Raw genomic sequence first — 126,314 nt, forward strand, 5'->3', positions numbered from 1 at the left:
CCAGTTAGGGGGGAAAGAGATGTGTGAGAGCATGTTGCCTGGGTCCATTACTCCCTCTGCAGGCAAGAGCATGCTACTCCTTGCCGAGATACAGCATCATCTCTCTGCAGTGCAAGCACCTTGGGTCTTGAATAGCACTGCTGGAATCAGCAGGTGTTTCTCACTGTAGAGCAGCAGCACTATCTTCCAAAATCTAAATGAGAGCAAGTGTAGCAATAAATTAAATTGTATACCTCATGAATTGTATATGTATCTTCCATGAAATAGGAACCTCTAGGGCAAGCAGCCAATGTATATGAGAGCATAAATGAGTAAACTGTATGCCTACTGGTAAAAGAAGTGAATTGCACAAAGGAAGAATGGGTGCAGGTTAGCAAGAAAAGCAATACATTAAAAAAATAGAAGAAAGAACAAGAAAAAAAGTGTTTTCTTGTGTTCAGATGGAATTTTCTGGGTTTCTTGATTCATGCCCGTTGCCTCTTATCTATCCTGTTGGTGGGCACTACTGAAAGGTGTCTGGCTCCCTCATCTTCATTCCCACCCCTCACACTTTTGTATACATAAGTCGTCTTTTCTCCAGCCTAAACAGCTGCAGCTCTTTCAGCCTCTCTTTATAGGACAGATGCTCCAGTCCCATCGTCATCTTTGTGGCCCTGTGCTTAACTCCCTCCAGCATGTCCATATCTTTCTGATACCAGGGAGCCCAGAATGGGACACAGCATTCCACATGCAGCCTCACCAGTGCGTAGTAAAGGTGTGAGATCGCTTCCCTCGACCTGCTGGCAATATTCTTCCTAGTGCAACAGAGGACACTGTTGGTCTTCTTGGCTGTGAAGGTGCATCGCTGGCTTGTGGTCAACCTTGTTGTCCACCAGGACCCCAAGGGCCTCCTTGATAAAATTGCTTTCCAGTTGGTAGGCCTCCAGGATGTACCGGTGCCTGGGATCATTCCTCCCTAGATGCATTTCCCCTTGTGAACTTCACAGAATTCCTCCCTGCCCAGTTCTCCAGCCTGTCAAGCTGATTGAATGGCAGCACAACCATCTGGTACATCAGCTGCTCCTGTTGGTTTTCTATCATTTGTGAACTTGCTGAGGGTGCGCTCTGTCCCTTGTCTGGGTCATTAATGAAGGTGTTAAACAGTATTGGATCCAATATTGACCCCAAAAGCACCCTGTTAGTGACTTGCCTCCAATGGCCTTTGTACCCTTGATTACAGCTCTCTGGTCCCAGTCGTTCAGGCAGTTTCCAATCCACCTCACTGTTACTCATCTAACCCATACTTGGTCACTTTACATATGAAGACGTTATGAGAGACAGTCACAAAGGCTTTACTAAAGTTGAGGTAAACAACACCTACTGCTTTCTCTTTGTCCACCAAGCATGTTACCTTATTGTAGAAAGCTATCAGGTTGGTTAAAAATGATGTTCCCCTTCATAAGCCCATTCTGACTACTCCCAATCACCTTCTTGTCCTTCAGGTGTGTGGAAGGCCTTTCCAGAAGGATTCTGTCTGTCAGCTTTGATTCCACACAGTCTAGGGTGAGGCTGAGTGGCTTGTAGTTCCCTGGACTATCTTACCTGCTCTTGTTCCAGACAGGAGTGACATTTGCTGTCTTCCAGTTTTCAGGAACCTAGGCTTAAAAATAATTCAGGAGATGGGATCTGCTTGCTGGGCACCAGAGCTTTGTGCAACCAGTCCTTTAAGAAAACTCTCAAAATCTCACCCACTGGTGCTGTTTTCATTGGCCTCTAAGAAAGATATATTTCTGCCGAATGCTTACGTAACTACCCTTATCCTTTGGCAGGAGAAATAAATAGTTGTAATTTTTAATAAATACTTAATGCTTCTCTGACCAAATAGTAAACTGAGATGGAGTGAGTAGCTCCTCTTTCACAGGACAAGAATGGAAACATTTTAGTCACATTTCCTTGAATATACTCTCATAGGTAGAAATGATGATTTAGAGCTAGCATTTCATAAATTATGATACAGGTGTAAAAATAAGAGACTTCAAGGTAAAGAAAATGACAGGTTTCTTGGCCTTTCCATTTGTTTCTGTCTTAAAAGAAAACAGTAGCTCCCAATGTATGTATGACCATTCTGAGTCAAGAAGTTGAACACACAGGTGTTTGCCTTTTCCTGAGGCATACAAAGCACCCTAGCTAGTGAATACTCAATTGATATTTTCCTCTCAAGGTTCTCCTGTGGAACCTTGCACTTCCCACCTGTTCCCTTGTGCTGCTTTCCCTTTCTCTAAAAGCCACGCTTCAATCCCTGTGGCACTGTTTGCTGTCTCTCTTCTTAATATGTAGCTGCATCCCTCAGCTTTCTTGTGTGCAAATGTAAGCTGCTTCCCTCCAGTCATCACTTCTTCCCCTTTCTTCCTACTCGTGAAGTTGTGTGCTACTCCATGTGTGATTTTTCACTATTATTAGCCTGCTTCTTATGGACAAATAATTTGCATCTTACCGTAAACTACAAACTTGAAGACATTGTGTGGCCCTGGTGCTGAAAAGTAGGGGCTAGAAACAGTATGTCTGTCAAATTGTGTGAGCAGGAGTTGAGGAGACCAGACTATTCCTAGTACCTCAAAAGACAAATAACCTTTTCCTCTGTGCTGTTTGGTATGACGGGGAAGTGCCAAAGCAAGAAGATACTCCCTACAGGAGGGGACCGGCCACATGACTTCATTCTCAGCAGGCAGCGGTGACAGCAGGCTGACTTGCAACCCAAACCCTCCTGCCTGCCAGTGGGTGAGGGCTGATTACTGAGGACATGTGGCATGGTGAAATGTAGCTGAATGCCATGTGAAATTCATCACACCAGGCAGGTGAAGTCTGCTAGGAGTTTGATCTCCCCATACTCCTCCTATCCCTTACCTGCATGTGTTTCCTTTCCCTGGGAACGTAAGATCTCAGCACTGCCATGTTTTCTTGTCTCCCAATCGCCCTTCTATTCTCTTTCACCCTTCTTTAAATTATTGAGGTGTTGGGAAGAGGGCATAGTTGGCCTAGTACTGCTAAAGTCTACTATGCCTTCCTTCTTTCCTGCTGCTGCTGGTAACATGCTATGTCAGAGGGAGAGAGCAATGAGTTTGGTAAATGCACAGTCCTAGACGGTAGATAAGCCCCTTGGGAGCTTGCCAGTTCTTGAGGTCCAGAGCAGTCTCAGTATTTCTCCAGTGTTTTAACACAAAGGTAGCTAGTGAATTGAGAAACCAGAATTGATTTCCCTGTGGAATTTGCCACCTTGCTGGTGCAGTGGAAACTCTGCCTCTCAAAGTATATGTAACAAGGTGTTTAAGAACTTAGACACACTTTCATTTAGCAAACAGCTGTGGCTTAAAATGCTGTTGCCTCTCTACTAAACTAAGCTGCAAGACTTCACCCTGAAGTAGAGGAGGAGGCCAAATGCATTCTGTTCTTCCAGTGTGGGGGTGGAAGCAGTTAGCTCCTCCAAGAGGGTGGTAATGTCTTAAACCATGGCAGGTGTTTGCTAATGTGCATGTGCCTAAATCTTCAATTAACCAGTGACTAACAGGAGGCTAAGCGGAGACAAAACGATGGAAGGAATGGTTTTGGTCTCACTCTGATTTAACTTAAACCATTCTTAAGATGGGATAAAGCTACTGATTTGAATGTTTTTAAGCGGAGAATGGAAAATGGTGCAAAAAGATCAAGATTGGGGCAGATATATTTATATATATCATTCACATTTGTAACTGTAATAGCCCTAAGCTAAGTGTTCTGATTCCCTTTTGACATAAATTCTTTTCATCAGGTCAGAAGTTGCTTAGTATTTTAGGTTGCAAAACATGAAATTAAGTCTGTATGTTTAGTTTGTAGTTTGTAAGATGTTGCTGGTTTGGATTCTGGGGAGAAATTCTGTATCTTATGGATCTGTAAACTAAAGGCTGATAGTTAAAGGCTCAAGTGAGGTTTGTTTGTTTGTTTTTTCAAAAACATGCTTACAGAAAAAGGGCATGAAGAGGTAGTATAGTGAATTATGTAAGTAAGCAGCCAACTGCGCTTATGGTTATTAAAATCAGAAGATCTCCTTGGTAAATCTGAAGGAACATCACAGTAGTTGAGTAGCAACTGTGTCTCTAGGCCTCTAGTCTGTGTATTTCTGACCTGCAGACCCCAGGATTATTCAAGAGGATGGGTTTAAGGCTAACAGCCTTTAGTATTGTTTTTTGTTATGGTGGTTTGTTTGTTTGTTTTCTGTTTTAATTGGAATTAGGAGGTATATCACCTTTCCTAAGTAGTGTCCTATACTAGCAGCTGGAACATGTAAACACTGTAATTCTTCTGAAGGGATTAACATTCTGAATTTGCATTGCAACTAGAAGCAGCTTAGGCTGAAATTATTATAAAATAATTATGGCTAGTTTTTTTTTTTTACCAGGATCTGGACAATATTCTGACACAGCTGGCTGTGGTTTAGCTAAGAGATACAGAATGCATTGCACTCTTCCTTCCTGATGCCTCCCCACTCTGTGGCTGCAAGACCATAGGGGAATTCATGAGACTCGGGGTCTTGAAGAATGTTTCTGCTGCAGTGTGTTCTCTGTTCACGATCATGGATGGCATAAGCAATTGAAGAGTCAGAAGAGTACTGCCAGTGATTTCAGTGGTTCCAAAAAGAGTTTTTGTCTAGTTTGCTCTCCTTGACTGTGGCCCTTGCATTATGTTTTCCATTTAAAAGACAGAGGTTAAAAACTTTGGGGAAGGAGAACTCAGTTGCCTCTTTCAAAAGCTAAAGCCTGTTTGTGGTTTAGGATCCACTGGTTATGCAACTCTGCCTCCTGCTTTGTAACTGTTTATTATCTGTCCCAAGGTGGTAATCATCTGATAATGACTTCTGATCATTGTTTATTGGCCTTTGTGAAACCAGTCAGTGGCCTTGCCAGTTATTAACTTGTCATTATTTATTATTATTACAAATTGGTACTTAATGTTGTTAGCTTACAGAGCACTTGCAAACAAGGATGGTGGTATCCATGATCCTATGAATCCTGTGGATTTGTTCGTCCCCTTGTGTTTGCCTCTTAAACACTTCAGAGCAAGAAGTTTATAATCCAATCTTGTTTGCAGGATTGATTCATAGTTACTGTTCAGTGTAGGAATATTGAACTCTTTTAAAAGAGAAAAGAGGAGGAGTTTAGGCTACTGATAATCTTCCTCTAAGAGGTGTGGGAAGGAGTGTGATTTTGATGGAAAACAGGGTACCTGGTTAGATATTGAAGATACAGGGGCTATAGGCAAATACCTTTGTTCAGCAGGAAATTAATCTGAAGATACAAGTAGCATTGAAGAGAGTCTGTATATCTTTGCATACACAGGGGGACACAGCAATACTTTTGGTAGGCTGTGCCTTAAGCAGAGGTGGCCTAGTGCCGTAGTTACCATAGTCTCGTGGTTTGGGGCCCAAGAACTGGATATAATGGCCTTTTTTCTTTTTTTTTTCAGTACAATATTATTTTTTCTTTTAAGCTGACCTTGACAACAGAATTCTTTAAAGCTTCAAAAAATAAAGCTAGGCCATCAGTTAGTTTTTAGGTTTCAGTTTAGCAACATTTTCAAGTGTTTGTTACATTATATGAAGATAGTTTGGATGCTAGATAACCTGCAAAGGTTTTAAGAACATTACATCATTTGTTACTGTGTAAAACCTTATTTACTCAATTTGTTTCATTTTTCTCATGTGTAAGTGAAGAAAATATTTACTTTGTTCAAAAGTGGTTTCTGGGGCTGAACTTAATTCATGTGTGTAACTAGGGTTGGTGTTTGGAAGGTGCCATACGATCATTACTTATTAATAGCAGGACCTGCAGAGGCAATGCATTATTTATATTATGTTATCTGTGGAAGGCTCGCAACTATTTTTTTGTTTGGACTAGAAATGTTCAAAAGTATGGTCAGCCAACTTCTGAGTCTCTTTTCCTGCTATACCACCAAACATGTAATGGAAGATTATTTTTTAAATGGCATTATGCCCTAAGTCATCTTCCTTAAACCACTGTATAAAAGCATGTAAATTTAGACCTGGTGTCTTTGATTTCAATGTGATTGCTGGATGCGATATTTTAAGTAGGACAATGCACAGAGTAGTGCAATTAACCAGGAGAGGTACGAAGAACGAAGCCCTTCCCATATAGACTACTTCCAGGCATGAGATTAGAAACTCGTTAAAGCTGAAGTATAAAGTTTCTCCCTGATAGTTCATTCAGCCATTGGGATTTCTTTCACTGCAGAGCAGGCTCAAGGCTTGGCCCTCTAAACCCTTTGTCAAACTGTTGGAAGATCTGTTGAAGCCAAGGTCATCTTCAGAGACTTGGTGCTGCTCAGTCTCTTGCGAGCTCCCATGGTGCTCTCAAAGAGCTGTGTTCCCCCAGTGTCCTTACTGCAGCTGCCTTAACTCCCCTGAAGGGGGGTTCAAATGACGGAGGGGAAAAAATTAGCATATTGTAAATTAATGCTGACACTGTCAGCATTAATTTGTGCCAGAAATGCGTGAGGAGTAGAGGGTGGAAAAGAGTGATGATGCAGAAAGCAGTATTTTCCGACATCCCATTCTCCACAGAGCACCTGGAGAAGGGCTGCCACAGCGGTGGATGGCAGCACGAGGCAGGACTCGTCCTTTTCTGAGGCAGCTGCCTTGTGGCCTCCTGTGCGGGTAGGGGCATCCAGACAGACAGCGAGCTGTCGCGTGCAAAGCTGGCTTAGTTAACACAATTGCCATTGGAGTGGTTCTAAAAGATAATAAGGAAGGGTTTATTCTTCTTAAGCTGCAGCTCCTGTTAAGTTAACAAAGTTATGTTGCTTAAGTCCCAGGCACGTCAAAATTGAGGTTTGTGAGCAAAAATAATAATAATAAAAAAAAAAAAATACCCCTGATATTTTTGGTTAATATTACTCATGCTATACGAATCTCCAAAACCAGTGTAATCTGGAGAACTGAAGGCAAAGACAGGACTTGAGTACTCTGGGACTTGGTACTCCGGTACACTTGGTCATGAGTAGGTAGGTGTAAGGTATCTGTTTGGATTCATCTCCAGCCCTGTATCACTCTGTTATGTACTTCTTTTTTTGGCTTCTGGATTAAAAGTAAATACACTTCTCCATGAAAATGAAGTATTTTAGCCATATCGGGAAATGAGAAACCAACTTTAGTCAGGAGGCATGTGTTCTGTTTCAGAGGTCTCACCTTCTCTGTATGTTTGGTTTTAACGTCAGGGAACCTCAGATTCTCTCTTATAAACCTAATCTTTTAAATCTTTGTTTTTCCCTGCGTGGAAGAGGCAACTGTGCTGTGAAATGGGTGTAATATTATATGAAACCTTTCTAAGGTGAGACGATTAAGAGTGCTGAGGTGACTGCTTAAAAGATATAGGCTGCAAATCTACCGTTTTGAGTTTTCCTAGACAGCTGTTTATAGAAAATAAAGTATTTTGAAGTTACGATAAAATACGGTGTGATAAAATGATGAGTCAGATTGTCAAAAGCAACCAACCTAATGGGTATACATGGGAGAATAATGCATTTTTTGTTTTAGTTGCAACATCTGACTCATGATTTCGATTATGTATTCTGCGAAGTTCAAAGTTTCCTTACGCAAAGCGAGAGCTATATGAAACAACCGTGCTTCAAACCATTTTACTTCAATTGTAGTAACAGGTTTTAGAGTTTAAATCATTAACAACCTCTGTGTGAACCTTTATCCAAATGACTGCAAGTCACAAAGAGAACACTTCTCTTTCACGAAGTACCTTTTGTGCTTCAACGAGACCCATTCCCTCTTCTATTTTTTCCCCACCTTCATGTCCGTCTTTGAAGAAAGATGTGTGATTTGTGAAGTAATGAAAGTATGTATCAGTTAATGAAAACTGCTATACTGCCTTCATAATGCACACCGAAATTGCTTCGGGATAAAGCTTCGTCTACCCGCATTACAGCAGGAAAAAAGTAAATTTCACAAGTCCAGCTTGCTGTGTGCGCTGCAGGAGTTTCATGTGGCAGTTAAATCAACTATTAGGGGTGACCTAAGCGTGCTTTCCTCCCCCGGCACGTGCACTGCTCCAGGAGCTGGGATTTTCAGGGGGCTTGCATTTCATCCCCTGCTTAAAAGCTGCCCTGGCACAGCTCAGAGCCTGGTGCCGGGGCAGTGCATCCCCAGCTCCCTTCTCGCTCACTTTGTGCACCGCCTGGGGCAGGGGGAGTTGTGCTCAGCCAGCCTCCCTCCCTCCGACCCTGAAGTTGGTTAGGATCAGCCTCTCCACCCCTGTGCCTTTTCATCACGCTTTTTCTTTTCTATCGCAGGAAGGCAAAACGCCTTGATTTATTATTATTGATTTATTTTTTAAATGGGGGGGGGGATGTTATTTTCTCTCCCCCCAGAACGGCGAGGGGCTTCCCGAGCGAGCAGCCGAGCCTCAACCCCCCCCCCCCCCTTCCCAGCCCCTTCCCTCCCTGCCCGTCCTTGCGGGGCGGACCGGCGGCGGGTGCGGGACCGGGGCAGCGCACCCCGGGGCGCGGGGGCACCTTCCCTTCCCTTCCCTTCGCCCTGCCCGGCCGGGCGTGTGCGTGTGTGTGTGTGCGCGCGTGTGTGCGCGCGTGTCCCCGGCTGCCTCCCGCGGGCGAGCCGTGAGCGCCGCCGCTGCCCTTTGATCCCGGCGTTAGTGTTAGTTAGGGGCCGGCAGGAGCGGGGCGCAGCCCTCGGCACCGCCGCGCCAGCCCCGGCCCCGGCACGGCGCCCGCCCGCCGGGACCGCAGCCCCCGGCCGCTGGGAGGGAGCGAGGAGGGAGCCAGAGGAGAGAGCACGGCGAGCGGGGACAAGCCAGGTGCACGGCCGGCTCGGGGGGAGAGAGCAGAGAGAAAGAGCGCGGGGGGAGAGCCCTCGGCGGTGGCTCCCGGGGAGCCGGCTCCAGCCCCCGCTCCCCCGGCGGCGAGGGGAAGCCCGCCCCGGCTGGCGGCTCCCCCGGGGGGCCCGGCTTTGTGCCTGCCCGCGCCCCCCCTCCCGGTCTTATTTGATCTCCCGTTAACCGAGGAGGAGAATGTGAAAAAAGGGGGAAAATGCCCAGGAGGAAGCAGGAGCAGCCCAAGCGCCTCTCTTCACGTAAGTGCCCCCTCTTTTTGCCATTTTCTCCTTCCTCCTCTCCCCGTCTCCTTCCCCTCTGCAGCCGCCTCCGTCGTTTTGTGCATTAGTTTAGGGTTACAGAGGTGAAACTGACAAAGACACAGCCTGGGTTATTCCTCTTTTAGGTCTGAGCTAAGGCAGCCATGTTGGTGATGAACAGCCTTGTGCCCTTTTAATTTTTCCTCTCTCTCTCCTTTCCCCCCTTCTTTCTTCGCGGCTCTCGCCCTTTCCTCCCGCTCCCTCCCCTCGCCCGTGATTGTGCATTTGTGCTGGGGGGGGGCGGCGTGGGCTTCTCTTTGGGGCCGGGGGGGGGGGGGGGGGCGATTTATTGGGGTGGGGAGGGGGGCTAGCACCGGAGGGGAGGGCGGCGAGAGGGGAAGCGGCTGCTGGCGTCTTGCGCGGAACCAGCCGCGAGGTCCGGCCCCGGCTAAAGGTTGCGGCGGGGCTGGGCGGCCCGGGAGCGGGGGGAGGCGGCGGCGGCGTTGGGGGCACCCCGCAGCCGCCCCGAGGGGGGCCGGGGCCGGCGGGGGGAGGCACAGCGTGCCCGGCGAGGTCCCCGCAGAGCCGAGCGGAGCGGGGAGAGGCGGCGGCGGGCTCGGGGCTGCCGCCGGGGAGGGAAGGGTCAGGCGAGCCCCGGGCGCCGGCGGCGCTGCCCCGGGCGCAGGGCTAAGGGCATCCCGCGCATCCCCGGCACGGCTCAGCACGGCTCGTCTCGCCCTGCCCTGCTCCTCCGCGCTCCCTCCCTCCCTGCCTGCCTGCCTGCCTCCCTCCTCCCCCCGCCGTCCCCCCTCTTCGCAGAGCAGTTAACTTTTCTCCCGCTCCCCGCACGAAGCGCTCGGCAGCCAGTGCGGGAGACGCGGAGGGGAGGGGAAGGCACCTAAAAATACCTTGCCCCTGCGTGGCCCCGGGGCCGGTTCAAGGCGACCGGGGGTGGCCGGGGGCACTGCCTGCCTGCGGCTGCTCCGCTCGGGGCTCGCCCGCAGCCCCTCCGCGCCGGGCCGGGGGCTGAGCCGGCGGTGCCGGAGCCGGGCTCGGCGGCGGGGAGTTGAGCGGGGCGGCCCCGGCCGGGGGGCGCAGCGGGGCCGGGCCCTGCACTGCGCGGGCGGCGCCGGGCCGGGGCCGGGGCCGGGGCCGCGCTGCCCCCGGCACCCCCTGACCCCCCCGGCCGGGGGGCGGCACTCGCAGCCCCGCCAACAGCAGCGCCTCCTTCCCTCCCCGCTTTCTTCCCGCCGGGGTCGGGTTAAGGGCTCCACTTGGGCTTTTTTTTTTTTTCCTTTCCTCCCCCTCCTCCTCCTCCTCCTTCCCCTCACCCCTCCGCTCTCCGCTCGCCCCTTGCTGGCGGCCCCGGCGGCTGCTCCCCCCGCACCGCGGGGGCGGCCTCCGCAGCGCCCGGCTCGGCCCGGCGGGGGCAGGGGCCAAGCCCGGGAGCACCGGGCCTGGGGCGTCCGGGGGGGGGGGGCGAGCGCCGCCGCCCCGCTTCGGCCCGAGCCCCCCGGGGGCTGCCCGGCGGGGGGAGGCGGCGCCGCGGCCGGCCCGGCGGCTGACCTTGCCCTCGCCCCTGCCCCTGCCCTCCGCCCGCCTCCCGGGCTGACACGGCGCCCGGGCTCCATTTTAGCTCGCTCGGCCGCGCCGCTCCCGGGCGCTGCCTGCCGGGGCTCGGCTCCGGCGCTGGGCTTTGGCTGCCCCCGCCTCCGGGTTGCGCCTCAGGCTCGCCTCGGCCCCGACCTCCTGACCGCCTGCGCCGGGAGGGGCCGCGGCCTCTTCCGCGCCGCCCGGCTGCTGCCTGCATTGTGCCAGCCGAGCTCCGTCTGGGGGTGCTTTCTGCGTTTTATTTTAAATGCACGGCCTAATTTGCAGATTAATTTTTTAGTTAAATTCGTGGAAGCTTTTTTTTTTTTCTCCTAACGTGTGAAGCATGCACACACTGTACGTCCCACAGTAATGCTACTTGTGAAATGGGTTTTATTTAAGTTCTTTTACAACGAGATTGCACTGGATTAAAAACTATCATTTGACAACACCCCTCCTCCCCCCCCCCCAAAAAAAAAAAAAAAACACCTAATAATACATTGGATAATTCAGGAGAATTGTAGGAATACTGTTACAGTCTGCAGCCCTGCAGGTTCAGAAGATGCCTTGGAATTAATTCATTGCACTCAGTTCAGGGTGCAAATGCTATAAATAGTGATTTTACTTTTTTTAGGAACATATTGCTTTAATGGCTACTCAGGGTAAAATACATTTTTATTTTGCAATTCCTGTTGTTTTTAGCAATGCATTTAATAAGAGTGCATACATTTTTCATTTTTAAGTGTTAACAATTGCAAAAGAACGTGAAGCCCACCATGCGGATCTGGAAGGGAGATGGCTGATACACTATTCAACCTTAACTCTGCCCCAGTGTGGATGTTACGCTGTGATTCAGCCCTAAGCTATGTTACAGGTTGTTGCTAGCACATGAACACTCCCCTGTGCACCTAAATGACTGTGGGGCTCGCTTTGACACATGGCAACTTACTGAACCCCTCTGTGATAATTTGGGTTCTATCAGTTGGGGAAATAAACACTAAGACATGGTTCCACTGAATGATTTGGCAATGCTAGAATGCAAATGAGCAAATGTGGCTCAGTACAGTAAGTCCCGTGGGCTTTACTATGGCTAAGGTAGGAAGCTGTGTTTTCAGGGCATCTAGGCCTTACTTAGGCCTTACTTTCCTATAAGTTATGTACCCCAAAATGCACCTGAAGAACACAGTCATGCTGCTTGAAGCGATGGTGTACAGCTGCTGCTGACTGGGACGCTTATTTTATACTTCTGTACATTGACTTCACTGGACAACTGTTCCGTAGATTTAGAAGTAATTTCACAAAAGAAGATGGCACTGCCAAAACACATCGTCTGGTGGAGAAATTTTATGTAAAAGAAGAAAGAGTTGTTTTAGGCTGTTGCAATAATTTAACTTGGTTTCAAGTGAGTTGCCAGATACTGATGCTTAAAAGGTTGAAGGAAAAAAGGGTTGATTTTATTAGATGCAATAATACTATGCTTTGGTGGTATTTGCTTAAAAGGGCAGAGTTAAGGCTGAGCCCTCAGTTGCTGGAGTTGTTTACAGCATAATTTGGTTTGGAAGGGTCCTTTGCAGGTCACCTGGTCTACCCCCCTGCTGAAAGCAGGGTGAATCTCAGAGTTCAGTCAGGCACAGGGGCCATTTGAAATGCCGCCATTAAAATGTTGAAGTGGAGTTTCCACCTGTAAAGGTGTGAAGTTTTTGGAAAATGTTTAGTCACAGATGCTAGTGGAGTGTCTTTACTCACTGCAAAATCCAAGTGAATCCTTTTTAAGATACAAGTGAATAAGGACAGGACTTCAGGAATTCCCGGATAGACAATGGCTTATTCATACAAAAATGAAATAGTAGGGCAGCTAGCCTCAGTTTACAATGAAAGAGTTTGGTTCATAAGTTAAAAATTTACCTAGTGCACGTGTGTTATGATTACTTCTGCATGCACCTGACTCAGACAAATCAATGCGTCTTCACTGGAATGTTTAAAGGAAGTCTATTCTTTAGTGTGACTTAGTTTTTTTTTGTTTGCTTGTTTTTGTTGTTGTTTTGTTCTGTTTTTGTTTTCCCTTTAACTACTTCAGTGCTTAGACCTAAATAAAGATTTTTTTTTCTCCTCTATTCTATGTCTATCAGAATCTTTAAAAATGTATGTATAAGTACAGCTTTACTTTGTTTTGTTCTCCTCATGGCCTTACTTACCACCCTACCTCACACAATTTTATTTTCTGAGAGTTCCTGAAAGTGCATTTCTCCTGAACTTCACAAATGTGACTTGGAAGAGATCAGCTGGAAAAGCAAAAGTTCTGGAAAGCTGTGAGACACTCAAGTATTATTTAGGATCTAGACCACTATGTTGCCTTAAGTATAGCAATCAATAGTCTTTGGGGTTTGATTCAGTCTCAAAGGCTTGTTTGCAGTGTAGTTTGTGAATGAATGCCACAATACCAGGTATACAAAGCTTGCATTTGTTATATCAGACACGATTAGAAGCTACATTCAAAATTTTGTACTACTACTACTATCTGAAGAATGTGGTTCACTTAGGACAAACTGTTACTTCTGTTCACAATCTTTTGTTGAAGATGGAGACGCTGCATTGATACAATGTTAGTTTTGATATCAAAAGCTAGATTTGTGCTAATGAGGGGGCATAACTCTTCTCGCTTTCATGGTCAGGTACTTTGCTGAAGTTTTAAGCTGTTTCTATACAGTAAAAACAAAACAAAAAGCACAAACTCTGAAGCTTTTTATTATATTGTTTTTTGTTGCTGGGCTATATCATCAGAGTGTAAAGAAAATACTGACAGCAAAATAAATTAAGAGTAATTGAAAGTTTCCTTCTTAGTTTATTTCAGCACCTTGCTGTATTTGATACTTTCTAATGGCATGAGATGGTGTTTTGGATGGTTTTTTCAAAACAATTCCCAATGTCAGAAAAGGTTTCACCAGCATTTGAGAGTTTGTTCTGAGACAAAAGGCTTTTACCAGGAACTGGAATCTCTCTTTTAATAGTGTTTATTACCTTACTATCAGGCATTGCATGTACAAGGGGAAGCTTTTAACATATTTTCTATTTACTATTTTTAACCTCTCACCACTGCAGGGATCATGATATAGCTCATTGTCGACAAGAGGATCCATGTAGGGAAAATTATTATTCTTAGTATGATTAGGTTAATAGTTTCATTGCCATCATCATAGTTGTCCTGGTGGTACTGTAATGTACCTCTCAAATGAACAGCAGCATTTTGTTGGATGGAGTAGCATCTGCATTACTCCATCTGAAAACACTGTTCTTATTTTGTCCCACTCATTATAGCAAAGTCATCACTGACTTTTCAGAAATACAGTCCCCATAAAGGGAGAAGGTTTTTGATGTCTGAAGTTCCTGTCTCTTCAGATTTGCTTTTTTTTTTTTTTGGGGGGGGGGGGGGGGAACAACATTATATCAACTACATCACTTGTATAAAGTCATTCAGTGGTCAGTGTCTAAAGTCATTCAATAGTAGACTATGTCTTAGTGTTGTCTGATAGTACAGAATATAAATCACACTGGAGTGTAAATTGGACTACCACAGAGTCAGTGTTGTGCTCATTAAAGTTACTTAAGTTTTTAGGATCTTACGAATTGCATTTCAGAGAGGGCAGGAGTACAAAAGACTGTAAAACACAAACAGGGAAACCTGCAGGTAGAGCAGTAAAATGGGATATGTAAGAACATGCAGACAATGCATTTTTATTTTTAAGTCTTAAAACGGACAAAGAAAGAGTGCAACTTCATCTTTGTAACAGAGTGATTGTTGTCTTTTTTATATATAAGAAGGCAGGAGTAGGAAGAATTTAGTTTAAAAAAAAGAAAAAGAAGAACAGCCAGGAGGAGCTGGCTGTTCAAAGTGAAGTATTAGTAATTTCCTATAATTTAATCAGACCAGATCCCAGAGCAAGATAATGAGAGCATGACCTACAAAAGAGGACTTTTTGGAAGTTAAAAGGGTTTCTAACATGAAGCTTCACTAGGCATGTGATTTGTCATGAAGCACCATATAGAGGACTTTTTTTTCTTTCACATTGCAAAGAAATCATAATATAGACATTAGTTCGGATGGTTAGGGAGAGCTAATTTGGCTTATGCCTGGAATCCTTTTACTGTTACAGCTGTTAAACTACTCCAGAGTCATATTTGAAGAATTTATCTTCTCAATAATGTTTTGTTCTGGTTCCTGGTACACCATTTTTTTGGTGCCTAGTTTGCTCTTCATGGTACTGTGATTTGTATCGGTTCAGTTTACATATACAGAACCCGCCATGGTGTATGTGTGAAGTGTCACGTGTTTTATGAAAATAATGTGCAGAAATCCTGAGTTCAAAGTAACTGGCAGTATGTAATAGATGTCAATTTTCAAGGGGGAGGGGGACTTCTCTGCTTCTCTTTTTGCCCCCCAAAGACTTTCTATTTTACTTTTAAAAATTGTTCATATGAAGAACAACAAATGACGTGGGCTGATATGATCATGAAGAATAACAGATGATATTAGGCTGAAGGAAGAAAAAAACACCACCAACTCAAAAAGGTAGATATTATCCCTTTCCCCAAAGGATTATTGTTTTTTTAAAATTTAAATAAAAAAACTCAGGCTTGACCGGACTTCAGTTCAAAGGAAGCATGCTGCAGGGTATAGTCAGCATGTCTCTGCACATATACACTGCGTTATGGCTAATTCAACGTACGATTCAGTAACATATACCCATAAGTTCACTTAAGAGCTTGTCTTTCAGTTTTTCTTTTTTACAGATAACTCGGGGTCATAAATTACAGAACCGTTATGCTCCCAAAGACGATTTCTCTTTTTCTTCCGTACCTTCAGTAGCATTTACAAGCTGGTGTTCTACTGGGCCTAGACACCAAACATGCTCAGTCTCAACCTGTTGACTTAGCAGTTGGCTCTATCGCGTAAAGTCTCTCCCGCTTTTCAAGGGATTTCATGTTTGTGGTGTAATTACACCAAATGGTAGAAGCTCAGGTTAAGCCTAATGCTCAGGCTAACCTGTTCTGTTTTGCAGGTTAAAAAGTTATGATTTTTTTGAGAAGCATGCAGTTAGGAGAGAAAACCTGGACTGCGTAAGCAGTCCTTTCCCTTGTTCTTTTCAGTACTTAGGTGGTAGTGGTGGAAGCTGGGGGGGAAAGAATGGCTGATGTTGGTAGCACAGTAGACCATGAAAGAAAATTTGTTTTGCAAGTCTGCTGATTTAGCTGCTGCTTAGAATAAGTTGCATTAAAAATGAAAGGGTTACCAGGTGGTAGAGGTCTTGTAACGCATGGCTTAATCAGAAGTTTCAGAAAGTCAAGTTAGGTTCCAAACATCTGCTCTGTTTCATTTCTTTTGTTTGGGACACTCTCTCACTAGGATAGAAATAAAAATTTCAAAACAACTCAAAGCAAGCTCCTGTCATCGTTCCTTTGAATTCTGCGTGGTCCAACCTCTAGGGATTCCCATCCTCAAGAAGGGGTTATAACTCTGCTGGCCCTCATCTGAAGTTTGCTGCTTGAATGTCTTTTTCCTTTACCACAGGGTTTTCTAAGGAGGTACAAAGAATTTTTCCCTGCATGGTCTTAAACTAGTAGGACAGAAGTTTTACGTGAAAGTTTCTGTATAGGAGAAGGTTTAGTAAAGGCTTACTTTAAAATTAGGGCTTCCTATTTTAAGTGGATGTTTTGGATGTGTCCTGGGTCTTGGTGCCTGTTAGGGTTTGTAAGGTGGTGCATCAGGGCAAAAGTGGGAATTCAGGTGAATGCTTAAAAACAAATGGCAAGTAACTCTTAGAAAAATGCATTAAAAGAGTCGATGGTTTTAACAAGTGTGACTCTGCTTTATGAGTGATCCTTATGTGTGAATTTATTAACGAACAGGAATTCTTTGCAAGTTGGAGTCTTTGACTGGTGTAGTAGTACAAATGAGCAACAATAAATCATCTCAAATAATTTGTTTTCTCAAAAAAATTAAAATAGCGTCAGATCTTCCACAGCAAGATGATCAGGGAGTCAAAAGTATGTAAGGAAAGGGGGGGGGTGGTGGGCAACTGGATTTATCCAGCAGCCGGTGTTGTGGCTGTTTGTGTTTGCATGCTTTCCTGAAGCAGAGGCAGAATTACTCCCCTTATAGGCCACTGTGTCAAATCTAGACCTCGCTACTAGTGACCAAGAACTCACTTCATCTGTGATTGGAGCAGAATTTCCCCTTGTCTGCTTTTGTATTTCTAGCACTTTGAGGCCATGAAGAGCCCTTCTCAGGCACCGGTGTAAGCGTAACAACCCAGAGCTGCTCTAATTTCTGCTGCCCACTGGCTCTCATCCTGCTCCTCGTTCTGGAGAGGAAGGGCTGACATAATCCTTTTGTCAATTCTGTGTGGCCAGAGGGAGTTGTATGCACAGAGAATAACTCTGAAGGGGGCTCTTCTGCCCACCTTGAGGTACTTTTACATTGCCCATAAGGTCTAAATGGACTTCATGATAATTGCTTATATGTCTTCCTGCGGAGCGCTATGCCACATTGAGATAACAAAGCAAGCTCTAAATAAGCTACCTTGTGTATGGGAGGCAGTTATCACAGCAGTCTACCCAGGTTAATTCAGCTATAATACTTCTGGGTATACTCAAGCTGGCTCAGGTATCACTACATAGCACTGTGTTATTTAGTATAGACATATTCTCATGAGAATCGGAGTTGTTGTCTTTGAAGGCGTTTACTGGCCTGCATAAAAAGTGTTGGTAAAGCCCACAGAGTTTTCAGCCAAGAAGTGCTCTTTGAAAAAATCAACTCAAATCCCATTGCCATTGGCACGCTTGTTTGTTTGTGCAGCAGAAAAGCCAGTGATGGAACGAATGTAGACACGAAACTTCCCCTTCACTTCCAGCATTCCTCTCAATCTGAATTTTAGGTGGATTTGTAAGGCAGAATACAGAAATGGACTGTGCCCTAAGTAACCACAGCATTAGTTTCTCGTAGCATGAGCTCAACACAGAATCCTAAATCTCTTTAAATTAAATCATGTTTCCACTTTTTATTCGGTGCTTGCACATTATTTACGTGACCTCTAACTTTTCTTAAGGTTGAAAGCTGAGGCGGTGCCTTAGTGTGTCTAGGAGCGAGGAGTGTCTGTTCTACATGGAAAGAACTGCTCCTGTGTGTTAGCCTACCCCTACGAGTAGCTTCCTAATCCTCTCTTATTTGGCTTTGCTTGTTAACCCCAAGCAATCCTCTCAGGGTCAAAGAAAGCAGCTGTCTTTGGTAGCAAACAGCATGACAAAATAAATACTTCTTCAAGCTCCCCTTAGATACGTTACCATAATATCATCCTTGTGGGAGGAATTAGAGAAAGAGAGAATATAATTTGCCATGCTTTAATCTGACTTTGGGAGAGAGGAAAAAATAAATTATAGGGGACTCGATTCTTGTGACATTTATGGGAAGGAATAATTTCAGTATCTAAAACCTAAACCTTTTGTTTCTGAACCAGTCAGCAAGCTAATGTGCATAAAGCACTCAGGTGAGTAATGGGGCAGAGTAAGATGGTAAATCAGGAGCACGTTATTTACCAAAAATAGATCTAGAGAAGCTGCATATAAGCAAAAATAAACAGTGGTTAATAACAAAGATCTTTGTTAGATCAGGTATGCTGCCTGATCTCACCTGCTGTGCTTGAGTATTGACACACGTACAGTTTGTGAGCTCCCCTCTTTGCTTTGTGACCCCTTGACATAGGTTGTAAACACAAGAGGCATAGTTAAAGGCATTGCAGTGGTTTGGTCTGAGGCTTCCCTGGTTTTCTTTATTGCAGCTTACATATTATAGTAGTGTTGGAATTTCTAATTGGTTTTGTTGTTTCTTTTATTTTACTGATCACTTGAACAATCTTCATAAATGTCTTCTAAAGCAACAACTCCATGTTTTTTAACAGTATTTTTCTAAGAATCAATGTTTTGGAGTGGTTACTGTGGGGTTTTCTCTTTCTGTATTTTAATAAAAAGGAAAGAAAGTTCGCAGCATTTGCTGTCGCTACCTTCCCAAGTTCAATATTTAAAATAATCTAAAATGACTAGAATGAGTTCCATTTAACCAAATTTTTAAAACCAGACCATAGTGGTTTTTGTCAACAATGGGCCAGCTTTGCAGTCTTCCTCTGATTGCCCTTGCGCTGCTAAGGTGATGCAGATGTGGTGGAAGTTGCCTTCGTCTTCCCTGACGGGGATTCTCATTGCATGGGGATGTTCCTAGGGGGAAAACAACACTGTTGTTTCTTACGTCTCAGTATCACTGAAGCTTGAATAGGCTGTGAATCAGAGACGGAGCTGTGGTCACAGATGGAGCCGTGGCTGCAGCTTACTGGGATCTAGTTATTCCTAGTTAACAACCATTTCCAACTGCCCCTGAGGAGCCAATCCCCAGGTTTTGTGTTAGAAAATGCAGGGGAGAATCAGAGATCTGTAAAGGCTCATGCTGCATTCCTCCTTTGCCAATACTCACATGTCACACAGCAGAGAACCTGGCCCTTTACATAGACTGAACAGAAGTGTCTGGATTATTGAGTATGTAGAGATAGTGATTCTTTCGAGCTGAGTGGAAGGAATTGCATTTGCCAGAATGCCATTGGGGCTGTTGGGAAGTTAAGATGTCTTATTTGTACTCAGAGAAGGAAATACTGAGCTGACCCCAAAGTCAAAGTAAGTGCAAGTCAGAATGTTCAACAGTGCATCATATCATCGAGGCAGGCAAATGCACATGCTTCTTTGACAGTTTTTTGAACTCCAATATGTCCTTTATAGGAAGAGCAGCCAGCCAGCCTCCTGCAGCAACAAAGATCGAGAGACAGAAAGAGAGGCTGTGTTCTTCTCCCTTCCTTAGAAGCTGGCTGAGTTACCTTTGTGCACAGGACATGAAAACCTGACTTTAGCAAGCAAGAATTTTCCTTTTGCTGTTTTTCTAGCATGTAAGTTACCAGTGTTGCTTGGAATGGTCTTTGCATCTAAGAGATCTAGATTCCAATGACAGAGCTTTCTGGGTTATCTGGTGTTCATGAGGATGTTTGGAGGCTCGGTGAGACAGTTCACTGACAAGAAGTGGACAGTTTTTTGGAGTTCTTGTTTCTTTTTTTTTTTTCTGTAGTTCAACAAGAAGTTATTTTCAGAGATTCTTCACACCTTTTGGGAGAGAGCTTCACAGACATCTCTATTTTTCCAGCTTTAATCCTTGTGTAGCACTACTACACTGATGAGAATTAGTTTTCTTCCTTTTTCTCCAAAACCACGTGTGATGTAATCACTGCTTTTATCACTGATAATTCATCCTTTTTTTTCATCCTTTGCCAGTCAATATTTATGGTAAGTTTTCTAGACCAGCTGGAGAGATTGGTCAGCCTTTTCCTATATGTGGGAAAGCAGAAATTTTTCATGTGGTACTTGCTATTTTTCATTTTGGTAATGCCACTACTTTGTCAGTGTCACTGCCTGAAGATTTGGCAGTTGTATAAGTTGATAGAATGAAAAGTTACTTGGAACTGGTTCAAGAGAAGACACAACATGCTTTTAACCCCCTGGGGAGAAGAGGAAAAGTTAATGCTGCCATTTGTGTTATTCCAGACATTTGTTGGCCTTGCTTGAGATACTAGAGCCAGCAGTCATGAAGAAACCAGACGAGAAGTAGCATATTCTTCTGTAGGGGTCTGATTAGTCTTTCACGTGAGTGTCTCCTAGACTTCTGGTTTTTACAGTAGTTATTAGACATCTGAAAGTGCTCTCAAGAACTACCTTGTGCACGAGAGACAAGGAAGTATTGTTTCCTTCTCTTTTCTTGTGTTTGTATAGCACTTAGGGGTGCAAGTCAGAGAGTTGTCCTCAGCATACATGGCCTAACAAAAAATAGTTTGTCTGAAAGAGAGTCTGTATTCTAATTAGATGTACTGTAGGAAAGATGCATTTAGCAGTTTCTCAGTGAAACCAAGGCAGCAGTGAATGAAGTCATGCATGTGGATAGCAGTTAGTTGTCCCTCTGAGAAACAGAGGTAAGCAGGAAAAAAAAAAAAAAAAAGGAAAGCACATTCCTTGAAATGACTGGGTATGTTCTGGATGTTGCTGTATGTTTTTTCCAACAATTTTGAAACCTAAAGAGCTTTCCTCAGGTATTGAAAGGATGCAGGGCTTATATTATTCTGTCCCAGTACAAACCCTGGTGGGATTTCTTCCCTTCTCCATTTCAAAACTTGACCATGTCTTTGAAAAGACTCAGGAAACCAGATCTGTTGCATAGTCCTCTGTACTTAGTGACTTCTATGTGTAGAGAAAGAGTATGATGCATCATTTTCATTTTGGTTTCAGCTTCTGTGTCTTTAGTCAGATATTTTCTGTTCTTTTCTGGAAAACTCTTTCTATTACCAGTGAGAGAAGAGGTATGGAAAGGGAAATTTTACCTGCGATCATGTGCATCTACCTTGCCACAGATTTGATATTCCCTTCTGAGCCTAAACCAGCTCACTGCTTCCAAGCAAGGACAACAGCCCTCTGTGGTTTTCCCATGCTCTCTTGCATCTTTGAGAGTTGCCTTGTTCTTTAGATTCCCACCAGGGGCACTAAGGCTGCCTACCTGATGATGAAGTCAGTACCTGCAGTGCCTCAGTAGTATTTCTGCCCCACCATCTTCCTCTGAACATTCATGACTTATTCCTATTTTATGGCCGGTGGTTTGGGAGGGAAGGCACTTTGGACTTGGTACGAGGAGCTGAGGGGGGACTGGGGACTTCATGCCCTGTGTATATCCTCAGCCAGGCAGGAAGGTATGGATGGGGAGGCAGCGGGTGCCCTTGCTGGTGTGTTCAGGTGTGCTGAGGGATCATTGAGGGCTGTGCACTGAGCAAAAGTAAGTGTGGAGACATTGGCCTCCAGTAATGATAGCTGGGGAGCTTTACTTTCTGAAGCCACGGCTTCTGCTGTTTAGAACCCTTTTTTTTTTTTTAAAAAAAAAAAAAAAAGCCTGTTGTAATCCTGTCTATAGCAATTAAGGATTTCCTACTAATTTAAACAGTTGGTTTTGGCAATGTACAGATCATCTTGTCATAGGTACTGTTACTAGTAATGCAAGGTTGAAAAATTTACACCAGAATAAGAGTCAAGGAAGCAGATAATTGACTGATTTATCAACCTTAGCAGACCATTTTTTTTCTGCTAACATTGTGGTAGCTATGGTAAATTTACTCTGGATTGCTTAAGGGTACAGATCGTATATGGTTAGTACAACACATGAGGGCACCTCCTTGAAATGAATGGGTGAAGGAGCAGGTAATCAGCCATCCTGGTTTTGGTGCCTCTGTTAGCCTTTTGGGCAGTGGTGTGTCCCCTAGGAGGGTTTGGAATTGCCCTGTCCAGGACAGCTGATAGCATAGGAGCTTTATGGCGTTTCCCTGGTGTTTCTAGGTCCATCTCAGTCTTTCAGGTCATTTGAGAACTTTCTGTAAACTTATCACCATGCGTAAGCCATAATGCTGAATTGCTGTTGTGGTAAGGGGAATTATTTATTTTCATTGCAAATTGTTTGTATGTGACCAAGTAGCATGTTTGAACACTTTTCTCACTTTGGTCAGCCCATTTTGCCAGATGAATTGACACTTGCAACTTCTCATGCACTTCTTTTCCGACTGTATGGGTGACTAAAATCTTGTTGCTGTGGTGACCCTGTCAGTTTTAAATGACTAGCCACACTAAAATGAGCTGCACATATTGAGGGTAAACCAATGTTACAATAATCTCCGCTGTAAACCGATCGCTTTTCTCTTGGCTGCTCTAAATTGCAAGGAACATATAAGGATTTTTGTCCTTGCTTTCTGCTGCCGGGGTTGTGACTGTTCTGAGGCTTGCAGTACATTTCGGGCAATGAAGATGCGCTTTGTCGCAGTAAAGAGTTGAGACAGAAATCACTGCAGCCAGTTCTGGGAGGTGGCAGGTCAGGTGCAGGCCTTAATTAAGATGAATTGTTAGCTGATGAAGGCACTAAGTGAGTAAGAGCAGGCGGTTCATAGATATATTTCAAAAAAATAGAGAACACAGATGTGCAAAAGAGAGTGAACCACCGGTTTTATCTGTTACCAAGTTAAATGAAGATTAGAAAGCAAAGCTTTCCAGCCGTTTTTGGCACCTAGATCATACATAATATGATAAGAGAAACTGTGCTAGTCATGCTTAATGCCCTACTTCAGTTTTGCTATGGGTACTTCTTCTCTTGTGAAGTGCTCACTACTTAAAAGTGACACCTGCAAGGGTGCTTCTCTGAATTTTCTTCTGGTGTTTGCCAAAGCCTTTTGGATACCTCTGACAGCCAAGAAGAGTCCAATTGCTTTAAGATGCCTTGAGCCATCCAGTCAGCAGATAGATCCTCTAAACCCTCCGTTATGCCTAGTCTTTTTCTTGGAGATTGATCACCTCAGCACCAAAAAAGTGTCGCTGGGCATGCAGAAAGAAAATCTGCTGGTCTTATTTCAGCTATTCAAGGCAGATGTTTACCTCTGGAAATGTATGCAATTCCTCTATTTCCAAGCTTTTCATTCAGGGTCAGAGGTCAAGTTTTTGGCTAGTACTGCGATCACTCCTATGTGCTAGCCCCTTTTTTTGAAATCCATTGCCTTTAAGGGACAAAAAGTATAAAGAACTGAGGTGGTTGTTACTTTTATTTTTCTCCTTTTAGTTATCTTAATAATGTATGATTCTTCCATTTTCTCAAGTAGAAGTGTCCAAGTGAATGGATCTTGTCTTCTGTAACACCCAAACAAAATGTTATGCTGATGGATTGAGAATGCTGAGGTACTTCACTGCTTGAACTCATGGTGATTCTTTAGTCAGACCATAGTTTTCCCTCCTTCTCTCTCTTTTTCTTTTTTAAGTCAGAGATAACTGCAGCCTGACATCTTGTCAGGAAAAAAAATTAAATCTTGGTTTTGGTGTCTTCTACTTCAAAAATGCAACAGAAGACTATGCCCTAGAATCAGACTACTACAAAACATGTCAGTGTTCGGAAATAAGTAACCAAGCCTCTGGTAGGTTCTAGTTTTGTGTGCAGTAAAAAGTTCTTCAAAGAAGACTTCATTAATGGCCTGTCAAAGCAATAAAATCTCTTCTCGCTCATGGAGTTCATTTTCATCCAAGGATGTCTTTAAAATACAGATTCCTATACTGACCATTTGGCATTCATGTGATTATCCCCCCCAATAATTTGATTTAGAGTGGAAGCTAAATTCCTGCGTTTAGAGATCTTAAGACCGTAGAAAGCTTTTTCAAATTCTTTGCTAGAATTGTTTGGGGTTTCATTTCTAATAAAGGCCCACGTTGGGAAATCTTAAAATATTTCTGGTCCTTTCTGAGGTAGGCTGACATGGTAGGCCTCAACGCTTTATATGCTAAGGATAATAAAAGTGTTGAGAATAATGTTTAACTCTTACTTTGGAGATGCCAGCATCCCTGTTACCTTCTGGTATTTGATACGTTCTCAGTGCGACAGCCTATTGCCATAGACATCTAACTAGAGCAAAACAAATGAACAAGCAAAGTGAATTTTGGCTAACTGGGAAGAATTATAAGGAATTTTTCAACTTGCTTATAACTAAGAAAACGTAGAATTTGTAATCACTGTGCTGAACTTACTATGTAAGTGAGCCCACTGTGGTAAATGTGTGCTGATGTTAGAAGATCACTACAGCTCCAGGTACAGGGAACGTCTCTGGGTATAGACTAGCACATGAACCACTTGAACCATCAAAGATCATTAAAACTGATTCCTATTTCAAATAGAGCTGTGGGAATAACAGTTGATCTCCTGCGTATTTAGTTTGTCCTCACATTTATAATACTCTGTCAGAGTCTTAATCGGATATCATAGCTGGTTTTAAAAGACCTGGGGAAGCCTGAAATTCCTGATAAGGGGCTTTTGAATCTGGCTCAGAAGCTGGTGCCTGAAGAAGTGTTTAGTTTTGTAGCAAATAGTTTATCATATTGTCTTTTTTCATCAGGAAAAAAAGGTGTATTTCTTTGATATTTTAATGTACAGACTCCAGGTTTTTGGTTGTCCATATTCCTGTGGTGTATAAATCAGCATGATTGCAATCTCACGCTTTATGAAAGGTGTGCTCACACTCAACTGTAGCTTATTATAGGATGTTGACGAGGGCCTGTGGAAGAACATTTCAATAAGGTTGGCTGTGGTATTTTGCTCAGTCTCCATAAAAGTGCTACAAGAAGAACATAGGTACCATAAAATACGGTTTGTAAGGAACATGATTTTCTGTTGTTAGACTGACACTTTATGTACTTTAGGAATCTGTCGTGGGGCTACTAACCAAGCCTTTGCAGAGTAAGCTGACTTCAGGAATATTTGTTTCATCTAAAAACCTCATTCATAAAAATCAATTGTCTTTGTCTCCTTCTCTTCAGGAGTTCTAGGTATTGTCAAGTCAATGAAAGCTCTTTAAGTAGGATGCTCTTCTTTGGGGTAATGCTTGAGAAATGGTCTTCAGAAACATTCCTCTGAGTCCACGTGTGTCCCATTCTGTTTTGTGCATGCACCTTGAGTGCTTCGGCTCTGAGCTTCAAATAGGGGCAAAATCCTAGAACAAAGTCATTTTAAATTGTAAGGAGCCATATACAGTATATGTATAATACATGTAGATTAGTATACACGTATATATAGTATGTATATATGTATCATTGATATATGTGTATAACACTGTGAGATGTACTTCCATGCCCACATATTGGTTGCTGATTACTAGGCCTTGCTATCAAGATACTGTTTCTGTGTCTTTAAGGTTTTTCTTCTCTCAGGAACATGCTGCCACCCAGTTCTAGAGAGGAGTGTTTTTAATTAGTCTCAGAACAATCTTTGGTGGGCAACGCACCCACAGATGTCCTGGATAGGGCTTCTAAAGCAGCCTCTGTGATGTTGCCTACTGTGGCCATCCTGACCACAACGGCCTGGTCCTCCCTGAGAGGTGTAGTATATTGTGGAGGTTTGGGATGGGAGGGAGAATCCTCTGGTATTCTTCATTGGCAAGGCATGATGTGCTTTGCACCATAAAGGACCTCAGGGGATAAGTGGCTCAAATTACTGGCTAATATAAATACTCTCAGGCCACCAAATCCATTCCTGTTTCCCAATTCTTGTCTCATTCACACCAGTTTTGTTCCAACTTCTTGGCAGAGTTGAAATTGGCTCACTAAGCAAAGAACTGAGCAAATGTAAGAGGGGTCACAGGACCACCACTCTTTCAGTTATAAGCTTGTGTCAATGGTTGTTAGGTTGCTGTTCACTTGTTTAAATCTCTGAATCCCAGTGGAAGCAGCACTCCTCTAATACTGATCCTAGAGCTAGCAACTATAACCTCTTGCCTAGAACAGAAGAACAGTGAATCTTGGAGGCAAGGTGTCAAACATCCGTTGAACTAGCAGTAATTTTCTGAACAGCTTGATGTTTTAGGGGAGATGAGACTTGCTGTCCCTATAATGTCCTATCTTGTGGTTCATCAAGAGCCAGCAGAACCTCTGTGAAGTAGTGATAGCTTACCTCAGGAGAAACCATGTATTTCTGTCCTCTTTCATGAATGTCCAGCTAGTAACAGAAGGATCCTTTTGGCAGATAATGAAACTCATTTGACATACTTATTCTGGGGCACTAGCCTGAAAATAAAAGGTCACTGTCTGTTTCCCATCTTTGACAAAATTTTCTCCTTTGAGGGACAGGAAGTAAGTCAGTTTTACATTGTCTGTGATAAGCATTTTCCATAATCCATCCTGCCTCCCGTCTTCCTTGGAGTCCGTAACACCTGGATCCTGTTTCAGAGAGGAAAGCGTTGTATGTGCATTTTGACTTTCAGCTGTTGGCTAGCAGTTGGGAAACCTGGATGCATGGTATTTCTGCACACTCAGAGTTGTTTGTGCATACGGGCAAAGCATCTTGAAGAGTCCCAGTTACTGCGAGGTAATTAACTTGTCTTTCTCTAATCTTGTTCATCCTGGAGCCCTTTTTAAAAAAGGAGTGCTAGAGAAATTGCTAGGTGAATGTTCTGGGATTTTCTCGCAAGTAGATTTTTTTAAACTCATTTTAAGTTAGGGATAAAAGCAGAGGATATATGTCCTGTCTTTAAAGGCTGTGCCTTTCTTTTCCCCTCTTCTCCTTCCCTCCAGTTAGGAAAATCATTATTTTAGAAGATGTGGAGATGAAATACAGAGTCCTACCTAGGGCTTCTTTTCCTGTCTAATTGCGTGAGTATTTTCACACATCTAAAACACAGGGGAGAAAGACAGCACAGGAGAGTTACCGCTTTTTGGCAGTTTCTTCTTGCAGCTGTGCTGCTCTCTGGGTCAGCCTGCAGTAGAGAAATTTGGTTCAAGCACCAGCAACACTGCTAAACCATTTTGTGATGAGGTCAAGAGTTGAATAATCATCCCGTTGATAAGCGAGCGAGCCAGAAATTCTGTTGAAAGAGGACAGTGACTTATTGTGCTGCTTACCTATTATAGGTCACAGAAACCATGAAGGGAAAATGGGGGACCGAGGGCACTCTAGCACATGACTGTTTATGTAACTGTGACTTCTAAGTTTTATTTGCTGCTGTTGATGTAATAAAAGGAGTTAAGGCAGGCCTTTGTGTCTTTATTAAAATCATGATTTTCTTGCAAGCATCCCTATGGGAAAAATCAACAGCGCTACTGCTCTGGATGTATAGTCTAATCAAATGTAGCTGTAAATGCTTTTTAGAGGCAGGGATGTCAGTGCACAGTGTGCCCAGCGTCTCTGAGGTAGTCCTACAGGCTACACATCGACATAGTCTGGTGGGTGTGGGAACACACAAAGTTTGTTGAGCCCAAAGAAATAAAAAAAATATACAAATTGAAGTGCTTAAAAAGGCAGTCTGAATACAAAAACAGTAGTTTGTGGGGAACTGGACCTAGTGATTTATATAGAATACCACAAAATAGACTCCCCAGATATGACTGCCATTTTTAGGCCTGTGAGTGTTGCTTTCAGTAGAACCTGGCTGTGAAATTAGCAAGGGTTTATGTGAAGCTGACAGCCAGAGACAATGTGTATTAGAAAGTGATGTGATATTAGGGAGTGATCTCTTCTAATTATTATTTTTTTCTGTTGCTAAAATGATATGCTTACACAGTGTATATGGTTTACCTAAAGTATTTACTGTATTCAGCCTTTAGCTCCTTCATTCTTTTATCTGGTCTGCACTAAATTCTGCCATGACATTTTTGTGACTGCTCGTTCTCATTGAATATTCTGTTTACAGTGAGGACTTCAAGTTCCTCTCCTCTTAATTTCATCCTGGAGCTTCTCCAGTATATCTTTGACTTTCCATATTCCACTAAAACTGTTCTGCCCAGGGTGACTAGCAGCCACTTTCTGGCAAATTTCAAGGCTCCTGTGCCAGAAGTACTTACCCAGCTTGGCCGGAGGAAGCGAGCATCCTTCTGTACTCCACTTCTAAAGGGCTTACGTTGGATGACTATTGCAGAGCTAAAACAGAGACTTGGTGGACCTGCGTTCTCTTCCTGAAGGTGCTGCCATCGTGTGATGGGAAACTCATCAAAACTTATTTGGATATGATGCTGGTGGTAACAGTCATGATGGCATCTGGGTTGCAGCACCTGTGAAGAGAGCATATTCTGAAATGGGCTGCCAGAACGGCGTATTTTGGCCTGGGGCCCAATCCCTAATCCTTGTTAGAGGGATCTAAGAAAGGAGACAGGAGGGAGTATAGGACATGGTAATTTGACGTGTTCTGGTGGTAATTGAAGCCATCCTGGAGGCCGGATAGGAGCACAACAGTTTACAGTCCGTCTCACCTCTTCCTTGTCTGTGACTACTTTTACACTTCTCCATGCCTTCTCGGTTCTCAGCTGCTGCTTCTCCTCACTCGCCCCCCTTTTCTTGCTGTTCTTGAGAGAATTCACATGAGGCCAAACTCTGGATCACTCAGGTGTTGTTTCTGCTTTATTTTTTATTTGTCTGCCTATTTACTTGGCTTTAAACTGATTGCTCACCTGAGTCAGTCTGTGGTTCCCCAGAACTCCTTACGGATGGCTTACTGCTTCATTTAAGTTTAATGTGACCTTTTAAATTCTTCAGGCATCTTTGCAGAGCTCCTCAGCTCCCCAGTGTGGACCTATCACTCAATCCTAGCTCTTTGAGTAGGCTATGGAATAGTGTTTAGTATAAAATAATATAGAAAATGGTTTATGATAGTCATTGAAGAGGGAGTAAGATATGCTGTTAAACTGCTGCTTATACTTGTAGGTCAATATAGCTTTAGTTGGGCTAAACAAAAGCTGCAGGGGCAAGAAAATATCAGAGAGAGGAAACAAGTGAGTTGGAGCAACAAACTAGGAAGATGACTTGGGTGACAAATAGCCAACAAATGCAATTGTAACTTTATTTAGATTGAGGCAAACTTGAATGGTCATATCTGAAATCTTTATATAGAACATGATGCTTGATGTCAAATTGTAGTTTAACCCTGGCAGGGTGCTGAGCACCACCCAGCCGCTTGCTCACTCTCCCCAGGTGGGATGGGGGAGAGAACCTGAAAGATAAAAGTGCGAGAACTCAGGGGTTGAGATAAAGACAGCTTACTAGGTAGAGCAAAAGCTGCACATGCAAGCAAAGCAAGGAATCTGCTCACCGCATCCCATCGGCAGGAGGTGTTCAGCTCCAGGCCAGCAGGGCTCAACATCACACCTAACGGTTCCTTGGGAAGACAAACACCGTCACTCCCAACGTCCCCCTTCCTCCTCCCCTACCCCAGCTGCTGTTGCTGAGCACGATGGCACACGGCGTGGGACATCCCTCTGGGCAGCCTGGCCCAGCTGTCCCGGCTGCGTCCCCTCCCGGCTCCCGGTGCCTCCTCGCTGGCCGGGCAGCACGAGAGGCAGCGAAGTCCTTGGCTCTGCGTGAGCGCTGCTCTGCAACAGCTGAAACAGCCGTGGGTTATCACCCCTATTCTCATCAAAAATCCAAAACACAGCATTGTGAGAGCCTGTACAAAGAAAGCTAACACAATCCCAGCCGAAACCATGACACAAGGTAATAAAAACAAGGTCTTCTAATACTGTGAATCCTGGTCCTGTAGATTCCCAGACTTTTCTTGAAACGTAACTGCAGAAGTTAGGGCAATCTTACCTAATTTATCCCATCAACAGTTTTCATGTGAGCATTTCTTTGAAGTGATTTGACTTCTACCTTCTTTTATATTTGTTTTAATTTTTGTTCTGTAATCCGATAATTACGATTTCCGTATGTGTGATATCACTATAGCATATGGATTTGCAGAGTTAATTCTGTTTTGGAGTTCTGTAATTTACTCATTGCTCTGAGTGATTAAAGTGAAATTATGTCCCTCTTAACATGCCAATTCAGTCTCTTTGGGGTAGATTCCCTAATTGTGGCCATTTCTCAGGTAATTTCTGGTGGTCCACATGGTGTTCTTGCAATCATGCTTTTGCTTTCACTGCCCATGTCTGTCGCTCAGTGCCATAACTTGAAGACCCTTACTTTTTCCTTGTGCTGCATAGCCTGCATCTGCTCTGCTGCATTCGTATTTCTCCACTCCAGGTCCATACAAACTGGAATTGTTTATCATCTCATACTTGCCAGTTTCACAAATGGCACGTGTACATTTCATTAGGTAGAGTTAGAGCTTTCAGCATTTGTGTTGGGTGGCTCAGTATTTAAATCAACAAACATGTTTGTCTTTTTCAGTTTGCAGAGATAAGTAGTGTGTGCAGTTAATATTTACATTTTTATTGATATCATGGTCAAATTCTAATCACCACTCTACGTCAAAAAGCAGATGGTCACAAAAGCGAAATAGCATAGTTTAGGATCAATAAGATTTGTCTGTCAAACCGATCTCTTGAAGGGGAAACAGAACTTCTCCGTATTTGAAAACAAGCAGACGAGTGGGTGAGCGCGAGAAACTGGCACTTCTTCAAGGAGTGCTTTTGCACACATCTGTGGCTTTGCCAGAGATTGTTTGATATTGGGCTACATCAGCAGCCCAGCAGTATTTTGGTGCTTTTTGTTGATGCTGGCAGGAGTGGGAAGTACGTGTTTGAGGCTCCTGCGTGAAGCGTGATGGGGTAGTCCCGAAGCAGGCAGGACACCCCTAACTTCACCAGTCTGCCAGTGACAAATGGTTTGGGAAGCAGTTCTCCCGCCAGAACTGCCATGGAAGTCAGGAGAGAGAAGTGCTGACAGGTTTTGACTCTTGAATCATGTTGAGAAGAGGCAATCTGATGAGCAGTTACTAGGTAAATGTTGGCGGGATTCCCAGCCAGGTCCTGTTCAAAAGGAAGTCAGTGAGAATTTGCCCCTAACTCCTAAGTTACCTTTTCCAGCTTTGCAATTTCCATGTGGTTTCTTACCCACATTTAGCATTTAAGTCTTAAATAGGAATGAAATGTTTGTAGCTGAACATTTGTAAGTAATTCTGTAATAACAAACTGGTATGTTTATGATGGAGAAAGAAGAAACCTAAATGTGGTGTTGCATGTCTGCTCCAACCTTTCAAGGACTTCTTACTGGAGCTCCTTAGTTGCATTGCAAAAGGAAAAAAACACGTCATGCAGATCTTCTGCCGCGAACCTGAAAGTCAGCTAAAGTTTCTTGACAGGCATGGAGGTTGGCTCCTATTTCAGACAAACGTGGTCTGGTGTCCCATGAACCCTCTGAGTTCTGGGGGGAGGTTTTATTTGTTTTGAACTCGTATGAAAGTTGATGGGTTGGGCTGGCTGCCCCAGGAGTTCTCAAGCTTGTTGAAACTCACAGGCTTGCAAGTGTATGTGAATTGAAGTCCTGCCCTGAAGGCCATGAATGGCAACTTTGCTTAGAAATGAAATTGCCAGGCTTCACAGTTACGCTTCTAAACCAATTCACTAGTGTTTAAAAGGAGGCTTGACTGAGTTCATGATAAGACACTGATGCTGACTTTTTCAGCATTAACCTTACAGCCTCAAAATACAGTGGACTTGATACTGCAGCAACTGAGGGAATTACTGAGAAGAGGAAAATTAGAACTGTGTCAGGAGTTAGAGGTCTGGTTTCTAGGTACTGAAAGAAACTGTATGGGGAGAAAAAAATCCATCTGGTTTTTGGGATAGAGACGCTACAGACGAAACTTTTCCCTTTTTTATACAGACCGCTTGAAGTTTTGAGAGCTGAGTAGGTACAGGTAGATGAGCAACAGGAGGGGGAGCTCTCACTGCGTTACCCAAGGCGGAGGGAAGTTCTGGGCTTCGTAGCAAGCCTTTAAGTGAAAAAGAAGAGAGCTTCGTGGCTGCTGCTCCCTGTCGATGATAGGTTGGTGGCTGCCCTTCACGTAGGCAAGACCAACGGGGAACATGCATGTCTGGAAAAAGAAAGGTGATCCAAGTCGTGTTCCTGTCCTGTCTGCCTTTGGTACCTTTTTCTTTGGTTCCAGCTGTTACATAGTCTAAGAAAGCTCTTATGTTGTCTAAGAAAGCTGCACTGCAGCCCCACCATAGCAGACGTAGTTCCTCTCCCTGCATCTTTACAATCAATTTGCCAGTGACCTGTTCGAGCACTGTGAGTATTTCCTGAGGTGTCAGCCATAGAGAGGAGGGATAGATAGCAAAAAAAAATAAAATATGTGCAACATTACTTTTATGGTTAATGCAAAAACAGGTACAGGTGAGAAGGAAGAGTTCATTTCCAGTGCAAGTAGAATGAATAAGATCTGTAAGAATGGTGGTTTTTAAACTGTTTTTAAAGGACTGGTTGCAACTAGGAAACATCAGTGTTAAGGAATAGAGATACATGTCCAGGAACAGAGAAATTTGGAGGTTTAGTAAGTTGGAAGTTTCTCTAAAACAGAAACCCACTTCTTCTGGTAGTTATATACAATTACATTTCTCTAAAGCTGTATTTTTTTGTTGACTGAGTGAAGGGAAATATGATTATCCCTCACAATTTATGGGCAGGGAGCAGAGAAACAGGGAGAGAGAAGGATTTGGTCCAGGGGTTTGGGGGGGTGTTTTAACCCAGACAAATGTAAACGTGCATGGATGTAAGTGGTAGGATGCAGGTAGGTTCTGGCTCAGAGCCTGTGTAGTGGTGTCAGCTCTGGGCTGTGTTGCAGGGGACGTGCCCTGCTCTTGGTGCATCAGTTCAGGAGAAGTGCCAGTAAGATGCTTTCTTGGCTTCCAGTCCAGAATTTGCTTGCATCTGGGATGAGTGGACAGGTCTCATCTGGCTGCACCCAGCTGTAAAGACATGCCTCAAGTTACTTTGCAGCATTCACAGGATGAAATGGGAATACCTGCAGTTCTCCTGCAACCTGCAGAAGTGCTGCCTCGACTGGTTAGCACGTCTGCTGTATTTCAGTGTACGTGGTGTTGGCCTGCTATTGTTAACACTGCTGCCATCTGTGATCCTACATTGGATAGTATCAAAATAATTTTAGATAAGTGCTTTGGGTTTTGCTTGGCTTTTATTTGTTTTGAATAGGAAAGATGCTAACCCGCTTCTGTGTAAAATACTAATCTAAGGAAACGGCTGCTTTTATTGTGGGGTCTTAAAATGTTGGTGAAAAAATTTCAAGGGGTTTTGAGTAAAAGGAACTTACTATGACGCCCTATTCCTCGTAATGTATGCAACATTCAGAGTGTCTGTTGGTATATCTACACTTATGCAAGTGGCTAGGTTTTTCCTTCTTAAATTCATTGGATCAAAGCAGTAACATAAATCTAAGATTTTACTCATCGACTTCTCTCCAAGCTTTGTAATTTGCCGGAATTAAATATGGAATCTGGGAATAATACATGATCATAAGTACAGTACATATCATGCAGGCTTATTGCCTGCCAGAATGTCAGTGGAGGGTTATATTAAATCCTTTTGTTTTGCTGTGCTATGATTACAAAGATTCTTTTGTAGCTAGGGACACGAGTCTAAAAGAAGAAATGTGAGAGGTATCTGGCAAGAGACGATAACATGAATTTAATCCTAGCATTGCTGTTGTTCTTGACCATGTTCTGATTGGCCAACAAGATCTGCAAAAAAAAAAAAAAAAAAGTCTTGGTCATGTCTGTATTACTTTGAATACTATCAGGAAGAAGAGCAATCCAGGGTCACAGCACCGTAAACACTGCCAGTGAGATCTGAGGAGAGACGAGATGTGTTGCAGTTACCCAAAAGAGAAAATGTAACTAACTGCATTGAGACCAACACATGCTTTTTTTTTTCTTTATAATTTCAGCTAAACTAACTTCAGTTTAGGATAGTCTTTAAAACTTTAATGAAGAGTGATAAGCGAATGGAAAGCAAGTAGTGTCTATGTAAGAAGAAAAAATAAAACCCAAAGGTTAGTTTTGTGTTTATGATATTCCTCTCCTAGGTAGGTGAGAGATGAGACCTTTAGTTTGCATTCATGCATTAGTCATTTCAGCTATTCAGAAATGAACTGTGTATTATTGGTGCAAATTGTCTTATATTTTAGATAGGGGTCACTGCAAGATTTGGCTGAGATTTAAAGTCACTGAAAGAAACTCCTTTGAGTAGCTATACACCTGATCTGCTTTTGAAGGCACGCATGCCTGTTTTCTGTACTGAGATTCAAGTATCCAATAATTTCTGGGCCTGTAAGTCCCTGCTTTATACCACAGAGTTCATAATACTTTGCAGGGTGTGCAGACTGTACTGATAATAAAATAATTATCAGTATATATGAGTGGTGCCCTGGTGGTATTTAGTACATGTGGTATACTTGTACTATTGCAGTTTTAACTGTTTTAGTAATGTTGACTGAAAGATGACAGGCTTCCTGAATTTGGTCTTCAAAGAAACCCCTGTTCCTAGTCACAAAACTTCTTCCTGGTCACTCAGTCCAGGCTGATGCCAAGTCCGTTCACTTCAGGGGGATGTGAGGTGGCTATCCAGAAGGGTCATGCAGAGGCCAGGCATACTCCATGCTAAGAAGTTATTTTTCACAGATTTGGGAATAATACTGTTTTTCTTGGTTCCACACAGATGGTACCAGACAGGAAGAGGTGGAAGGTGAGCTCAGTGAAGAGGAACGCTGGTTTGGAAATTCTTCAGAGACTCCTTCAGAAGCATCCTATGGAGAAGTCCAGGAGAACTTTAAGTTGTCTCTCGAGGACAGAATCCAGGAGCAGTCCACTTCCCCAGATACTTCTTTGGGAAGTGCAACTCCTAGCAGCAACACAGCGGAGTTAGGAACCGTTGAAAATGAGGCACTGAGAGACACATTACAGAGCAAAGAGCACCTTTCTCCTGATGTGTCATCTCTGTGTGAAGAAGAACCTCCAGGTCCAAATAAGCCACTGAGCAGTAACCTGAGGCGGCTGTTGGAGGCGGGCTCCCTCAAGCTGGATGCTGCTGTTAACGTCAATGGCAGAGTTGAGTCCCCTGTAAATCTTGGCTCAAATCTCTCCTTCTCTCCACCTGCTCATCACGCCCAGCAGCTAAGTGTTCTTGCCAGAAAGCTAGCTGAGAAACAGGAACAAAGTGACCAATACAATGCAGGTAGTCACTTTATATGGAATCAAGGGAAGTGGTTGCCAAACTCCACCACCACCTGTGGTTTGTCCCCCGATTCAGCTATCCTGAAGCTGAAAGCCGCAGCCAATGCCGTTCTGCAGGACAAATCTCTTTCAAGGACTGAAGATACTATAAGATTTGAATCCTTTTCCTCACCTTTTAGTTCTCAGTCAGCCAGCTCCACGTTAGCAGCTTTATCAAAGAAAGTGAGTGAAAGAAGCATGACTCCTGGGCAGGAGCACCCGCCTCCAGCTAGTTCTTTCCTTTCTCTGGCTTCGATGACCTCTTCAGCTGCCCTACTCAAGGAGGTTGCTGCGAGGGCTGCAGGCACCCTGTTGGCAGAGAAGAAGAAATCACTGGTTGCTGAGGATCCCCTGCAGCTTTCAGAGATGAAGCAAGAGAAAGCAACTCCACCACAGTCTTTGGAATTATTGTTACTGCCAGTCCCTAAGGGAAGAGCATCCAAACCCACTAGTACAGGTATGGATACAGTTGGAGCAACTGAGTAGAGTGCATTTGTTTTGCTATGCACTTATATAACATCTCTTCAGTGGGTCTGGATTTGTTTTGATTCCACATATTATGAGAATAAGAACTAGGTACTCTGGGGAAACAGTGAAAAAGCTTTTTAAAATACCAGTTGAGGACCAAACTGTCACAAGTGTTTCCATTTTTGAAAGATTTAAGTGTACAGTTCAGTAATTTTTATTTTTTTGTATTTCATACAATGGCATGTGCCCCCCCTCACCAAGTTCAAAATAAGTCCACAAAAATATTTAATGGAGAAGATCAAAAAATCCCTGTTAGGGAGCTCACGGTATCAGTGAGCATATACAAAACTAGTGCTTTTGAAATACTGGACAAGGGAGAATTCTCCCTCCTGCTGTCTCTATCACAAATGGACTTTTGTATAATCGCTTACTACCCTGTCCTAATTTACCAGAGTATATTATTATGTTGCCACTTTTCATTAAATTTTTTTGCAGCAGCATGAACAAATCTCACATGTTCGGTCTTTTACAATCCTTTGTCATTTAGAAAAAAAAAAAAGTGAACTGCATTTCTCCAATTTAGCTCAACAAGAACCATTTTACACGACAGCCTTCCCTCCACCAGTTTCAGCTGTTGGCATTCAAGGAATCAGGCTTATAGGGAATAAGAAGAAATAGTCTTGGTAACAAAAGCTTTGAAGAACCGGTGGGCCATGCATGAAAACTTACATGATCCATCTTCAAAATAAGGAAAAACAAGATTCTTTCATCTCTTTTTATAAAAGGTTCACGTCATTGATTCATATTTCTAGTAGAAAATCCAGGCTTCAAGTGTCTGATACCAGTGTTCCCCCTGCAGTGGCGTTCTGTGGGATACTGTGAGCTACACGTGTTCTGCAAGTGGTGTGCCAGTGTGTTTTGCCAAGGCAGCTGAAGTGGCAAGCTAGTCTTGGCACGGGTCTGACCTAAGGTTTCCATTGGTTTAGATTAAGTCCTTTCCAGAGTAATGGAAGCTAAACCAAAACCAGACCTTTTTGTGTTGGACTAGGAGGACCCACACTGGCTACACCAGAGCGACTGTGGGCATTAATTTAATTAACTTTGTGATGAAGATTGGCCTTCACACAGGAAGGACAGCAATGGATAGGAAAGGGGTAAGGTTGAAATTTATTTGCAGTTATTAGTTTGTTTCTTGCTGGAGGAAAAGCCCTTCACATCAGAAGTTATTTAAAAGGGAAAATAAATGGTTGGAGTAAAATCCAGGTTCTGTGTTTGACTAATAAACTGTGGGATTTGTCCGTGCAGCTTGTTCTGGGGGAATGCTGTGGGGTGTGCGTGTGTGCTGGTAGTACCAGCGCTTTGCAGACTAGCTCTGATGCAGCAAATTCTTAGCAACTCTTCTCTTTGCTGAGGGCCCAAGCGGTCTGTGCTGCTGAAGGATAACAATAGGGGCCGACTGCCTCAGGTCCTTGGTAACCAAGGCACAACTATTCATTTTTTGTAATATATGGGGCTAGTATCCCAAGGGGAAGGGTGTTTCCTTTCAGTTTATACACACTGGGCCAATGCCAGTTGGCATCCGAGCAAACTTTATAGTGTGATGTTCATAACAAAAGTTCTTCTAAGTCGGTTTTCTGATATGCAATTAAGTTTTTCCTTTTAAATAATTAACCAACTCAAAACAAAAAGCAGGCGGTTGGTTTGCATATATGGACGTTGGTTGTGAAAGGCCAAATTCCTTGGTTTGTTTGGCTGTGGAGGAACGCAGCCTGCAAAAAAAGTCACTAAGCAATGACCTTTGATTGGAGACTTAATTTCTGTAGCACTGAGCTGGGTAGCAGGGCATGTGTATTTCCCATGAAAATAAATGTCACACATTCCCAATTCCTTTTACACCTACAACCTTATGGCACTAGAAGCAAAGAAACGATATTTCTTTAACTAGTGAAGTTTAATAATGTTGTATCTGTTATTGTGTGTCTGATTGCTTCTGGGGACACAGGGTTTTTGACTTGTTCCCAGAGAGTTAAACATGTTTTCCCAGTAGGCACAGAGTGAGAGGTATTTTGTTCCCCTCTCATACTTGGAACATTTAAGGCATTGTTGAGTTTTCTTTGTTGTTATGAATCTGTTTTACTTACCCACCAGCAACATCTAGCTTTGGTTATAAGATCAATACTCTGCGAGATTAATTAGATGTTGACAAGCAAGGAACAGCAAAGGTGGAGGCTAGTATGCATGCTGCTCCTTTGCCCACCATGTTGAGCTATTTGGTCAGAGTTATTCAGGCAGCAAGCTGGAGCTGTGGCTTATCAGAACATTGTCACCTCTAATACCACAAGTCGGGCTGGGTGGACTTCATTCTTGCTTGTACAGGTTCTGCTGAAGTGGCACAGAGAAGACTAACTTTTAATGAAATTATTAGTATTGCCAACTTTATTAAATGCTCGTGGATTTTGGGTCAGACTTAAAGGAAGTCTGTAATCTCTGTTAAAATTCTGATGTAATTTCTGAAAGACTGTGGGTGGCAGCCCCCCCCCCCCCTTTTTTTTACTGACAAAATACTTGCTTGGTAATAACTTTTTGCCTGCAATGCTTGCAATTCTGTTCCTGAATTTTTCTGGGGAAACACTGGCTGATTCTGTCCTCAGTACATTCACTTCTTCCAATTAATTGACACCGTGTGGCATAAAATACACGTCAATATAAAGGAAGGAAAGCTGAACCCCCCTTTTTTTTCTTACGTTAAGATTTGTGTAGTGTAGTAAAGTACTAATGTGGTTGAGCTTTGGAGGGGGTTGATGCAAATCCCGCGTGCCATTAATTGGCATTGTTACTGGTGAAGTCTCAGGCATTTGGTCCAGTTCTTTGCGTATTTTGCAAAGTGCTAAATTGCTATTGATTGGTCTTGTTTGCAGATTTATTTTTAATGGTGTGGAAAATGGGTAATAGAAAGCTAGTTACACATTTCTTCTGTGGATCTTTTGTGATAACCAGAGGCTGGGGAAAAGATATAATAGAAGGAAAAGAAACGGTAGGTAAAAAGTGCTACCGATATACTTTTCTGTGGATTGTCTTTCTCCTGCCTTTTGTAAAGATACTAAAAAAGTGAAACACAAGTAATTATAGCATTGGCTTTGGCTTGCTCCATAGAAAGTCAGAGAGGAGAACAATTTGATAATACTTTGAGTGTGATAGAAAATTTCACAAGTAGACATTCTGGACTTGCAGAAGTGCATGCTTTGGCAGTGTGTCCTTTTTTGTGCTTACATAATGAGTAAGTAATCAGTGGAATTGCAGTGTCTGTGTTTCCTACCTAATAGCAAGAATTATTTTTTTTAGGATATGACAAATCTTTCTGGTGGTTTTTACCACTTAGTTCCTCATTGAGGGAATTTGGTTTTTGCTCTATCCTTATCAGTAGGAAATAACTGATAATAATGAGATGAAATAATCTGAGAGAAATTCCAAATAGCAGGATAGGCATTGCTGAGCTCTGGATATTTGAAAACAGTCTGACTTTTATATTGAGGAAAAAGGGCTTCCAATTCTGTAATACTGCTAGACCTTTATAATAAGCAGAGGAAATTGTGGTGAGAGAATGAATGGATGGATGGTTGTGTGTAGTCAACAGCAAGGAATTTCTCTTTCCATCAACCTTGAGATGGTTCCACACTCAGTAGTCTAACCATATTTGCTTGACAAATGCCACCAAATGCTTTTCTTTTCGTAGGTGAATTGGGCAGTAAAGCAGAGTGAAAGCATTTGGGAAGGCAGTAGATTTAATGCCCTGGTAAGTAGAGGAGTACAAGGAAACCCATGACTCTAGGACCCCTGATGGCTGAAGTTGCGGCAGCATCTGCTCGAGCCGTAGCTAAACAAGTTCAGCAGCAGGGGTTATGAAATCATTCACTTCTGGAGTTAAATATATCTGATATGCAATACCGACGTGCTTGTCAGTTAAGCTGTGAATTGTCCTGTTTTCTATCCTCCATATCCACCTGGCGATCAATCAGATATGGGAATGGATCATTTTTGAACACAGTTAAGCATATTTTCCATACGCTACTAAAACTGGCATTTGATAGGAAATGAGGCTGCAAAGTTACGATTATGGGAGACATCCATCTCAGTTCAGTTAAATTATAAGGAACATTAGGACCAGGTGAGACAGAGTAGCATCCCCTACTGATTAGCCAAAGGATGTTTGGGGCATTAACCTTTATAAATTATGGTGACCTTTCTTAGAGGGAGAATAACTAGATTAACGGGAAAAGAGACATGCACGGGGAGGAACTGAAATTTCTGGTACATGTTGTTGTTTAACTGATGTGTCTCTTTGCAGATGAAATACTAGTATTGAAAAATGGTATCTTGAGTATGTTTACAAGGGGAAAGTATTCGACAAGTGGCTGTAAAGGATCCTCTCTTTTTCTTCCCCCTTCTGCTAAGCCTCAGAAGAAGAAGGAGGAAAACCTTTCCAGTGTCCGATCTGTGGTTTGGTTATCAAGAGGAAGAGTTACTGGAAACGGCACATGGTGATTCATACAGGTTTGAAAAGTCATCAGTGTCCACTCTGTCCATTTCGCTGTGCCCGCAAGGACAATCTCAAATCACACATGAAGGTAAGGGAAGTGTTTACTAATTTTCAAAACACTTGAAGTGTCAATCAAAAAATGATAGCGCAACAAACCTATTTCAGTGGCATTTGCAAGAAGAAAATTTCACTGTTTGTACCACTAATTATGTGTTTATTTAAATAAAGGCATCATAAAGAGATAAAGAAATAAAATATTTTCCTTTGCTTGCCTTTCCATTTTATGTCATGTGGGAGCAGCCCTGGGTTACGTGCACTAGGTGCAGCACAAGCTGTCTGTGACGGATTTAGTTCTGGACCTGGAACCACCGGATGCAGGGATGGTAGCTGAGATGCGACACCATGCAAACATAGCGGTGCTGCTTCTGGCTGCAAGCTAGTATCTGCCTGGCATTGCATGGCACTAAGGGAGCATACCAACTTGGTCTGCTGCTCGGCAGTTTGAACTTTTTTCTTGCTGTGATTTTTAACTGCAGGTACTTCGGAAGTGAAGTATCCAAACAGAATGAATAACAAGTTATACTGTAATGTTTTGGTTTTGAATGTTTCTACTAAGTTTAAAATATGTTTTTAACTCAGCCTATGCTTTAGGTTCAAACTGAAGATGACCATTCGAAGGAAGCAACATTCATGTTGGTATGGAGAAATACAAAAATGTAAAGAAACTGAAGTTTCTTTAGCTGAATTTAGCTGAAGTACTGCATGGTTGCAAGATAGGAAGTGTCTGGTCTTGTATAATATAGGGCATGCTTGGTGAAGTAAAAAATGGTACCTGACCCATTAATCCATGGATGAAGAAGCTGAAGGGTAAAGAGTTGCCTTGGTTAATGTACTCAAGCTGTGATAGTAACACTGAACCATAATAATGGTTAATATTTTGTTTGTTTGGGGCAAATGTGTGTAAGAATACCAGACTGGTGTGGAGGGGCGCAGGAATGTTGGTTCAGCTTTTATATAAGCTATTGCAACATCTGAGATCACTAGACAGGAGTCTCACCTTGTTTACACTTGAGTAACTATTCACTTAAGTATAAATTGAGATGATTCCACTGATCACAACAGCAGATCTTGTTGAATTTCAGGTCCTTGCTAGGTCTGAAAACATTCCCCCAAAGCCAGAAGGCTCACCCCGTACCTCTCCTAGTGAGAATCAGTGCACTGTTCCCAGACATCCTTAGTGTATTGTGCTGGTCCTTGTCAGGTACAAGTAGGTTTGGTATTTGCAACTACTTCTTTCAGCACTTGGTGTTTGATGTTGACTGGAGGGCTCAGATGACCCTCCGAAGTAGAAGATGTGAAGGAAGAAGAACTAAGCATAACAGGAAAAGTTTTTTATTTTCAGTTGTTGACAACCTGCACAGAAGCATGAACCACCTAAAAGCTTGCTGTTCCTTGGTGGAGGCCTGTTGTTGTGCCCTGCTTTGTGAAAGACATCCCTATTATTCCCTGCAGAAATTCTTGATCTCTGCTTTTTGTGCCATTTTGGAATTATTTTTTACAGGTTGAAGGCCTATTTCTTCCTTTTTCACATGGTAATTTCCATAGGAGGTCATAGGTAGGATGTTGGAGAAAATCAGGGACTTTTTCACCATCTCTGAGTGCTGTCAGATTGATGGCTATCTGAAGCCCTTGTGCTCTTCTCAGCTCCTGACATAAACCCCTTCATTAACTGAGTCCACGTTGTCTTAAAACAGACCCCTGGTACAAGTATGTAACATGTAGCATTTATTATTTGGTAATTGTTTGGTAATTTGGTAATACGGTAATTATTAGCAAGTAATGCTTCCTTTTGATCTTGTTGAGACCAGAGTCAGCCCCAAAGCTGCTTGACAGTGTAAGAGATTATAGCTTCCTTTAGCCTCTGTATGTAGGTAAAGTCTCCTCAGTCAATGCAGTCTGGTTGTGCAGGTCATGATGGACTCAGTGGTTTTTGCTGGTAAAACTGCTCCCTATTTAAGTTGAAGGCAATTGTTTTATAAAACTAGTTGGCCAGTATTTGGTATTCTATTTTTGTTAGAGTCTTCCGGGTAGGTGCATAAAATCACAAGTACAAGAATTGGCAAGATAATGTTTTACCTTAATTTCAGTGGGTTTCATATACTTTTCTTAATTGAGCAGGCCAGTCATAAAAACACTGCCTATCAGGTCAAAACTGATAAAAGTGGAAATACTTGCATAGTAGCAGGTGAGTGAGATGTTAGTCTTGTGTTGAACAGTGTCAGACATACTTTGAGTTTTCCTTGGTGAAAGTATAAATCAATAACAAGATTTTTAAAAATCACATTTTTTTTTCTCATTACAAAACTGTGCTGATCTTAAATCTGTCTGTAAATAAGTATGAGCATATATATAAAAAAAATGACTGTTCAAAATGGGATGTATACCCACCAGAGGTAGTACAGCAGAGTTGGGAGTTGGGATATAGTGTTCTGGTTATGCCAGTTGGACATTCCAGTGCTCTTTGTTGTCCCAGGACCCTTCGGGAGCTACCTGGTCTTGTATCTTTCCTGGCAGGCACCCCATGAAGGCAGAGCAGAGCTGCCTGTAGCTCTCCACTTATCTCTTCCTCCTCATGAGTTGACTGTAGCTGCTGGTCAAGACTGAAAAATTATGGTACCAGGCTGGTGTTTGTTCTTATAAGTCAATTTTTACTCTAGGATGCTATCACAAGCTAAGCTTGCTTTCTTTATGCTGCTCTTTAATTTTCAGGTTTTATGGTCCATTGATCAGGATGGCAGGCAAAACCTGTTGAGGTGTTTTGTCCAGCTGCGGTCTTCAAAATCTAATAGCATTGTCTGTGTTTCCTCCAAGGCAGCATAGCTCTGAGCTGGAGTACCTCCTCTTTTTTCTAGGTTCTTGTAGGAATTTTCCATTGAAGCAGTTAGTTTAGAGATTTGATTTCCATTAGTGGTTTGTGTGAGTGTCAACTTGGGGCTTCCTTATTGTGTATATCTTTAGGGTAATGATCAACTATATAAATAATGTTTTTTTATGGTAAACTCAAACTCATTGGCCAAGAATACATTGCCAATATTTTTGGTGTCTTGTCCCCTGCTAGAGAATATCTTAATAGAGAGAGAGCTGGAGCGATTCCAGCCCTGACCATATTCAGATCTACATGTGCTACCCACCATGTCGATGAAAGCTTTCTTTCAGTAAGGGCACTTTGCCAGGACCAACTCACAACTGGAGGCGAGGAAGTGAAAGGCAAGAAGGGAAGCAGAAGAAAAGTTTCCACGCAGGCACAAAATGAACAAGGGAGACGGAGTAGCTTGCCTTTTAAGGCACATTGTGTTATCTATAATTGTTATATGGCATTCAGATTCCAGAGTGATAGGCACCTTAGAAAAGTCCTAAAATAGACACAGTACAGAATTTTATTAGTCTATTTTGGAGACAAATTATAGTACTTGCATAACCACAAGTTTTGGTCCTTCTTCACAAGAATCTGAGGGTAGCATCTGAGGACTTGATTCTGGTATCATAGTGCGGTTCCCAGGGGCCCAGAGAATGCTGAAAGTGAAGCTGAAGAAAATGAATGGGTAACTGAGAGAGGTGTCCTGTCCAGGCCGGCAGCAAGGGCTGTGTGAGACCTCCTCTCCGTATATTGAAACACATACTCAGTTTGAACATGTTATTTTCTTATTGAGCAAAAGAATATCTTATGTACTACTTCTGAAGCTGCAGAAAGCAACAGAAAGGGGTGGTGTAATTCAGCAAGATGTTTTCAGGCTTTTCTGTTTTTCCTGGTAGGGAAGTAGGGATTAAATTTACCTCAGAGCAATACCGCAAGCATCAGTCAGATTTTGGCCAATTGATATCTTTGGATCATGCACATATCTTCCTCAGCAATTGGTGGAAGGACAGGCTGTGAGATCATACGGATATGTTCCAAGAAAGCAACAGGATATTAGCCTGAGTACTTGGAAGGGGGAATGAGGAAGAGGAGCATATGGCCAAAAATAATATCTATAAATGTTCCTTGTTCTGCTATATAGCCATAATGCAGAAACGGTTGAGCCAGCTCTTCTAGCAGTGGAAAAGAAGTTTAGTGTTGTGAACTTGTGCTGAAGCATGATGGTAAGACAGAAAATGAAATGGAAGGTTAAGCTTAACAGAACAGGCAGATGCTATGGCAAGCAGGTCACATGGTGCTCAAATACAGCATCTTTGTGCTACTGTTGCTTGTGAAGAAGGACCACGTAGTGAGATCTTAGATTAATACTTCTGTGTCATATTCAGTGGGTTCTAATCAACCTGCGGATCAGAGGGAGGCTGTTGATTACACGATAGCAGGAATAAGAAAAGGCTCTGAAGAATGTACCTAGGTGCTTACTGCAGTGATTTGCATCTTCCTCTATCCCTCAGCAAAGGTCAGAAAACTGCATAAGCATTTACGGTCCATTTTGGTGAAGTACAGAACAGGTTACTTTAAAGCATCTTCAACGTCCAGGAGAGGAGGATTGCTGTGTTTTATGAGAGTTTTTTGTTTAGTTTTGTTTAAGCTAACCTTAAAGAGCCAGGGGAGGCTCCTATGATTCCATTACCTCACCTCAGCTGACGGGAGGTACTACGGACTTGCACTTCTTTTCAACAAGTGAAATCTGTGCCTTGAGTCTCAGATATGTACCACAAGTGACTTCAAATACCTACCTTTTAATCTTGTCACTCTTTGTATATGGTACAAGAATACAACAGGAAAAACATGTATACCTTAAATCTGACAAATAAAATGAAATAAAGTTTTTGAACAGGTAGTTCAGTCCTGCAGAGAGGCTTTTCTTCTCCTTTGCTTTTTAAGCAAAGCAAGGAAATGGTTTCAAAAAGAAAATCCTATATAAATAGTGTATGTGTCCTGAGGCGAAGGATCATACCAAAACTAGCACTGTAGCACTAAACTTCTGAAAGTACAAGATTTTAAAAATGAAGGAGTTCATCAGAAAGCATGAAAAGAAATGGCAGAGGACACGATAGATGCAAAATAGAGATCTCTCAAGTGTATCTGAGTGTAGTCTCAGTAGGTATTTTATGACAAGATTAAAAAAAAAAGGGGGGGGATAGGTGAGGAGGCAAGTATGTATAAATGTCAGGTTGTCGTAACTGTTGATTGTAGTAGTTTCTTAAACAGATGCTCCTCACGTTAATCCACATCAAACAAAAGTTGGTGAGAAAAATAAAACCTACAGTGGGCAAAGAAAAAATTGATAATTATGTCAATGAGAGTAAGTCAGAGTGAGTAGTCAGAAGCAAACAGAATTCACGCACATGCAATTACACCCTTTATGTGCTAATTTTGCTTAGGGATGAATGTCCTCTTTATTCTCCCCTTTATTTTGAGTGTGGAAAAAAAAAAGCAAAACCAAAACAAACAAACAAAAACCCACAGGCAACAACAAAACCAATAAAATCTGCAGAGTCCCGCAGAAGAAAGAGGAATGCCAAACTTTCCTTTCCTGTGCCTCGTAACTAGAAGGGAGAGTCTGTGCAAGCAGCATTACCCCAACTTTAAGGAAGTGGACAAGAGAAGATCTGCCTCATTGGTACTACAAAGTTGCAGGAGTAGTCTATGTCATTGTTTCTCTCATCCCTACTCCTCCTTGTTCAGTGTTAGGTGGGGTCACATCACTTAAATTGGTTGGTAAATCTGCCAGGATGTTGCTTTTAAGTATGAAAAGATGATTTAACAAACTGCTTATGATACCAGGAATGTTAGTACGTTGACAAAAAATGTAACAAAATATAGGATGATATGAATGATGTGATATGATAGGGACACGTGGCTCCTGTAAAAGGAAATCATGTGTTCTTCCACTAAGATGTTTTGAGTGTGTCGAGAAAATCATGGACTTGAGAATCATTTGAAATTTATTTGGCCTTTAAAAAAGCCTTTGGCAAAGCTGCTCACTGAGAAGCTGCCAAATAAATTAAGCAATGTGATGTGCTATAGCAAATTAGAGATTCACCAAGAGATGATAAAACAAAGGGTAGGAAGAAATTAGCAATGTTAAACATGACAAAAGGCTAACAGAGGGGTGTTCCGTTGCTAAGAGTGGCGTGTAGTTTAGAAAATATGATAGAAAATATGCACACAAAATAATGTCTGTGGTGTAAGAGAATTGTAGATGATACAACCTCATGTACACAAACCAAGATTAGAAAAGGCAAAACTTGAAAGAGAATAAAAAGAGGCTAGCTGACAGATAAATGCAAGGGCAAACGAAGTTACTGTTGACAAATACAAGGTAGTGCACCTTGGAAACAGCAGTCTAAACTAATCATGCACCTGACTGTCTTTAATATAACGAACTGTAACTACTCAGGGAAAATATCTGGGTATCATTGTAGACAGTTCAATGAAAACCTTTTCTTTGCATGTGCAGTAGTGGTTAAAAAGTATGTTAGATATTCAATTGTGTGCAGAATAGAACAAAAATAACACTGAAAATATTACAATGCTATTACAAACATATGCTATGCTGCCACTTCTGATATTCATTTCTGATGCACGTTGTGCATGAAAAAGATATATTAGTATTAGAAGGAGTTTTAAAAGCTGGCAATGAAAATGAGTAGTGGGATGGCAAGAACTCCTTTGAAGAAAGAAACTGAAAAGATTGGAACTGCTTGGTTTAGAAGGTGTGATCAAAATAATGCATGTGGTAGAGAAGATAAATTGAACTGACTCTTTTTTGTCTTTCTTGTAATGTGACAATGAGGAGGCAGCAAGAGAAAATGAAAGAAACAAACAAAAAGAACCAATAGATATATTGTACCCAAGTCCTCGAACTATGTCTAAAGTTTGTAGGAAGCGTGTAGATCTGTTGAAACTTACTGTGTACTTCATATGAAGCGCACACAGCAAAAATTGTAGAACCACAGAAGACCATTTGAGACTGGGAAGACTGTAGGATTAAAAAAAAAAGATAAGTATGCTTTGCACTGTCAAGGAGAATATCCACAGTTAAATGAAAGAAACTCGGAAGAAGTCCTTCAATGTTTTTGACATAAGTCAGAACATGGTTTTATGGGATTTTGGAAGAGCCTTTCTTTATGTGCTCTGGTTTGTTGCAGCATAATTCGGAGAGATCCAAATCTGTCAGCAGCCAGGCTCAGACTGGGACTCTGGAGAAAACTTTCCAGCTACCCTCTCATCTTCTCTTGCCTGTGGTTCTTGCTGTCACCAGGGAATAGGAGTCAGGTCAGGCTGCTGTGTTTGTCCTTGCCAGGGGTTATCCGTCCCCCATTGCAGTAGCTCTGCCACCACCAGCAGCAGCCTAGCTGAGTCTGAAGAAGACACCTGATGGTTTGGGTAGCACTAGCACAGTGTAAGAGCCATTCCCTGGATTTTAATTCTGTCATTCCTTGGCTGCAAGTTATAAAAAGGCTTTAATTTAGGAGAAATCCATTGGTGACACTGCTGTTGTCTTTGGACAGGAGGGAAATCCAAATCAGATGAATCGGTCCCCCATTCTCAAAAGGTACCGCAGGGGTGGCGTGCCGTGCTCCTGGGAGGAGAGAGGGTGGGCTCCCACACAGACTTTGCCACCTATCTGCAGCAGTGACAGCCTTCAGGAGGCATCGCATTGATGGTTGCGATACAGGGTCTCTGGAAGAAGTGGTTAAATATGTAGGCAGGGAAATGTTGATTGGTGGGGATCCTGGAGACAAACTCTGGCACACAGGATCTCAGTGGGTGTAAGAGAGAAAGTTGCCATGGTGAGGGTGCTTGCTACCATTAGTACCTCTCGGTGCTCTTCATGAAGGAAATAGCTTGCATACTGCTGCGCTCACAGACCAGCCAGTTTCCAGCAGTGGAGATAGACGATCTGGTTGGCATTTCCGTTGTAACCTATTAATACTTAGAATTTATTGTGCTTCTGTCTTTCTGCAAGGTTATTGCTTTAAAATTGTCTTAGGCTAGCATTAGCTTTAATTTTTTGTTGTTGTCAGTTGCAATTCTAAGATTCCAGAATTTGTCTGTAAATGTCATGCTTATACAATACCGAGAATGTCATTCTGTGAAGCGGCTGGCCAAGAGAAATTCTCTTTTGCTATCTGTTTATTTAGCACCTAATCTCCAGAGCCCTTGAAGAACCATTGAATAAAAAGTTACGCAGAGCTGGTGAAATGTGTTTTCACTGAATGCAAAAAGGGCTGCAAGAGGGAGGTCTACCAGCTTCACGTTTTAGCAGACCTGAGTTCAGGTGCAATGCACGTAGAGCTGGGAATGCTGGATAGGAGTTTGTGACTGAATTTCTTTTTGGCTTTTGGGCTCCCAGGCTTCAGCAGCAAGCTGTGATTTCCTGGCACAGGTGGCTGCTTCTGAGCCAAGCCCAGGGAGCTGGGGATAGGGTGCCTCTCGGTAGGGTGACGCCTGCCTTGCCAAGAGTTCATCGAACCCCTCCATGTTTCAGGTGAAATATTTTACATTCAACAAATTGCCATTTTCCAACAAAAATCTGTCTCAGTGCAATGTTTCCAGCCAACTCAAGTCACAAGTGAAAATGAATGTGTGGAGCTCAATCTGGTGCCAATTTTTCTTAATCACGTGTTCATCAATTAGTAAGGAACAAACGTATATATTTGCTAGTCTTTCTGGAGGGAGTAGCCCTGAGTGCTTTTGTCAAGATTTTAAATTTATTTGTGAAGCTATGGAGACAAAACTTTTTAATACACCTGTGATTATTATGCTGAGCTCAATTATTCCTTCCCTTTCATGAGTACTGTGTTAATCAAGAACTTGTATAATTGTGTGTACATAGTTTATATTAATGAGTGTGTCTGTTCAGGTAGATAATATGTAAACCATTGCAGATGGATGGATGGATAGAGTTCTTTTTAAAACATAATCAGGATTAGGCCTGGGGATGCTAGACGTTATATAGTCATATAGGAGCACGCAGTCTCTATGAGAAGGAGCGTACAGTCAAAATATGAGGGCAGTAAGATTAACTGTAATCATTGACTGATAGAATTAGCTGTCAAACACCATCTCTCCTGTTTGTAGTTTATGATAACAGAGCTGTTTATTTTCTGGGAGAATTAATTTGCAGTGAACTGCTTCACTAGCACATTGGTATTGCCAGGTGTTGTGTCTTTACCCTAATAGTTTGTAAATTGATGATGGACATTGCTGTGCAGGTTGATATTTTGCTGGGTTGCTCTGAACAATTGTTATTTATGAGGTTGCACAGAATGATCGTACTTAGCAGGACATATAATAAACAGGTTCTTGTGGAGTTTCTTTGTTTGGTTTTGTTTTTAATCAAGGAAGCTGCTAGTTATAGCTTGGAAATCTTTTTTTGCACACTGACAGGTCATCAGGATCAGGTCATAAGAACTGTTTTACCCAAAGCAGACTTCATCATTTCCATGCCACAGAAGCAGATGTTTCTGATTTTTTATTTTCAGTTGAGTCTGATGTTTATGTTGACTTATGTGTGAAAGAATCCTACTGTTCATAGTACCTGACCTCCTTCCAAGTGCTCTGAATGCAGAGTTCATTCATTAGTTAAATTTTCTTTTTTTTAAAAGCAGTCTCAGACATGTTGAGCTGAGATTTCTGTAATGCTAGTAAACTGCTCTGCTTAATACATGCTTTTATCTTTCACCTCTTGAACCAGGTTCATCAGCACCAAGACAGGGGTGAGACCTTTCAATGCCAGCTATGCCCGTTTACTTCCTCCCGCCACTTCAGCCTGAAACTCCATATGCGTTGCCATCAGCATTTCCTCAGGACAGAATCCAAAGTGAAGGAGGAAATACCAGAAACTGAGGTGAAGGGCTCACCACAGCTAAATAGTGACTCCTGCTCGGGACCACAGAGGGAAGGAGTTGGACCTGACCTTATGGGATCAGCATCTGTATCTAAAACGCCTGATGTGGCTGGGCAGGCTAGTGGAGGAGTTCCACCTTTACTAGTGAAAGAAGAGCCCAAAGATGACAATGGCATCTCAGCTGCACCTTTTGCTCTTAGCACTGTTGACAGAGCCCCCAACAACACAAAGCTGAAAGAATCCTCTGACTTTGTGGCCAATACAGCATCAGCACTATTCAGCCAAGACATCTCTGTCAAGATGGCATCAGATTTTCTTATGAAGCTGTCAGGTAATTGAGCAGCAAGCACCAGCAGCGGCAGCTGCTCCTTTGATGGGCTAAGAAACCTTTTGCCTTGGGTCTAAGTCATTGAATTGCAGTCAGAAAAACATTGCAACTTCTTAACTTGTAATTTCTTGTTTCTTTGGGTAAGAAAAGAGGTGCATGATAGAGGGAAGAGGGAAAGCAGTGAGAGAAGAGAAAAAAGAGAGGGGTTTTGCTGTTTAATTATTAAAATCTCGGTTTGGGAGTGAGAACTTGTTTTCCAGGCTTTGATATTCGCTGACAATTACCTTGGCAAATCTCATTTCGTGTGTTTTTTCAGGCCTGCTAAATATCTGTAGTTCTGGTTTAAATTCACTGAGGGTCACAAGCACCCAGCATGTTAGAAAATTCAGCTCTTAACTTCTCTGCCTTTAACCATCTGTTAAATAGTACCAATAAGTGATTGGTGACCTTCCTTTCAGAGTAGCATATGATGTCTAACTAGTCAATGCTTGTGAAGTATGAATGTTATTGCATTTCTTGATTATTAACATGAAATTTGTAGTCCTAGAGAGTTGTGAACATTTTTTTAAAAATATTTTAATTGAAATCCATATCTAATGCAAAACGTGTTTATTGTGGTTTCTTTTTTCATTGTCAGATTATTGCTGTGAGAATGATATTCAGATGTGTGAATCTGAAGTGGAGAATGTGTTTAGGGAAAATCTATTATTTTATGTGCTCTCTTATTGATTTGACTGAACATTTCAGAGCTGTGGACATGCTAGGAGTTTGTTCTATACTAAATGTTTTCAAAATTGGCCTTTAATTCTTAAAGAGAAAGAAGTCAGGAAAAACGTCACTGGAGGAACTTGTGTTTCACAAGGAGAAGACAGTCTGTGTTGCAAGTTTTAGGCTTCGGAGGTAGAAGATGCTCTTTTCAATAGAGAATAATTGGTCACCTTTTTCCTTTAGATAGAATGTAAGTTGCATTTCAGTAAATTTTATTGTCAGGTAAAGTAGGAAAGTAGCTCTGTCCTAATGCCCCTGCCTAGGTGAAACTGCAGCCTTTTATTGTGGAAAGGTTTGCTGTCCTCATCTGCCCAGGATGACCAACAAACAATGAGCAAAGATGAGTCTGTTTTGTCTGTACATTGTTTAACTGAGATTTGAATTTGAACTCTATACGAAATCCATTTTTGATGTCTGACAGCTGTCCTGTATATGTCGTCATTCTGATGTCTCTTTTACATTTGTATTGTACACCCCGTGGCTCAGTGCATCGGCTGTACCGACCTGTGGATGGTAGTGCTTGTGAAGGATGCATGTAGCAAGAACGAGAGCAGAAAGCAGGAGAGGGGGAAAGGGCTGAATGCTGAAAAAGCATGCAACATTTTGATGTGTTGTTTTTCATGTAGCTGTTGATGGGGAGCTGTTTACAGTTTGGCAGCCGGTCATGTTTTCAGTGTCTGATCTATTGGCATGAGAAAAAGGATACAAATGTACATTATTCATGCAAAAGGCCTATGCAGTTATTTTATGGTGACTTGCTAAAGGTCTTGAAACCTGACTTGTATGCACTGTTACCTAGCAACATGTTATAAAGTCACTGGGGGAGTGAGATGTATCTGTAATTTTGTATGTGTGCATATTTGGATGAAAATGTACTGCCAGTCTCCAAGTTTACTACACAAGGAGAGCAATGTTCAAAGGAACAGAATTTCTTTTCTCCTGAGATTTGTATTGTGTTATATACATTTAGCTTGTGCTTTCCTGCACACAACGTGCATAAATTTAGAGAATAAGTAAAAGAAATTCTCTTTAAACAAGTTGGCTAAGTAATAGCTGTATGTTTTGACTGCTTGCTGTGCTGAACCAAGTTCCTTTGAGTGATTTCTTTATTATGACACTCTCTTCTTAGGCCCATCAGAACTTCAATTATTGGCCTTACCTTTTCCATGATATAAATCTTTTGACATCTCAAACCGTATATGCCAATTTTAACAGCCAACACAGATTTGTCGAGACCAAATTATGTCAAAACAATCTAATTTTCTTCTCTGACAGGCCTTGTGGCTAAGAGAGAAGCAGTAGATAGATATCTAAGCTTTTAGAATTTGGCATTTATTCTTATTGAATATTGATGGCTTAAATGAACATTTATTTTTGCTTGCCAATATTTATTGCTCCTCCTCTTCTTTCTTAGTTTCAGTTTCTGCGCCTCTAATTTCATGGGAAACCTCAGGGCCTGTTGGTTTTCATTTCTGGGCAGTTTCAGCCTCTTCTTTTTCCAAGCGTCTGACCCGGAGGCATACTTCCCTCTCTTCACACCCAAGAGATGCATTCTCCAGTACCATCTCAGAGCAGAAGCTTAACTACTGCATCTGGGGTGGAAGATGGTACCAAATTGGTGGCTATTAACTATCATCACTTTTGAAATCAAATCTTCATAAGCATGTATATAATCTTGACTGGATATTATTTCTGATTGCGCAATGCGGTACTTCTCTAGTCTAGGTGAAGTGGGTATCAGGTGGCTGGAAAACAGTATGTTGAGAGTAGCTTGCAGGCCAAAGACAAGGGTTGCCTTGAAAAGGGATCAGGGAGAAATGTGCAGCTATTCAGCAGATAGTTGCACAAATAGAAAACCAGGAACAGCAGCTAGGTAACAGTTCTGTAGGAAAGGAACAGGAGTTAATAACATCATACTGTTGCTAGAATGGCAGTCACTGTACTGGGATGTATAAGGAGAGAAACGACCCCAAAGAAGGGGGAGGCGATCCTGCTCTTAGACTTGGTAAAGTCCAAGTTTTTTTGGCATTATGGTTCATGAAGAGCATGGACAGTTGGGAGGACTTCAGAGAAGAGCAGCAGAATTGACTGGAGGTTGAGGAAACATTTCCAGTGAGGATGCATGAAAGGGAGTGAGGTTGTGAAACCTATCGAGAAGACTAAGGAGAGTCACTAATACACCTTTAGTGCGTTAAAACGTTTAGGGGGGTGAATAATCTGATGTTGATTCATGATGATTAGGACAAACAATAACATGCTTATCTGTTGCTCTAGGTTTTATGCTAGCATTAGGAAAATCTTTCCCAAAGTTGAGGTTTTTAAACTTCTAATTGGCAGGAGAGACTGGGACATCTCCACCACTGGAGATTTTTAAAAAACAGATAGCTGCCTGTCAGATATTGTTGATCACGTATTAAGCAGTAGGATGGACTAGATACATGTGTCTTGGTCAGTGAACCATACAACAGCAGAAGCAGTTACAGGAAACTCCAGCTGAACAACAAGTAGCAAGCTGTAGAGTAACAAAGGCGGGGGGGAAATTACAGATGTTCAAAGTTGGACCTGATTTTGAGTTGTTCATAAATGAACTGAGGTGATAGGGCTCAAAATGGCTTCTGAATTTTAATTCAGAAAGACTTTGGGGGTCTTTAGATTCAAAGAGGTAGAGCAACGCTGGTGTAGGTGACCTTCAGAGATCCCTTCAATCCTAATTTTTGTATGATTCAATGACATTAGTGGCCACAAATATTTTTAGAGGCATGCAAATCATGAACCAGAAAATAGGAACAAATATTGAAATCTTTTCCAGATTTCATTCTCTAGGCCTTACCTTAAGGTAGGAGATGTTTTTAAATTCACAGTGATATAAAAGGATTCTCTGAATTTTTATTTAACTTTGGAAGGATTATTGTTTATAAATAAAATTAGTTGAAGACTCTTAACATATAACCTTACACTAGAAAAATATTTAAGCATGGGTCTGTTTTAACCTTCAGACCTTCCCCCTCTTATTTTCAGTGGGATTACCTGTATGCTTTAAGTTGCCCAAATACTTTGCTGGATCAGTGCTTTGCCAGGATGTTTTGTTCCCCCACTCCAGTAATTCTTTGTCACTGCATTCGTATTGTAATTTGCAGAGTATTTGCTTTTCCTGTTTTAAAGATTTCAGTGGTAGACATTATACAACACATCTCTTTAAATTCTGATGCCCTTCCACCCACTTCTAAGGCTTGTTTTCTTCTGTAATAAAACATGGCTTTCACAGTAATCCAAATTACCATGGCCACTATGCTCTAGTGAAGTTATTACTGTGCCTATGTTGTGCGCAGCAGTTACTTTTCATAACATTCGAAAATAAATGAAACCCATCAAAATGAATGGGATTCTTGCACTATTGATCTCAGAGGAATTCTGTGTGGAAATAGTAATTGTAGAGCATACTTCATTCCTGGCCTCCTTCCCCGGCTTCTCTGTGTTCACCAAGTGCATTACTCTAGAAAGCATCTCTCTTCATCTTCTGACATTGTGTGTGCCTTGCTTCTGAAGTTCTTTTTATGTTTCCCAGGTTACTTCCATGGAAAAACTTTAATATAGAAAGGGGGAAGGAGGGATAACAGGCATGCTGAGTGTTTGGGGCTGGCCATGTTAAACAAAGAGAAACAGTGGTTTCTCCCAGTTTAAGTCACATCTGATGTCACTGCCGTGTGAGGAGTCAAATCTTGATTTTGGAAAGTAATGCCACCGTGGGATTTTGGTGACTGTCCAAAGAACTTGGGCTTTGCATTCATGTTTCCTGAGCTGATTCCATTAATGGAGTAACAAAATTGTAAATCATCAGACAGCTACACACAAAATACTAGTAGATAAGCTAAGTAACCGCTTAGCTTACCCATTCTGTTTGCCTTTTGAAAAGTACTGCATTGCTTAAAGGTAACACAAGTAACTTGAAATGTTGCAGCATTTGCCATTGACAGTACTGAACTGGTTGGCTTGAAGATTCTTCGAGCAGCTATTTTTAATAAAATAAAAGCATGTCCAATTAAGTTGTCATAACTGATGCACTTGTGTAGTAGGTTCCAAAGAAAAGACCATGCTGTCTATATTTAGGATTCATAGTTTATGCCAGAATGTAAATTTTCAATTGGAATATGTAAGCGGACAGGGCTGGCAATTATTCAGCCATATCCTTAATTTAAAAATACTGTGAATTCCATAATGCTGCTGGCAGTGTAAATACCCCTGATGTCATCAAGATCTCTTTGAAGTGCCTCTCCAGAATCACATTTTCATAATATCTATATGAACCTTTAATTTAAAATAAAACTGAAAAAGTGCAATAGCACAGCTAATGAAAACTCGTGCAAATCTTTGCCACTGGTATGCCACCACCATTCTCATCCCTTTTCAGCAACTGCTAATCTTACATCCAGGAATTTCCTGGTATTTTTAAAATCATATGCATCATATTTTATACCTTGTAGAAATAGTTTAGCAAGATAAAGCAGTGTAGACTCTGCTCTAATTCAGTTGTTTAAAATGCAATATAACAAATTGCTTTTTTGTTTACTCAGCCCAATACAGCTTAAAAGAAGACATAAATATGATTCTGAACCATCTCTGTGCTTACAACTTTGTTTTATTATCTACAGAAACTCTTATATTTAGGAACAGTTAGACTGATGTCTCTTGCTTCCCTGATTATACCATTACTCTGGGCAGAAGTCCTAGCTCATGAGCCATTCTGTCAGATCTATCCAAAACAGGAATTGAGGACATTGTTAGTTCAATCATCTCTGATTATTTGTTTTGTTTTGTTTGTTTGTTTAATTTTCGTAAACAACTATAAGGGTCATTCTGGTGGCACATCTCTCTTTCTCTGTTCCTGTGTAGAGAGAAGAAATTTCCATACTCCAAATCATTCTTTCCTATAAGCAACAAATTTTGCTTTGCTCCTCCTACTCTGTTCCCCTTCTTTTCTTCTGCTCCCCAGAAGTTTACCTAGGCTGCTGTTATTTTGATTTTTACCTAGAAAGGAGAACATGGTCTTAGCAGATGTTACAATTTTGTTTAGCTGGTGGGATGTTGGCTGTATACCAGACATCTTGGGGTATGGGGGCATGTCTGGTCCTCCAGGTGCTGTAGCAATTTGCCAAATCCCTCCATTCCTGTTGCACTAGAATGTTGTAAAATTCTGAGAGGAGAGTAACAGGACTGGTCGCTCTCCAGTGTTGTGTCTCGTTTTGCTCCACTACAGGTCCTTAAATGCAAAACAGCTTTAGAGAAGATCAAGATAATTAGCGACCTTTTCTAGACCACTGCTTACACAGTTTCAACATACTTAAGCAAGATAATTTGGAAGACCATATATTTTAAGTGGTCTCTGGAAGCCCTGAGGTGGCAAGTCGTGGCACTATCATACTTCTCATGATCATCTATTCTGCCATTCCACTGCTTTGATAAAAAGCAGTGTTTTAAAGCCAAGTGTCCTTGAGCCATAAGTAGTTTCCCATCCTCTTCTTTGCAGCCCTGTATACTAGTTTATTTGGCTGAGGGCAGAGTAAAGGGCTTTGAAAATGAGATGTAATTGAGTTAGCACTCCCAGGAAGGGTAAGTAAAATGACGTGCCCTTGGACAGGTCAGTACTCTAGGGCAGGAAGCACTAAAGAGAAATGAGAGACCAGCAGGATTGTCCTGCTAGAAGAATAGTATTTCTCCTTTTGGGCCACTTACGGTGTAGGCAGCCTCTGTGTATAATAAGTTGAACATGATTTATCAGCCCAATTGGATTTTAGTCTGGAGATTCTCCAACAGATTCCAGTTGTATAAATGCTTCTTGCAAAAACGACCAGTGGCTTCTTCTGCAGCATTTGTACCCCTTACTCAGTTCTTGAGTGTCCTCAAACATAAGCCGTAGTTTCCATGCAGAATGCCAATACCTACCTGTGCATTTCAATTATTAGAGTGAAAATAGTAGAAGACTCACGTCAGAACCTTTATTGACCACAGATGCCTTCAGGAGGATGTTGTCCACCTTCAGGGAAATGTCTTTTGAAGCTCTTGAAGGTCCTTGGCTTCTTTAAACCACTGTGGCTCAGAGCTCCTCCCCGGAACAGAAGGCTTGCTGCATCGTTCAGATGCACTAGCTCCAGTGGGATCTGGCTAAAATACTGTTCTTTCTTCCTGAGGTAGAAGTCATGCTATGGTTCTCTTTCATGACGGGTCTGAAGAGAATCAAAAAGGTCTCAAGGAGATCAGCTCCATTTGCGATGCATTTGGGAATCTATCCTCACTTTTCCCTCAGGCATGAGTGCCCTGCTCTCTTTCATCTTTCTATCAGTAGTCGAGGATCTCTGTCATGGTGCAGCAGTGTATGGTGGCATTAGAAATTTTCAGCACTGCTTCTTCTGACCCGCACTGTAGATGGTTTTTGTCATGGCCTCCTCTTTTGTGGGGGCATTTTTGTTGTGGATTCCGCCCCCCCCCCCCCATGTTCTTTGCTCAGACAAACAAGGTGACCAACTCCTTGTTGTTTGTAACTTGTAACTGAACTTGGCTGAAGCAATCAGCCCATTTTTCCTTTCTCAACTAAAAACATTTTGAGCATTCAGAAATCCTCGGTGAGTGGACTGATGCTGTTAGCAGCTCTTATCAAAGCGTTTCAGATTAGTGGCAGATGCCCAAGGCTCTTCTTGTGGCATTTGGCAGTTTGAGAAAAGTGTTAAAACTTTGATCTTCTACTTTTGCCAAATGGATCAAATGATCCCAGTTTCCAGGAAGATAAAAATTGGCAATTTGCAATCTTCTTTGATTTATTTTTTCAGGATATGGAATGGAATGGAATGAATGTAGAAGTATCAACCCTGCTTCAGAGACTGCTGCCTGTTGGTTGGGTTTTCAGTGTTGTTCCCCCCCTCCCTCACTGTGTATTTCTAAATTAAATTGCTGTCTTTTTTTGGATTCAGTCCGCGGGCAACACATCCTTCAGTCTGTTCTCATTGCAATTCAGGATGAATGTAAGTTAACTACAAATTAAGTATATGTACGTGTATCTATTTTCGTATGTAGATAGAAGATGCTATTCCTTCTGGGGAGTAATAATTCTGTAGTTCAAAAATACTTTAATAGACTTCAACATCTTCTCTTTAGTCCTTGTCTAGTTCCATTTTTTAAAAAAGATCTTTCAGTCTTAGGGGGTTTTGTTTGTTTGTTTTTAATTCGTCTAAGTCAACTTTTATTTCCCTAATTTGCAATTATTTTTCTTAGATCTGTTTATTGTTCTCCCTAATATAACTAGTGGATGCATCATAATGGCCATTATCCATTTGTTAGAAATCACGACTTTTTTTTGTCTATAGTTTTAATGTATGGATCTGAGAGACCAGACAACCTCCCCCCTTTTTTATTAGTCCTTCTCTTTAGGTTTCATTTACACTGGAATCTGCTTTAACATGTTTCAAGGAAGAGCAAAAGCCCCACTAACTGAAGCAATAGTGTTGAAACAGACCTAGTAGTTGTCTGATTTTGTTTTTGTTTTCCTGGGAAAGAAAAGTGAGGTAAATATACCTGGTTTTGGGGATTTGTCTATGATTAAGATGTTTGATTTTTGAAAAGTGTGGCCAGTTAAAGGAATGTGTTGACAGTTAACAAAACGAATATCTACCTCTTTCCTAGTTTATTAATTCTATCTTTGGACTGTTTGGTCCAAAGCAAAGTGACTAGAGTAGTCAGAACCAGCTACATAGATAAGAACATTAGTCTTGGATTTCTTTTTTCCTCTCACATGATATTGCCAAATGCCCATCATCAAGACTTCTCTGGGTTGTTGGACCTTGACTACATTTTATGTTTCTCATAGGTGAGGTCTGACAGACATACAGGGACAAAACGAGTGTACAGATCATGAAGAGCTCATTTGGACTATGACTAATGTTATGCTGGTAGGTTTGTTGTCAGGGTAGGTTTTGCATTGGTATCCTGGGTGGTGGCTCAAAGTGTGAGAGAGCAGTGGCTCATAGCACAAGCTGCCAAAGTAGGAGGGCTAACGTGGCCTAGGGAAAGAAGGGGAGAGCCAGAGGTGGGATAGGAATGATGCCCTTTCAAAATCATTTTGGGTGTGCCTTGGTTTAAGCTCTGGCATGGCCTACCTTGACTTGTTGGTTCTCTGAGCTACTGGAGTTTGACTTCATCTCAGCAGAGCTGGAGAATAGCCCTGGGATGAAGGGCATAGAGGTACCACTTGACAACTGCCCTTGGTGGGGTCAGATTGCCTCCCAAATTTTGGCTCTGTGTTAAAGAGGGTTTAATAAATGCTAATTTCTTCCAGAAGTGCCCACACTGATCCTTGTGTTACTCCCCCTTCTGGTGGCAGGGGATCCCATAAGGCCGCTGTCACTGCCGACTAGGGCCTGATTCTGAATAAAAGTTCATAGCTTAAGGTTATGATATTGTATAAATTTAGTTACAGTGGTTCTACTTGTGTGTAGATGTTTTTGCTTTGATCTTAACATGGTTTTTGGTGGACTATGGTGAAAGCTTGCAAACACGCTGACCTATGTATGTCAGTTCAGTACCACCTCTGTATTTTATATGGTAATGTTGCCTGCTGACCTGGTCCATAATGCTTCCTCTACTTGGTTCATTTCATGGGCAGAAACATAACAGGCTGCACAAGTTAATGATTGTTCTCAGTGGGTCTTCTTTACCTCTTCGCTCAGACTCATATTTCCTTTATTTTCTGGAACAATTTGAATTAATGCATTCTTAAAATGAACACATTCCAAAAGAATTTTCTCTGAAAGTTCAGGAAGAAATCTCTGTACCAGTTGCACTCTGCTCCTGGTGGAGGCTTTTTTCATATCTGCAGCAGCTAGAGAGGCTTATTTTAAAGGGGGAAAGACTTTTATTTTATTTTTTGGTGAAAACCAAAAGGTCAACCTCAGGTCAAACCCCAGAATAGATCGAGCTAGAAAGACGATGTAGAGGGCAGATGGGTTTTTTTGTGAGTACCTTGGTAAAGTTGATTGGTTTGGGAGTCTAATCTGTATTTTGGTGAATTAAAACATACTTTAATGTTTCATATTTCTGCTTTTGCTATTTTTTTAGAAAAGGAAAAAGTAATTCCTAATACCGGTAAAAGCGCTTATAGTTCATAAAAGCACTTAGTTCATAAGTGCTTGTAGTCCATACTAAAAACTACATGTATAAACTGATTTCATTTCTGAAATAGTGAATAGTCCCAATGTGTATGTATGGGCTGAATGTGTGTATACAGGTTGTGCCACTTCGTTTAATCTTGTCCATTGGTAATGGCTTCCCAACCAACAAGGGCAAAAATATAGATCATCAGAAGCCTGATCAAACAAGTCTGGAACATAAATGGGAGAGATTTAAATATTGTGTTACAGGGTAAAACAGTTGCTTCGGGGAAAAAGAAAAAAAAAAAAGACACTGAACCATAAGAAAATGAACACATAAGCAAATGGAACTGACTGTTTGCAAGAAAGATGGCAATTGTGCTCCATACTTTGGGACTGAGGTCTCTGGGAGATGGTGAGCACTTCAGTGGCCTGCAGGAATTCACATGTTCCAGGAGTCAGATTTTGGAGGAACGATTGAGAAGGAGAGTATCTTGGGAAATAAGCCAGGAAAGTGAGGAGCCAGAGAGTTGGTAGGAAGCAGTGAAGTGGAGGAGGAAGTAGACCAAGGGCTTAAGCCAGTGAACTTTCCCAGAATTTGTGTTGATTTGACCTGTCAGTATCCTGCACCTTCAATTGAATGTTACTGTCCCTCTAGCATGCCATTTCCTCAGCTTTTACTGTTCTTGCCATGTGTTTGTAAAACAAACAGCTCCCTACAGCAGTTAATGCATATTGACTTCTAATGCCCTACTGTGCAGTAAAAAGTGTTGTGGGATGCTTCCCTCTTACAAGGGCTGAGCTCGTCTGTAAGAGTCATGAGGGTGGACAGGTGAATGTCATATGGAAGGAGGAAAATACCTGGGAGAGGAAAGACAGGTAGTGAGGTAAATGGTGAGAGAGCTTAGAGAACAAAACGGGGATGACGATCTTTCATATTTGTGAAGACAAAGGTTTAAAGAGGTGAGAACGATGTAAACTCATCAAGCTTTGGGGCACTGAAGGAGTCATCTACCATGTGTTACTGTGTGTTTAAAGTGGAATTTTGAACGAGAAGAAAAACTCTAACAACTGACAGGAAATATCTCTTCATGGTCAAAACTAAAGAATTAAAGTTGATGAAAAATAGTTTGATTTCTTTAGCCTCCTGTTAGTCATGCAGTCTGTTGATGAAATTATATTGCATGGTTTTGGAAGTATTGTTTAAGAAGTGTTCTTGGTTTTATCCCTTCAACTAAATGTAGCACGAAGGATCCATTGCTGTCTAGTAGTATCTGAAAGACTATTCAAGAACAGCAGAGTTCAGGGTGCAGGTTTTAAACAGCCCCAAAGTTTCTGTGTCCTGCTCTGAGGCTGTGTAGCAGCTTATGTGGGGTATTTGAAAGGATTATTTTATACTTGCTTTTTTTTTTTTTTGGATATAGAACCTGAAACAGTGCTCTAATAACACCTACTAATGCAGAGTTATCTAAGAAAAATCCCTTTGTTCTCTTTCTTAACTAATACCAACTTTTAGGACATAGGAATTTGCAGTTTATCTATGTACACCCCTCTTAGTTTTCCAATCTTTCTACTCTTCACCTCTTGCCTCTTTTTCAAGCTCTTAAGAATTCACTATGTAGTAGTGAACATGGACTTTGCCCAATCTGCCCTTATGTGACATGGTATTATAAACTTCCATCAAACGTATGGAAGACATGCAAACCATTTTGTGGGATGCCTTGTAGTTGGAGTAGGGACAAAAGAAGAAAGAGAAGTAGGATGTTTTCCTGAGCTCTGGTTAGATAGTTTTTGTGATTCAAAACTGTCCTTTGGTACGGAAGAAGCAGATGCTTGTTTACCTCTTGAAGCATCTTTGAATACTGTTTGACATTCTTGCTTCCAGTACCTGCTCTATCATTTTTCAGGTTGTGGTTTCTTACTGTTACTAGCTGCTCTATGATTCTATATTACACACCTCATTAAGTCTACCTTTTTCCTTCTCTTGACAGCTGCAAATCAAAAAGAGCCCTTGACTCCAAAGTTTAAAGTGAAAGATGAGCCTAAGGATGAAGAAGCTGCAAGTTCAACCTTGTCTCAGTCCAGCTATGTGTTCAGCCACGAATCCGAAGCCTCAGCTCCCAATGTCCCTGAGGAGAAACTCAAACCACAAGAACCGCAGACAAATATGATGAGGCAGGACATGTCAGTCAAGGCAGCATCTGAGCTCCTCATGAAGCTCTCAGGTAGATATTTAATTTAATAATATTCAGCTTAATATTTTTTCAAGTATGCTAACAAGGTTACCTTGCAGAAGGAGGGAACGAAGCTTTAGTAGCAAGTAAAGGAACAAATGAAAATGTCTAGCCACACAAGTTCATATACATAAGACATCTCAGTTTGTTCTGTCACCATAGTATCTAATTATCTGTGTTCTGCACAAATTTCAGTGGTCTTCAAATTAATGACTATGGAATAAGTCAAAAGAAATGAAACCTTAAAGCTTTTAGATACTGTTATTTTTTAAATGTACCAAAACATTTTTATATCAATTTATTCATATCTGTGTCATTTCATTGAGATCGTAAAAATATATCTATACTGACCTGTACCTGATATAGCTTTAAAAATGCTTTTAAAGCTTTTTATTTTTTTTCCTGACAATATATTGTATTCAAAATTGTAAGAGGCTGTTTCTTTTTTTTTTTTAAGAAAAAAAAAAGTAAACTGAGCTGTCGTACTGCTGTTGAACACTTGAATTTGCCTACGTTGCCTTTCAGACAGTTGGACAGTATGCATGTGTATACACATAAGTACTGTTAGGTCTGGAGGGAGCCAAATAAAATGTATGTTCTGCTAATTATGCTTTGTCTAGCTGTCAGAGTTGATGTTTAACTTTAGGGAAAGTAAAAAGTTTGAGTTCTCCCAGCTGGGAACAGGATTTAAGTGAATGATGAAAAGGATTTGAACTTCTAATACACTTAAATTTTTAGTAGTGAGAAACAAAAATTGGTCTGGGAGCCTAGGATTCATACTTTCCCACTTAAACTGGATCAGCTAGCTTTTAAATCTTCTCCAAAACTGGACAAGACTTTTTTGGGGGGAGTGGAGGGGTCAAACAAGAAGTGCCATTGGAAACACAAGTTCACCGATTTCTGAGATCCCTGCCAAATCTATCTGAAATTAATTGGCTTCATTGGATACTGTCAGAATTGAATTTGAGCTCAAGTTTATACCTGTAAAACTTCAGCTCACTAGGATCTCCCCTCATGAATTCTAACATGTAATTAGTTCGCTCCTGTTCATACCTGCGCATTTTAATTTACAGAGGAATTTTGAATCATTGATTTTCAGGCCTTGGTGTTGTTGATGGTGCAAAACATGCATCCCAAGTATTAATAGTTGATCACAGAAGACATTTCCCAATTTTTTGGGCTCTCAAATAATAAACATCTTGTTAAAGTGCACTGTTGCTGTTGGTATTTGGTTCGAGTATGGTGTTCTCGTAACAGAACTTTATGGCCTAATGAATGTTAACCAGTGACTTTATTTTTCTTGGTTCATATAAATGTATATAAACATTTCCATAAAGAAAGAGCCCCGTAACTTAATGATTTTTCAAGTGCTTCAGAGACACTAGGGTGCTTTATTGTGAATGTTGAATTCAGTACTAGCAGGCTGTGTTTAAATAGTTCTATTACAGACTTCATTATATTAGAGCATTAGTGACTTAAATGTCTATTCATGTGGGTGAAACCTGGCATGTAGGAAATCTTGACCAAGTCTTCAGTCACTTATGCTAGGAAACCCCAGTGTCTAAAGGTTCCAGTAAGAAGTACACTAGTATTATATATATATATATATATATTTATGATTTCTTGGTGATTGCACAGTTTTTGCTGACAGTGGTTAATCAGTGGATTGAATGGTAAAGATTTACTTAGGATTTAGTCGGTATTGCTGCAGTTGACATTCCTGAATCAGCCAGTGGGTGGGGTTATACCAAATTTATTTATTGTGCTGCTTTCAACTCGCACTTTTCTGAATTACCATCTAAAACAGAAAGTGTAAAGAGGAAAAATGCTAACATACAGTTTAATGTAGGACAAGTGTAAGAGGGAAATCTAAGATCAATAATCTCTTTAGTGTTTGTTTGGTTTTTGTTTGTTTGTTTTTAACTTGTTTACTTCATCTGGTAAAATATTCTGAAATTGCTGTTGACTTCCCAGATTATTTTAAGCAGTTGTGCACTTTGTTTCTAGTGATGTAGCATTTAAACAACTATACCACTTTGTCAGAACAAAGTGAAAACCAGAACAAACTTCCTCCTTTTTCCTGTTACTTTCAGTAAGAGGAAAAAAAAAAAAAAAAGAAAAAAAAAATTGAAAGGAGTGAACATGTCTGGATGTTCTAATGTCTGTGGGAAATCTTCAGTCAAGTGCACTTATCAGACTTGATATATTGCATAATTGGGTTTAAGTCAGGTCCTTCTGGACTCTATATGGTCTTGGTAAAGACTGAATGGATTACATCCTTGACATCCTTGCCTTGTTATTTCACTTTCTTCTACATACTACTAATTAAGAAAACTTGGATTGCATACAAACTAGGCAAAGGATTTCTGACACAAATAGTGTTTTGCTTTCTGCATTCCTGCCATACGTGTTTCTGTTATCCCCTAGCAATAATATTGCCGACTGTTGCAGCCTCTTGGAAGCGCCTTAGGATTTAGACATGTACCTTACAGTCTCCTTTCATGTGAAGGGATGCATTCGCTTATATTTTTCACTGGAAAATCTCTTTTCCCAAACAGATATGCTGTTGTGCTGGCTCTTAATTGAGCTAGTGCAGTTTAGTGGAAAGCCTTTCTGGCTCTGGACCCTAGTTTGGGCTGGTAGATACTGTAAGAGAAACTCATTTGTAAATCACCTGTACCTTGAGAATATAATGCAGAGACTTGCCAGCGAGTCAGAAATCACTCTAAAACTTGGAAGAACTTTGAAGAATAAACGTGTTTTATTGAAATAGAATATTAATAGAACATTTACTAGTTGTCTTTGTGGATATAGATGTACAGAAATGGGTAAAAAATCACACATACAGCTGTCTATATTTTAGTTCTACTGCACAAGGTTCTCTCTGTTCTCTGAAAGCTAAAAAGCTGTCAGGACACTTGCATGCTTGTAGCAGCAGACAGCCAGTGCTTAAGGTCAGGCCCTTACCCTGGATATTACTTCAGGGGAATTGGACCTTATCTGGAGATATTATGCCCTTTTATATGAGTTTTCTCCACTGCGTTCCACTTGAATTCAGATCTTCTACCTCACAATTCATAAGCTTGATAACTAGTCAAGACCTCACATTTTGAACACTTCTTCTAAAGGATTATTCAAACTAGGAAGGCTAATGTCAATCTAGGGCATGTCTAGGTGGAACTCATTTCAATCCAGATAGGCAAAACAAAACGGTAGCAACTGATCCAATGTTTAAAAACAAATGGAACACCCATTTGAAAGAAATGGTCTTTGTGGGTTAGCAGTTCCAGCTTAAGTACAGACCTTCAACCCATGTTTTACAGAATGTAAAATGACTGCCATGTCTTATACAAATGTACAAAGGCGAGCTGTGAGTGCAGCCCATTACTAAGTTTTCACTGAGCTGCGACACAGTGGTAACCAAACAGATTTGAGGAACTAGTAGAGTGGGGCAAATTGCTCTCATCTCAGCCTGGGAAGGGTGCTGTGCATGCAGATTTAAAATTCCTATTAAACATTGCGTGGAATCACTTAAAATAAATCGAAATAATGTATTTCAAATACACCTGAACCAGTTTTCTACATTCTTACCCGTTCTCTTTTATGGAGCAGCTAATTTAATTTTCCAAATGTTTAACTAAGTGATGCACACAGTGATCTTTAGTCATTTTTATACACTCAGTCTTGTAAGATGAAAGGTAGGTTTCAGAGGAGACTGAAATTTAAAATAAATTTTGCATTCACATGCCAATGTTGTTTAAAAGATCATTTTCTGTTGCAGTAATCATGCCGCTCATATGTTTTGGGCATGTATTGTGTTTCAGAAGCATGTATTCCTTTCCCTTCTTGTCCAAAAAGAAATGCATTGTTGGAGGTGTATAAAATCTATTCCAGGTATGAGCGTTTTATAAATATTTTACCCTGGTGCCTTGAACTATAACATTAGTAAGCTCCTGTCTTTCCAAGAAATGTTGTCTGAATCCCATTTGTCTTTATTTCATCTGTATATTATTTGTGAGTTGTAGTCATTCTGCATTTCTGCAGTAACCTAGGTCTTTTTGTTCTTCTTGCAGTGGATCAATTCCCTATGTATTGCAGATATCCTTGTTATCAGTAGCATATCCATGACCTTTGTACTATTCAGTTCCTTTGTTTTATTAGTACTTCAGTCCTCAGGTCACACAGTGTTTCTTGTAATACACCAATTTCCCAGTACAAACAATGCATCGTAATTTTGGGTTATCAGCAGATGAAATTAGTGCATACTTATTTCTTGTGCCAAGATTGTGAAATAAAATGTTGCATACAATTGATTTCAAAGCCATCCTTGATCAACTCTGTTTATTATTACCTATTTATATGACAATTCAGAGCTCTTTCAGCACACCTGCTTGTTGTGGATTGATTTTTTTAAGTCCTTATCTACTTGAAAATTTTTACACTAATTTCTTCATAATTAATTTTGTTTGACACTATATTTTAGGTTTAACTGAAACCACATGGGTTAGAGCTTCTATTAAGAAAAGTGAGGGGAAAAAGAAAAGAAAGGGGGAGGGGGAGAGAGAAGGATTGTACAATTCTAGATGTAAGATGAAGGCCAGAACACGCCAGTGCTCTTCCCATTCCAAAAATGACCTAGCATGTATCAGGGCACAGTATACTGAAGGACTTCCTGCGAAGGCTTTAAATTAGCTTGTACAAAAGCCACTCCAGTCACAAGAGGACAGACTTCCAGAGAAACTAAATGAGAACATCATTTTTAAAAATTTGTTAAATAGTAGTGCTACCTATGCTTGTGTTGTCTGGACAGTTGGTGTCAGAGTTACCTCATTTAAGTCTTTGGTAACTTTCTGCTTTTGCTTTCATGTTCAGCAACATGAAATAGAAATAACAAAAAGGTGTCTGTAGCTGGTAAGCTATTATCCTTAGCAGTAACAAAATCTTCCAGGTTTAGTGGGTTGTGTTGGTGGTCTTTTGGTTTATTGTTAATATGGTGAAGAAAACATACATTACTACATTCTTGGGGTGAATTGGGTGGCAGAGAAACTAGCCTTCCTGTATATTTCCTTTTCCTAACTTTGTGGACTGTCCTGGGGAGTGCTTGTCTGGATCTCGGCTGCAGTCTTTGGGGACAGCTGTTGTCAGGACTTTGTAAGATACGTCCGTACCTAGATTGCAGGGGAGCTGTCGCATACTTTTATCCCTGCTTAGAGAGCCTTGATAATGGAGGCAGGAGTGAAAATACAGGGAAGTCTTTTGTTCCTTGGTCTCTAAATGGCTCGTTAGAAGGCTCTGGGCAGCAGCAGGTGCTTCTGCAGAAGCCTGAAAAAGTAAGCGGAGAAGTGTCTGACCCAAAATAAGACTTTCTTTGAGGGGAGCTGGAGAGATGCCGTGGCAAGTCACATCAACAGATTGAAGTGTGATAGCCCAGTTTTTTGTGTGTGTTTCCAACAAAAATGTGAAAATCATTGTTAAGAGTGAAGCTTTATTTTAATTATAGTATAGAAGAAGATACAGCTTTCAACAACAAAAAAAGTCTACAGAAAAGCAAGTACCTCATAACAGAGCCTAGCTTTTCAAGTTCAGTAGATGTTCTACTGTAGCTTTAAGCTAGTGCTACAGTGCTATTGTCTTCCTTTATTTCATGTCAGGGAAATCTTGGCATTTAATGAAAACCATGTTAATATAAAAGATTACATCATTTGGAATAATAAGAAATCATATCTGTGGTTCAAATGTGGTTCTTTTGGTCTTCTGGTTGTTTTTTTGTTTGTTTAGTTTTTTATTAATTTATTTATTTTAGGAAATTATCCCTGAAGAGTTCAAACAAAGCCCCTGATCCTTAGCTTTACTGCTGTTCCTTGATGATGTTCAGCCAGGTAGGAGTGGCCACAACACTAAGTGATCGTGTCAATTTTTTCAATCTGTCGGAGGATTGTAGGTGCACAGTACTTACAGAAGGGCCTCTTGCAGTCCCCTGTGGATTTGGAGAGTCAGCTTGTTAGGGCAAGAGAACTGGAGCCAGGCTCTTTGTGAAGGCACAGCTTGCCGCAGAAATGCTATACTAGAGTTTTCTTGAACTGGGAGACTTTCATAGATTGGGATATGTTGTAAAATAACAATTCACTGCACATGTAGACTTCTCATCAATTTATTTTTGATTTATGTTTTGTGAACATTTAAAGGGTTGGCTGTGTTCTGCAAGTAGGATCTTTCTAGTAAGTACTATACTCCTACTGCTCAAACAGAAGGAACAGCAGATGCATATTGCAACTTCAAATTCGTCTATTGCTTTAACTTTCTCTTTTTTTTTTTTGTTTGCATTTCTGTGAAACTGAGCCTTTAGTTGAAAAATTCTATAGCATGGGATTTCTGAGTTCCACTAACAAATATCAGCCAGTTTTTTGTTCTTTTTTTAATGCAGGATCATGTTGCATTGATTCAAGGCTCATTGACATTGTCTTATATAAAACAGCAGCTTGAAAAAATACTAGCAAAATAAAGCATCAAGCACAGTGCCCTAGGGAACATCAGATGTTACTTGTTGTGTCTCTGTAGCAGAACCTTCAGGGCTCGCCAACTGTTCCCTGCCTCTAAGGTTTTATTTAAGCTGTTTTAGGGCATGTTTATTTCTAGCAAATCAGAACAATTAGCATAACAAAATGCCCAATTCTCCGTACTGAAAGCTTTTGAAGTCGGTACAAGTTGACCCACTAGTTACCCTTGTCTGCTTGATTGCAAAAACTAGTACGAGTCCAATTTATAAGACATATGGGAAAGACTTTCTTTTCTAAGTTGATTCATAAAGTTGATTTGTAAAGCTGATGTTCATTTCAGCAAATATGAACATCTCAGAATTCTGGTGATAGGCTGAGGTTTTAAATTAAATGATCAGGAGAAGTACGAATGATTTAAAATATTTCACTTGATTTCAGGAATGGAAAATAGCTGGACTGCTATTGTTATCAGTGAAAGCAGTATTTGCTATATGGCTTGTGGTTTTTTATTAATTCTGTGCACTTGCTTTTGACTTTTATCTCAAATAAGGTGAAAAACATACTGTGCTGCATTAGAAGAGCATGCTTAGCATGTGCCCTGTATTTAGAGCTGGATAAGGTCTGCATGAGAATACTGTACCGTTTTGGGGCTCCGTGGTTTTAAAGGGCTGCTGAGAGTTTGTAGAGGGTCTAGAGGAGGGCTGCTAACCTAATTAAGGGTCTAGGGCTTATGACCTGCGAGGAAGCATTGAGAAAACTGGGCCTATTTAGTCTGGCAAAGGAGAGACTAAAGGCAGATCTAATCACAGCCTGCAACTACTTGAAGTTGTCTTAGAAAAGCAGTGGAGTCAAACTCTTCTGCGTAGTGGCAGATGGTAAAACGAGGTGCAACAGCTACCAGCTGCAGCTTGAATGGTTCAGCCTGGACATTAAGAAAAGTTTCCAGTGCAGCACTAGATCGAGTGTTTCCCAGGATGCTGTAGCTTTCCCTTGCTTGGAGGTTTTGAAAACGCTGCTAGATAAAGGTGCAGCAGAAGTGATCTGGTGCTGATGATTCGTGGAATAATTAAGTTCAGATAGGACCTCCATAATCCAAACCCTTTCTCAGGGCAGATCCAACAATACCAGGCTGCTCAGGGTGTTGTTAAGATTTGAATGTGTCCAAGAATGATGAGCCCAAGCATCCCTGGGGAACGTGTGCCAGTATTTGACCAGTCTGGTGGTGAAAAATTTCTTCCATTTATGTGGAAAGAATTTCCCACATTCCTACTTGTGTCTGTTGACTGTCTCTCTGCGTTTCTGAGAGAAGTCTAACTCCAGCTTCCCTATAACTTCTCTTTATTCCTTAGAGTCACAGACAGTAATAAAATGACTCTGTAGTGTTGTTCTCTTAAGGCTGAACAGACCCAGTTCTCTTCACTCTTCTCCTCTTAGGTTTTGCAGCTGCCCCCCAACCATCTTGGTAGCCCTCCACTGAACATACTCAAGGATGTCAGTGTCCATTCTGTACTGGGGAGCCCCAAACTGGGCACAGTACCCCAAATGCAGTCTCGTAAGTGCAGAATAGAGGGTAAGAATCACCTTCCTCTACCTAATGACTACAGGTTTGCTAATACGGCCCAGAATACAGTTGGCCTTCATTGCCATAAGGGCAGATTGCTGACTCATGTCCAACTTGTTCACCAGGTTCTTTTTGGCAAAAGAGCTCTCCATTTAGTGACTGTCCAGCCTGTGTTGTCATGTGCTGTGCTATTCTAATTGCAGTTCTCAGTGTTTTCCTATTTTGAGCTTCCTGCGGTTCCTGTCAGCCCATTTCTCTTCCCTGTTGAGGTCCCTCTGAAGAGCAGTGCTGCCCTCCAGCATATCCACCACTCTCCCAGTTTGTGTTTGCCTATGAGCTTGCTAGAAGTGTGCTCCTGTGCATCATCCAAGCCGTTAATCAAGACATTGAGGAGAGTCAGGCCCACTATTCACTCTGCAGGACTCTGGCTGCCAGTTAAACTTTGTGTCACTGACCGCAATCCATTGAGCCCTGAGATCCAGCCATGTTTCCACCCATCTTGTAGTCCGCTTATCCAGTCCACACGTTACCGGTTTTCTGATACAGGTATTTATTAATGATGATGCTAAAGGCCTAGTCAAAGTTAAGGTAACAAAATCTGTTGTTCTCCCTTTGTCCTCACAGCCAGTCATTTCATCACAGGAGGCGATCAGGTTTATCAGGTGCGATTTGCCATTGGTAAATCAATGCTAGCTTTTCCCAGACACAGTCCTGTCTTTCACAGGTTTGGAAGTGGCTTCCCAGAGGATTTGTTCTATAATCTTTTAGGAGACTGTGGTTAGGCCGACCAACCTCTAGACAGAAATAAAAATACTGTTGTCAGGAACAGTACTTGGAGGAAATGACTAATGACTATTTGTCCACATTTTTGAGTACAAAACAGTATTTGTATACAAATAAACCTAACTATTGCCTTTTGCATGGGGGAAATGTGATCTTACTAGGTCAGATGTAGTGCCAGGGGCTCGCTGGTTGTAGGTATCCTGCAGTCAGGTGCACTCAGCATTTTATCCCGCAGCTCTGGTCCCATTTGTCCAAACCGGAGAACTTACTGAAATGCACTGCAGCTCCTCCCTGGTTATTGTGTTCCCAGGGGCACAGGGAAATGGTGTATGTTGAAGCCTCTTCATGACGTGTGGTTTGTCAGTTTGTACACCAAGTGACCAGGATGGCTGGAAATACCCTGACAACATCTGCCTGGCAGTGCAGGTTTGGCAGCAGTCACAGTGTCCTCCTCTGTCCCTCCTTAGTTCTAGACCTGCTTCTGCAACTGGGAGGCACACTGAATCTACGCAAAATGCTTAGGAGTTGGAAAGTATGCTTTTGCAAGTGTATCTTGAGTCGGGGTGTATTATTACTAGGTTTCATCATGCATATTGGTTTATGTCAGTGCAGCAAATGCACGCTTGCAAATGAACAGCAATGCTCATAACTTGAGCAGGTGCGTATTTTAAAGTTTGCCATTTCTGTTTCTTGTTTTGTAAGATAAGTACTATGTTAACACCTTCTAAAGTAGTCTGGAAGTCTAGAATTGAGAAGTGTCAAACAAGAGCCAATAGTTTTTGTTGTTGTTGTTGTTTTTGTTTTGTTTTCTTTTTACCATTGTAGGATGTGTATTTGGTTGTAAGATAACTGGAACTGCAATTCCAGCAAAAAGTGAAATATTTTCCTTGTATCTCTATTTGCAATGAGTGTATTTAAGTCTACTAGTTTGTTGTGCTTCTTTTTATCCTCCTTTTTAATGTAAAAATGTGTTGTTTTTGTCTTGACATTGCTAACTTCTTGTTCATGTTTTCAGAACATGTATAAGGAACTCCAGTGTTTCTGTTCTCACTTACTTTACGTGCCATTTTTTGCATTGTTTTCCGTGAGCTGAGGATTTATGAATTAGAATCCCATCTATTTTAAGATGATGCTGAAGCAATGAAATCATATAGTTTGTGGTGGGTTGCTTTGGAAAGATGATTTTTCTGTTTGTCCCTGTTTCCGTTTTCATATGTCTGTTACAGGTGTTGGACTGTGGCAGTCCCAGCTTTCTGACTGAAGTAGCTTGAATGAGCTTTCTAAAACTTGGCAATCTCGGTCTGAGGCTACAGAGAGGCATTGTCTAAGGGTAAATTTCATAGCCACACATACCTGAGGTGACATTGTCACGCCTTCAGGGCTGAATACCATACCCTGAGCTTTTAGGTAGCACAAGTATTGTTCTGTGCTTTCTCGTTTGGTTGTTTTGTTTTGTTTTATTTTAAACAAGTGCCACTATTTAGCAATTCCTTGCACTTGTGAATGCCAGAGAACTTGAAAGCTGTGGAAAAAATTACTTCCTCCTGGAACAGGACTATGAAATACTGCATTTTTGCATATCTGATGTGGAAAATTGTCTCACTTGATGTGAATAGGGTGAAGTTCATTGAGGGTTTTCTAAATCAGATGCTTAAACGTAGACTGCTCTGTAAAGAGCATCTCTGTGGCTTAATGATAGCACATCCATGTATGCAATAATTTTCTCTAATTTTGTTAAGCTGCTTCTGTATGACAAAATTAACAGCAGGGAGAAAAAAAAAAAAAGGTGTATTAGGTCATTTAGTTGATCATCTGCCAGAGAAGCAATGTTCACTGCTGTACTGTTGTTCTGACCTTCATCCAGGTTAGTTTTAAATGAATAGCAGACCATGTTTAAATGAATAGCAGACCAGATCACGGTCCAGATATTTTAAAGCTATTTGAATTGTTATCCCCTGATTTTTGTTAGAAATTAGATGTCTGTACTTTTATAAAAATCTGGGATGAAGGAAATTACTGTCATGTACTAACTTTGTATTCTGATACATTGTCGTTTATTTAACCTAGTCCATCTACTCAAGGAGAAATGCAGAAGTGGGAAAAAAGCCAAAGCTATCATGATTTTAATTATTTGAACCTAGAGACCTTTCAGTGTACTTTAAAAGCTTCAGCTACACCATGACCACGTGAGATACCTATGTAAGGAAATAAGGGCTGTCTCCTTACAGCACAAACGAACAGAAGGGAAAATAATCTTCAAGAAGTTACAGTTCGACAGTCTGTACTGTGAGATGTGCGTGGTCATAACCTTTATTCTGGTCCTTTCTTCAGCAAAAGATCTGGCACACGTGGGTTCTCTGCCTGCAGCTTGTGGTGTGGTTGTTGCTCATGGGACAGGCTGTATTTCCCTTTGATTAGCTTTGTAAAATTATCATTATCACCCTCCCTGTCATCTGCATGTGCTTGCTTTTGGGAATTGGACTATGACAGGACTCACATGTGGTAGGGACGTTCTGCAAGGTCAAAAGGGTGCAGTTGGGATAATAAAGGTCAAAGGAAATTATCAAATATGTGAATTTAGTTAGGGCAATTTGAATGTTGGCTGATTGTGAAGGAGAGAAGGTCATTGGTATTGCTCAACTCTTGCCTTAGTTGGGGTTGTATCAGTCTGTCTGATTGAAAAGCATTTGCAGGACAGGGAATTAAACTGTGTGGGGCAGGAACAGAAATAGAAAGAATATTTTAAAAGCAGAAAGAGCAGCAAAGGTCAGCTTGACTCTGAACCTAAATTTGGCAGCTGGGTACAGAGCTCAGTCTGTCAGACATCTGAAGAACTCATTTGTTTGTGGAGTTACCTGAGCTTTTGATTGACGGTGTTACCTGATGCGTTCCTTTGCCATTCTGTGTTCAGTTTCAATGCACAGCATACTATTTTTGCACTTTTCAACACAGATACAATGTTCTGTGGCTTTATAATAAGAGGCTAATGGAAGCTTGGGAAAAAAAGGAAAAAAGAAAAAAGTCTGTTTAACAGGGGGGAAAAAGACATTATATAATAATATTTCTAACTCATCTTCAGTTGAAAATTTCCAAAGTCTGAAGTGTATCTGGTGGATCATAGATGGTAAAGATTTTTATCAATGTTTATATGTTTCTTGTAAAGGTCAAGAAATGTCATAAGAAAAGACTGAAAGCACTTCATGTAAATCATTCCTGGAGCATATCCAAGTAGCTTTTATCTCCTGGCTTCGATTTTTCTTATTTTAAGAGCTGCAAGCAGCAAAGCCACTTTTTCTCCACTTAAGGACAACAGGAATGTGGGGAGAGGGAGAAGCCAGGGGAATGAAAAAGGACTCAGTGGAAAACATCAGTTCAATTTTACGCAGAAGGTGTATACCTGCATGCTGAATGGATTCTGATCATCTTGGCTGGAGGCTACAAGATGGCACCAATCAGTTGACTAGCTTGAGGGCATTATCAGAGATGACCAAACCATGTTTTGGTGCCTCCACGTGTCATCGTAATGTTGGGTAATTAGCAACATTCATACTTAGAGTAAAATCTGTGATGCTGACATATTAATATGTGAGTTAGAGAAGAGGGAAAAGGCAGAGAGAGTAGCAACAGATAAATTTCTCAAGTGAAGCTAGTGTGGTTTTTTTTCCCCACTTTTTTCTCTGACACAAATTTAATAGACAATATTGTTTGTATTTGTTAGTTTTTTTTTCTTACAAACTGGTGTTCGTTTATTTATTTTTAGTATCAAATCCTTATGAGTAGTAAAATTAGACATCTGAAAAGGAACCTTCCAAGTGATGAAACTCGTAGTACAGAGTGCCTTCATCAGTGACCTGATGGTGTGGGGATGGCCAGATTGTCCGCACCAGTTAACGTGCTGGCCTGTGGTCATAGATTTGATCATGTCCCCCTAGTCTGGACAAGGGCCAGGCTGCTCTCTCAGGTCTTAATCCACTCAACATTTAAGCTCTGTGCTTCTCTGGCTCAATGTGCTGCAGTGTGTCCCTACCCATGACCTCTTTCCCTGGGTGCTAGATTTGCCTTCTCTGTCCTTTGGCTCATGAAGTCTGAGCAATTCAAACTTGTGCTTTCTCTTGACTACAGCTGTGGAGGATACCTAGGCTACATTTTAGGGCACGTGCTATTCATAAGTAAAAAGAAGCAGATTTTCCATAAGCTTTTGAGTATCTTGGTTAGTAGCAGAAGTACATATACAGGTTTAGGCAAAAATAATAAATCCCTTGTACATTTTTTTGAACAGAATCATACAATTTTGTTGGAATGGTTCCTCACCTGGATGGCCCTTCTGCTATACAACTGTGTTTGTGCATTTATTTATTTCCTTGTCTTTATTTATTTTGTCCCAGGTATATTGCCTGTCTTCTCAGGCTGCCTGTTTCCCAAGTGTCTGATCAGCACCCAGACAGCAGAGGCAACACCTGGCTGGGGAGTTTTGTCATGATATCCATGTCCTTTCAGGAACACTCTGAAAGAAGTTCATTAGAAAAAAATCATTATTTGTCTCTGAAACTAAACTGAGAGTAAATTACACAGGTCTTCAACTTCTCTTTTCACAGCAGAAAGTCTGAATCAAGAAGGCTGTATAAGTATTTGGGGCTGTAGTAGGCAAGTTACATTGGAGCCTTATTTTTGAGATTTCGGAGCTTTCTTCTGAAGAAAAAATAATCACCTTGCAACCAAATCAGAGCATTCAGCAGCACCTGGGGAATATCAAGTATAGAATGTGAACTACAAATTGGCTTCTAGACTATGGTTTTGTTCATTAGACTTAGCACACTGGAGAAGAACAAGGCAGAGAGGGATGGATATGGACATATGGAAGCTAGTGATTAAGGTTATTGGGTGTTGTAATATATGAGGGAATATCAGTGATTGCTAGAAAAACACACTTTAGAAAAGTGCGGGCCCCACAGTACTCCTGTCATCAAGAGAGCAGAAGAGGAGCAGATCAGGTTTCTTCTTCTATCCCCATACTGATATTTCTAACTGTCTGTGCTGGTACTTCTGCTGATAAAGAGTAATGGAGAGTTTGGAAGACAGCTTCAGTGCCTGCCTTTGAAGAGCTGGTTTGTTGTTGTAACTTCAGCTAATAAAGAGAAGCAAAGCTTCACTAACTGGGATATGATCACTCAGTGTTCATAGAAAGTGATGTAATTCTTGTATTTACAACTATGTACTATTTTCTGTACTCTAGTTTAAAAATATTTTTGAGAAATTTCTTCTATTTACAAACCCTAGAAGAATATTATAGCAGTCAGCTGCTCGCTTCCCTTACCATTTTGCAGTGATGTGGTGTACAAATTATAAGTTTGTAATTGTGATTCCTGCTTTGAGTGCTCTGAAAAATTGTAACCTAATTATTTTTTTTCTTTTAATACATATTTGCAGCTGAGAGTTACAAGGAAACCCAGATGGTAAAAATAAAAGAAGAACCAATGGAAGTTGACATTCACGATTCACAGGCTTCAGTGTCACCCAGCCAACCCAGCCAAAATGTTGGCTACAGCACTTTATTAGGGCGAGACATTAGTGAACACATACAGAAGGCACCAGAAGGTCGTGTGCTCCCAGAAAGAAATCTATTCAGCCAAGATATATCAGTGAAGATGGCATCTGAGCTGCTCTTCCAGTTATCAGGTAAAAGCAGCGGAAATAGTTGATGGAATTTAAAGAACAAAAAGAGACTGTGTATAACCATCAAGGTGTTATGAATGTGTGAGATTACTAAAAACTGGAACATGATAGGAATTAGAGCCCTTCTACCCTCACATTTGAAATGCAGAAGTCTTGCCAAATGTTCCCCATAGTTAACATATGCTTTAGAGCACTGTGACAGTCAGGTCAGGTTCATAATATTTGAACTGAATTGGAAAAGCCAGAGTTCAACTCCTGTATTTTTGAAAGCTAATTAAATAATTAGTGACAACTGGTTGATCAAGGCTTGGGAGTATAGGGAAACCTATAGATGGTAGTTCCCAGCATAAATGGGCAGCGGCTGCAGCACAGTGTTCCTGGGAATGTTCTGTCCATTTCATAATGAAGGTGAACCTCAGCTACTACATAAATGCAATGATTTTAGCACTGTTTAATGAATGCTTGTAGTGCACACTGTACGTGGAGCACTAGCACTGAAATACGAAGGTAAGAAAAATTGGTGTGAGTTTTTTTAAAAAGTGCCTATTCTCTAATCATGTTGTAATCAATTGCCCTAAGTTACTCTGGATAACGTTGTTATCAGAAAGCATTAAAATAGTGCTACTGGATAGAATTTGATAGGGAAAATATGATACATGCTAATCACAAAATAATAATAATAATGTATGTTCCTCTGCAGAAAAGGTGAGCAAAGAGCACAATCACAATAAAGATAACGCCATCAGAACTACAGCCAGGTAAGTGCAGTCCATTGTTATCTATAAAGCTGTAGTGCAAATGGCATTGCATAATTCTGCCTTGGGTATGCAGATGTGTCTCTTCTCTTGCAAATGTGACCTGATACTACAAGTGTAAGATATTTTCATGCAGCAATGTAACATATATCTGAAAAATTACACCTATAGGTCTGATTTCTTAGTGTCCATGATACAAAAAAAGGCCTTTGGGTGAAAATGACTGTTCTCCTCTGATCAAGTATTCACATATGGTTTTAAGAATTGTATTTTTCTGTTTTTTTCTACAAAAACTGAAACTTAAAAGAAACTGCATGCTACATGCAGTGCTTGTGGGAAGAACAGGGTGGCAACTGGATTTTAAGACATGGACCAATGTAAGATGAGGTGTTGTGATTCAGTCTTCTGTCAAGCCTGAATTTCTTGAACAAAATTTCAGTTTGGTATTTCTACCCTCTCAATGCCTTCTAGAGATGAATTTTTAAAAGTCAAACTCTAAGAGACAATGCTAATGTCTAATTTGTTCAAGATTACAGTCACATTAACACACTAAGTGAAATTATGCAAGAATTAAAAATATGATTCGATGATAGCATGTGCTGTTAAAGAAATACGTACTTTCACAGAACCACAGAATCATCTAGGTCAGAAGAGACCTCCAAGATCACCGACCCCAACCTCTGACCTAACACTAACAAGACCTCCACTAAACCATATCACTAGGCTCTACATCTAAACGTCTTTTAAAGACCTCCAGGGATGGTGACTCAACCACTTCCCTGAGCAGCCTATTCCAATGCCTAACAACCCTTTCAGTAAAGAAGTTCTTCCTAATATCCAACCTAAACCTCCCCTGGCACAACTTTAGCCCATTCCCCCTCGTCCTGTCACCAGGCACGTGGGAGAATAGACCAATCCCCACCTCGCTACAGCCTCCTTTAAGGTGCCTGTAGAGTGTGATAAGGTTGCCCCTGAGCCTCCTCTTTTCCAGGCTAAACAATCCCAGCTCCCTCAGCCGCTCCTCGTAAGACTTGTTCTCCAGACCCCTCACCAGCTTCGTTGCCCTTCTCTGGTATTTTGGCTAGGAACAAACCCACAGGTTGTTTAAATATGTTAGCCGCAAAGTGAGGTGTCCCTAGGGGAAAATTCAAACTTACTATGTAATAAGTGGCAGCTAAAATTGGTGAAAACTTAGTAGCCCATGGTGAGGAGTGGGCAGGAATTGGCTTCCAAATCTGAAACTTAAATCTCTGATACCTTCTTCAGCTCTCACCTGGGGCAAGAATACGTTAATTTCCTACCTGAAAGCTCTCTAGTCAGTGCAGATGGGTTGGAGAAAACATGCTGGAGAGTCCCTTCAAAAATAGGATAAGACCTTCTGTGCCTCTGCAGCCCCTTCTGCAGAAGTTCTTAGGGTGTACAGCGCCTGTTAACTAAAACAATTTTGTCTAGACAGAATTTGAAAAGCATTTCGCTTACAGAAGAAAAGATCTCTGAAATATGTTGATCTTAAATTCCTAGACCCATCCCATTCTTTCATGGTAACTGTAATAAATTTGTTTTTAATAAACTGAACAACTCAGTAAATGCCCGTTAGGGACTTTTTGATGTTACGAGTTGAAAGAGAATTAAATTGAGCTTTTAACTTTTGGTTATTGTGAATGCTTTCCATATTCGCTAGTTTGGGAATTTATGGGTTATGGAGACTGCACAGCCTTCCCATTACTTCTTAAAAAAACATAGGCCTGAGAGATACATATAAAGATGAATGCACATATTGTCCAACTTCTCATTAACCATCTAGTGTGTATTGCGGAGAGGGAGTGATAAATAGTTGGTAAAAAATAGATTTCAGTGTCTCATGATACCAGAAGGACTGGTGTGAGAATCCAGAGCTACTTTTGGATCTATCAAGGATAGTTCAAACTGGAAAGGTTAAGGACAGTTCAAACATAACCTCCCCTTCTGGCTGCCACCTTGTAAGAGGGTAACGCAGTTGGCTGTTGTCAAACTCGCACTGAATTTTACTGAGAAGTCCTGATAATGGCTGCTACCCATCAGGGTATGAAAAGCTGCATGCCTGATTCAATTCTTCTGGGTGCTTTTCTTGTCTTACCTATCTATCAACAGAAGAAGACATGAATGAGAGGAGCTTCTTAAGGGGAAGTGAGTAAGTCTACTAAATCCTGCAAGTTCAAACAGATTGACTCAAAAGACCTTCCCAAAAAAAGAATCAAAACACCCCAAACCAAACAAACAGCTGGAAGCCTTTACTGGTAAGGGTATGACACCTTCTCAAAAATAGAATGTGATGGAGCCAGGCAGTGGAGGATAGAGGCATGAAGGCTGCATTAAGAAAACGTGTAGTGTTGCAGTTTGGCTCACCAACCTACATCTGGACTCATGACGAGAAGACATTGGAATCACAATTGTTGTGTGAAGTTTGCTGACAGCTGCAGAAAGTCAAGGCGAGGTCATTGTTGTCCACCTGTGAGTAACTGGGGAGTGGAGAGATTAAGCTGTGTCATTGGTAAGAGTCTTAAATCAGCAAAGCCCAGCAAGATGGGGTACGCAAGCACTTTTTGCTGTCTTATTCCATGTTAACATTTCTAACCGTCGCTTATCTGTTGCTGTTCCTTCTGTGAGTATTCTTGGACTTTGTGAGCATATACTTCCATATGACTTTGCTCAAGCAGATGAAACTGGCAAGGATTCCTCACAGCTCAATGGCTGAGTGAGGTGGTAGAGCCTGCCATCTGTGATCTGAAGACAGAAAGTGGAGAAGCAAATGATCTGGAAGTGAATACACCAGCATGAGATGCCAAGATAAGTTTCTTTCTTCTAGAGATCTGTGTGGACAGAAAACTGGAGAAGTGCAGCCAGAAAAAAAAATAATCTAAAAGCCTAACCTTCATCACAAGGGACTTTACTTTGCACCGTGATTGAGAACAATATATGTAGTTTCTTACTATGAAGCAGGAGCTCTCCCTCCTTATTTTGCATTGGGGATTGGAAGGCATATCCACTGAAATAAAAACAGTAATAGGGCTGACACTGAAGAGTCTCAGCTGTCATTCTAGAGAAAGGCAAAAAAGGCAAGGATGATTTTCTAATTCCCTGAAGGCTGATGGTGGAGAGGGGAGATCCTTACGACACCAACACAATGCAGTCTTCAACAGCAACCTGCACATAATACGTCATAGCCTGAAATAGATGAGATCTGCATCATTTTGCTCAGAACCAGCAATAAGCAGCGTGCCAGTGATTGAATCTAAGACACAAGCAGGCAGGTCAACATGGAAACCTGAGCGGATTACAAGATTTTGAAGACTTACAAGAGTAATAAAACTTTTTTATTGGTGTTTTTCTTTCAAATCATTATTAACCCAGTGAAAGGAATGTTGCAATAAATGATGCCATATTTTTATACAGCGTCAGTCTGTTTTATATGATTTCACCCCAGAGTGGGAGTGTGAGCCTTGGAAAAGTTGACTTTTGCACGTGTGGGCTGGAGCTGTTCATTTTATCCTGCTTAATCAGCTATCTGCATACCCTGAACTGTTCAAGGTTTGGAGCAGCTTCATGCCTTACCTCCAGCACAACCTGTTTGACTCTGCTTATGGTTATGTTCAGACTTCTGTAGAAATACCAAAATATCCCATTAACTGTCACATACAGAACAGCACAAAATAATAGTTAAAAAAAATAAAACCGTTGAGAAATGAAATAACATGATTGTTGAAGGTGTTACTTGATCACATTAACTAATTATCAACGAGTTTCCCAAAGGTTGAAGAGATCTGAGTGAGAATACAAGTGTGACTCAGTGGAGAACACAATGTTCACTCTCTGCAGAAAGACCATATGTTGGAAAAGCTCTGCAGGTGCCATTGTATAGATGGACGCCTTGTATATCTGGACTGGTAGGGTTAATATGGGTGGTCCTGCTGCCACATACTCTCTGGTTCCGGACTACCTGCTGTGCAGTGCTCCTCAAGAACTCGTACTACATTCCTTATCCTGAAAAGGTTCCTGGATTTTATTGCTCAATAAGAATAAAATGCAGAAATGAGCTGGCTTCCTGTCTTACACCTTTAAAACACCTCTAATACAGCAGCCTGTTAAGAAATCTCAATACTGTAAAGATCAGATTTAAATGTAATTCCCATTTTGCTTAGAAGAAGTTCATATTTTGTATGCAGATGGAATACACTACGTTAGAAAACAGCTTTCCAAGAGGGATTATCCTTTTCCATTTTTTATTTATAATGTAATGCTTACTAATGTCTGTCTGTACTGTGGACAAGGGATCCTTGTTTCCGTTATGATCTTTAATTGAGCAGAAAAAAAAAAAACTTTCACAGAAATGCCCATTAACTATTGAAATTAACGTTTTACTGTGTGTTAATTAAAACCAAAGCATGTTATACTTTTCAGAATCAAGTGGCTGGTGATTTATGCTTTATTTGGGAAATCACCATTCAGCTTGTGTGAATTATTCCCTGCTTTAAAAATCAAACTGGTGGAGTTAATTTCATGCATGGGATGTTGTGTCAAAAGAGAACTGTTCAGCATAATTTTAACCTAAAATTTGAAAAGTTTTGTTTTGAACATAATTAATATATTCATCAGACTATTAAATACTCCAAAATATGTTATATAGTATTTTGCACTTTTCCTGATTGCCCTCTCCAGATATGACAGTAGAATACAAATTTTTGAAGCATTAATTTTCATGATCTACGCTGTAATGTGATTCAGCAAATGTGATATGTTGAAATACTGTAATTAAAAACATTTTGGGAGGACTTCAGTTTTCACTCAGATGCAGTTTTCCCGAAGCATGCTCCTTCTCCACACCTTACCTCACAGTCTGCATATCTTTCAGTGTGAATTCTGTAAATTAAATGGGGCTTTTAATATAATGTTAAGGTCAAAAATCATGCTTGCTTTTTTTTGTTGTTGTTAACTGCTGTTTTGTTTACAAAAAGACATCTTATTTTCCCCATAGCCCTTTCTTTTCCGAAGACACATTTAGACAATCACCGTTCACTTCCAACACAAAAGATCTCCTGCCTAATGAAACAGCTCTTCATGGAAGGACATCTGCACCAGGTCAGATACCTTTTTTTCTTTCATTAATTCCAGTCAATATAGTTTTTTTATTGTTATTATTATTATTTTCTTACTGTAAACAAAAAAAAAAAATTCTTGTTGTAAACAACAACACCTGACCAGTGCTCCTAAAATGTAGTTTGCTTTGTCAAAAGGTAACTGTCTTTCCATCACAGTAAGTGCTTATCGGGAGGAAAAAAATGATTTATTTATATTACTACTCTTTAAACTACTGTTGTGAATTGTATAAGGAAACAAAGACTCTATAACAGATTAAACAGCAGTATTAACAGGTGGGGTTTTTTGGTGTGTGTATTCCATGTTTAAATGAACTTACATCTGATTACTGCCTGCCATTCTCCTGTTACTGGCCATTTCTATCTCCATCTCTCACAGTACAGATGACATGTTTGCAGTATATGCATGAGTGGCTGAGCTTGGCAATACAATTCTCCTGCCTTTAACAGTAATTTAGAAACATTTTTGGAAAGATACGGAGTTCTAACAAGATACCAAAAGGCCTTGGTGTCTGTGGGTGCGTTCCCACTGATCTTCTGAACCAGCTGACAGGCATTTTATGCCCAAATGTAGCTTGGGCTATATTCTGCATTAAAAGAGAGAATATAGACATATATCAATACCATTCAAGGTGGCATTAAATACATGCAAAACCTTGATATGTGTCTTTACTGTCCTGTTGCAAAATATCTCATTTGCTAGTTCACTGGTATCTGTTCTTAAATTAATAGCTCTTGAGTTCTAAAGGTCAGTAATTACACAGCCAGTAGTAGTGGGGGTTATTCACCTTTTCTTAGCGATCAATAAAGTTTTGGGCATGTTACTGCTAATTTTCAACTATAGACTGTCATTTAATTTACAACTTAACAGACCCTTCATTTTTTTTAATGCTTGAATAGTCATTTGACAGCTTGTGAAGTGGCAGATGAGGTTAAGAGCTAGATGTTGTCTAAGGGTAAATATTCATGGCAGAAAAAGAAGAAGAATTGTAGCATGAGGACAAGGGTCTTCAGGCTATTCTCAACCACACTTTCCCAAGGAAGGTAGTGGTTTTTGTAACCTAGCACTAGGTGAACCAGATCAGTTTTGCGGTACTTCTAAGTATTAAAATGTAAACCAGGTTATCGCTTCAATTCTGGCTTTTGACCCTGGCATAATATAGAATATTCATATACCCAGATGAAAGACAAGAACTCTTGGACTCCTTAGGCAGCGCTCGATACCTCAGAGGACATGGCCTCTAGCAGTAATGCTCTTACATCATACCAAGATGAATGCCTAAGAATTCTAATTCTCAATAAGACTTAATTTTAAGTGAGGCCACTAAAACTGTGGATGGGTTTTGGTAACATGTTTAAAAGACGTAAATTATCTAGTTGGTTAGGACATCCTGGAGTGTTAAAATGGCTATTGAGGAACTGGTTTTTATATGTTCATGATGCCCCATATTGTACTTTATGGAATATAAGTCTTAGCTGGATAGGTCTGTGCATTATAACAAACATTACTCTGTGATTATAAGACTCCAATATGTAATAGCAGTATATATACTGAAAATCTAAAAATGTCAGTTTGTTTCATTTTTCTTTTTGCAACAACACTGTCATTCATTTTCTGAGCTTCATAATAAATTCTTGGACCTGAACAGCAACTTCACAGTAGCATCAGGAATGTGATTTAAATTTTTAATCAATTACAAATGTAATATTCATGTAAAAGAACAGTAGAATATCCACAGGTAGATTTTCTACGAGTTTCAACCTCCCAAGAAGAAATAATCTACATGGTGCTACGGATAGCTCAGAAAAAGCTTCATCCTTGCATAGAGTAGCATAAAGGAACAGTAACAAACCACAGTAAAGTCCAACCGGATGTAACAGAAAATGCTGTGGAAATGTATATGTGGTGTCCCATGGTTAAATTGTATGTATGTGTTTGGTTGACATTTGTTTGGGATTATTTCATCCCTGAAACGGGATAGTAAGAACTAGAAAAGAACAGCACACAAAATGACAGGAAATTTGCAGTCTGGTGTCATCTTCAAGTCATCAATTAAAATACAAGCAGATTAGCTTCTAACAGCCAGCAGCATTCAGTAAGCAGTGCCCACACCCAAAAATGTCACTCCGTGTCACTGTCACCATGGCTAACAGAGGCTAATGAACAAGTGTGGGATCTGAGCTGCTACTCTGCACTGGTGCTCTGCGACCTGGCACGGCTCAGGCAGGCAGAGTGGCGTGAGGAAGCCTTTAGGTCGGTCTGGGTGGCTTTGGTGAAACTCCATCTCCATGCTTCTTTCCAAGAGAGTACCAGCACAAACTGATGTATCCCCAGACTCCTGCCAATTTTCTGTGTGCAGACTTCTTGGCACCCTAGCTGAAGAGGAATTGGGAAAGTGACATGAACATGGGACGGTCAGATATGTTGTGTGTCAGGTTCAATTCTTTTCTATAATAGGTAACAATATTATGTAATTGTATCATTTATTTATCAATAATCCATCTTAAACCTGTCATCCTTACTTATTTGTATGAGGACACTGTTTCAGAAGCTCACCTGTTTTAAGAGTTGGACCACTCTCAGCCAAAATTTACTCACAACAACGTCCACTTTTTTTTTTTCCTTTTATCATGGTATCCTTCAGCTTTGATAATTCTTCTCTTTTGTGGCGTCATCTGATGTGCTATTTTATATCCCCTTATTCCAGCCTTCATTTTTGGAAAAGTAAGCCAGCCAACATCTTTTAGTCTCTGTTGGTATGATAGGGTTTCCATTCCTTGACCAGCATCATAGCTTTTTTCTGTCTCTGTTTAGGGCAATTAATCTCTGCAAATATGTGTAGTAAGAACTACATATGCTATTCTACGTAAAGTCCTACCAATTACTTTTTCAGTAGCGTGAAATCTTTATGTATATTGGAAATGCCTCTACTGATTAATCATAGTCTTTAACTACAACACACTGATGACTTGCAAATCATTTGCTAATCAAATAGTGACATGTTTTTCTTTTCCTTTACAATTTCAGCTGATGATTCCACAGCATGCAACAGCAATTCTTGTTGTTACTTCATAGGCATATGACCTTGTAATTTGAATTGTTTCACTTGTTATTGTAGCTATCAAGATCGTAGTTATTTCTTTAATACTCCAAAATTTCTGCATATTTATGCTTTTGTTAATGCAATGCTTAAAAACTCAAAAGAGGATTTTTAAGTTGGTCCACAGTTCAGTCTTTTAGACTGCGTATAGTAGCAGCCCTTCAGCCTGGTGCCATCCTTCTTAGTGCAAACCACTTCTCTTCATAGCCAGTTTATAAGGGAATTGCAAGATTAGGAGTTTAAGAGGAAGAGCACTCTCTGTAGGGCACTGAGTATGTAAGATCCCCAAGGAGTATGAAACAATTAGGAAAGACCTATTAAAAGATGTGTGAAATGCACTGATTGGGGCACTTACAGGGAGAAAAAAAAAGGGGGGAGGGGGAAGGATGGCATAGCAATATATTTAACCTGAGATAAAGGTGAAAGGAATCCTGATCAGCAGCAGTATCACAGGCAGGAGAAATAATTAGCATGTAGCAGCTTTTAAGTCTGGTAACGAAGGAAAAAATCTCCACAGCTGTCAGAAGGGGATTCAATAGTCCAGCAGAAGTAATGGTAACTCCCTGATAATCTGTGGTGAATTGTTAATATTTAGAGGAGGGAAGAAAGTAGTTTCCTGTAGTACGTAGTTCAAAAGTATTAGATGGGTTTGGGGAATTATTTCCCTTCCTTTCTGAAGTGTTTTGTACCTTAATAAGCATATGAAATTAATTGCAGTTAATTTTCTGGATTATTCTACCATCTAAATATATTCACTTTTGTTAAAAAATTAAAATTAAGATAGTATTGATGACCACTTCAAACAGTTTGTGCAAAAAATACAGTAGTATCAAAGTCATATCCAATACAAAGGCATATTCAAAGCAATTCAACAGTTCGAGCTTTTTCCTTTAAGAACAGCAAAGTGACCTTTTTTGGCCTAGCAAAAGGTAAGGGGAAGAAATGAAAATTTTCATTTCAAACAGTTGCTTTAAAAGGGCATTTTTATCTCCTGTTTTATAAGACTGGTTTCTTTTGACAGAACAGTTTAGTTGTATGTCAGACTATGTAGTTCAGCCCAGATCCCTAGATAAATTAAAGACTTGATCTTATGCTGGTGTTCCTGACCCTTAGCCAATCTTTAATGTGTTTTAATAGTTTTCCACTATCTCATTGACTCATTCTGTAAATCAGACCTGCCTCCATGAAATGCAGATGAGTGATATTCACTATTTCTTTTCCAGTCAGTTCATTAATATTGTCAAAGACTCTAACCATGGGTTTGAGACAGATTTTTTCTCCATGCATATCTGTATGTAGTATAAGAATATTTCATTATTTTCTCTCCATTTCACCAAGAACTTTGTATCATCTTTCACTTAAATTGCCAGTGCCAAATATTGAAACAATTTCATCTATAGAGGATTTTTATTTTTATTTTTTTAATTTCATCTTTTTGTGAAAATTTACTGTAACTTGCAAAACTGCAATTTTGATTGTGGTAAATGAATTTCACATGGATGAAGTGGACTTCTGGAACTGGAAGATGTAGGTTTTTGTGACTTGTAGCCCATGAATAGTTCTGGCTCTCCAAGCTAAATTTACCACTGGTATTTATTTCAATGAAATAAAGCAAATAAAGCTTCTGTCCTCAAGTTCCTTTTTGAAAATGCATCAGTCTCTTCTGTCACTGGGTCTCCATGTTCTGCAGTGACCTGTAAGATGACAGCCCATGCTTACTCTTCAGGAATGCCCATAAGCCAATATTGAATCAGTAGCATGATACTTTTAGGTCGGTAAAAAATTGGAAACATGCAAAAAAATTGTCAGTTGTATTTTTAATGATGATGCCATTGGTGGCATTATCCTATATTTGCATTTATTGAATTAAATTAATATATGTGACAAAGATTCCTGTATGTTTACAGCTACTACAGGACTATTCAGCATATGTACATGTTTTTCCTGTAACCCTTCATAATTTCACCCTCCTGTTTCTGTTCTCTAAAGCAGTAATTCCACAGTAACTTTAATAAGCTAAAATAGGCAAATCTGCCTGCTTCCTGGGCATGTTTTTGCACGTTCTCCAATGCAGTGGTACTGATGTATGTGTGGCCATATTGCAAGCTGGATCGGGGGAACTAGCGGACTACTCTCTTTTTTCTAATAGTTTGTTGGGATGTGAGCAGGGTGAAGGTAAGGCCGTATCTTCTAGCCATGTGACCCTTCAGCATTTATGTGAGATTGATGTGGTTGTGACCGCACTTATTTTGTTTCCTATCTTCTGTGACTGTAGTTGAAAATAACTCTTGGACATACAGAGTTTAACTTGGATGTGATAAGTAATTAAGCTGTTCGCTGCTGTCCAGGTACCGTATGCTTTAGAATGAAGTAGTTAACATGTTTCTTCCTTCCTAATCCCTTTTTAAAGACACTTTAAGGTTAATGTTGTAATCTTGATGTTGTGATTTTGCATATGTGGCTTAAAGCATCTAGAAAGTAGGTAGCAAGAGCTCTTTTGGTCCAACCTACAAACATGCTCATTGATATACAGTATTTCTGGCAGTATTTGCACTGTGATTGTGGCTTCTGCAGCAAACTAAACTTCTGCAATTATCCATTGCAACTAGTTCTGAATTTTGGGTCATCTCTGGGTTAGTTAAGAAAGTCAGGATTTTGATAAATTGAATATGAAGTTAAGAGTGAATCTGGCTATAGTTTCAATTTCTCCAGAAGTTGCCAGTGACTCTTTTCCAGCTTGGCCTCTTTTAGCCTGTTGCCAGACTTTCTATTTTTAACTTACCTTATGTTGTTCCTGAGACCACTGTAACTGCACTGTAGAGATGGAAGGAGACCTCGAGGCTTTTATTTCTGTGGCACTTCTGTCACCCTGGAAAATGTGCTAGGCCATAGGGGACTGTGAAATGCACAGGCCCTAAGGATTCGGCTGAAGTGCTCAACAACGAAATGTTGGCATTTAAATTGCCATTGTATAGCTTCCCAGCTATGTACCCATGGAGTTAATTAGAACAATTCACACCTTCTTACAGTTGTTGTTTGCTTATATCTGCCAAAAAGCCTCTAACTTCACATTATAGGTAATTCCGTGCTTGCTTTATGAAGGCTTTCTTCGCAATCCTAAATGCCAGAATGTTTAAAGGAAAGCTAGGATTTAAGAGTACAAATACAAGCATTTGATTTTCTAGTATATTCAGAGCAGCAGAACCTGTGAACTATTATTTCTGAGAGAATCACAGAATGGTTGAGGTAAGAAAAGACTGCTGAACTAGACCGGTCTAGTTCAGCCTGGCTGCTCAGGGCACAGTCAGTGGGTTGCTCAGGACCCTGTCCAGGCAGATTTGGAATATCTCCAGGGACGGAGACTCCACAAGCTGTCTTGGCAACCTGTGCCAGTGCTTTACCACCCTCACAGTCAAAAAAAAAAAAAAAAAAAAAAAGTGTTTTCTTATGTTTAAATGAAATTTCTTGCATTTCAATTTGTATCTCTGCCTCTTCTCCACTGAGAAGAGCCTGGCTTTTTCTTCGCTGTTCCCCCCATCAGGTATATATATACACGTTGAAAAGATCTCACCTGCTAAGCTGATCTCTCCAGGCTGAGCAGTCCCAGCTGTTGACAGATGCTCCTATCCCTTAGTCATGTTTGCTGGACTTCAGACTTTTTTTTTTTTTTTTTAAGTCTAAAAGAACATTTCAAAATCCTAGCTGCGTTTTCTGGCCCTGTGATGGATTAGCAATTTTTTATTGCCTACATAGTAGCAGAGGGAGTCCACTTGCACATGAATTGACTTACCTAGTGCACTTTTTCCTCCTTTATCCCATTTTTGGTGTTTATGATCATTGCATTTGCTTACAGTTTTGCTCTGAGTTATGAGCTTTGCCCACCCAGGACATTTGATAACCCCTTCAGTTTCTTGATGATACTAGTGCCTGATCCCTGTTGGCTTCCTGGCAGGGTGGAAAAACATAGAGTGGCACTTGAATCACTATGCAGGGTTTGCTCCACCAGGCATTTGTTCCTGTTGTTCATTTCCATCTCAGCATTGTTGTGAAATGTGCTTGTTAGAAGCAGTGCTGGAGGTAGATGCTACGCTGCTGTCATCACTGCCTGCAGAACACAGTGTTAGGTACTCACTAACCCTCCCAAAATCTGGTTCATTTGGTCTTCAAAAGCAACCATTTAATTTTATTTCTCTTCTGATACCTGTCTGGGGTGAAATTCAACCAGATACTCTCTTTCTGTGTATGTATATGAATCCATGCAGATACCTAAAGAATAGTGGAGAGAGCCCTCTGACAAATCCAACCGATGTGACAGCCTCATAAATGGTAGGGAAATACTTGTGACAGAGTGGCAAATTGATTTGAGTATTTCATTTAAGTTCCTGATTCCCAACGTGTATTTTACTTTGATTCTTCACACAAAAAGTACATCTCTTGGGTACACACTACCTGGTGTACGCTGTCTTTGCACACATTAAGAGGCTAAGGATTGTCAGCCGTCATGGTTGCTCTCTGAAGTCTGATAGTAGGAGACAGATAACTGGCAAGTTGTAGACAGTGATTCTAGGAAACAGAGATAGTTGAACTGCTGAAGAAGTGGGCTGTGCTTGGCATAGTTCCACAAAGAGAGACAGATTTTCAGAATTTGTTCAACATAATTCAGTGCTAAACTGTGTGACAGTGGTTCTGACTCTTGCTTGTTTTTATCTATAGCATCTTGTCTTCAGGTTCCCCTGATCGTCTTCCTGGGCGCAGCCTTCTTTTGCTGTGTGCCCAGCTGCCTTGACAACCAGCTTGCACTGCAGCCATTGAGCAGGGGGGGTCTGAATTTCTGCTTCTTTTTTGGAATCTCTTTACCAAGCAAACTTACAGGATTACATTTCCTTTTCAGTTTTTTTTCTGGGTCTGCTGCCAAGCATGTTTGCATCTAATGCACATGTGTTGCAGGCCTGTGGTGCGGTGATAGTGCCCATCTCCTGAGCAGCCATCACACTTCAAAACTAACAAGGCCCCTTTCAAAAGAGAAAGTGTTCTTAGGCAGAAGAGACCATTTCAAGTCATCAAATCTCCTCTTGCTCAAAAATGCACAGTGCGTTCTTCAGCTAAAATAGGACAACTGAAGTGTGCATCATGTGCAAATGTGTACATGTTTAAATTTTTCTTAACAATCATAATTTATTGGCCATTCCCACAGCAACTAAGGGGACTGTGATCAGATCCTTCTGAGGAACGCATGACACTCCTGGTGAATTGTCCATTACCCCTCTAAATACAGCATATGCTAAATAGCTGGGCTTTGCAAGAATTGCTGTGGGCATACAAGGCTACTACTTTTCCTTGTGAAGGCACTGCACTGATTATTTTGCCTATTATTTACAGGACCTTCAAGATGAAAAGTGTTAATTATAATAGACAAACAGAAATACATTCAGGTCCATGTCTAATGGAAGTCTTTAAAGGCACTTCTATCTGAAAAGTTATGATTTTTTAATGGGCAATTTTTATTATGGGCTGCCTTTATACATGGTATTTTTTCAATCTTACACTGCATGATCTTCTCATACAGACAAAAATATTTATTTTCATTTCATTTCATTTCCCTTTGTGTTTTTTCCTCCTAAAGCAGGATCAGCTTCATGGTAAATGGCATAAGAAAGTCATTTTGCTCAGAACAAATACCTTCCGGTTTCATTCGGGATAAACCCATGTTAGACTCCTTTCACTAAATCCAGCAGACCAGAAGCTGTTCATATCACCAACATCAAATCCAAGTCAAAATGGGCAAAGGTAACAGTTTCATTCCACATGGAAAATAAAACTTAGCATTTGGGCTTTCTTTTTACCCTCTTGAGTAGGGCAGGTTTTGGTACCTATTAACATCTTCGGATGTGGCTTCTCAGTTGTTTGACAGCAAGTGATTTTTTAAAAAGTAAAGTAATTGTAGCCATCAGTATTTCAAAATAAATGTGTAACACAAGTGGAGGTCAAATCTGAGAAGGGCTTACTGAGCAGCTACACTTATCCAAAGCACAGAATGAGAAATGTGAGATTTTGCCTAACTTGTCTTCTGGGAGACTAATTCAGGGCAGCACAAAGTTGTTTAGCTGGTTCTTTGGACCTGTGTTTTGATGCAGGTGACAGAAGGCAGCCTGGTGAAGGACAGCCATGAACTGATGAAATGTGATTTTCAGGAAGGGAAAAAGGGAAAACAGCAAACTAACAGCAGTTGGCCTCAGGGAGTACACTTGTTACAAACAGGGAGATCTGTGTGGAAAAAGGCCTCACAATGGTTGTTGCCAGGCCATTAAAGAAACTTGACCCTTAAGTTGAGTGAAGCTTTTGGTGCTGCTTCCCACAACATAGTAAGGAGGAAAACCTAGAGCAGGTGAAACTTTAATTAAGTGGGTGAGGGTAGCTGTCAAACCCCAGGAACCAAGTGGGATTCTGCAAGGGTCTGTGCTTGTTCTCATATTGTTCAGTCCTTTAATTAATGTTGTAGGTGACAGAAGAGAAAGTGTGCTTATTATATGTCCAGGTGACACCATGCTGGGAGGTGCCTTAATCACTTCAGAGGACAGAAGTAGAGTTCAGTCTTGTCTTGAGGAAGTGAAGAAATAGTCTGGAAAACATTGGCTAACTCAGTGAGGACAAAAGTCCATGCTTGGGTGAATGGTGAGCGCCACAAAAAGGGGGAGAGAGGAACGGCCAGGCAGTGCAACCGCAGGGAAGGATCTGGATCAGTCTTGGTCAAACACTGTATGTGGAGCTGACAACATACACATTGCAGAAAGGCCAGATATCCCTCTGTGATGTCGGGAATGTTGTCTGTAAGGCATCTGTGGTACTTCTTGCTCTACAGCTGGAGCCCTGAATCCAATCCTGGGCTTTGTAACCCCAAATCAATGCGCACGAGAGCAGTGGTCAGAGGTTGAGAAACCATGAGCCATGCATAAAGGTTGAAGGATTTGTGTTTCTCGTGGAGAAGAAAGAGGAGAGACATGATAATGCCATTCAAATATGTAAAATGACAACTTTAGGAGAAAAGGAATAGATCTTGCCTATGTTCATGTGAGTAAAATATAGAATAATGGATTTAAATGACAGCAGAGGAGATTTAAGTTAAACATTAAGTAAAACTTTCTAGCAGTGGGGGGGGATTTTGCACTGGAACAACTGCCATGCAGGCTGTGCTACCTCTGTCACTGGAGGATTTTTTTTAAAATGTTAGACAAGCACCTGTCAGGACTGATAGGTATGCTTTGTGTGTGGTGGGTGCGCCTTTGGGCGAAGGAGAGGAAAAAGTGGCTTCCTGAGGTCCCTTCCAGCTCCAATTCTGTGATATAAATTCAGTAGCAAAGCTATAATGGTGATTAAATAATCTGTTGAAAGAGACTTGATAGATTGGGCTTTTGGCTTATAAATGCTCAGCATGCTGGGTTTTAGACTCTGCATGTTATTCAAACTCATACGAAGTCTCATGTCCTCTTTCGTCTGTCTTAATATCAGAATATTTTGTAAAACAGACCGAATAGGAAACTTTTCCAAATACAAGCCCAACGTGAAATAGAAAGAGAGGTTTTAAAATGACTTTTCTCACTCTGCAAAAGGAATGGGAAGACATTATTCTTTCGCATTTCTTTTCAGTTACCTTGGGACTCTCCAGTCCTCACCTGTCTTATTTTGTACAAGGTTGTCTTCTATGATATTTGTCTGCCTAGGAGTAAATTAAATGCAAAATTCATCAGGCTATTGGGACAGCTTAAGAAAAAAAAAAAAGGCCATTGTTGAAAAAATATCTAAGCAAGAGAAGAGTCTTTTTTCTTCTACAGCCCTATTTCAATCAGGGCACAAATTTCCCTGCTGTTTCCTGGATGTTTTAGTCGAGTCCTGTTGGGGCCGGGGGCAATGCCGATTGCCCTGGTGCCCTGCGGATGCAGCCCAAGCAGAGGCAGATGGGAGCAGTGCAGAAGGAAGGCGGGACATAGATTCATCATAGAATCATAGAATATCCCAAGTTGGAAGGGACCCATAAGGATCATCAAGTCCAACTCCTGGCACCGCACAGGTGACGTGTTTATGGAAGAGAGAGAGGAGAGGTGAATCTCCTCTTAAAGAAGAGTGAGTTAAGGGCTTCAAGGAAATGGCAGATTCGTTACTTATCGCTCAGGAAATTTGCAAGAAAAGCACAAGAATTGTTTTCTTTTACAGCAGCAACCATGTACTGTGAAGGGTGGTACCTCTCCCCTGGCAACTTGCAAGGTGGCTTTTGCTGGATGTTTGCAGTTACTTTCATCTAGTTTTGAATCTTAATTTATTCAGGTCAGGAAGAGGTATTCAGTCTGTGCTTGGGTTTGGTTTTTTTTTGCATCCCCTCCACTGATGTTTCTGGTCACCAGCTTACGATTTCCCTAGTAAAGAACTTTTTACTCCTCTAGAAAGGATGCAGGGAGCTGAAAAGAAAAAAGGAATCAAAAGGCCAATTTGTCTTTATTTGTATCTGAATCCTGGATGGAGTACAAGTGTTAGACTCTGCAAAGTGCCCTAAATATGTTATTACCTCCTCTCTATGGAAGAAAAGCCCCCACTTCAGGTGGACTTGCGAGTAGAAATTGGCATGGTGACAAAAAGAAATTTATACATATACAATAACAGTCCTAAATATGTATGACAGTCACTGAATCATGTTTAAAAGTGTTTCTTAGAAAGTGTGTCTTAAACAGAATTGTAGGGAAGAAACTCAAAGGGTAGAAACCTATTGGCAATACAGAAATTAATCAACTGTGTTTTAAAAATAACAATAGGAGCAAATTATACCTTCATAAATTCATTTGTATTCAGTATTGTAGCACCCAAAATAAATGTTACAGTGTAAATGGATGAGATAAATGTGAGGGCCACCTACTTGAGAGTGAATTGGAGCGGCAGCTTATGCAAATTCATTGTGGCACATCTTGCAGCTATCATGGAGAAAGTTTCAGGGAGACGTAGTATTCTATTAAAATAAAGCATAGGACAACAGAGAGCACATTATCAAGTTTTTCTCTGACAATAGATACAGAATTTAACTTTTATTTATAATAGCTATTATTTCTAAACAAGAAAAAAAGTTGTGTTGATCGAGCCATTTGCTACTCAGGGGACTCATAGCTCTATTGGCTGACAACGAGCAGATAAGCTTTCAAAAACACATTTTGGGGGAATTTGCTGCTAGTTTCTTTCCCTTTATTGCAATGTCTCAACTCTGTCTAAGAAATAAACCAGTTTCCATGTGGGCCGTATTGCATTATCTCACGTATAGTTATGAAACCAAGCTGACTTTCTTCACTGTGATAACTGTGAATGACAGAAGAACTGCTGGAGCCTGTGCAGTGAGCAAGACGGACTCTTCCATGACCACTACTTTCTGGTCAGAAATGTTACAGCTTAAGGCCTTACTTTGCATATGTCAAGAATTTTACATTGTTTTATTCCTTCTTACTGTGTATAGAATGAAGTTAGCAGCAAGAAAACCCTGATTATGCTTTATCCTAACACAGTACAGTGCATCATAGAAGCTGGGCGGTGTTGTCCAGTGTTATTCTCAACTTGATGTTGTAGTGTACATTGTTATAAAAATAATGTATTTCAAGAAATGACTGGAAAATTATTGCAGCTTTAGGATTTATTAAAAATCTGCAACTCCAGCCAACTTTCACAGAATTTACAAACATAGACTGATTTAAGTTTGGAACTGGGAAGGAAATTTCTGTTTTCTTGGTTGTTTCTAAAGTTTCGAGTTTAAAGCATACAGTAAAAGCAAATCTGACAGCTTGATAATGCAGATGAAGGTTATCCCAAACCTCACTGCTTGGTCAGAAGTTCTCTGTTTGATAAGTGAAGTTGTAAGAGAAGTTGATTTTGAAACAAAGGTGGGAAGTGGACTTGTGTTTTAAATTTAGTGTATCCCTGCCTTATCTTTGTCATGATACGGGTTTTATTCTTCTCACCCTGCTTGTAACTGCCCGTTTTTGAGCAATGGGCTTAGTCTTAGTGGTGAAGTGCATCGTTTTCCAATGTACCTGTGCAAAAGCATCTTTAAAGTTCATCTTTTGGTTTAACTTTTTTTTTCCCACCACAAAAAAAAGCATCTTTATCACTTCTCAGTGACCTTTTCAAATGTTGTTGCCTATCATCGTGCATTTGGAATAACTCAATGCATAATATTAATGTTTCTTTCTGTGGTTTATGCAAACTCTTTATTGAAATACTTCCAAGTCTTGTTGCTTGATGGCTTCAGAAAGAGCAACTTAAGCACCATACTTCTAATACATAAAATCATTTGGTTTCTATTTTCTCCCATATCAAGGATTTTAAATTACCGTAACGTGACTATCTGTTACCATACTCTATAGTAGTGTTAGTTAGTTATGAAGAATTTGAGGAAAAAAAAATAAGAGCCTGTTAACCTAGTTGGTAAAGTTGTTTTATTTAGCAATGAGGTGTCCTGTGCTTCCTCTTTGCAGTTTTTTTTCTGTCATTCAGACAGCTTGTGTGCAGTTTTTCAGGATTAATGAAATAAAAAGTACATGTCCCCCTTGCAAGTGGAATTACAGTTTGTATATTTGGGCAGTAATTTTTTTATTGAGTGTTGCTGTAGTTATTAAAATCTCCCGAAATAACTTCTCCTGTCTGATGCACGTTGTGACTGGGTACACAGGCTTACATAGGCCCTTCCTTTGTTCATGCTTCAAACTTGGTAGCTTGGGCACAGGGCCCTGCTGCCAGCATTAGACAGCTCCCAGACTGGTGCATGATCACCTCTGGCCAACCAGAACACAAGCAAGGGGACTTGGGTTTATCTGAACAGATGCCCCTGAATTGGTATTGCAGCACTTACTGCCTTTAATAGCTACAAAAAGTCATTAAAAGAAAGCCCACAAAGGTGTCAGGCAAAACAGCTTGGAATTTCAGCTGAAGCTTTGTTTTTATTTATATACATATTTCTTATTTCTTTTTATTTTTGTGGGGAGCACAGATTTTTGTTTTTATGCCAAAAAGCTGTTGCTTATCACTGGCTAATAGTGGATGAGTCTGCTCACAGTAAAAGATAAATCCCAAAATAAGACCAGACAGGTTGCTGTGATGCTGGCTGTGACAAATGAAGACTGCAGGACCACTAAGGATCACAGATTCCTTAGATAACTAGGAAGACATATCTTACTTAAGAACTACAGTATCTGGAAGGATTCCACCATTTATTTTAACTGACTTACTAGAAATAAGAATTCTGGTGCCACAAATAAAACCTTTGTGAAAGTAAGTTGGGAAGGAAGTAAGATATATAGTATCTGGAGCACTGCAATTTCATACACTCAATATATTTTTGAGCTTGCAAGCCCTTCTCAGGCTTTCAGCAAACAAGCTTCCAGCAAAGCCTTAATTACATATTCCACAAAAGAAGTTCTCGATTTTTAAATACTGTGTGCTTGCCAGAGGTGATAGATGAACATGTAGGTGGAAGGCTCCAAAGCAGTAAAACGCATCTTCGATGATGTGGACACTGCAGAGAGCAGGAAGACATAATAACATAGATGAATGCAGAGGAAGAAAAGAAAAAAAATCTGTGACCAAATACATGTTTTTAAAGCAGTGTTTGCATGATTGCCTGATCTGAATGCCTTGTTTCTGAATAAATCATTTCTTGAACGTATTTTTTAGATGCAACAAAATAGAAATAACCTTACAAATGGGACAAGTTCTTGTGACATTCCAATTCAGCTGCATACAGTATATTTACTTACTGGGTAACAGTGAGGTACTTGAAATATGATGCTAACAGCAATCCATTTCAGGCTGGTAGGAACCAAAAGTTATCTGGTGACTGTTGAATTGTGTAAGTCTTTCAGAGCAAAGCTGAGGTGTCCTGTCGTGGGACATCTGCACTTCTAGTTGTGTAGGTCCTCTTGCCATGAGGATCTATATGAGGATCATAGAAACCTGGTTACTTTATCCAGAACTGTTTTCTGGTCAGTTTATTCATTTTCTGTTTTTGTGGAGTTTTTTAGATGCTTTCTCCCTTGGGAGCTTCCTTCTACACCTCATGTTCTTCACATCAAGTTTTGTCCCTGAGGAGTATGAGGAGGGAGGTATTGCACATTTCGTTTTCCCTTTTTTTTGCATCAGCTATTATCTACCTTTTCGCAGTTCATCTCTTGTTCTGCGTTTGGCCATCTCTCCCTCTTAGTGCTCAGCCTCCTCCTGCGTGACTGTTCTGCCACCAGTTCCTCTAGATGTCTAACTTGTTTTCTTCATCACGTTTCGGTTGCAAGGGGGTTTGATCAAAAACGGTCTCACCACCACTCTTTATTTTCTCCCTTCACAGAATTTCTGTTCACTTCATTTTCAAAATCACTTACTTGATTTCTTCTTGACCGTCTACGTGGTATCAAACTGTCTGAACAACCCAAAGTGTAAATATGATACACGCTCCCAGAAGAATGGAGATGATAAATGTTGACCTTCCTTGTTAGGTCTCATCAGCACCTCTCACTTCTACCTTTTTAAGGAATGATTATTGTAAAGGACGATCTATTTAATTTTTATCTATAGGATTCTCTGGGACTGTAAGGATCTGCCCTTGTGGAATTTGTTGCTTCTGAGGTCTACGGAGTTGTGAAGATGAAACAGAGAAGCAGCTGTTTAAGTGAGTTATAGGGTGTCAGAGCAGACAGTAAACCAGCAATGGTTATAAATATGAATTTATCTTCTTTGAAAAATGCTTTATCATATATGTTTTGGTTGTTTTCTTATCTTTATATTTTTCAGTTAAATAGTGGTTTCATTCTTTCAGTTATTGGTATAAAGATATAAAGCTAAGCATTGCAGTGAACCACAGATTGAAATACAATGTAGTATAAAGCACTGTGAAGCAGTAATTGAAAAACACACAAGCTAAGTAAAAGAAAATAAGCAATCAAAGTACCACATATCAGAGCCCAAATCCAGTCTCTTGGGAAGTTTCTTTGTATGTGAGAGCTTCTAGCAGTCACAATGCTGATTTAGTGACTCTAGACAGTTACTTATGTATTCAGGTCATGCTTTGTTCTCTTCTTCATTTACAGCTTCAGCCAGATACGGTATCCTCTCTCAGCATTTGACAGAAGTCAGGCTAAGGCTTTTCAGAAGGGGTGGTTAATGCGTTCTTCATAGCGATATTACCAGTTTGAGGTTACAAAAAACGAGTTCACTGCTAAATGTGAAAACTGAAAATACATACATGTTCAAAATTATCACTAACAGCTTAGGAAAGGGGGTAGGTAGTAATTATCTCAAGCCAGTGGGCTTTGCCTACCAGAAATTATTGTGTTTGAAGGGGCAAGGGAAGGGATGGAGCAACATTTCTGCAGCTGTTGTCTGCAGTATCCTCACCACAGGGAAACTTGAAGTGGGGACAGTCCCAGCTCTTTCTAACCCCATGGGGAATGGTCAGCTTTAATACAGGTACTTGTTATGAAGTCGACTTGGGGTTAGTAGGGAAGTGATGCCAGGTGATGCAGAAGGGCAGGAAAGGTGACCATAAAAATGTGTTTCACTAAATTTCATGAAGTTTTACTTTTATATTGAAAAATAAAATCTAGCTCTTAAAACTTTCATGCAAAACTATTTCAAAATAATTTTATTACTAACCCTTAATATACTGAGTCTTAAACTTTCTCTTACTTTTTAATGATGTACTGGAGAACTTGGAGGCCTTCCATTTTACTAAACATACTTTGTTTTAAACTCCACAACCTATGCAGCCTCTTACTTATTTAATAATTTCAGTATTATTTTGTCTTTTTTTTTTTTAACATAAATGCTTTAGAATTTGCTGTTGAATGTTTAAAGCAGAAATCTTACATCTTTTTTTTTTTTTTTTTTTTTTTAAGTATGAGAATGTCTTGGTGAAAGATGGATTTCTATGAGACATCTCTCGCAATGGTGACTTATTATTTAATGTTAGTTGGTCTCAGTCCATCTTCCTCCTGGCCACTGAATGACCCTCTGTGTAAAGTATTCTTAAAATGATACTTTCTTGGTAAATGCTTTGGGATACACAGAGAACGCTGTGCACAAACCAGTGTTAGGATCTTGCTTCACAGAAAAGACCATTCCCTGGCATTAGAAACAGCCCGAGGACTGAATGTGGATGTTGACTCACCCGATTCTTCAGGTCACTGGCCAGGTCAGTTACTGTGTGTGTTTTGGGGAGTTTTCTGGACCACCACATGGACACAGGGCTTAGGCTGCAGACAGAGTTTTCCAGAGGGTGAGGTGGGTAGAAGTAGGTGGTTTCCCTCGGAGCTGAAAAATCTCCCACAAAGTGCTGAAGCTCCTGCTACACCAGAGACCAACTCTGGTCTGCCATGAACAAACTAAGAAGCTCGCTGAAAAGAAAAAGCACTTTGCTATAGATAGAAGATTCAGCAGAAAGAGAAGAAAGAAGCACTGTAGTTAGGACTCCAGGAATAAATCTTTAAAGTAAACATAAGTACTTTCAAAACACCTACAGTATCCTCTTTTGCATCAATGAAAAATATGCAGCTGCTTTGCGGGGAACTAGCTTTCACCAGCTCGAGATAACCAGAGAGTTGATACTTTTCCAACTTCCTATGAGCTTCCCAGAACTGATAGCTATAAATCCGCCAGAGGGAAGAGGATATTTCTCCTCCTTAAGAGATAAAAGAGAGCTGATGATTAATGCAGAAATGAATTGTTAAGAGACTTATTTACTTCTAATTGAGCCTACTTGTTTGGTATGTGTCCCAATTAATTCATTTTTGTTGTGACCATATTGAGGCAACCTGCACCTGTGTGACCTTCTCTTATAATTATTACCATATGCCTTTTTTAAAGCACTGTTTCAATGATGTACTCAAGAAGCTCTGCTAAAATAACTGTAACGGTAGTACAGAGTCAGATTTTTCCATTGTTTTGAATTCGAGGATGGTAACAAAAAGAATCATTGGTTATTCAAGTTCTTGGAGGTTAAGGGTTATGGTCCCTTAGGGAGTGGGGTTGAGGGTCTTCCTTTTTTAATTTCACAAAATGACTATTTTGAAGAGGCAGGACTTGTTCCATGACTAGAAATTTTTTAAGAACCAATGTGTTGTTGTTGGATGGTAGTACTCAGAAGTGCCTCATAATTTCTCAGTTGTGCTGAACATTGTCCACACACAGGGTCACACGAGAAAGGAACAGGAGCTGAAGCAGGGCTGGCAAATATGACCATCCATGAACTTGTTGAGATTGCTGTGTGCAATCTCAGCCCTAAATGAGGCATTGTTTTTGTTATTGTTTAAATTAATTACAGTATTTGACAACTATTTGCCTAAATCACAGCAGAGTGAGATGGACACCTGTCTGTGAATGAGAGACTCTTCCAGACATGCTAGCCAAATTTGCAGTGGTAGGTGATGCTGCCTGTACACGTGGGTGTTTATTCCTCAGTGTTGCACTGGATGAAGATTTTACCATTTTGTACCAACCTCCAAGGTAGCAGCTTAAGCTCAGTAAGATATTTTTGCGCTCTTGTCCTATGTTCTCCTTCTGTGTACTTGAAAATACCAGCGAAATGGCTTCCCTCCATCACACATGCACCAGGGGAATTAGTTCTGGGCAGCAGTGTCACAGGTGGTGTGGGATTAGAGAAGGGTGCTCTGCATGTTGCATCTTTCATCATTCCAGTAGAAGTAGGCGGTCTTTTAGCAACAGTAAGTCCTCATATAGGTCTGAATAGTATCACTACTGTCTTCAGTCTCTATTGGTTTCCTGCTCCCTTCTGTCCAGATCAAAACTGGTTGTGCTTCTACCTTCCTCCTGAAGCACTGTGTACATTTTTTGTCTTCCTCACTTACAGTCTTTTTCTCTCTGCATCTTTACAGAGTGACTTTGTCTGTGTTTTATGCCGTGTGCAGTTTTTTTTTTGTTTTGTTTTTATAGCAGACTCTCTCTGTCCTTGGAACAATTAAAACCACTTCTTTAAAGATAAGTGCTCTCTGTGGGTCTGAGTTTTTCAATGGACAGCCCTCTAAGCTGTTGGGGATTTTCATGCCTGAGGACCGCAGGTACTGGTTAGAGCTTACGCCAGATGCCACCCACTCGTTGGCATGCTGGGCTCTCTTCACTTAGCTTTTGTCTGAGCAATCTTCTGCTCTCCTTCAGTGGAAGATGCTCATATTGCAGCAGTTTCTGCATCACTAGAAAAGGGTTGGAGGTTTTCCTTCAGCCGTGAGTAATAATCCAGTGTAAAATAAACCACCAACTCAGACCAGGTCTTCTTCATCCACCAGGCAAAAGTGGGTGATTTCTCCACAAAATCAGAATTGGAGGTTAATGCTTTGCACTGCTCGCTTTGACCCTCTCTATTTACATAATCCGGTTTAATTCTGTATCTAGCTCATAAGTGTTCTGCTTTAGAGTATGTATGGAATATGCTGTATGAAAGATTAATTTTCTTTCCACCACTGGGAAAGTTTCCGTTTTACATGAACTTGTGTGCCACATTACACTGCATATACCTGAAGTGCTGTGCTTTATGTGATACCTACAGGACTCTGCTGAGTGAAATCTGAGAGTCTTTACAGTTATTAAAGTACAGCTTTCTGTTTATGTGTTTTTGGGCATAGAAACAGAAAAGCTAGGGTTGGAGGCAGGAAACGGATTGCCGTCTTGGAAATTTAACGACCAGCTCTTCCCCTGTGATGTGTGTGGAAAAGTGTTTGGCCGACAGCAGACGTTGTCCCGACATCTCTCGCTGCACACAGGTAAGCTGATGCTTTATTGTTCTTTGCAGCACTGAGGAAATCCTTGTGTTCATCATGGCCTGGGGAGAAGGTAAGCAGAAGAGTGTATGTGGAAGGAGCTATCCTCAGCTTGTTACACCTAGAGCAGAGCCAAGCCCAGAAACAGGCCAGAATGTCATAGCAGTGGTACACAGAGGGTTAAGTAACATTTCTTTACAGCCTATTTTTAATTAATCTTTATACAAAATCTGCAAGTTCAAGTTTGTCCAGGTTCCAGTAGACTTGTGTGTAGACCTCAGCTGTTTAATCAAGCCCGTTAACACAGTCCTGAAGACACAGCCTTTGTCTGGCCTTTTTTACATTCACCTGACGAGCTTTTTAAACATTACTTAACAACAAAAGATTTGGCCTTGGTGTTTCAGATGTGGTGAAACTGAAAGGATTTAGTATCTGTCACTCACCTTTGCTCTCATCATTCACTTCTGCTAAGAGGAACACGGGCTGTTCTACCCCATATCAGCTTTCTTAAATCCAATCAGCTTCAAATCAACTGAGACGAGGAGAGTTTTGATATGGAAGATGCACCTCGTCAGCCTGCTGAGGTGCACTGCACAAATTAAGACTCGAAAGCAAGAATTTCTGATGTGGTGCTGAAAAATATTGTTGGCATAACACCAGTATGTATCGTGTCATTTAGTATAGCCATGCTGAAAAGGTTCAGATGCTCTTGCTCCTTGGCTTTATGGGGTTTTCTTAATCCAAAAGCTTCTCCATTGAATTTGTTCCCCTAACACTTGTAGTATTATATTTCAAATATAGAGCAGCAGCTCTTGAAAGGGAAAGGTTGTAAAAGCTGATGTAATGTTTGGTTGTTTTATTAATCAGCTCTTCAGAAAATGAAGCCTGGCATGCACAAAAAGATTGCTGCCAGGATTTAGAAATGCTTAATTTAAAATAATCTTTATTTTAACAGTTGTGAAGCAGCAAAACTTGTGTTTAATTTCTTTAATTGCTCTTTGAGTGGTTTTTTGGTTAGCTTGTGTTCAGAATTGGCCTGATGATGCAGCATTTCCTTTTCTCCCCACTCTCAGATTTTAATACAAAACCATCAACCATCAGCTCTCTGCAAGTGATCACATGGGCAACCTCAAGAATAACTGGGCCCAAAAATCAAATAAAAGATGTTAGGTAAAGGAAGTAGGTGTAGCTTATTGACCTGTTTCTGTACTGGCTCTGCTGCAGCTCTCAGAGCAGCCATTACCCCAGTTTTCCAGTTTATAAGGTTTTATATTATCTGACTACAAATGGTAGAACATGTTAAAAACAAAAACAAACAAACAAAAAAACCCACCCTAGCCCTAAACTACCTCTGAATGAGTTCTTTTTTCTGAGTAATTGCTGTGAACTCCTATAACTTTGCAAAGTGCCAGGGTTCCAAAGTACCTCGTTCAGGAAGTTGCTCAGAGAGACTCCAAAAAATGCATATTTGGAAGCTTTGAAAATAGCTTGCTTCAATACTGCTTCAAAATATACATTGAAGGCTTTCTGTTTCTTTCTCAGAAGAGAGAAAATACAAATGCCACTTGTGCCCCTATGCTGCTAAGTGCCGTGCTAATCTGAACCAACACCTGACCGTCCATTCTGTGAAGCTGGTGAGTACAGACACTGAGGACATTGTCAGCGCTGTCACTTCTGAAGGCAGCGATGGAAAGAAGCACCCTTATTATTACAGGTGAGGACCCAGATGAGGGCTGTGCACCAGACACTGGAATCTGAATGTCTTAGCTGCCTGCTAAGGTGGTGTTACAGGGCCACCCTTCTGGCACCGCAGGGTGGAACTACTCTCAAAGTATTTGCCTTGCCCGTATTTGACTTTGGGCTAAGCAGCAAAACCCATGTGGCTGCCTCATGCTGTTTGACTTGGATAGCAATTGGGAAGGACTGACATTTTTGGTGTGTGTTTTGTTGTTTTTTTAATGGCTGTGTGAGGTAGATGGGCTCCAAGAAGCCTCTTTAACTTTTCATTTAAGTTTTGTGCTTCAAAATACCCCATTGTTTACACAGATTCATGGCAAATGTAAAGTGCTATGCTTCCAGTTGTGTCTGTTAGCTCCATTGTTTTCAGCCAAATCTATGAAATCAAAGAATAAAGTTTTACAATAATTATAATGACTACATACACATTTCCCTCCTTTGCTAGAGGTATATACGTTCTGTGACCAGCATGATGAAAGAAGATCTTTAGGAGAATTTACCTGGAAACTTGGAAGGAATTGCCCAGATAAAATGGCTGTTTGGGCATTCTCCTTGTATGCGCTGTTGCATGTTCTGCAAACCATGATATGTACCCTAGTGGCCAAGCAGACTACAAAATCACTCTTACTTTCAGTCAAAATGCCAAGAGCAGATTTAATTATAAAACCATAGAAGTAAGAAATAAATAAGACCTCCTGGATTAGATTATCTAGTCCTTTCCCCTGGGAAGGCAAAATAGTGCCCTAGAGTATACGCCTTTTTAATGTTTTTGGCTTGTTTTAAATGTTAATGGCCTAATCAAAACAAGAGGAGGACTCTGCACAGAAAGTTAAATTAAAGGGTCCCTTCCGTTGCCTCTCAATATCACTCTTTTTATGCACTGGCTGTGAAATCTGTCTCCTTGCTAATTATTTGTATAGCTGATGACTGCTGTTTTCCAGTCAAGCATAAGAAATATTTGAACCCATTTTTACTTGCTTACACTGAAACTGCCAGGCAGTTTTGCACAAGATCCCAGTTTGGCACGGGAACCATTCCAGGGCTTGAAAATAACTCCTGGAGTGTGCAGCAAGCTCTCCGTTTGTCAGTGTATCAGCCATACTAAACATCTTGGCAAGGCTGCAATGCCTCTTATTGCCCAAAGGAATCAGCTAGGTGATGCGCAGCATCTGGAATCTGTAGTTTTTAATTAACTTTATGATTATTTAGCATCATTATAGCATGTACAGGATTGTTGCATTGTGCCTGCCCTTAATCACGTTGGCATGGCCATCAGTTCAAAGGCAGTTCAGCAGACAAAAGAATTTTCCAGTGAACATTCAACAGTGAAGAAGAAAATAAATCAGTGCAGTGAGTTTTTTCTTACAAAAATGAAGGGAAGGGCAATATGCTTCTGTTTGTGCTTTATTTTTTAATCCTTCTTACTCTTGAATTCCATTCTGCCTGCAGCTGTCATGTGTGTGGGTTTGAGACAGAGATGAACGTCCAGTTTGTCAGTCATATGTCCCTCCACGTGGATAAAGAGCAGTGGATGTTCTCGATCTGCTGCACCGCGTGCGATTTTGTCACCATGGAAGAGGCAGATATGAAGGCTCATGTCAACAGCAAGCACACAGGTGATGATCCCCCTCTCCCAGCTGCAGTGATCTCTTCCCTGCTTTTTAGGTGCAACCTTCACACTTCCCATTAGCACACTTTTTACTTTCACTGAAATGCTTGCTAATTAAAGCCTGATCTCTCAAAGTTGAAGTGAATTGGACTCTAGCCAGGCAAATAGTCTGGTACTGCAGATCAATTTTCAAGCTTAGGGGAATAAATGAAGGACTACTTAGTCTTCCTTCCTCACATCCCCCAAATCCCCTCCCCGGTTGAAGCCAGCATACATTGTTTGTGTTTTTTTGACTGGTTTACTATTTCATCAAAATCCTGGTTTGACTTCAGAGGTGATAAGGTGACTTTGAGTGCTAATTATGCATACCTGGCTGTAAGTTTGTAACACACAAAGTATTGAGCTTTGGTCTTCAGTTTGTTCAGCTCCACAGTCCATCAGTTTGGAATATCATGTTGATGCCTAGCCAACACTGTGATTCAGCAGTGCGTTAAATGCAACTTTATATTGAATACCAGACCAAGTCATATACGAGACCAAGTCTCCTTGGTCCTGTTCACTTAATAGCCAAAGATAAGAGCAACAGCAGTTTTCAAACAAGCTCCACATGCGTAGTCCAGCTAATGAAGTCTGGCATAATTTAGGGAGAAGAAAATTAGAATGCTTTTAATTAATTTCTCTTATAACGCCAGGCAGAAGGACTTTGCTATCACAAGCTACTAATAATTGTGTTGACAATACTGAAGCTGAATTGCATCCTGCACAATTTTCCCATTGCTAAATTGCTCCTCCTTTTATCCTCCAGGGATAAAAGTGGGAAAATAGGAATATGGAGAAGGAGAAAGGAGAGAAGAATGCAGCTGTTTGTGCTTACAAATACATAAGTTAAATGTCCCTACAGAAATACAAACTACTGGAAAGCCCTCATGGGATTTTGTGCCAGCACAGCTCTCAGTACTACAACACTGCTCCCATCTCCCTGCTATCTGAGGTGTTTGTGTTCCCTTACAACTCTGTCTTCACCCAAACTTTTAACCTATATGTATTTCACATGTAGGAAGTCAAGGCAAATGGAGAAATGCCATCCACATGAAAAGCTTGCATCAGAGCTCAAAACTGAGCTGTACTCAATCGCATCTTTCTCTCATGGCTAAAAAATTGGAGCTGCTGTTTGTCTTTTAAAGCCTCTCTTTTAATTATTTGTTCCTTATTCACCCTGTCAAAATGAGCCATTCAGCAGGCAGTTCAGCCAAGGGCTTACACATAAGGCAAATATGGAGGCAAAAAAATAGAATGGATTTTGTGGGTCACTTGACTCCAGCCCCTTACCCTGTAAGGTTACCAAGTCATAAAAGATCTGTTCGTAAGGGTCTTGGCGGATGTCTTCAAGCAAGTAGAATTGTTGCAGACCAACTATTCCAACAGACAGGCAGCTGCAGATTTTCTAGCATTAAAGATTAGGTACCTTTTTAAATTTTCCAACATGTGTCTTACTGATAATCAGAATACACATGCTTTGTTCTTGTGCCAGAGCTGTCTTCAGTCTGAAACAGCAGTCCACCTCTTGCCCTTCCACCTTTCTTCGTCCCTCCCACTGTATTTATTCCTTCATATATTCCTGGAAAACAACTTAATCCCATCTAAACGTTCATAGAGCCTTTTCTTACATGAAATACTCTTTTCTTACTGTACCAATCCCTCACTGTGTGTGTTCTTGTTAGAATCCCTGCTCTTGACATACACAATCACAGCCATACGTGGTGTATTAGTTGAAGTGAAATAAGTAATGGTGGTAGTGTAAAACAGCAGCAGCTACTGGGAATAACTCAGACAATAACATTCTGTGATCACATTTACGTTCCTTGGAGGCTCTACCATGCTGATAGCTCATATTCATCCCATGTTCTGCTCAAATTCTTCTTTTATTTTCCTTGACTGTTTCCAACTTAAGCACTCCTCATTTGTAGCAAAAATTCTTGTTACTGGCCCTTCAGGTCATAGCCTTGTACTCTGTACTATTAAATTTCATTCCATTTCTATTACTCTGGTCCCCAAGGTCAGTGAATCTTTCTGTATGATATCCCAGTCATCCTCCCTATTGACAGCTTGGGTCATCAGATTTCATCAGTGCATTCCTACATTTTTATCTCAGACTTACTTAAAGGTGCCGCTCATGAGTTTAAAGCTAGGCACACACTGCTCTTTGCAGACGCCTCTATCAGAGGACTTTATCCCATAGATAAAAGCAGACTTTGCCAACATTTCATATTAACACAGCTCTTAATAAACCAACTCATGGATGGGAGCTAATAATTTGCCCGTCCAACTTTTTCGACTTGCAGCAGAATACGATGGACAAGGGCTTATGCCATTGCAGACGGAATACATTCTAGGATAAACAGAGATATACTACTGTAAACACTTATAAAATGGAAGGAGGTGAAATTATGATGCTTCCTTAACCAACCAATTGATTTTAGACTTGTTTAGAAGCAAGTTTGAATTAACTTTAAATATAAATAAGATTTTTTTCTGAAATTTAAAACTGGATTGCTGAGTTTTCATCTAATCTGCTGTACTAGTTATTGCTCTTTATTCCTGTTTTTCAGCTGAAGAGAGAAAGACACCCAGTGAATCTAACAGTCCATCTTCATCTTCACTGTCAGCGCTCAGTGACTCTGCCAATAGCAAAGAAGATGCAGATGTAACTCCAAAAAATAAAGGTTCAAACAATCTGCTAGTCATTTCTGTAGTGCCTGGTACTCAGACCTCACTGAATACTGAAGAGAAGTCAGAGAAAGGTAATACCCTGTTAAACACAAACTGTCACCTTCTGTGCAGTGCATCCGGCCACAATATGAGGAATACATTTTTCTCTTTTTCATTCTTCAGGCTTTGAATGCGTTTTCTGTAACTTTGTCTGCAAAACAAAAAATATGTTTGAGCGCCATCTGCAAATCCACCTGATCACACGGATGTTTGAGTGTGATGTGTGCCACAAGTTCATGAAGACACCTGAGCAATTATTGGAGCACAAGAAATGCCATACTGTCCCCACCGGTGGGCTCAAGTAAGGAAAGCAAGTACACAAACTTTTACTGTGTTAAGCATCTTTAATACTGTGGGGATAGAACAAAAGGAAGTCAACTAGAAAGGATTAGCTAAATGTCTGGGAATCCAGATTTGGGGCTTCCTTTGTTTAGATAATATAAGCCCAGTCCTTTACAGTTGCTTTAACATTGGCTTGCATCGTTATAGTAGATAGTAGTAGATCTAGTGTCCACTTGTTTTAGAGCTGTAACAAAGTATGGCCTTTTCCCATTTCAAGTCAAATAGGAGACAGTATGGATCCTAAGATTATGAGGTAGTACTGCACAGAGGTGCTGCGAAACTAAGCGGGTTTTTTTTGAAGGCATCGGAGCAAAGGAGAGCACACAGTGCATTCTCTGTTCTGCACCTGGCTTAAAAAAACTAAATCCTGTATGATCTGTGCAGTTAAGTATGAAGTCAGCTTCTCAAAATCAGATCTCTGAGTAGCTTTATAACCCTTGTAGATGCTAATGCAAAGTCAGTCCAGCAACTAACAATTTTGATGCTCACTGCTTTGGTTTGCATGCCACAGAATAATCTCTACACGCTGTTTTAAGAAAAAAAGCTCTTTGTCTTTGGCTAGGGTGCTGCCCTTTAAGGTCTTTTGGTGCAGAGCAGTTTCTAGCGAGTGAGTGTGCCCTGATGTCAAAGTTGGACCCCTGAGGGAAGGAGTGACTGCTGGGGCCATATGCTTGCTCTCTGTGCACAGTCAGTGTGACATTATGCAAGATGTATGCCCCTGGTCTCTGTTCCAGCTGCTGCAGGAAAAAGAGGCTGGAACCACTTCAAGCCCAGCTAGGGTTCAGCACAGGACTCCCTGCTTGTGTTGCTCTGGCTAAGCAAACCAGTGTTTTCGGTGCACTGTAACTGTCAGGTGACTGGTGCACCACGTTTAGTGTTACCGTGAGTAGCTTTATCAGTTTGCACTGCAGTTTGTGAAACTGGTTCTGTTTGCCAGGCAGCGTCTGGTCTCCAGCTCAGTAGTTCCATGAATTGGGATCTGTGATCACTTGAGATGTGATGACTGAATCTGGGAAGAAGACCAGATTGAGAAACAAGTTGCATGCCAGAACGACGGGATGTCTGTCTTGGATGTACAGACCAGTTGTCTAATGCACTTTGGGTTTAAGCTGCACAGAATCTGTTCTATTTACCAAGGAAAAACCATGACTTATGACTCAGACCTTCCTGACAGAATGGGCTTCTCAGTCTACATAAGTTATTCCTGCCCAGCTCAAGTAATAATGAGGTACCTTGAAAGCTGCACCTAAGAAAAAGCTCTGATTTTTTTTTTTTTCTTAAGGCATCCAGAAGAGCCTGAAGAGATCTAAGTAAATTGTATTTTTGTGTCTCCTGTTTGCTGTGGGGGAAGAGAAAATAACATGATTCCTCCAGCTCCAGATCAAAATCTGAGATTCTGATCCAGAGAGCACCCAGCCCAGGAGAGGTATGTGTGTATAGACAGCTGAGTTCTCTGTTGCAATAGAGCTAATTGCTTTAGCAGCCTCAGTGCCAGGCTCCCTCTCTGGATCAGAGTACTTGATGTTGCATCAGGAAAAATGTCTGGATGTTTTACTATCTGTTTGTCCTCCTGTATTGTTCACTGTGCTCAAGAGTCTCTCAATTATTAGCTAGATAAAATTAAACCTGTATGTGCAACCAGTTGTAGCAAGGGAGAACAAACATGGAGCAAGAGGATCTCTGCTTAGAAGTAATCTTAAACGACAGAGCACAAGTGGCAGACCTGCTAAATGGTGAATGCATACCAGTGGGAGATGGAGGCATCTGTAAGACAGCACCCAGGTCCATGAGCTCTATCTTTTTATCTAGGCTTGCTCTTCTAGCTCACGAGCTAGACCTAGAAGGCAGTACGCTTTGTTTAATGTAGCTGAGATTCCTGGCAGGTAGCTGTCTTCACCAACTTCCTCTTAACAACATCAAGCAGAAGCTGGTGTGCTTTGGTTTCGCTGGTGTCCAGGCTTGTTCAGCTCGGGCTTACTTCCAAGCTTTCAAGGCTCCAGCCTTCTCAACCCTTCCTGGTCCAGGAACCAGGGGTGAGGCCCTTTGCCATGTCCACCCCGGTCTGGACGCTTTGTGCTGTGAGTAAGCAGAGCCCACATCCTGTTCCCCAACAGGAACAATTCCTGCTGTGGCAGAGGCAGCTGTAGGCAAGCCCTGCCAAGCACACACACCCTTTGAGCGTGAACTAGCTCATCTCCCAGCAATGGGAATCCCTACAGATCATCCAGCAGACCAACTTTCAGCTGTTTCTAGCCGGATACCCAGCTAGCTTATTGTTCAAGGTCACATAAAAGGAATTTTCTAGGCTTTTGCTGTACATGCAGTATTACAAGTTTATTCCATCTTTACTTAAACAGCTGCTTTCATATTCGTCTGTAAGCATTCATTTTAAACCAGTTCTGAATGGAAAAAATGGCAAAAGTGACTTTGTGCAAACACTAAGAATGTCATTACACAAAGTACCTGTGAGCCTGTCACCCACTCTGCACAACCTGGCCTGCTTTGCAGAACACGCCCCACCGAGGTAAGCCGGTAAGATTAAGGGATGCTCCTTCAGAGTGAATCGGTGCTTTCCAAGGAACAAGCGAGCTCTGCCGCCATTAGTGGGCAAAGCTACTCTAAGTAGAGGCATGTCAAGATCAACTAAATATTCTTAACAGACTGTATAGGGAGGGCTAAGTGCCTTTTTTTTTCTGCTTTAGTAAGTCAGAGAGGGGCTGAATGACGGGGTTAACCCAGGAATGCAGGTCTTCCAGCTGAGTGACTCCTCTTTTCTCTCTCCCTGCCCTTCCCTGCTGTGTTGCCAGGTGCCCGTTCTGCATCTACTCCACTAACCGCCCCGCAGCGATGGAGTGCCACCTGAAGACTCACTACAAGATGGAGTACAAGTGTCGGATCTGCCAGACAGTGAAAGCGAATCAGCTGGAGCTGGAGATGCACATCCGAGAACACCGGCTTGGCAACCATTACAAGTGCGACCAGTGTGGCTACCTGTCCAAGACGGCCAACAAGCTGATCGAACACGTGCGTGTCCACACTGGCGAGCGCCCTTTTCACTGTGACCAGTGCAGCTACAGCTGCAAACGCAAAGACAATCTCAACTTGCACAAGAAACTGAAGCATGCTCCACGCCAGACTTTCAGCTGCGATGAGTGCCTGTTCAAGACTACCCACCCTTTTGTCTTCAGCCGCCATGTGAAGAAGCACCAGAACGGGGACTGCTCCGAAGAGGAGAAGAAGGGCCAGTATTCAGCCTCCAAGGAAGCCAGTCCACTCCTACCAGTGAACAGCTCCAGAAACCTCCTGTCACCCCTCTCAGTTATGTCTGCCTCCCAGGCTCTGCAGACAGTGGCTCTGTCGGCTGCACACAGCAGTGGGGCAGAGCCAAACCTGGCGGTGAAAGCCTTGGCCATCAACGGCACTTCCCTGTGCTTTGATAAATACTGGAACTCAGAGTTTGCCCACCTTATTCCTTTAACAATGTTTTTCCCCAAAAACCACTACGATCTCACATTCCATCCACCCAGACCTCAGACTGCACCGGGAGGTGCCTCTTCACCTAAACACTCCTTCCTTGCCTATCTTGGACTAACAGAAAGAGCAGAAACTGTCTGAGGGCAGTTCCATTCTGTACCAAAAATACCCTGACAAACCCAGCAGGTATACATACATTGCTGCAGACCGTAGACCGAAGAGGTAACGAACACTTGTACTATACCATTAGTAAGGTTTAGAAAATGGCTTTGTGTATACTTATTGCATTGACATGAAAGCTGCTTTATTAAATCTTCAAGAGGTGACCTACTGCATACTTCTACCTTCAGAGGCATGTTCCCAGTACTCTTATCTAAGAAACTATTTTGTCTTGTTAAGCTGAAAAAGAGTGTCCTTAATGGCAATCAGCACTTGTAAGATTACATATTGATGCATTTTATTTTTGGTCTTCACGTGTGTGTGGGTGTGTGAAAGAGAATCTGTCTGTAGTGTGCCATGACACTGCTTTTGCACATCCCTTGTCTTGGCTTATTTAATTATTATTTTTCCCCTTTGAACACACTTGCTCCTTCCCTGCACTCTGTGCGCCCCTGAACTGTAGAGTTGTGGCAGGAGTAACTCTTGGTTCAGGGTGGCCTGGTGTATGATTTCAGTGCTGTTTGCAGCCTCCTTTAGTTGTTTGCTGCCTTGTATTGAGTTGTCAAGGTCTGAGGATTTTGGGTAGAGCTGATAAGGAAGAAATGGTTTTCAGCACGGCAGGGTGAGAGTATGACGATGGAAGTGTGTGTGTGTGTATACACGCACATGCATATGCAGTGTGTGCAGTCTACACACCCACACAGCAGGCCCAATTCTCAGCTGTTACGCAGGTGTAACAAACACCTGAGCCTGGGCCATAGCATACATCTTTTGTTTTAAAAGGGCATATAAATATAATGTATAGATATATATATGCTGTATTATGCAGTGGTTACCTTTTAGTTTGCAGGAACAACTTGTATAACTAGAAATCTATGGTGGAAAAAAAATCCAACAAAGGGGATTTTACAAAGGGTATGGATAAATTCTGGGTATAAATACTCAGACTAAAAAAAAAAAAAAAGGCAGATTTGCACAGTGCTTTAGTCTTGCACTAGTTTGTTTCTCACTTGCAAAAAAAAAAAAAAGAAAAAAATTCTGTGGGGTGAAGGTAATATGACTGTATATTTGAAAAGGTACCAGTAACTTCTTTGAAATATAAAGCTATAAAAAAGATACTGTTTGAACCATACAGTTCTCTTTTATACCCTCACTATTTCAATTGTACTTGCAGATTCTATGGTCCTATCAATACCCTCTATGTTATTAGTAATACTTTATTCCTTTTTGTTAATGGCTGATAGAGTATACACTGCTAGGAAGCTAACTTTATACTTATTTAATGCTCTTACTTTGTGGTCATTAAAATGACATGTTATATGTAGCACTTTATTGCAGGAAGAAGCAAATGTGGATTGGTTGTATAACCTTTGTTAATCTCAAAATGACAACAGCGATCTTAAAGAAGAAAAGCTGACTGTTAATTGATTTGTTTCATAGACAACTTAATATCCAGGAAGAAAGATCAGAATTAAAAATATTCTGCATTAAAATTGGAAGTATGAAATATGAAGCATTTCAAAATTATCACATGACTTACAGGAATGCTTTCTTACTGGATTATCATTTTCCATGGTGTCTCTTGGAATTGGATCTCGCTGTCTTTCACCAGGTATTGGAGATGTCTGACCTAGCTTTTTTCAGTCCCCCCTCTCCCTCCCTTGGCCAAGCCATTGTAAGAGATGTGCTGAGACGCATCTGATGTGCTACCCACCCTCATGCTGTCCTGAAGCAGCTTCTTCTACAGGTTGTTGTGGGATGGAGAGATCCTGACAGACCAGTTGGAGCCAGCCCCTTGTTTGTGACAGCACTAAAGCAGTGCCCCAGTTCAGGAAGACATTTCTGGTCCACAAAGGCTCTGAGCCATATGCGCAAGTAGAACCATAATCTCAATCTTCATTACTTCTTAAGTGAAGCATGTGTAGAAATACTTTTTGATGCAAAATTTGCGTCATTTAATCTGTGATCAAGATTCCTACGTTTGTTTTGCACTGGGATGGCCAAACATTCTCCACTGTCATGACCAAACTCTTCCTGTTCAGGGAGTACATCCTGATCTGTGCACTCCTGTTTAACATCCTGGAAGCTATCTACAAGGGGGAGACATCCAAAACAGTAGCCAGTTATTGTTTGGAATTATTAATTGAAGGGCAGAGAAGTCCCACCATTTTGTTTACATTCCAGCAGACAGTTTTGGTTCTAACGAGCATGTGGCAGTTCTGTCTGTCTACGCAGTAAAGAAAAGCCATCTGTTCCAAAGCATGTATAAACCTTAGAAAACAATGCAAGTAACTCAGGGCCCTGTTTGCCATGCTTTACTCCATCAGAACTCCTGGTAACCCCCCTGGGAGTACAGACAAAATAGAAAGTGCTGTATTAGTAAATACACAAAGGGAAAAAAAAAAGGTATCTCAACAGCATGAAATATGCAATCTGCATCCGGAAACTATACCAGTTCTATACAATACACTCAATGCATCTATCTCTGACCCACCGTAGCAGAGGAAACACTTCCAACTAAAAAAGCTTATTTTTCAAACCAACAGGTAAAGTACAGCTGTCTAGGAGGAGGAAGTATAAATATTACTAGGCTACTTTCTGTAACTCAAACTGCAATGTAATTAGGGCTGGAACTTCCAAGAAGGAGCTGTCAGCATACAAACGCCATGTGTTCATCGATGGTCCACTGTAGCAGTATCTGACATAGTAATGTTTAATGTACCTGGGAAATTTGTTTAGCACTTTGGAAAGGATAAATTCATTCTTTCTGGTAAGTTATAGAAGTTTTCTCTGTAAGGAAAAGTGTGTTAGGAGGTTTTTATTTTTTTAAGAAAAAAGAAAAACAGTATTTATCAGAGCTCATGCATATTAAAATAATTGGTTTGCGGTTTCAAGACTAAAGAAAGGAATGTTCTCCAGAGATACCCCTTCCTACTATAAAGACCAACAGTTCTGATAAATTCCCCCCCACCATGAAGCTAATTTCATACTGGTTTATCCCTATGCATTCTTTAATGAAAGGTAGTGTGTTTTTTCCATTCAGTAATTCAGTTAAAGTTCTCAGTACTTTTTTCTTTCTTCTGTCTTTTTTTTTTTTTTTTAACTTGTTGTATTATGTTCAGATATCTTTCTGTCAAGGTTTGTGTACATTAATAAAAATTTGTATTGTATAAAGCTTTTTGCATTATAAGGCTGTACAGGGTCATTTTGACAGTAACTGGTATATTCCTTTGCATCTTATGTTGCATTGCCAATTTCTAGTGTATCCAGTTTGGAAGTACAATATACTCTAATTAAAAAGGTTGGCTATACCCTTAGTTTCTTTTTTCTTTTCCTTCCTGTCTTGCTATAGACCACCTTGAGTAGATTTTAGGCTTGATTTAAGGGGGCGGGGTGGGGGGGGGAATGGAGGCATATTCTCCAACAAGACAAGATGATACACGGAAAAGAGGTAAGATGTTAGCAACAATTTAAATTAGACAGGAAAGCTCTGGTTAAGCAAAGATGTTATTGGCCACACTGAACACAAAAAGATACCTAACATCTTAAGAAAAAGAGTTTATAAATGCTAACCAAAGGAAAAAAAAATCTGGGTATGCATTAGACAAAAATTATTCATTAATATAAATTAACGTCAACATTCAATAAATTTAATTGTCTTTTGCCCTCAGCTGGGACAGTGTTAAGGTCTAATCAACTGAAAAGATTTTATTTTTCTACTGGGAGAGGGATGTTAATTTCCAGGCCTTCTATCAGTACCTGGTAGAGAATGCAGTGCTGTTAATGCTCGTGTGCTGAATCCACCGGTCCTCTCCTCCTGCTGGTGACTGCTTATGTGAAGGGAAGGCTTCTATAGCGCTGACGTTAGAATGGTAAGTTGACTATGTTCACACAGAGACGGTCTTTCCTCTTGTGCTGTAAAAGGAAATTCTGTTGGTTTATTGTTGTTGGTTTGGTTTGGTTGTGCTTTCTTTTTTTTTTCTTTTTTTTTTTTTTTGCACTATAGTTATCCTAGCAATTAAAAGCGGATCATGCAAATTCTTGGGTTTGATTTTGAAAGATATCTCAGAGATTGATCCACCAAATGCAGATTGTATCTTGATGGTTTTAAAACAGTAACTGTAAATTGTTACAGGTCTGTTGTAAATGATAGTAACTGTTCAGTGACTTGAGAAAAAGGTTTAAGACCTTGGTTGAAAGGTTCAGTCCAAACAAGCAGAGAATGTGTACAGACTGAGTCAAAGAGCATCTGGGCTGGCGGAGGAGAGGGGACACGGTCGGTTCTCGAAGTGTGTGCATCCGTATGACCTGACATGTTGTAGCATGCGGTGCTGTGGTACTGCCCAGTTTCTCTTCCAAAGAGAACAATTTCTCTAGGAATGGCCAGAGCAGAGGATTGAATTGTCCTGCCTGGACACATAGTCAGCTATCATTTAAGTCAGTTAGCAAGTCCTTTAGTAGCTCCTGACATTGTGTTTTACTGTAAGCTTTTGTTTAAAAGATCAGGCCAAATCTCAACCAAAACATCAGCTGTCCTGTTAAGCTCAACCCCTAGCTCCCCCCATCCCACCTCTGCAAAACCATGTTTCTGTATTTGTGACAGAGGAACCTTATTTGTACGCAAACAGAGGCATTGGTGTCACATATTTATGTGATAAAGAGCCACTGTCCTTTCCAGCAGGTGGCTACAACGTGCTTGTAGATCTGCACAGTGTTAATCAATTAACTCAAGTTTCCCTGAACTGTTCTTTTTCTGTTATATGCACACCAATATACATTTGTGTGGTCATAGAAAACAGCTCAGTTTCTGTCTAGACCCACTCCAGATGGCAAGAACTGCCCTGTTCACATTCTGCAGCTCCATATATTTTGAATATGCCATCTATGTTAATTTAAAAATATTGAAAAGTGGAAGAAATGTTTTGATTATTCAAAAGTTTCATTATTTCTTATGATCTTGCACCTGCCATAAGTCCACCAGAACAAGGCTTAAGGCAGAGACTTTGAAAAAAACCTTAAAGACAGAAACTCAACTGTAGAGTGATTTTTGTGGGGGATGGCATCATTAATTCAGAGCCATGTTTTAAAATACATGTGTTAAAAACTTATCAGTTGTGCTCCTAACAAACAGGCATCTGCATTATATCATCTGCCATCATATCTGCTGCTAATTGGTTTCCTCGTTGACAAGTCTCGTCAGAAAGGTTAAGTACTGGCTGTAAAAGCAATCTAGCCTCTTGCCCGAGGGGTCAGAGCTCAGGCAGACTGTGCAGAGCCTGCATAGCCTCTTCCCTGCTATATATTTTCGGAGAGCTAATAAACTGCTAGCACAATCACTCGAACCAGAGGTCTGCCAACCACGGCTTTGTCTGTGGAATAGCAGTAAGTGGAATGCCATCTTCTCATCACAGATGCACTCAAGTAGCCTGCGAGGGGAAGGTGTGTGGTCTTTTGCAATGACGTTTTTGAAACTAAATTAGCTGTTTTGAAACAGCTAATTCTGAACATGGGGAGCCAGGGCCTGAGTGTCCAGCAGAAGCCCTTGGAAAAGGGATGGGTGTGGATTTAGTGCCTTGAGGTCATGCCCCCAGCAAGATAAGCATTTTCAAGGTGCCTCAGCTTGAGCAACCAATTCTATTTATTAGTCACTTTTTAAAATCTTGTCTTCAGTCACCACCTGGGCCTAAGGAACCTGAGGGAAAGTTGCAGGGGACGATCTGCTGCCCACTTCAGTGGGAGGAGGACACGTCAGCTGGTGTACAGCACTTCCAGCATCAAGCCAGTCAGGGCTGTTTAGAAGTCACATGTGTTTTGGCAAATCTAGGCTGAGTTAACAGGTTACATCTGAAACAGAGCAGAATTCTACTTGGCTTGTGGGCTTGTTGTGTGCCTCTTGGGAAAATGCTGCTATGTATACCAGGAAGCCAGCCAGTTGCTGGATACCAGGCAACACATCAGAAATGCAGCTGTTGTGCTGCCACATGTGCACAACAGCTGCCTTTTGATGAACCTGGCTGTGGATATACTTACTTGTACGACCCTCTTAAGTACCCACCAAGGAGAGAAGAGAGAAAGAGAGAGAGAGAGGGAGAGAAGAGAGAAAAAGAAGAAAAAGAGAGAAAGAAGTAGAAGAGAAAGAGAAGAAAAGAGAAAAAGAAGAGGGGAGAGAAACATGATTCAGAGCAGGCACAGAAGAGTTGCAAGGGGCACCAACAGGAAATTTTCCATTAGGTTAAAAAACAAAGAACAAAGAAACCAAAAAAAAAAAAACACCAGCAACAACAGTAAAATGCAGTTGTAGACAGAGGCATATGGAAGAGTAAAAAGTGATAATCTGGCATTTCTTGTGCAGCCATGTGAAGGTTCTGCAACCTATTTCCCTACTTTAAGGCTGTATGGGGGAAGCTTTTCATACTAGCTTTAAAAAAAAAAATCTTACTGTTCCATTTCCCTCCCCCTCAACTCTGATTAAAAAAAAACACATTGCAAAACTGGGGGGAAAAAATACAAAAAAGAAAAAAAATAGTTTTCCAATTTAGCATGAAGACTATTTGATTTCTTGTAGTATTCTCTGTTGTTTGCATATATTTCTGCTCTACATTACTTTTCAAGCCTCTAATTTCTATCACATACCTTCTTTTCCAGCAATTCTCAGACACCATTTCATTGGAACTGCGAACTTTGTGCTGTTACTCTTCTGGGAAGGTGCCTGTTTAAATATAAGAATAGAAAAATGCTATCACTGAGCTCCTAGAACTTCATGCCAACATTCAGCACAGCCTAATGTGACCAAAACCAAAAATAGGCCTCGCTTTCTGGCTGGTTAAAAAACAAAGAAAACAAACAAAAAAATAGCAAATGTTTTCTTGATTCTTTCCCTGTCTGTTATTTAGGACTGGAATTTTCATTCACACAGTAGACTGGAGACTTTCCTTTTTAACAGATTTAACAGGAAGCCAGTTGGGAGGGTCAAAGATGTAACCAGCATGCTCATGCATAGTTGAGTAGGACTTTAGAACCTGTTTACATATGATTGCATGAATGAATATGAGCATGCTTTCCCTGGCTTGCTCTCCTCAAGCATGTTGCTGCAAACAACCACACTAGCCTGGTCTCGCCCTGATCAGAAAAGGCCTGCTGCTACACCCACGACAGCAGCGCTACCAGCGCAATGCCCAGCACCAACTAATTTGCCACCAAGCCAGACCCCAGGGATGGAGCCAGCTTCAGGCACGCCCTATCCAACTGCACGTCTCATGCTGCGTAGCCTCATGCACACAGAGTTTGTCTGGGCACTGAGAGCAACTGCTGCTTGAGGAGAGCACAAAGTCACTTGGCTTCCCTGTAGGAACAACAACTCTAAAATTGTGTGGCGAGATTCAGACAGAATTTCTTGCTAGAACCAGCAAAATAAATTATGCTAAACTATACATGTTTTGCATTTCTAGTGTTGTAGGGATTAACATTTTCCTGACATCTAGACTTTCTAGTACACAGCACACAATTGCATTCCATTACAGTTAGACGCAGCAGTTGTTTTAGCAATAAAATCACAGTATCTTCTTTTTTCCCGAAATTGAGGAAAAATAAAAATAAAATGGCATGGGAATATAAATAAAAATAAATAGCTTTAGGAGTGTGCACTCCATCAGTGTGATTTGAAAGAATATGCATACAGTGGTGTCTGTCACTCATGCCTGTGACACTTTTAAAATATACCAGGATAGCTCCATTCGCATGTATTATCAGCAATGTCTGTTTGCACTCTGAATATTTAGTAAGCAAGCATTAAGACTTCATGTTTTTATATCTAGCTACCTATTTTTAATGGGACTGCACACCCAGAACTTAATGAAAAGATCTGAATATAATGTTAACGCAATTATATGCATTGCATCTTTTAAGGTGACATGTCAATTAAAAATAAATAAGATCCAGTTATACGGTGATACTATGGCAAGATTGCATTTTTACCAGTCAAGTTTCATTCCTATTCAAAGTGACAGATTCCTCTAAGACAGAGCCACGAAGAACAGTCCTCCAGCCATTCAAACCAGGAAAATATAATTAAGGGTGCACGTAAGCACTTACCCAAATTCAGACACGTCGGAATACCTCATTCTGTGATAAACACATGGTTATTTTCCCGTGACTAGTCTATTAAAACTAATTAATTTCATAATGAAATTTAGTTCACATCCAATTTTAACTGGAAAGCAATGCTACAAAAGGTTACCATACACTTCCATACAGGTGTACCTGCTGTTCAGAGCACCTTCGTTAGCACAGTTGCAGCAGCTTTGCTTTACGACCGAGCCTGGGAGTCAGTCCCAGATGGAAGACCTCAGCGCAGGTGCTGGCCCCTCACAAGCTGGCCCAGCTCAGCTTGTGTAACAAGGAACTTAACAGGGGAAAAAAAAAAAAAAGAGAATCTGGTGGTATTTTCTTCTAAGCTCTATTTAGCTAACTAAGGTTCCTTTGGTGCTGCAATAGTAATTTATATCCAAGGTCTTCCTAACGTGACTGTGCAAGACAAAAGTACTTACTTATGAAAGGGAGGCAGGATTGGCCTCCTCTCACCAAATCCAGTCTTTAAACTTACATCTCCAGCACCGAGTTCCACAATTTACATGAAAACCCACTATGTGGGAAAAAGTACTTTATTTGCTGCAAGCCTGCAACCCAGTAATATACTAAATTGCCCCCTCAATGCTTGGATTACAAAAATAGTTCCTGATTAGCCTTCCCCAAGCTATTTTATAGCAGCCAACCATACGTGCCCAACGTGGACAGCCCTGTTCTGCTCACTCTCACCACAAATAAACCATTTTTCACTTGTGAGCATCGCCATTACCCTCCTCTGGACCTCAGCACTTGCACAACAAGCTCACTTTGCTCACAGTTTACTTTCATATGTGACAAAAGTGTTTACCCTCCTCAACTGGCCCATTCACTCCTCGGCTCCTGCCAGTATTCCGCTCTTAGGGTAATGTTGCTGACTAACACTTCAGAAGAAAGAAAGAAAAAAAATCCATACATTGGGATTGCTCAGAGGTTTCTCCCAGTGGAATGTTTTGCTGTCAGACAAGTTTCTAAAGATGCAGGCATTTCCTGTGGAGCAGAGTGTGCGGTTCCTGAGGAGCACTATCAGCCATGGGCTGCCTGACTGCCTTTGGATCCAGCTCCCCAAATCCTTTATACAGAGAGGTTTTCCTGAGCTTTCCGTCAAAATGGACTTTTTCCACCAGAATTTTTTATTTCGTCACTGTAACGGACAGTTCCTCAACTTTTATATTTGCTGCCGACAGCACGAGTCATGCGAGTCCTGGCCTTAGCTTTTTGTCACCTAACCAATAACTTCTCAAGAGCCATGCTCTTGAGACGTCAGGAACAGTCCACATATAGGGAAGCAAAACAACATGGGTGTGGTATGTTTTTGTATAGTTCAGAATTTATTTGTCCTATTTTTTTTAAGCTTCTCAGGACAGACTAAGAGGGATTGAGCCACCTAACTTTTGCTTTTAGTAACCAAATAAAAATAAAGCAGATCACCAAAAAAATGTTGCTGGCAGCCACAAAGAGGACAGGACTCTGAACTCACCAGTGCAAATGTTCCCGAGTTGCCAAAAGCTTGCATGGTTCAAAGCTCACTCTTGGCACTGCCAAATGACCAGGGGCTACCTCCTCCCAAGTCACCTGCCAATTCATGACAGGGCAAAAACTGAAAGAAATCTCTCAGCTCTGCATCTTGCTCTAGAAACCTCAAAAAGAAAGGCTATTTACCTCTAACTCCTCTGAGATCTGCTGTCTGTACATGTTGACATTGAATTTACTGTGCAAACACTGAAACCCAGAGACCTGCTACCACAACAGTGCTCACAGAAGCGCACATACCTTGCCTCCTCCTGCTCTGTTCTTGCAGAGGGCAGCCCAAGAGTCATCACAAGTTGCAGTGTCATAACAAGTTCAAATCAATTATCCTGCTTCTACAGGGAGACTGCTAAATCCCTCCAATCTTCTCTTCACAGGCCCAGCCATGGAAATGGACTTTCTGAAGACTTCTCTTCTGCTAACAGAAATGGAAAGAACACGTGCAACGCCCAGTAGTGCACGTAATATTGTTACTGAAGTGAAAGCTGAATGCTTACACCATCCCAAGGAAGCGTTCAACAGGAAGCCCGATGGTAACCTTGTTCCCCCTTCCCTCCAAGGCAGTAAAGAGGATGGCCAACAAAGAAAGCTACCTTCAAGCAAAGGTCCCCTCCTGCCTGTTCCAAGGTCTTTGGAAGGTCTCCCAGGAAAGCATGAGGACACAGAGAAGCCTCCCACCCATGGGCACAGGCCAGAGACAGCTGCCATGTGCTCTGAAGTTGCAGGGAAGAAAACATCACCTTTTTCAAATCCAGTAGGCAATCTGGGACACCAGGCAGACAGCCTGAGAAGGGACAGCAGCCTGTCCACACACCAGACAGGAAACCCCATCCGTTTGCCCACACTGATGTTTCTCATAGCCTTGTTCTTGTGAATAAGCAGAGTTTCTCCTACTCATAGAAAATCAAGCGTGTGTGAGACCCCACCCAGGCTTCAGGTCACTAAGTGGCAGAGTTGACACTCAGACCTGGAACCAACCCTTTCTTACCCACAACCCTGTAGGTTACTTTGGACACGAGAGGTGTCAGAAAAGAGACTGATGCACAGCTAACTAGGAAACAGAGACTGCATCCATCATGGATCACAGGCTGACTGAAGCAAAAGGACTGGCTTTTCTTAATTTATAAGGCATAGAAGCTAACCTCCAGGTACTTCCAGTCCAAAGCACAATTCTTTTTCTCCTTTTAAGAGAGAACAGTATGGCATAGTTCCAACCTACAGCCTAGAAAGGTGAAGAACAGACAGCCACACCAGCTGCTCAAGGCACCTGCTTCCAATGATCTTCCTCGCACAATTAATGTCAGACAATGAAGATCTTACGTAAGCACTTACCCATCCTCATCTCTGGTAGCACATCTTATTTTGTCTGAGCTGCCAACTGTATCTTATGCCCCCTCAATTATACTGGATTTATTTTAGGCAAAATATGAAATAATGCAAACATCATATCAAATACTGCAGTGCAGTAATATTTCTTTTTTAAACACTTTAACAACATATTTTCTTTTTCCTTTTTTTTTTTTTTTTTTTTTTTGTAGGATGAAACTGCAGGCAAGCCATGTCAGCAGCCAAATTAAAACAAACAAGTCTTTCTGAGTGAAAGGTGCTCTTTCTCGAGACTCAGCCTCACTCATTAACTCCAGATTCTTCAGCTTTTGGGAGACGCAGGATGACAGTTTTTAAAGGAAGCCTGATTTTTATTTATATACATCTATAAATAAAGACTTCATACTCTAACACAAGTGACTCCATTGCATGATAGACGTTCTGTCTTTTGAAGAGAAACAGTCAGGATATGGGCAGGGACTAGTATGGATTCTTTTCTTTCCTAACTCCAACTCAAAAATGCATTTTCCCTTATCACACCTAGCAGCAGAGAAGTGGGCTGCATCTGTCAGGTGCCTCTTACTGCCAGAACCACAACCTGCCTTCTCCAGTGAGAGAGAGGTCCGTCAGACAGCAGACAGCAATGCAGTGATACCATCAGGAAGGAAAGGAAGGAGAGGAGCTTTGCAAAAGTGGGAATTTGCTCTTTGTAATTAAAAGTAGCATGAATTCCACACTGGCTCAAAGCAGCTTTCCATCTAAGCCAGAAGTAAGGAAAAAGGGAACAAAGTATATGGTTATATATGTTCACTGCTGAAAGATTGCAGAAATCCACCGTCATGAGAGTTATAAAATACAATCACACAGAAAAACAGAGGGGTGAATAGTTTGTGTAAGGTCACACCATGTAAACAGAAGATATCAAGAAGGGAAAAGGGGATGGAGAGAGGGATCCACATGAACTTGGATCTATTAGGGCTAAAGAACCGAGGTTTCCTGGCTAATAGCAATGACTTGAACTATTTAACCAGGGACAGGCCTTTTGAAAAAGTTATGCCCTTGAAGTTATTTACACAACAGCTGGGAGTCTTGATCTTGCCTGCCCTGCATCTTCTCTCCTCCAGCTGCAAAGCCTTTTATATCCTCAGTAGTTCTTCCCCATCACAAACACTGAACGAGCCCTGGTTGAAAGCAAGACAGAAACGTAGAACCCAGGAGAAGACGAGACCTGAGGCAACTGATTTAGGGCCCTGCCCACTGTTTCCTTTAGCACACTTCCCCTGGTTCTGAGCAGTCCAATGTGCTTCTGAGGGAGCACTGAGTGGCTGACGTGTTGGGGGGGCCAGGAGAAGATGGTAACAAGTGGTTGTTCCTTTTACCTTGGCTATAAATCTGAGTACAACACAGCGCACTGCATCAATTCCAAACAAGTGCAGGCAGATATACAGCAGGCTGCTTGCCCTGAGCAAGCCATAGAGCAAATTAAAAATAAGACTGTCTAGCAAGAGGTAAAAATACTCAAATCTGTTGCAAGTCCAAGTCCAGATTTAAGGAGGTCTGAATTCTCCTAGTTCTAGAAAAACATTACTAGCATGACAGAGTAAGCCTGCCCACAGATCCCAACCAGCCTGATAGCAGACACAGATTACAGCCGTTTACATAAGCATTTTTAAGGAGCAGTGTGGTGGAAGAAGGCTATTCACCAGAAGGAAAAACTAATTTTCAAATCAGCTCGAATTGACTCTTCAATACAGATAACGTGGTACCTATATCTTGGTGGATTTTAGGGGGAAGAGAAAGAAATTCTGAGGAAGTTCAGTTTCCCCTATCTGAACTGTCCAGGAATGTATACCTTACAGGAGGAGATATGGTCACCGATGCCATGCCTGCTTTTCTCTAACTCCAGCAGACCTGGTAATGGATTACAAAAATTTAAGGGTTGTTTCATTGCATGGTTAGTGTTAAAATACTATGTTATGACAGACTTCTAGGAGGAAAGTTGAGGATTGACAGCAACTCCCCTAGTTCTCTGAAAGGATTCATTCCACGAAGAACCACTAAGCCAGCTGATGCCAGAAAATACAAACCACACAGACCTTGAAGCCTCCCTTTCTGCCACAGGGACTGGAGCTTAGCACTGCCCAAACAGCGAGATCAGGAGTGTGAACTGAGAGACTCACTAAAGCGAGCATTTGTCTCTTTTTGTAGGATGTTTTTTCTCAGGTCTCTCTGGAGTTCCCTAGTAGGGAAGGCAGATGTACTCAATGCTGAAATTATGTAGCCATCAGCATTCACCAGGAATCATTTGGCATCAA

At 41.1% G+C, this 126,314-nt stretch overlaps 1 protein-coding gene and 1 long non-coding RNA gene across 6 annotated transcripts; one reads left to right on the forward strand and one right to left on the reverse strand.

Annotated features, from left to right (window-relative positions):
• The first annotated feature begins 8,970 nt into the window (after positions 1 to 8,970).
• ZNF827 (zinc finger protein 827) lies at positions 8,971 to 116,332 on the forward strand. Of its 5 annotated transcripts, XR_004779018.1 has the most exons (16): positions 8,971 to 9,121; positions 34,791 to 35,801; positions 40,265 to 40,437; positions 50,033 to 50,516; positions 62,407 to 62,640; positions 76,918 to 77,166; positions 77,864 to 77,921; positions 82,930 to 83,033; positions 102,798 to 102,935; positions 104,475 to 104,646; positions 106,119 to 106,285; positions 108,888 to 109,079; positions 109,171 to 109,348; positions 110,672 to 110,815; positions 111,747 to 111,913; positions 112,197 to 112,320. XR_004779018.1 is itself a non-coding variant. In XM_035549126.2 (14 exons), exons 1-14 carry the CDS (start codon positions 9,079 to 9,081, stop codon positions 113,002 to 113,004), a joined length of 4,011 nt encoding a protein of 1,336 aa, XP_035405019.1. In that variant the 5' UTR covers positions 8,971 to 9,078; the 3' UTR covers positions 113,005 to 116,332. The 5 variants fall into 5 exon arrangements, 4 of the variants coding, with proteins under 4 accessions (XP_035405019.1, XP_035405028.1, XP_050566196.1 ...); XM_035549126.2 differs by lacking the exons at positions 110,672 to 110,815; positions 111,747 to 111,913 and having other exon boundaries at positions 112,197 to 116,332; XM_035549135.2 differs by lacking the exons at positions 110,672 to 110,815; positions 111,747 to 111,913 and having other exon boundaries at positions 40,271 to 40,437; positions 112,197 to 116,332.
• Positions 105,941 to 120,280, reverse strand: LOC118249348 (uncharacterized). Its single transcript, XR_004779019.2, has 4 exons — positions 119,656 to 120,280; positions 116,782 to 116,937; positions 109,109 to 109,198; positions 105,941 to 106,214 (listed from the first exon to the last, which is right to left on the reverse strand). It is a non-coding gene; the product is annotated as an uncharacterized LOC118249348 (long non-coding RNA).
• Between the last annotated feature and the right edge of the window lie 6,034 nt (positions 120,281 to 126,314).

This window comes from Cygnus atratus, chromosome 4 (assembly GCF_013377495.2).
Source record: "Cygnus atratus isolate AKBS03 ecotype Queensland, Australia chromosome 4, CAtr_DNAZoo_HiC_assembly, whole genome shotgun sequence".
Taxonomy (NCBI): Eukaryota; Metazoa; Chordata; class Aves; order Anseriformes; family Anatidae; genus Cygnus; species Cygnus atratus.

Excerpts from the sequence above, each read along its gene's own strand:
- ZNF827 (XM_035549126.2), top strand. The coding sequence starts at position 9,079 with ATGCCCAGGAGGAAGCAGGAGCAGCCCAAGCGCCTCTCTTCAC. Across the intron at positions 83,034-102,797 it reads TGGAAGGACATCTGCACCAG|AAACAGAAAAGCTAGGGTTG; the intron begins GTCAGATACCTT and ends TTTTGGGCATAG. Across the intron at positions 104,647-106,118 it reads AAGCACCCTTATTATTACAG|CTGTCATGTGTGTGGGTTTG; the intron begins GTGAGGACCCAG and ends TTCTGCCTGCAG.